Source organism: Bufo gargarizans, chromosome 4 (genome assembly GCF_014858855.1).
Source record: "Bufo gargarizans isolate SCDJY-AF-19 chromosome 4, ASM1485885v1, whole genome shotgun sequence".
NCBI lineage: Eukaryota > Metazoa > Chordata > Amphibia > Anura > Bufonidae > Bufo > Bufo gargarizans.
Window position 1 is genome coordinate 455,963,295 of NC_058083.1, and position 144,179 is coordinate 456,107,473.

The window sequence follows — 144,179 nt, forward strand, 5'->3', positions numbered from 1 at the left end:
CCAAAGATTGGTAACTCCTCCAAGTTTAAGCAGTCTTCCCCTCTCTTGGAGATTTATCCCATAGTGGCAGCGGCACAGGTCTGGGGGGGGCGGAATGGAGGAACAAAACAGTCCTATTCTTGACAGACAGCGCAGTAGTGGTTGAGATTCTAGCTAAAGGTAGATCAGCTGCATTAGAAATTATGTCCTTTGTGCGGAGGTTGGTATGGTTATCATTACAACATAAGTTTAATTTCGTGTGCTCGCATATAAGTGGTCATGAAAACACGGCACCAGATGCGTTATCCCGCTTCAACTTCCCTCTTTTTTTCCAGGTTTTCCCAGAGGCAGACTCAATGCCTTCGATTATACCACGGTACGCAGAACTAAGGATGGATTAGTGCACCATCTTGAAACAGCACGCAGGCTCAATCTTTATCAAGTAATACGCTTAGACTATACAATACGGCATGGGCTTGGTTTATGAAGTTCAATGAATGTTACCCACTGGAGGGAACTGGCCACATTTCCTATATAATTGCATTCATTGGCTTTTGCCACTCTCAGCAAAAATTAGCATATAGCACCATTAAAATATATCTGTCAGGAATCCAGCATTTTTTCTATTTACTTCGCCCTGAGGAACCGTCGCTTTTTTCAGCTTATCCTATTAAGGCAGTTCTGAAAGGTATTCAGAAGAAATCGGTTAAAAGTCATGTCACACGGCCACCTCTATCAGGTCAAACGTTCAAGTTGCTTTCCGATTCTCTGGATAAGAAACCCTTCGGGCATGGTACCAGCCTTGCCATTAAAGCAGCGTTATATGTGGGCTTTTTTGGTTTCCTTAGACCAGGGAAGTTCACGTGTGGTTCAGCTTCCTCTACCTACTTAAGGAAGAAGCATTTTAGTCAGGATAGGAATTGTTATGTCCTAACGTTATCTCACTCTAAAACTGCACAACCAGGGGAATTAATAGAGGTCAAATATTTTCCCGCAAGCAATAAATGGTGCCCTATTAGTGCTATCCATGAATGGTTAACATTCATCTCAGACAGACCAGATGATTCTGCACTATTCTTCGTAGACAGGAAACCCCTCAGCCTATCGGTATTTCTTAAATACATACGTATTCTTTTAGCCAATAGTGGGGTTAATCCAATGTCTATTACCGGTCATTCCTTTAGAATGGGCGCAGCATCCGCCGCCTCCAGTAACGGTATACCAGTTTACGTAATCAAAAAACTAGGCAGGTGTAAATCTTCATGTTATGTGCGTTACATTCCAAATATGCATAATGAGCTGTCAATGGCGTTTCAGAAACTGTTAATGTAATTATTAATAAATCTATTTGTGCATCGATAAGCTCTGGGTTCTCTTTTTGGCCCTCTTTAGGTTTCCCTTCCTACAGCAGTTATGGCACAATTCTACTGCTTGTTTATAGGTAGGTATGCATTGTCATTACGCTCTCAGATACGTCTCTGATAGCCGAACCGAGCACAAGTGAAAGGCAAATATGTTTGCCGTATTTGTGGGAGGGGAGGCTTATTACACTATATAAACCCCCCCCTCCCCCTGCCATGGGTTCTCGACGGCAAAAGCTTACCCACCCTCCCTCCCACTTTTACGGATGTTCAGTATAAGATAGGCCCTCTTTAGGTTTCTCTTCCTACAGCAGTTATGGCACAATTCTACTGCTTGTTTAGAGGTAGGTATGCATTGTCATTACGCTCTCAGATACGTCTCCGATAGCCGAACCGAGCACAAATATATTTATATATATATATATATATATATATTGACGGATACTCAGTACTACACAATAGTCAGTGGCCAGCAAGGTTATCATGCTTTGTGATATAGACGAGAATTGTCATAATTTCTATAAAGAAATCAGCCTTGAAAGTTCCCATAGCACAGAAATGATTTGGCCAGCAAGCTGAAGATCTCTTGATTTGGCCAGCAAGCTGAAGATCTCTTGTAGAACTTTGCACTTTTTTCAATTTCTTTTTATTTCTGGCATGGAAACTAGCAAACAAACTAGGAATAGCTAAAGATTCCCACAGTCGCTCTCAGCAATTACACCAGGGGATGTGCATGCATCTGTACAATTCTACATTTCCACTTCTGTTGGTGTATATGGTTATACAACATCTCACTGCACTAGATCGGGTTGAATCAGGTTTGATGGAAGGGCCTGGGCAAAAACAGATTTCTAAAATGCTCCTGTTCCAGAAACAGTGTTATAAAATGTGAGGCTAGTATTGGTATTAGAATTGATTGAAGCAACTATTGGGTTAAAGGGACACTGACAGTCCCAATAAGCATATTTAGGTATATATATGACAGTACAGGTCTTATAAAGTGTATTAAAATCATATAAGTACCCCCCCTTTTCCACCTTATAAATACAGTAAACTGAAGTTTTATAACCTGCTTGAATCGTCTTCAATCTGCCTAAGGGGCGACGTTTCATCTCCACTTGCTCCCAGCCAGCCTCGCCCCAACTGCCGTTTTGAAGCGCCGCCCAGCTCATCAATATTCACTTCGCTGGACGGCTACTACTGTCCCCGACTTCACAAGATCCGGCGAATGCCCAATACAATCCTATGGGCATCGGCCTCCATCTCATCTTCAGCGCATGCGCCCGGCACCCTCACTGGCCGGGATCACATCGTGCCTGCGTACAGTCTGCATCTTAGAGGCCGCTTCAGCCTCTGCATTATGCGCATGCGCCGGGCACTGTTCAGCGCAGCGCTTCAGAGCGGGAACAGCAGAAGCCGCCCAGCAAAGTGAATATTGATAAACTGGGCGGCGCTTAAAAACGGCAGTTGGGGCGAGGCTGCCTGGGAGCAAGTGGAGATGAAACGTCGCCCCTTGGGCAGATTGAAGACGATTCAAGCAGGTTATAAAACTTCAGTTCACTGTATTTATAAGGTGGAAAAGGGGGGATACTTAGATGATTTTAATACACTTTATAAGACCTGTACTGTCATGTATATACCTAAATATGCTTATTGGGCCTGTCAGTGTCCCTTTAAGGGAAAATTACAACAGAAGTGATTATTTACCTAAAGAGAACCTGTCACCGCTCCTGATATGACTGTTTTAGTAGCTATGTGCATTTTCAATGTAATTCCATGACAATTCTCAAGCATGTTTTCCTATGACTCTATGTTGTGCCATTCTTTTGCTATTCTCGCTTGAAGTTTATGGATAAAGGTACAGATGGGAGTTACCAGTTGAGGGTGTGTCCCTGCACAGTCTATAATAACCTATCATCTGCTGAACTGCCTTCTTGTGATTCTCCTGGTATTCTTACAGTGGCTAGTTTCTGGCCTAACCTTGTCTGGTGTTTGGGCTTATCCATCTCTCATGGTTCTGACTCTGCTTGTCCACTACCTTTTTACTATTCAAGTCATTCTTGTAGATCTGCTTCTAGCAAGCTCACACCTGCTACCTTACTCTGCAGATGTAACCTTAGCGGCCAAGTCCATCCTGCTTTGCAGCAGGCTCTGGTGAAGAACCCAGGGGTAGCAGGCTTAGCTTCCTACTAACCAGAGTTGGTAAAGGCTATGTACACCTTTGGGGCAATCTTTTTTAATTATTGCATTGTACTAGTTTTGAGCTAAAAAATCATTTTTAAATTGCTCTTTATACAAATATGAAAACCTTTTTTCTGTACAGGTCTGAGCTGCTCTAATAGAGGGATCTGACTTTTCTCTTTCGTCCGTCAGCCAGCTCATCTGACAGACTCCTTATCTCTGCTCTCTCACATTATAAACACTTATTATAACTCTGTTCTTAATTTACTGATAAGAATGTGGCTTAAATAAGTGTTTATGACTAGTGTTGAAAGAACTTGTGTTTTCAAGTTCAGCGTACAAGGTTCAGGTTTGGGTTATCTAAGAATTCCATTATGGATTCTGCTACCACAGACCATAACTTATGGTCCGTGGTAGCGGAATCCATAATGGAATTCTTGGATAACCCGAACTTTGTACGCCAAACTTGAAAACACAAATTCGCTCATCCCTATTTATGACCTCTTAGTAAATTAGAGATGAGGGTTATTAGATGACCGGCACAAAGTGAAAGTAAAAAGTATTATTCACACAGCTAGACAAACTGTTAACCCTTTGTGACAGAATGGCTCAACATGTTTAATAAAGATCAATTGAAAAAAAGATTTCTAGCCCAAAATGAATAAAATGTAATCATAAAAAAATTGCATCCAAAGATGTACATAGCCTTTAAGGAAGACTAGTTGAAGTTTGCTGGCTCTGGATGGTGGCCATAAAATTTGTTTACACTAAACCTGCTAAATCCTGTCTTCCTCTCTCTCTCTCTCTCTCTGTCTAGTTGTTTCTCTCTGCACGTCCTCCTTTCACCTTTCCTCCTCTATAGATTTCTATGGGATGATGAAGGCATACTGAACCATCATGGCTACCACAGCATCTTGCAGCGGCATGCTATTCCATCCAGTTTGCGTTTAGTTGGACCATCATTTATTTTTCAACAGGACAATGACCCCAAACACACCTCCAGGCTGTGTAAGGGCTATTTGACCATGAAGGAGAGTGATGGGGTGCTGCGCCAGATGACCTGGCCTCCACAGTCACTGGACCTGAACCCAATCAAGATGGTTTGGGGTGAGCTGGGCTGCAGAGTGAAGGCAAAAGGGCCAACAAGTGCTAAGCATCTCTGGGAACTCCTTCAAGACTGTTGGAAGACCATTTCAGGTGACTACCTCTTGAAGCTCATCAAGAGAATGCCAAGAGTGTGCAAAGCAGTAATCAAAGCAAAAGGTGGCTACTTTGAAGAACCAAGAATATGACATATTTTCAGTTGTTTCACACTTTTTTGTTATGTATATAATTCCACATGTGTTAATTCATAGTTTTGATGCCTTCAGTGTGACTCTACAATTTTCATAGTCATGAAAATAAAGAAAACTCTTTGAATGAGAAGGTGTGTCCAAACTTTTGGTCTGTACTGTACATTACAAAATTACTTATATTTTCCTGCAAAGTTGTGTAAAATGATAGTGACCAGTTAAAATATTTCACCTTAAGGACCAGACAATTTTTAGCAAATCTGACCAGTGTCACTTTAAGTGGTGATAACTTTAAAACGCTTTGACTTATCCAGGCCATTCTGAGATTTTTTTTCCGTAACATATTGTACTTCATGACACTGGTAAAATTGAGTAAAAATAATAATTTTTATTTATAAAAAAATATCAAATTTGCCAAAAATTTTGAAACATTTGCAAATTTCCAAGTTTCAATTTCTCTACTTCTATAATACATAGTAATACCTATAAAAATAGTTATTACTTTAAATTTCCCATATGTCTACTTCATGTTAGGATCATTTTGGGAATGATATTTTATTTTTGGGGGACATTACAAGGGTTAGAAACTTAGAAGTAAATCTTGAAATTTCTCAGAAATTTTCAAAAACCAACTTTTTAAGGACCAGTTCAGGTCTGAAGTCACTTTGTGAGGCTTACATAATAGAAACTACCCAAAAATGACCCCATTCTAGAAACTACACCCCTCAAGGTATTCAAAACTGATTTTACAAATGTTGTTAACCCTTTAGGTGTTCCACAAGAATTAATAGAAAATAGAGATACAATTTCAAAATGTAACTTTTTTGGCAGATTTTCCATTTTAATATTTTTTTTCCAGTTACAAAGCCAGGGTTAACAGCCAAACAAAACTCAATATTTATGGCACTGATTCTGTAGTTTACAGAAACACCCCATATGTGGTTGTAAACTGCTGTACGGGCACACGACAGGGTGCAGAAGGAAAGAAATGCCATACAGTTTTTGGAAGGCAGATTTTGCTGGACTGTTTTTTTTGACACCATGTCCCATTTGAAGCCCCCATGATGCACCCCTAGAGTAGAAACTCCATAAAAGTGACCTCATCTAAGAAACTACACCCCTCAAGGTATTTAAAACTGATTTTACAAACATTGTTCACCCTTTAGGTGTTCCACAAGAATTAATGGCAAATAGAGATACAATTTCAAAATTTTACTTTTTTGGCAGATTTTCCATTTTGATATTTTTTTTCCAGTTACAAAGCAAGGGTTAACAGCCAAACAAAACTCAATATTTATGGCCCTGATTCTGTAGTTTACAGAAACACCCCATATGTGGTCGTAAACTGCTGTACGGGCACACGGCAGGGTGCAGAAGGAAAGGAATGCTATATGGTTCTTGGAAGGCAGACTTTGCTGGACAGTTTATTTTTACACCATGTTCCATTTGAAGCCCCCCTGATGCACCCCTAGATTAGAAACTCCATAAAAGTGACCTCATCTAAGAAACTACACCCCTCAAGGTATTCAAAACAGATTTTACAAAACGTTGTTAACCCTTTAGGTGTTCCACAAGAATTAATGGAAAATAGATATGAAATTTCAGGGAAAAAAAAACTAAAAAAATCATGCTTTAGCGTCTTCATAGTCTGAGAGCCATAGTTTTTTCAGTTTTTGGGCGATTATCTTAGGTAGGGTCTCATTTTTTGTGGGATAAGATGAAGGTTTGATTTGCACTATTTTGGGGTGCATATGAATTTTTGATTGCTTGCTATTACACTTTTTGTGATGTAAGATGACAAAACATTTATTTTTTTACATCGTTTTTACTAATATTTTTTTACAGTATTCACCTGAGGGGTTAGGTCGTGTGATATTTTTATAGAGCCGGTCGATATGGAAGCAGCGATACCTAATATGTATACTTTTTTATTTATGTAAGTTTTACACAATGATTTCATTTTTGAAACAAAAAAAATCATGTTTTAGTGTCTCCATAGTCTGAGAGTCATAGGTTTTTCAGTTTTTATTCGATTATCTAGGGTAGGGCGTGATTTTTGCGGGATGAGATGACGGTTTGATTGGCACTATTTTGGGTTGCGTATGACTTTTTGATCGCTTGCTATTACACTTTTTGTGATGTAAAGTGACAAACAATGGCTTTTTTTACACCGTTTTTATTTTTATTTTTACGGTGTTCACCTGAGGGGTTAGGTCATGTGATATTTTTATAGAGACGGTCGATACAGACGCGGCGATCCCTAATATGTATACTTTTTTTAATTTACTTAAGTTTTACACAATAACAGCTTTTTTTTAAAACCAAAAAATGTGGTTTTAATCTTCTGGTTTTAATAGTCTCCATATTCTGAACCATAGTTTTTTATTTTTTTGGGCGATTGTCTTATGTAGGGGCTAATTTTTTGCGAGATGAGTTGACAGTTAGATTGGTACTATTTTGGTGGGCATACGCCTTTTTTGATCGCTTACTGTTGTACTTTTTGTGATGTAAGGTGACCAAAAATTGTTTATTTAGCACAGTTTTTATTTTTTTATTTTTTACAGTGTCTGAGGGGTTAGGTCATGTGATATGTTTATAGAGCCGGTCGATACGGATGCGGCGATATCAAATGTGTCTACTTTTTTATTTTTTTCTATTTAAAAAAAAAATATTAACTTTATTTGGGGAAAATAATGTTTTTGTTCATTTTTACTTGAAAATTTTAATTTTTGGGGGGGAAAACTTATTTTTACACTTTTTTTTACTTAATTTTTTGTCCCACTTTGGGACTTCAACTTTTGGGGGTCTAATCCCTTTTACAATGCATTCCAATACTTCTGTATTGGAATGCATTGGCTGTATGAGTAATACTGTGTGTATTTCTCATACAGCTTCCGGCCTGTGAGATCCAGGGGGCTGGATCTCACAGGCTCGTTACAGGAAGGCAGCGCCGATGCCTCAGGAAGGCATCGCGCTGCCTTCCATGCCCCATTAGGAGCCGATGGCACCGCCGCCAGCCGCCGTCGCCGCAATATTGAAAAGCAGCAAACCGCAGGTCTGAATTGACCTGCGGTTTGCGACGATCGCCGACAGGGGGGGGTCACAGAACCCCCCCACGGATTTAGCCAAGGTGCCTGCTCAACAATTTGAGCAGGCACCGGGTTCCGATCGCCGCCCACCGAGTAGCGGTGATCGGAATTACACATGACGTACTGGTACGTCATGTGTCCAGAAGAGGGTAACTTCCTTCAAACAGTCTCATTTTCTACTATAGAGATTACGATATTGTTGATAAGAGTCCCCCCCCCGTCCCCCCCCCCCAAAAAAAAAAAAGTTGCAATCTCTTGGAATCATTAGTAATTTTCTGTGATTTTTTAATGTGCAGATGAGAACAAAAATGGAAGCATCATTTCATTGTTACTAGAATTCATGGGTATCTACAGCAGTACAAGTCTTTATGACAATATTAGTACCACTAGAGATGACAAAGTTTGGGAAAATTTGCATTGCCAACATTTTAAAATGGTTGAACTTTCTGTACAAAACAAAATATTTATACAGAAGTCATATTTGTGACATAATATACTATATTACATATAGGGAGAGATTTAATAAGAAAAACTTAAATGCACATATGTGGAGAAAAGGGAACCCCAACCCCTGGCCTCTTGCTGCCACATCCTAGAGCAGAAAAAATGAAGAGGTAGCCACACCTGTGGCTATCTTCATTCATTTATTTCTCCCAAAGCCACTGCCCTGGGAAAGAGATTGGACCACCGTTCATAATATAGGGAAGTAATAATAAACAGAGATTAGCCACGTTAAGGAAAATTTAATTCACCTGCATTGCTGAATTTCACAAAGAAACTCGCTTTAAATTATTTTGACAAATTACTTTGTCTTGAAGCGCATTTCTTTGTATGTAGCTGGTGCAACGCCGCCCCCGTCACTGAACCCCTCAGATGCTGCTTTTATTGCTGATCACGGCATCTGAAATAAAAAATTAGGGCTTCCAGGGGTTAATCAGTAAAAAAAAATAAAAAAAATTACTCATCTTATTCATTTGATCATGAAGAGCCCGCCATGGTCACCTTGCTTGAAGAAACCACACAAAATATTATGCGGTGACATGATAACGTCATACATCAGCACACGTGAGATTTCAGGTGGTATCCTCAATCAAGCTGGCTGCAGCAGGCTCTTCACACGCAAATGGATGAGGTGAGTATGTATTTTTTTTTTACCCCCATTTCAGGGAAAATTGATTCTTTACCATGAAGCATGAAGAAATTGGACTTCACAACAAATCAAATTTTTCCTGAAATTCGCATGGAAGTCCACTTCAGATGCTTTGATTTGCTCAACACTAATAATATATCTCCAACAATTTTCTGAAAACCACCACAGTCTTTACATACTGTCTGTGCCATTGGATATGCATGTTTGCTTCTTCCTTCCTGAATGTTAAAACTCCATACTAGAGAAAATGGCTTCTGAAGTAGGAATGCAGGCATCATAGAGCACATCCTGGCACAGAAGAAGCTGGACCAATCATCATGTTGTCCCTCTGGCTTGACCCAATTTTCATCAAATGGACAGTAGGCCTATGAATTCAGGGCTGGCAATCCATCTTGGACATCTTGAGCTGATTGAGATACTTATAGAAGCGAAGAATATATCACTGGGTTGGTCATTTGCTGATTTAAATTTGATTTTATTTAATTTTTTTAAACATTTTTAGATATTTTATTATTTAAAAGGGTTTTCCAACTGTGTGACATAGTTAAAGAACTAAAGGACCTAGAATGCTAAATGCCCATAGTTGGTCATTTTTTGTAATTCTTATTCTTTTCTTCTATAGACAGTGAGCCTTAATCAGGTACAAGCGTCACAGTAAAAGCTTTCTTCCACCTACACAACATCTTCCACTTTTTTCATACAGAATACATGAACACATTACCATTACAAGTTGGTGACATAAGAATGACATAAAGAATAATGCAATACATTTTCCCGGTTTAGTCATTGTACTTGCAAGTAATGCCCATCCTGTCAGAAGAGATAATATGCCTTGCCTGGGCTTCTGGTTAGAATGAACTTGGTGACTGAATCACAACAGAAGAACAACACTATAGTGATGTATGTACATTTGAAAAGCACTTTAATTGGTTATCTAACTTTTTTATACTGATGATGTAATGACCGATCTTCTGGATAGGTCATCAGTATCTGATCGGTGGTGGTCTGACACCTGGGACCCGCCGATCAGTTGTTTGAGAAGGCTGCCTTCTCGCAGCTTACCTTAGTTCAGTGATGTCACGTTCATTGGTCATTTGTATTAGGTGCAGCTTAGTCCCATTCAACTAAATGGTACTGAGCCGCGATACCAAGCACAGCCACTATACAATGTACAGTGGGCTTGGTAAGCTGTGACGAGGCAACGGTGCTCACTGGAGAGCTTCAGCCTCCTGAAACAGCTGATCGGCGGGGGTCCCGAGTGTCGGACCCCCACTGATCAGGTACTGATTACCTTTTCTGAGGATAGATCATCAGTATACCAAAGTTAGAAAACCCCTTTAAGTACCTTTTCCCATTCTGTCTCTACCATGTCAGTATAGTGTTGTTCTTCTGTTGTGATTCAGTTACCAAGTGCATTCTAACCACAGGCCCAGACAAGGCATATTATCTCTTCTGACAGGATGGGCACTACTTGCAAGTGCAATGACTAAACCATGAACATGTACTGGATTATTCTTTATGACATTCTTACGTCACTAACTTGTAATGGTAATTGTTCATGTACTCTGTATGAAAAACAAACAGTGTAGGTGGAAGAAGGCTTTTACTGTGAAGCTTGTACCTGACTAATGCTCCTTGTCTATAGAGGAAACAATAGGAATTCACAAAATCAACCTACTATGGGCATTTAACCTTCTAGGTCCTTTAGTTCTTTAACTTTTACCCTTAATGACAGCTACCACACAAAAACAATTACCCAAACCAGGACCTCTCCTTCATACATTAATACAGTAGGTGCTTTGCAAGTATTAAAGCTGCAGTGCTTATGCCAGTGTTCCCAGTGTTTGAAAGAGTGCCTGCTCGGGCAACTAAAGCTGTGTCCTTCCACTGTGGTCGCCACTACAGCTACTGACTTGGTTTGGGTACCAAAAAAAGCCTGGGACCTGCCTGGACTGTGCTGAAAAATGCTATTTGTAGCATTGCAAGCCTGGTAGATGCAGGGATTTTCGGCTGCCAACATAAAATGGAGGGTGGAGCACACAACTTTCTCCACAGAAATAGAATACAATGTAACATGATTGATTCAGTTAAAAAAGTTTATAGTAATCTATAAAAGTTATATTTTATTTTACTGTTTTGGGGTATTAACCTTACAGCGATAGAGTGTATAAGAGTCTAGGTGTTATCTCCTAATCCACAACTTTCCATTTTACCCAGTGATCTGCCAGCCTCGTTGCCCCTCAGCCCTCCTGGCTGAGATCACACAGAGCCTCTGCGGGCTTTGTTTTCCAAATTCTCTCTGTCAGTCAGTCATACACAGAGGGTTGTTTTATCCCTTTGTGATTACAACAGCAGGCCTCACCTGCGATCTCCTCAACTGAAGGCAATATTTGTAGCATTGCATTGCAATTTGTAGCATTGCAAGCCTGGTAGATGCAGGGATTTTCGGCTGCCAACATAAAATGGAGGGTGGAGCACACAACTTTCTCCACAGAAATAGAATACAATGTAACATGATTGATTCAGTTAAAAAAGTTTATAGTAATCTATAAAAGTTATATTTTATTTTACTGTTTTGGGGTATTAACCTTACAGCGATAGAGTGTATAAGAGTCTAGGTGTTATCTCCTAATCCACAACTTTCCATTTTACCCAGTGATCTGCCAGCCTCGTTGCCCCTCAGCCCTCCTGGCTGAGATCACACAGAGCCTCTGCGGGCTTTGTTTTCCAAATTCTCTCTGTCAGTCAGTCATACACAGAGGGTTGTTTTATCCCTTTGTGATTACAACAGCAGGCCTCACCTGCGATCTCCTCAACTGAAGGCAATATTTGTAGCATTGCATTGCAATTTGTAGCATTGCAAGCCTGGTAGATGCAGGGATTTTCGGCTGCCAACATAAAATGGAGGGTGGAGCACACAACTTTCTCCACAGAAATAGAATACAATGTAACATGATTGATTCAGTTAAAAAAGTTTATAGTAATCTATAAAAGTTATATTTTATTTTACTGTTTTGGGGTATTAACCTTACAGCGATAGAGTGTATAAGAGTCTAGGTGTTATCTCCTAATCCACAACTTTCCATTTTACCCAGTGATCTGCCAGTGGACTGGCAGATCACTGGGTAAAATGGAAAGTTGTGGATTAGGAGATAACACCTAGACTCTTATAAAAGCTATCGCTGTAAGGTTAATACCCCAAAACAGTAAAATAAAATATAACTTTTATAGATTACTATAAACTTTTTTAACTGAATCAATCATGTTACATTGTATTCTATTTCTGTGGAGAAAGTTGTGTGCTCCACCCTCCATTTTATGTTGGCAGCCGAAAATCCCTGCATCTACCAGGCTTGCAATGCTACAAATTGCAATGCAATGCTACAAATATTGCCTTCAGTTGAGGAGATCGCAGGTGAGGCCTGCTGTTGTAATCACAAAGGGATAAAACAACCCTCTGTGTATGACTGACTGACAGAGAGAATTTGGAAAACAAAGCCCGCAGAGGCTCTGTGTGATCTCAGCCAGGAGGGCTGAGGGGCAACGAGGCTGTGTGAAAGCCTGAAGTTTGGGGGTGCCCAGCTACATCTGCAGAAAGTGGGTCGCACGGTCATAGTTGGGAGGACTTCAGGACCATAATCCCCCAAAGATACTGGTGTGGTCACAGCCAGGAGGCTGCTGGAATATGTGGCCTAAAACACGGATCGTACCCTGTGTGTGTACTGCGCTCTATAGGTGAGGTAGAGACGACCTATGTATAAGGTAGTGCCTAGATGCAGTGGCGTACATACAGGGGTCGCAGTTGCGACTGGGCCCAGCACTCCAGGGGCCCGCCCGCCTGTCGACCCCCCCTGGCGCCTGCAGTCAGTGTTCTCTTTCCTCTAACTAAGGGCTCTTTCACACCTGCGTTCTTTTCTTCCGGCACAGAGTTCCGTCGTCGGGGCTCTATGCCGGAAGAATACTGATCAGGATTATCCTAATGCATCCTGAATGGACAGTCCGTCCTTCAGGATGCATCAGGATGTCTTCAGTTCCGGAACGGAACGTTTTTTGGCCGCAGCAAATAGCGCAGCATGCTGCGCTTTTTGCTCCGGCCAAAAATCCGGAACACTTGCCGCAAGGCCGGATCCGGAATTAATGCCCATTGAAAGGCATTGATCCGGATCCGGCCTTAAGCTAAACGTCGTTTCGGCGCATTGCCGGATGCGACGTTTAGCTTTTTCTCAATGGTTACCATGGCTGCCGGGACGCTAAAGTCCTGGCAGCCATGGTAAAGTGTAGTGGGGAGCGGGGAGCAGTATACTTACCGTCCGTGCGGCTCCCGGGGCGCTCCAGAGTGACGTCAGGGCGCCCCAAGCGCATGGATCACGTGATCGCATGGCACGTCATCCATGCGCATGGGGCGCTCTGACGTCATTCTGGAGCGCCCCGGGAGCCGCACGGATGGTAAGTATGCTGCTCCCCCGCTCCCCGCTCCTACTATGGCAACCAGGACTTTAATAGCGTCCTGGGTGCCATAGTAACACTGAAAGCATTTTGAAGACGGATCCGTCTTCAAATGCTTTCAGTACACTTGCGTTTTTCCGGATCCGGCGTGTAATTCTGGCAAGTGGAGTACACGCCAGATCCGGACAACGCAAGTGTGAAAGAGGCCTAAAGGGTACTTTCACACTTGCGTTTTTCTTTTCCAGCATAGAGTTCCGTCACAGGGGCTCTATACCGGAAAAGAACTGATCAGGCATATCCCCATGCATTCTGAATGGAGAGTAATCCGTTCAGGATGCATCAGGATGTCTTCAGTTCAGTCGTTTTGACTGATCAGGCAAAAGATAAAACCGTAGCATACGGTTTTATCTCCGGCGAAAAAAACTGAACACTTGCCTGAATGCCAGATCCGGCATTTTTTCCCATAGGAATGTATTAGTGCATTCAGAATACCGGAACGCCGGATCCGTCCTTCCGGTCTGCGCATGCGCAGACTGAAAAAAAGGTGAAAAAAATAAATGCCGGATCCGTTTTGCCAGATGACACCGGAAAGATGGATCCGGCATTTCAATGCATTTTTTCGACTGATCAGGCATTTTTAAGACTGATAAGGATCCTGATCAGTCTTACTAATGCCATCAGTTGGCATACATTTTGCCTGATCCGGCAGGCAGTTGCAGCAATGGAACTGCTTGCCGGATCTCTCTGCCGCAAGTGTGAAAGTACCCTTAGCTGCGCGGGTGGGCGGCCGTGCAGCCATATCGTGCTGCTCAAGCTGCTGGCAAAATGCCAGCGCCCAGCAGTCAGTGAGTGTCAAAAACATCTCCATCATGCGCCTCCTGCCCTGTCTGCCTGCTCCTCCCACTTTATGAATAAAGCAGGCAGGCGGGCAGGAGGCGCATGACGGAGGGAGAGATTTTAAGCTCAAGCTGCCGCCGCGGCGGCGACTCTGTGAGGAGTGGGAGTGGTGAAGCGGCCGCCGCTCAGGAGACTTGTGTAGCAGCAGTTGCGGTGCAGTTGGGGCTCGTCTTCCCGGCTCGTGGACCCCCGCCCATGTGCCCGTCCCACTGCACTGACAGCCGCTCACTCCGCAGCCGCAGCCCCGTGCTCTGCATCTCAGCAGCAAAAGAAGCGCAAGGAGGAGCTGGGCCATGACCGTAGAGCAAAATATCCTGCAGCAGAACTCTAAGAAGGTAGGAGCTGCCCCCGGTGTGTGCACAGCGTCGGGCACTGCACCAGCCCCGCAGCAAGTGTCCCCGCCTCCTCCCTCCCCACTGATACATTACTAGAAGGCACTTATGGGGATATCTATGGAGGGCACTGTTGTGGGGGGGATCTGTGGAGGGCACTGTTATGGGGGGATCTGTGGAGGGCACTGTTATGGGGGGATCTGTGGAGGGCACTGTTATGGGGGAATCTCAGCTAAATTTTGATAAGTCATACAGGTATATCAAAAGTTTTGATTGGTGTATAAACGCTGAGACCCCACCAATGTCTATAATGAGGAGAGATACGTTCGCATTTAACACGCTCTCTTCTCACACAGGTGCGAGATGGACTTAATAGAAAGTCTTTAGACCTGTCTTGACTCTGTCCCCTTCAGTGAGGAGAGTGTGATATGCAAGCACTTTTCTCAATTTAGCAATTAGCAGGGGTCTCAGCACTCAGGCCCACATTAATCAAAATTTCTGATATGTCTCTATGATGTATCCAAAGTTTCCTGAAAACTCAGAGACCCTTTAAAGGTTATGTACATCGTTGGGGCAATTTTTTTATGATTGCATTGTACTCATTTTGACCTAAAAATCTTTTTATAAATTGGTCTTTATTACGAATATAAAATAATCAGCAGGCACTCACCATCTGGGTTTCATACATATAACACATTTATTATTTAGATTAAAACAGATTAAAAATGAATAAAATATTGTAGATAAAAAATGGATAACAATATAGATAACAATATATCTTATTTAACACACAGTATAAAAAGTATATATCCATATATCAGTGGACAACAAATGTTATAATAGAGTCAATTTATAAAAGATCAAATATATATTCAGGTAAAAAAAATCCTGTAAAAAAATCGGATAAAAAAAATCAGATTAGCAGAAAAGTATCCTTAGAATCTTTCGTATATAATTTTCGGATATTATACGAATGTAGTTCCGAAATTTTGCCAAGTATACTTGTCTCTTTGTTCTTATGGGTAATCCAACACAATCCAGTACTGAGTTAATTTCAGAATATTTGTATTATAATCGCCCAAATTTTCGTATATTGCCTTAATTTATACCATGAAGTAGTTGATGTTTACAATGGAACACTGAGGCTGTATAGGTCTATGGGTGATTTTGAATAAATTGCTCAATATATATAGTCACTTGTAGAATTCAATTGTGCTTGCTGTAGAGGCGTCCCTCTCACAGTTAAGCTTCTCACCCAGACCTAGAGCATGTGTGGTATATCAGTTTCAGCTGTCAGTGTCTGACATGGTATTGGACGAGAAAAGACAAGATTGTTGTGGATCTTGTATGGTCCTTACTTTTTGAAGTCTTTAATCTTTAATCCTGCAGGATAATTCGGTCTGTAGTTTGGTTCCTTTAGTCCTCCAGACGCGTTTCGAGGTGACCTCACCTCTTCCTCAGTGGCTTAAGAATGGCAGTGCCATGTCTGTCTTTATTTGACAGAATTCAAAGGGACCAGAGAGATAAAAGATCCTCTGCACAGTATCCCAGCCATTTCTTTCACTCTTTTAGTGGTAACTGGAGTTCCAGGGTCACTAATAAATGTAGAATGACCAAGTGTACAAAAAACATTATTGAAGATTTATCCAAACTGGTGCTCTACAATAAGGGAACAGTTGCTCATAGAAGTTAGAACCCAAATAGCTCTCATTTTCTGAGTCTTCTTTGAGGAGCAATATGATTTGTTTCCATGGGTAATGCCTCCACTTTTCCGTTGTACAGGTTTGAAAAACCTCCCTCCCTATAACATACAATTATATATTAAGTGATAATTCATAAATATCAAGTACAAGAAAATAAAATGTTGAAAGCTTCTGGAAAAGAGACTTACGTTTCCAGATTGAGGGGTGGTCAGTACTACAAAACACTCAGCAGCTAGCAGGGTTATCATGCTTTGTGATAAGAATTGGGCCTAATGTCTATAAACAAATCAGCCTTGGAATTTTCCATAGCACAGAAATGATTTGGCCTAAAAGCAAAAGATCTCTTGTAGCAGTTTTTTTCCATTTCTTTTGTTCTTTCTGGAATGGAAACTGGCAAGCAAACAAGGAAGCGCTAAAGATTCCCAACAGTCCGGCTCAGCGACTACACCGGGGACGTGTTTGTGGCTGCACAATTCTACATGTCCATTGCTGCTGGTGTATACGGTCACACAACATCTCACTGCACTAGATGGGGGCATAATCAATGTTGGTGGAGAGGCCCAGGCAAAAACAAATTTCTGAGGGCCCCCGCTCCAGTAACAGTGTCATATAATGTATGGCTAGTATTTGTATTAGAATTGATTGGAGCACCTAAGGAGTTAAAAGAAAATTACAACAGGAGTGATCATTTATTTCATGAAGTGCCAGATTTGTTTTGTGTAAACCGCTATTTGCCATAGATCTCATTCACATTGCCAAGGTGTGTACATGTGTAACGGTCAGCAGAGGAAGAGACCGTAGAGCAGGACTCAAGTACAGTGCAGCAGACAAGGAGGCTGAAGTAGAAACCGGCTTTATTAAAGGAGAACTCTAACTGCCGGAGAAGCAGATTTACAATATGAACAGCTTGAGAATTCACAACAAAGATAATGGAAATTTGCATAAAGAAAACAAATGAATCACAAACACAAGTACAGACAATAGCAGGCTACTCTCTTCTAGGTAGTCCTATCTGTCCCCGCTACCCGGGGTGCACCTCTACGGTGCACTAAACTAAATCCTATTCCACTATGTCCTAGCTCCGTTTAGCATCAGTGCACTCACAGTTCGGTGTCCGGCACATGCAGGCAGGTACAGTCTGGGTCCCAATCTGGTTGCTTGCTTGCTTGCTTCAGCGTGGCTCAGCTCTGGCCTCTCTTTGTAGTCTCTGTAACTCTGGTTAGAGATAATCAGCAGCTCTGGACGTGTAATCAGGCAGGGCCTGGAATTCACTCACAGTTCCTCTGGTAAGTGCCTCACACTACAGCAGTCTCTCTTCTACACCAGGAAACATCAGCTCAGTCAGAGAGCAAACACACTCCAATGTCTCAGATACTGTGTCAGCAGGCAGGGAGCAATCACTCTAATCTTCCCTGTGGATCTCCCTCTCTGGTCCTTCTTCCTGTGTACTCAGACACCTTCAGCCCAGGCTCTCTGCTCAGCCCGGGAAAAACACTTAACTCCTTGTCCTCTGGAAACAACTCCTCACACTGTCCTACTCAGCCACAGTGGCCTCTGGTGGCTGGAGGGAAACATGACAGTCTGCTATATACAGTGGCGGAAATAATTATTTGACCCCTCACTGATTTTGTAAGTTTGTCCAATGACAAAGAAATGAAAAGTCTCAGAACAGTATCATTTCAATGGTAGGTTTATTGTAACAGTGGCAGATAGCACATCAAAAGGAAAATCGAAAAAATAACTTTAAATAAAAGATAGCAACTGATTTGCATTTCATTGAGTGAAATAAGTATTTGAACCCCTACCAACCATTAAGAGTTCTGGCTCCCACAGAGTGGTTAGACACTTCTACTCAATTAGTCACCCTCATTAAGGACACCTGTCTTAACTAGTCACCTGTATAAAAGACACCTGTCCACAGAATCAATCAATCAAGCAGACTCCAAACTCTCCAACATGGGAAAGACCAAAGAGCTGTCCAAGGATGTCAGAGACAAAATTGTAGACCTGCACAAGGCTGGAATGGGCTACAAAACCATTAGCAAGAAGCTGGGAGAGAAGGTGACAACTGTTGGTGCGATTGTTCGAAAATGGAAGGAGCACAAAATGACCATCAATCGACCTCGCTCTGGGGCTCCACGCAAGATCTCACCTCGTGGGGTGTCAATGGTTCTGAGAAAGGTGAAAAAGCATCCTAGAACTACACGGGAGGAGTTAGTTAATGACCTCAAATTAGCAGGGACCACAGTCACCAAGAAAACCATTGGAAACACATTACACCGCAATGGATTAAAATCCTGCAGGGCTCGCAAGGTCCCCCTGCTCAGGAAGGCACATGTGCAGGCCCGTCTGAAGTTTGCCAATGAACACCTGAATGATTCAGAGAGTGACTGGGAGAAGGTGCTGTGGTCTGATGAGACCAAAATAGAGCTCTTTGGCATTAACTCAACTCGCTGTGTTTGGAGGAAGAAAAATGCTGCCTATGACCCCCAAAACACCGTCCCCACCGTCAAGCATGGGGGTGGAAACATTTTGCTTTGGGGGTGTTTTTCTGCTAAGGGCACAGGACAACTTATTCGCATAAACGGGAAAATGGACGGAGCCATGCATCGTGAAATCCTGAGCGACAACCTCCTTCCCTCTGCCAGGAAACTGAAAATGGGTCGTGGATGGGTGTTCCAGCACGACAATGACCCAAAACATACAGCAAAGGCAACAAAGGAGTGGCTCAAGAAGAAGCATATTAAGGTCATGGAGTGGCCTAGTCAGTCTCCGGACCTTAATCCAATCGAAAACCTATGGAGGGAGCTCAAGCTCAGAGTTGCACAGAGACAGCCTCGAAACCTTAGGGATTTAGAGATGATCTGCAAAGAGGAGTGGACCAACATTCCTCCTAAAATGTGCGCAAACTTGGTCATCAATTACAAGAAACGTTTGACCTCTGTGCTTGCAAACAAGGGTTTTTCCACCAAGTATTAAGTCTTTTTTTGTTAGAGGGTTCAAATACTTATTTCACTCAATGAAATGCAAATCAGTTGCTATCTTTTATTTAAAGTTATTTTTTCGATTTTCCTTTTGATGTGCTATCTGCCACTGTTACAATAAACCTACCATTGAAATGATACTGTTCTGAGACTTTTCATTTTTTTTGTCATTGGACAAACTTACAAAATCAGTGAGGGGTCAAATAATTATTTCCTCCACTGTATATATGTGTTGGAAATGTTGCTGGATGATCAGGGCTGCCTCTTACATGCCTCCCCACTTAAAGGTGGCCGTCCTCGGCCTTGCTATATAGTCCATAGAAATAATGGTTAATGTAACTTTTTATACAGCAGTACAACATTGTCCACAATACATACAGGTGGACCAAATGAACTCATCAGCAGCGTACCTGTTTGGTGGAACCCCTGCAGTAAGCCTACTGGATCTCCGGAGGTCCTGGCTATCTGTTACGACCTGACTCTCTCCACTAGGAACTGCCAGTCTGGATTCATCCACCACAATAGGAGGTTCGGGTGTGTCCGAGGGCCCCTCTCCATTACGGGCCGGCAATGGTTCTGTGACAGTGCCTTCATCACCTGTAACCTGGGAGGCTCCTTCAGTGTTGGGAGCAGTCCACCAGTCTTCACCATAATCTCCATCAGAGATAACAAGTTCTGAGTATGGGGCAGGAGGAGGTGTCCTCTGAACAGGTGCGGGATCTTTGGACCGGCATGGCCGTAACATATTCCTATGTAGAGTCCGTGAAGCAAATTCCTCATTCTCAACCTGCACTTCGTAGACCGGACCATTAGGGTACACTCTCTTGATCACTTTATACGGCTGTACTTCCCAACGCTCACTCAACTTGCCTCTGGGACGTTTCTCTCGTACCAGTACCCGATCCCCAGGCTGCAATGGAACCTCCTGAACTGGAGGACAGTCTGTATGAGCTCTCTCCTGTAACCGCTGACCTGCCAACCGGCGAATGGTCTGGAGACGCCGACGGTGTTCTTTCACCCATGAGGTGGTTGATCGCTCTATTAGGTCTTCTGGCTGTTCTAGGTTTAATTCCACGATCTCTCGACCAGCCCTACCGAACAGTAACATGTATGGGGTGTAACCGGTGGTGGTGTGGACACGATTATTGTAAGCCCAGACTAATTCTGGCAGGTAGTCAGGCCAGTGTGCCCTCTTGTCTTCCTCTAGTGTCCTCAGCATTTGCAGCAATGTGCGGTTAAAGCGCTCACAGGCTCCGTTTCCTTGGGGATGATAAGGAGTTGTCCTGGATTTTTCAATGCCGTACAGTCGATGTAGCTCTTCCATCACTTTTCCTTGAAAGCACGCCCCTTGATCTGAATGGATCCGCTTTGGACACCCATAGACCCGAATGAAGTCTTGACAAATGGCTCGTGCCGCGGACTCGGCCGTCTGGTCCCGAGTTGGGGTGACTACTGCAAACTTGGAGAAGTGGTCGATCATGACCAGGCAATGCTGTGGACCTCTTGACGATTGTCCCACAAGAAGATAGTCTATCATCAACACTTCCAGCGGTTCTGTGGTCTGGATGGACTGTAGGGGTGCTCTCTGTTCTGTACTCTTCGTGAGTTCACACACTCGACACTGTCGGCAAACTTCTTCAACTGTGGCCTCCAGTCGCGGACAATACACATAACGCTGCAGCCACTGGTATGTCTTGACTGGCCCGAAGTGAGCTCCAAACTCATGAGCCTCTTTGGCTATCTCCCGTGCCATTCTTCTGGGTATCACTACCTGCCACCTCGCCTCTAGGTCGGCAGGCTGTTGCCACTTGCGGAACAAAACAGCTCCATGCACTTCCAGTCTGTCCCATTGATGTAGAACGGACTTCATCTCGGCATCCAGATCAGTCCTTTCTTCTTTGTTGGGTTTCCTGCACTGGGTTACCCAGCTTTTCATTTGCTGCAGTCCAATGTCTTCATCTTGCAATCTGCCCCATTCTTCATTAGTTCTCCCCAATGCTTTGGGTAGCTTACGGGCCTCCCCACTTGTCTGGGCCGCGACTGTTGGGGGAGCGAACTTGCGGAAGTCAGGAGTTTCATCTTCTTCCTTTTGTTCATCCATATCCCCTACTGGAGTTTCAAAAGTAACCCTCGAGAGGCCATCAGCATTAGTGTTCTCTGAAGCGGAGCGGTAGCGAATTGAGAAGTCATACTTTGCGAGGCGAGCCGCCCAGCGTTGCTCCAGGGCTCCCAACTTGGCAGTACCCAGATGGGCCAGGGGATTGTTATCCGTCCGTACGAAGATCTTAGCTCCTGTCAGATATCCTGCAAATTTCTCCGTCATAGCCCACACCAGGGCAAGGAGTTCCAGCCGGAAGGAACTGTAGTTATGGGGGTTTCGCTCCGTATCTCGCAAGGATCTACTGGCATAAGCGATCACTCTCTCATGTCCATCTTGTACCTGCGACAGGACTGCCCCAAGTCCGTAGAGGCTGCCATCAGTAGCTAAGATGAATGGTTTATCAAAATCGGCATAAGCCAAGATGGGGGCCGATGTCAGGGCTTCTTTCAGGGCCTGGAAGGCCTCTTCCTGTTTCTGTCCCCAGGGAATACTTTGGCCCTTGGGTTGCCCAGCCGTTCCTCTCAACAACTCATTCAGAGGGCCCGCTATTTTTGCGTAGTCTTTGATGAACCGCCGGTAGTACCCAGTCAGTCCCAGGAAGGCCTTCAACTCACGCAGTGTTCTCGGCACTATCCATTGTCGTATTGCAGCCACTTTGTCTTGGGACGGTAGCACTCCGTCTTGGGACACCCTATGGCCCAGGTACTCGATCTCCCTCTTGAAGAGATGACACTTCTTTGGCTTTACCTTCAGGCCATGGGATCGCAGTCGCTCGAGTACCTGCCCTAGCCGATTCAAGTGTTCTTGAAAAGTAGCAGAGTATACGATGATATCGTCTAGGTATATCAGAGTGGCTTCAAAATTCAGGTCTCCCAGGCATCTCTCCATCAGCCGCTGGAAGGTTCCAGGGGCATTAGTCAGTCCGAATGGCATCCTGTTGAATTCAAATAACCCCATGGGGAGTATGAATGCTGTCTTTGCCTTGTCCTGCTCAGCCACTGGTACTTGCCAGTACCCACTTGCTAGATCCAGGGTGGAGAAGTATTTGGCTCGTCCTAGAGCCGTCAGAGACTCCTCGATGCGTGGCAGAGGATATGAGTCTCGCGCAGTGCAAGCATTCAACCGCCGGTAATCCACACAAAATCGAATAGTGCCGTCCTTCTTCTTGACAAGCACCACTGGGGCTGCCCAAGGGCTCTGGCTTCCCCGCACCACTCCGGAATCTATCATCTGTTTCAATAGCATCTTCACTTCCTGGTACAACTTGGGCGGAATCTGTCGATATCTCTCCCGAATTGGTGGAGTGTCCCCCGTCGGTATATCATGTGTCATAGCATTCGTGCAGCCAAAGTCATCGGCGTGGTGGGCAAACGCAGCCTGATTCTCCCACAGCATGGTTTCAACTGCTCGCTGTTGGTCTAAACTGAGAGCCTTAACATCTATCTCCATTTGATCCAAGATGGTTCCCCCATTCCATTCTGGGGTCGGCGCCTCTTCTGCACTGGCAGTAACTGCCAGGGTTCAACCAGCATCCCCTACCGGAGCTAGAGTCACTTCTCTCTGACTCAGGATTTCTCCCTGATGTAGGTACACACAAGCCAGTTCCACCCCTGGCGTCAAGGGAACTTCTAGATATCCCACATTCACAGCTCTTATGGGTACTCGTCCATTCTGGACCACTCCCAGTGTCCGGGCCACCAGGACGTCCTGACCCAGCTCTCCTAGGCCTGTTGGTTCAACGAACACCTCCATGCCTTCAAGATTACGGAAAGTTCCCACGGGTAACGTCAGCACGGTCTCCCGACCAGGGGGAAGGGTGAAGGTAGCCTTTCCTGGCGCTCGGATCGTTCCCACCACCTGGTGTGCTGGTACACTTTTCTGTGTTCCACAAAAACGGATTAGCCGTTGAAATGCTTTCTGGGTAGGTTTGTGCGGGGTGGCTTGTTTCCAGTAACCCGGCCCCCGTTTGGTGAACATGATCTGATCCAATTTTCGCAGGATATTCATGCCCATTATCACCGGCACATCTTCTTTGAACGTTTCGGGGACCAACAAGATACCTTTCCGCCCCACTTCCTGTCCACATAGCCGTACATTCATCCACACGACCCCTGTGACAGGAATCTGTTGTTGGTTAGCCGCTGTAACCCGGACCAGTGTCTCTCGTTCTGGCTTGGCCAGCGCTTGAAAGTAACGGTAGAAGAATGACTCGGGCATAGTTGTCACTTGAGACCCAGTATCCACTAAGCAGTCGACAGGAACACCTTCGAACTCAGCTCGTATAGTGGGGCACCCTGCGACCAGGTGTTCGGAGCTTTGCTGGGTAACTTGGCTCTCCACCTCCCCTGCAGTACGCCCCACTACTGCAGGGGTCGGTAGTTTAACGGCGGCTCTTGGCGTCCAGCTGGATTATTCCGACACTCTCTGGCGAAATGTCCTAGATCTCCACACCGCCAACACTGTGCCCCTTGACGGCCCACTTTTTGCCTGCGAGTGGGAGGTGCCCTCAGAGCTTGGCTGGATGGCCCCACTGAAGGGTAATGAGGGGCTTGATGGTATGGTAAACTAGCATAAGGGCATTCGGGTGTAGGAACCCACGGAGTCGCCTGATAGGTTTGTTGTCGGGCTGGATAGGCAGCCTCAGTAGTATGGCGCGACTCTATCCGTTTCTCCAGGTGTGTCAACTTTTCGTGCATGGCACTCAGGGAGCTCTGCAAGTCTTGTACCACTCTGACCAGGGCTTCCTCATTTCTTGTAACCCCGGGGGGTGTAACGGTCTGGGTCCGTATTACTCCAGAAGCATAGCCGTCTTCTTTGTTTCGCGTCACGGCCTCTGCCAAAATTTGTCGAAAGGTTAGGGTAGGGTCTACTCTGACTCGTTCCCGCAGAGCCTGTTTCAGGGGATTGCTGTAGAGCCCCAGAATAAATTGTTCCCGCAGTATCCGGTCTATGGGTCCCATGCCAGTAACCCCATCTGCCTCTTTTTTTTGTACCTCGGCCAACACTTCCTGTAGGGCTGTAGCGTACTGAGAGACACCTTCGTCTTCCCGTTGAATCCGGTAAAAAAACTTCGCCCGGAGGTGCCCTGCACTGGCTGTTTCCCCATATATTTCTTCCAGGAATCTCACCATCTCTTGCAATGTATTGCGCGTGGCTTCTGGTTGTAGGAGAACATTTCTTCGGGCCTCACCCTCGAGAGCGGCCAAAGCAATTTCTACTTGTAGTTCTGGGCTGACATTGTAAATCCTAACAGCACTCTGTAACCTTGTCACCCAGTCTGACAATGTCATGTTCTGGCCATCAAATTTGGGTAGCAAGTTGAACAACGTGCCAATAGGAAGGGCCCTTGCAAGGGTTCCACCATTGCCTGAGGTACTCACATTAACATCATGCACATTGCCTTCAGCCGCCTCCATCTCTGTGACTGTACCCTGCTCACAGCGCCACTTGTAACGGTCAGCAGAGGAAGAGACCGTAGAGCAGGACTCAAGTACAGTGCAGCAGACAAGGAGGCTGAAGTAGAAACCGGCTTTATTAAAGGAGAACTCTAACTGCCGGAGAAGCAGATTTACAATATGAACAGCTTGAGAATTCACAACAAAGATAATGGAAATTTGCATAAAGAAAACAAATGAATCACAAACACAAGTACAGACAATATCAGGCTACTCTCTTCTAGGTAGTCCTATCTGTCCCCGCTACCCGGGGTGCACCTCTACGGTGCACTAAACTAAATCCTATTCCACTATGTCCTAGCTCCGTTTAGCATCAGTGCACTCACAGTTCGGTGTCCGGCACATGCAGGCAGGTACAGTCTGGGTCCCAATCTGGTTGCTTGCTTCAGCGTGGCTCAGCTCTGGCCTCTCTTTGTAGTCTCTGTAACTCTGGTTAGAGATAATCAGCAGCTCTGGACGTGTAATCAGGCAGGGCCTGGAATTCACTCACAGTTCCTCTGGTAAGTGCCTCACACTACAGCAGTCTCTCTTCTACACCAGGAAACATCAGCTCAGTCAGAGAGCAAACACACTCCAATGTCTCAGATACTGTGTCAGCAGGCAGGGAGCAATCACTCTAATCTTCCCTGTGGATCTCCCTCTCTGCGTCCTTCTTCCTGTGTACTCAGACACCTTCAGCCCAGGCTCTCTGCTCAGCCCGGGAAAAACACTTAACTCCTTGTCCTCTGGAAACAACTCCTCACACTGTCCTACTCAGCCACAGTGGCCTCTGGTGGCTGGAGGGAAACATGACAGTCTGCTATATATATATGTGTTGGAAATGTTGCTGGATGATCAGGGCTGCCTCTTACACATGCATCCTGAACTTGGTCATAGGGAGTGCCTAGGACTGGAAGACCGGTGTATACTATTGCTTCCAGTATATAAATGTGAAGGAATCTGTGTATAAATATGTATAAAGTGAGGTGGACACAAAATATGAGCCTATATCAGCTAGGTGGTCATATTATGCATCTGTACAACCCACATCCTTAACCACTTTCCTCATTATCACATTCATATGTCATGAGAACAGTCCCACATTTTGACATACATGTATGTGATGGGGATCAGGTGGGGCACAGAAGCTGTGCCCATGTGATCATCCACTGGAGCACAGCTGCGACTGACCACTAGTTTTCCCTTTTTGCATAGCAATGTCACCTCCCTTCCAGCCCCAATATTGTGATTGTTAGGGATGATTCTTTTTTTTTTACAGTCAACCTGGGAAAAACAAGGGTCTCCAGAGCTGTCCAGAAAAATCTTGTCAAAGGATACACCCTATACTTCAAAAAAAAAAAAGTTTGAAGAGAGTTTTCTGAGGAATATTTTGAAAAAAAAACCGGGCAAAATCAAAATAAAAAAAAAAAAAAAAAAAAAAAAAACGGGCAAAATCAAAATTACACACCAATCCCCCACCACTGCCATTCTGCCACTGCCACTGTCCCCATCCCTCTCCACATACAATTCCCAACTCAACACAAAGGAATAGGCTTGGACTGCTCACTGACTGAGACAGGTCAACACTGGGGCACACCAGTATAGAAATAATCTTTTTCAAAATTCAATTATGAAGTACAGTATATTGAGAGACGTATTGGGACACACGTCTTAATAATTGAATTCAGGTGTCTCATTCTGCCCCATTGCCACAGGTGTATAAAAGTCACCATTTCAGATACTGCAGATTCCAAACCTCCTCTGGCATTAAATTCAGCACAAAAACTGTGCAGTGGGAGCTTAATGGCAGGGATTTCCATTACCAATCAGCTGCATGCAAGCCTTACATCACCAAACACAATGCCAAATGTTGGATGTAAACCACTGGACTCTGGAGCATTAGAAACGTGTTCTGTGGTGTGATGAATCACAGCCCTCTATCTGGTGGACGAGGGGTTGTCCTAAGACCCTTAGTCAGTGAAGGGAAATATTCATGGCTCAGCATGCCACAACATTTTAGACAATTCTATGCTTCCAACATTGTGGGAACATTTAGGGAAGGCCCTTGGGTGAACTTGACTGGCCAACACAGAGTCCTGACCTCAACCCCATTGAACACCTTGGGGATGAACTATAATGGAGATTGTGAGACAAGCTCTCCCCTTTAACATGATTGTCTGGACACACAAATGCTCTTCTGGATGGATGGGCAAAAGGTTCCACAGACACTCTCCAAAGTCTTTCCAGAAGAGTGGAAACTGTTTTTCTTGCAAAGGGATGGGGTGGGGGGCAAACCATATTAAAGGGGTTGTCTGACCTTAGAGTCAATATATTGTCTGGATCTGTGTCCCTGAACATAAAATAGCAGGGACCAGGAAGCAGCAGGGTCCTGTGTCCGCTGTGGACAATCACAGACCTCAGCGGTAACATTGGCTTGAACAGTACCTCACAGCTGTGACTGCTGAGGCCTGTGACTGGCCACAGAGGTCACAGGACCCAGACATTTTGTGGTCCCGTAGAGACCAAAGTGACTGGGAACAGAGCAGCGTCGGGACCGCAGGCAGGTGATTCTGCTTTTTTATGTACATTAAATACTGTGAGAATTATGTTGGCTGAAAAGAGGAAGCTGAATTTAACATTAGGGTATATGTACCTTGTTTCTAAACTCTATCTCCAACTTGTCCCGCAAAATAAAAGTGTCCTAAAGCTATGCACATGTAAACATAAAAAAGAGTATGGCCGATTGAATACTGGGAGGCAAAAAAAAACAAAGATCTCAGTGGTCCTTAAAGGGATTTTTCAGAATTTTGATATGGTTGACCTATTTTAAAGATAGTTCATCAAAATCAAATCGGTGGGAGTCTGACTGCCGACTCCTGCCCCTGCTCTCACCCGATCAGCTGTTTGAAGACTCCATAGCGCTGTGGCTTCTTCCTAGGCCAGTGATGTTGCTTTCGTTGATCACATGGCATAGGTGCAGCTCAGACCCACTTAAGTGAAAGGGGCTAAGCTGCAATTGCAAGCATCTCAACTATCTAATGGACAGCAAACTGCGAGGAGGTCGCAGCACTCACAGGAGTGTCACAGTCTCCTCAAACAGCTGATTAGCAGGGGTGTTAGGAGTATAACCCCCACCAATCTGATATTGATGAACTATCCTAAGGATCCAACTCCCAGGAAAAAAACATCAAAATGTTCTTGTCCATAAGGGATTAAGACCCGGATCGATGCAATACCGGGTTTTACTATTTAACGATACTAGGCAGCGCTGCTGCGCAGCCTAGTATCTGTTAGAGAACATGGCACGCTCCTCTCTCAGCGTGCAGTAGAGAAGGAGTACCCCCTCCCTCCCCACTGTGACCGTGCTGCCGCTGCTACCGGTGGGAGCTTAGTACTGAGGAAGAGAATGCGCCACCAATGAATGTAATTAACACATTAATTTAAGTGTAGGCAGCGGTATCGTATACCCGGCACCCGGCCTCCATAACAGGGCACGCGATCCTATCTCGATCCCATTGGTGGCAGCTTCCAATCAGAGCCCCAGCAGTGTAATCCTGGGGCTCTGATCGGTTACCATGGCAGCCAGGAAGCTACTGAAGCCCTGGCTGCCATGGTGATCTCCCTACTGTTGTGTGTACTATGCACAGGGCAGCAGGGAGAGTGTGAGGTCCTATTCACTCTAATAGAGCTCTTTCACGGTGAATAGGACAAGGGTTCTAGTCCCCTAAGCGTGCTAATAGTAAATAAAAAGTTTTTTAAAAAAAGGTAAAAATATTCTAAAAGTTTAAATCGCCCCCTTTCCCAATTCTACATATAAAATATATAAACAATAAAAAAATAAACATATTACATATTGCCTCACCCAAAAAAGTGCGAACTATTAAAATATTAAAAAATATCTCCTATGATGATAGGTCATCAATATTAAACGTCCAGACTACTCCTTTAAGTCCCTCCTGAGCAGCACCGCACATGAACAAGGCTGGGTGGCTCTTTAAAGGGAGTCTGTCATCACCAGTTCACTTTTTTAACCCTTCTCATAGCTCCCTAGCATGCTTACAGTTAATCAAAACGTTACCTCTGGCATCAATCCTGGACTTATAAAACCATCAAAAACGATCTTTATAATATATGCAAATGAGGGCTCGCAAGTGCCCAGGGTCGGAGTTACCCTAGTAGGTGCCCTGCTAGCTCCGCCTTTTCATTGCTTCCCCCCACCCCTCCTACCCTCCGCCCGCCCATCCTTTCCCTCTGACCGCTTATCTACCAACTTGCTATTCCGCCGAGATCCCGCGCCTGTGCACTCATTCCTTTGGCCGGCGCATGCGCACTGCGATGCCCATTCAAAACACAACAAAGGAGGCGGTCCATCGGCGCATGTGCATTAATTACTGTGATGCCGTACAAGGAATGGGCATCGCAGTACGCATACGCCGGCCAAAGCAATGAGGGCATAGGAGCGGTATCTCGGTGGAGTAACAAGTTGGTAGATAGGCGGTCAGAGGGAAAGGATGAGCGGGCGGAGGGTAGGAAGGGGCGGGGGGAAGCAATGAAAAGGCGGAGCTAGCAGGGCACCTACGAGGGTAACGCCGCCCCCGGGCACTTGCGAGCCGTCATTTGCATATGTTATAAAGATCATTTTTGATGGTTCTATAAGTCCAGGATTGATGCCAGAGGTAATGTTTTTATTAACTGTAAGCATGCTAGGGAGCTATGGGAAGGGTTAAAAAAGTGAAATGCTGATGACAGACTGCCTTTAATGATGATGTCTGCTCCAGAACCCGTACTATGAAAATATAAAAGTGTGTATCCCGTATGGTAAATGCCCTAAAGAAAAAAAGAAAAATCTAAATGTCCGATTCGCTGCTTTTTTATTGTTTAACCTCCCAAAACAATTCACTAAAAAGTGATCAAAAAGTCATATGCCCTTTGAAATATCACTTCAGAAGATGCAGATTGTCCCGCAAAAAATTAGCTCTAATAAAGCGCCGTAAACTTAACCATTCAAAAGTTATGGGGGTCAGAATATGATGATGCAAAGAATTTTTTTTTTTCCAATGTTCTTTTTTTTTTAGCATTTATACATAAGACTATACAAAGTGATATTGCCATGATCCTAATGACCCACAGAATGAAGGTAACAGTTTCCACCTAGGTAACCCAGTACAAACAAATCCCATAAATGTCGGAATTGCATTTTTTTTTTTTTCAGATTCCACATCATTTGGATTTTTTTCCAGATTCCCACTACATCATATGCACTATTAAATGATGCCAAATGACAATGCAAAAAAACAAAACAAAACACTCATATGTCTATGTGAACGTAAAAAAAAATAACAAAAAGTTACGGCAGGGAATGATAAAATGCGAATGCAAAAATGCAAAAACTGAGAATTGCCCTGCGCTGAAAGGCTTAAAAAGACTAGGGCTGGAGCTATGGAGGGCAGCACTGGTGCTGGTCCAGAAGAATTGTATAAGTAGCAGGGCATCAGATATGTCATCTATTGATCCTTCCTACCCTGATGCCTGCTGCTGTCTTCATTCACCCTGCCAGGTTCTTGGCACCAGGTTTCTGCAGGTTCATAAGAAATGAGCAGAGGCTGTGGCACAGTGAGCTGGTGATTACTGTGTGGAATCAGTGATGCATAAACGATGTCCCCGACACTTTCATGCACTGCAATCATTAACAGCACAAAAATGTCCCAAGTGGCTCCAGCCCTTCCTTCCAGGCACTTCCTTCCTTATACGCCGCTCAAGCCTATAAAGCTCGCTACAGACGTGTGTGTACCACTCGGATCTCGCAGGCTGCTGCCCCCTCTGCCAGCCTGCTACCAGCGACCTGTGCCATGCAGCTGTACCACTTTACCTGGAGGGCGCTCCTACTGGCGCAGGTGGCGCAGGTGGCGCTCCAAGAAGAACCTGTCCCGGAGTTCCTCTGCTCAGACAACAAGTGCTATTCTGTTCTCTGGGACAAGAAGCGCTTTGCTAAGTCAAGAGGAGCCTGCAATGAGAAGAAGGGGCACGGGAACCTGACGACCGTGCAGAGCTCCTGGCAGGCTGATCTCATCCATGAGCTTATGGCCCAGGTGCAGAAGAAAGACACCAGGGTGTGGATAGGGCTGGAGCTAAAAGATGGCTGCACAGACCTGCAGCTGCCCCTGAGGGGCTATACCTGGGTGACAGGTGACAGCCACACAGATTACACAAACTGGAAGGAGGAGGAGCAGAAGTGTGGTGCCCACTGCGTCACTGTGCGCAAAGATGGCACCTGGGAAGAGATTCCTTGTGACTCCAAGGCTGATGGCTACTTGTGTGAGATAAGGTATTCTTCACCCTGTCCTTCTCTTCAGTTACCGTTCTCCTACAGTGCCACTTATTACCATCTTGACCTTGGATTTGCCTCCACTGGGGGTACTCTGTTCCCACCTGGTACCATGGTAGACATCTCCACATCCCCAAACAATACCAAACTATTTTGTGAAGAGAAAGCTGATGGGACTGTGGCTTGGAGCAGTGATAGCCCAGGTGCCTGGAGCTGTGTGATATTGAAAGGGGGCTGTGAACATGAGTGTGTAGAAGAATCTGACACTGCGCAGTGCAAGTGTCCTTCAGGATCAGAGCTAAAAGATGACCACAAGAGCTGCACCAAACCTTGCGACCCCAGTCCCTGCAGCCAACAATGTGTCCTGGTTTCTGACCCACCAGGGTTCCTCTGTATGTGTTCTGAAGGCTTTACGCTAGGGGGTGATGGAAGAACCTGTGAAGATATTGATGACTGTGCTGCCAACCCCAATATCTGTGAGCACCTCTGCATTAATACAATTGGAGGCTTTGACTGCGGCTGCAAACCTGGTTTTAAGAAACAAGTATGTGATGCTCAGGATGGCTGTGCGACAGATTGTCAGGACGTCGATGAGTGCGACACTAGTATGTGTGAACATAACTGTGAGAATTTTCCAGGGGGATACAGATGTGTTTGTCGTGAAGGATTTGTCATTGATGAAAATAATAGGAACAAATGCAAACCATTCTGCAACACATCAAAGTGCCTGGCTGACTGTACAATGGGCAGATCATGCAGGTGTCCTGAAGGCTACATAGTAGAAACCGAAGATGGTGCAGATGTATGTACTGATGTGGACGAGTGTGATACATCTCCTTGTGATAGTTTATTATGTATCAATACATTTGGTTCATTCAAATGCACCTGCCCCCAGGGACATGCTATACACAATGGTGTATGTATTCGCCCGACAGAAGCACCTTTAGATGTACCTTCAGACATATCACCACCTACCAGCAGACCAGAAGATGTCTACAGTCTTCAGCCCACTATAATGTGGGGTATCTGCTCTGGAATATTATCTATGTTAATTGTCCTGCTGGTAATGTTGTGTCACAGGAGGAGAAGACACTACATATACCAGCATGATCTGGATTATAACTATAAAAACAATGACAAGAATGTAGTACTCAAGAAAATAATGATGGAACCCCAATGGCGGCTTTAGTGGTAAAAATCCAACATATATCCAAGGTATGTCCAGGACTAAACTATGCAACACAGAGTACTAAGACTGCATACAGTGTGTGACTATGACTTCACACTGGAGACACATTTATACAGTGGCCATCTTTAACTGGGAGGTGGGGGAATGTAATTGTGGTAGTAGATGTTCTATCACAAAAGTTCTATTACAGTTAAGATTTACCATAAAGAGGTTGTCTCAGTTCTGCAAGTGGCATTTATCATGTAGAGAAAGTTAATGCAAGGCACTTACTAATGTATCGAGATTGTCCATATTGTCTCCTTTTGCTGGCTTGATTCATATTCCCACCACATTGTACACTGCTCTATCAGGGGTTATGACCACCCTGCAATCCAACAGTGGTGGCCGTGATTGCTCACTATAGGAAAACGCTCCGACCTATGTGCACTTCCACGGCCACCGTTGTAACCCCTGGATACAAGCAGTGTATAATGTGATGGAAAAATGAATCCAGCCAGCAAAGGAGACAATATGGACAATCACAATACATTAGTAAGTGCCTTGTATTAACTTTCTGTACATGATAAATGCCATTTGCTGAAGTGAAACAACCCCTTTAAAGCGACCGTACGGTTCCAAAAAAGAAATCATATTAACTGGAAAATAGAACACTTACATGGTGTCCTCCTGAAAAATTTCCAGGGTCCTCTTCTGTCATCCAAGATGGCTGCGCCACTTCTTAGGCTACCTCAATCACACTCGGCATTGATAATCTGCTCTTGTATTGGTCTGCATTGCTTCCGTAAGCAGTGGTGACCAATCTAAGGGCAGCAGGAAGTGTCCTGGATTACCGAATGCACAGTTTGCGTCAGGTAGTCTGAGAAGCGGTGCCGCCATCTTGGATGGAAAATTGGAGCCCAGTAATTGGCAGATCTGCAGCTGAAAAGATGAAAAGGAGGACACTCGGTAAGTGTTTGGTTCGTTCCCCAGTTGTGAATTTTTTTTTTCTTGAACCAGTGTCATTTTAAGTGAACCTATACCATCGTACCATGGAACAGCAGTTTCCTTGATATTAGCGGTGCTGTTTTTCAGAATCACTGACAGAGCAGGTGAGGAGGTGCTTGTCTAGCGGGGCTAAAGGATTTGTACCCAAAGTGTGTTATTGTACCACTTGACGGCAGCCATTGTTAAGTGACAGCTAGATGTACGGCCATAATTTGCTATATTTTCGTAGTAACTGATGACGAGCTATTATCTTCTCAGCAAGTACTATTAATAATAAAATGGCAGCTGCTGATTGAGGTGGCCGGTCAACCAGTATGATGGGGGGGTCTGGTGGATTTTTATTTAATGACACTATGAAAAACATCTCTAGAAGACGATTTTTTCTAACGTCTGATTTACTAATTATGGACATTTTACAGTTTTGCTAGAAATGTACTAAAAATAACATTGGTTTTACACCAGAGCCCGCTGAAAGTGACCTGGGTCTCTCCGTCTGCTCTTAACCAACCACCATCAAGGGTATCTCTAGGGGTACTGGGTGCTAAGGGGTAGGGGTGAAGAGAAATTTGATCTGTGGCTCCAATTACACTAGTCATAAGACACTTGACTTCAAGGGGTTGTCTCACTTCAGCAAATTACATTTATCATGAAGACAGAGTTAATGCAAGGCACTTACTAATGTATTGTGATTGTCCATATTGCCTCCTTTGCTGGCTTGATTCATTTTTCCATCACATTATACACTGCTCGTTTCCAGGGGTTACGGCCACTGCTACAATGCAGATACAAGGTGGCCAGGATAGAAGCTGCTGCGCATGCGTCCCACAGTCCCGACCACCAGAGAGGCCGGCACTTTTTACCAAAATGTGCAGGCACGACCACCGCTGCTGGATTGCAGGGTGGTCGTAACCCCTGGATAAGAGCAGTGTATCAAGCCAGCAAAGGAGACAATCACAATACATTAGTAAGTGCCTTGTATTAACTTTCTCTACATAATAAATGCCATTTGCTGAAATGAGACGGCAAAAGTGATTGAAGGGAATCTGTTACTGAGTTTATGCTGCTCAGTCTGAGAATAGAGCAGTGACAGACGCCATGCTCTGTGTAATACTTATGGCCACACGTTCAGGTGTTTTGATGCAGTTTTTGGATACAAAACCAGGAGTGGATCCAAAAAAAGTAATATTGAAGTAATATTTTCTCTCATCCTAATTTGGCTTCACAAATGGCATAACCCCCCCCCACGTGTGGCTGTACCGTGATGCAGGACAGATACGACTTCACGTACTTTGGGTTCTTGCTTTCTCACATACAGGTGGAGCCCAGCATTGAGTCGTGGCATTTATAAGCTGAGGTTCCCACTGCTGCTTGGCAGCTTTTTCCCCCATACTGTGCTATGTTAGGCCACTTTCACATCTGCGCTTTCCTTATGGTACTGAGTTCCAACATAGGATCTCAGTAACGGAGGAAAACGTTTCAGTTCTGTCTCCATTCATTGTTAATGGGGACAGAACGGAACGGAGTGCACTAGAATGCATTCCGTTCCGTTTGGTTGTGTTCCCATGCCGGACACAAAACTGCCGCAAGCAGTGTTTTTGTGTGTGTCATGGGATACTGATCAAGACAATGTAAGTCAATGGTGCTAAATCCGTTTTTTCTTTCAGACAGGAAACAAAACGGATCCGGCGCCCATTGACTTACAATGGTTTTAGTGTCGGATCAGCTTTGGTCATTTTAGAGATAATACAACCGGATTAGTTCATGACGGATGCAACCGGTTATATTAAAATAATGGAAGCATTTTTGTTGATTCCTGCTGGATCCAACCAAACCGCAGTTGTGAAAGTAGCCTTAGGCTAGGTCTACACAACGACATTTGTTGCGCGACAAAAAGTTGCGCGACAAATAGGGCGCAACATTTGTCGCGCAACATTTTGTTGCACTAATGTCGCACGACAATTTTTATAATGGCAGTCTATGGTGTCGCACTGAAACATGCGACATGCTGCGACTGCGACGCGACAGTCGCAGAAAAATCCATCTCTAATGTTTTGGGGCACAGTTGTGATTGCTACTTTTGCGACCCCTGTAACTGTCACTCTGTTGGACGCTATTGGAAACAGATGAATTGTCCATTTGGGGCATTGCATATGTGCAGCACAATGGGCTCATCTGTCATAGCGTCAGTAGTGCAGACTGTAATGCTTGGTTACAGGCTGTTGGCAGTGGCGTAGCTAGAAATGACTGGACCCACAGCACATTTTTGAATGGGTCCCCCCTCCCCCAGTAATTTTTTTGCAACCCCTTCCTTTCAAGCCGCCCCCATTCCTGTGGCTAGTAAAGATCACCGTCTCCGACCAGGCCGGCTGCTGTTCCATCCGTTTTATACGCTGTCTATAACGTCACTGTATATAATTTCATTGTGTAATACTGTTGAGGGGGCCCTGACCAAATATTTTAGTCCTCCTCTTCCTGGACGGGCCCCTTTTGGGTCAGGGCCCCAAAGCAGCCGCTTCCCCTGCTTCCCCTATAGCTACGCCCCTGGCTTTTGGTATGAATGGGTATTTGATTTTTCTTTCCTTTTCCTCTTTTGCAACCACTAATGAGTGTCAGAGACATTATTAAATGATACTCAACTGCAAAAGAATATTCAAGTCATAATTTGCTCCATGCATGATAACCCATAGCAGCACAAAGGTGTAAGAAACACAGAAAAACACTACACATGAATATAGTCCAGCAGCGTCATAGGCACGGACATCACATGCGCTGATACTACTGATACATACATGTGAACAGGGTCAGTAAATTATTTATTAGTTGTTACTTTAGCTGTTTGTTAGTTAACGAGGATTTCTGGTTTTATATAGATGATGCTAGCTAATTAAAAAAAAAAATTCTGCACCTTTTTTAATATTCTATTCTCAATATCTCTGTTTGCTGTCAGTTTGTGGAAATGTTGATTGATTGCTTCCAGGGGCTTAAAGGGGTTATCTAGCTCCTATAATGCCCCCTAAAATTCCCAGACCCCTCATATCTGTCATACTTACCCCGCTCCCTGACATCCGCATAGCTTCTGATGCCCCCACGGCCGCCGCTGAATCTCGCAGGTGACACTAGGGAGGTTCGTTCCCGTCGCTGCCTGCTATTGGCTGCTCCCCTGTCGCCCGATGTTTTAAACCGCTCCGTGGGGAGATGCAGCGGCGGCATGTGGGCATCAGAAGCGACGCAGGTGCCGGGGAGCAGGGTAAGTATGACCAGTTTTAGGGGCCCAGGCATTTTGGGGGCATTAAGGCATTCACACGACCGTGGTTTGGTTCCACATTAGTTTTGCAGACAAGAATAGACAGTTCTATAAAAAGGCCGTCCACAAATTGCGGAAGGTCATGTGAACAAGCCCATATAGGGTTTGGATAATCCCTTTAAGTTATGTTCAGAATTCTATCAGGATTTAGGTACGGATTCTGAAACTGAGTCCTGACAGAATACGGAAATAATGCAAGAGGGTATATTATATTATTTCCAGATTCTGCCAGGAAACCATTCACATGCAGCATAAACAATCTGCAAGGAAGAATGAATGCGTTGTGGGGTATTAAAGCCTGCAGCATCCAGTATTGCCATAGATTCTGTATGGGAAAGCTGCAGATTAGTCCCATGTGGAGGTCTGCTGGCACACCCAAGGCAGAAATCTGAGTCTCAGACTTGGATTTCTGTTTTGGAACAGCTGAAAAAGACCACATTGAACTTGTCAAATCCGATACATGTGAATATAGCCTCAGACTAAGGCCCCCTGCACACGAATGTGTGCACCCCGTGGTTGTGCTGCGGCCAACAAAATGCGAGCCACAATGCACGAACACAGTTCGTGGGGTTAGCCGCAGCGGATCGAGGAACCATTCACGTTAATGGGTCCACAATCCAGCTGTTCCGCAAAAAGATAGGACATGTTCTATCTTTTTGCGGAACGGAAGTACGGGACGAAACCCAGCGGAAGCACTCCGTAGTGCTTCTGTAGGGTTCCGTTCCGTGCTTCCGTTCCGCACCATTCTGCATCTCTGGATTTGCGGACCCATTCAAGTGAATGGGTCCGCATCCGTGATGTGGAATGCCGTATTGCGGTCCGCAATACGGCAACGGGAAGCACACGTTCATGTGCAGGGGACCTTATACCAATGTGACTTCTCCTACGGCTGGGAGTTTGCTATAGTTGTATCCAGTTTAGGGGAACTCTATGTGGACCCCAGGATGATAGTTTACCTCCGCTGATACACTGTAGCAAACTGTCAGGACAAGACAGATTTGTGCTGCTGGTGCATTGTAGACATTGAATTTGAAGACTCGTTAAACCAGAAACCCTCTTAAAGCTGGATTCTCACATAGCAACTGTGGGACAACAGTGTGCCGTGCAGCATGGCAAAACCACAGTGGTTTACCATGAATTACCACTGTTTCTTATCAAGTACAGGTAAGGCTACTTTCACACTGGCGTTTTGGCTTTCCGTTTCTGAGATCCGTCATGGGCTCTCACAAGCGGTCCAAAACTGATCAGTTTTGCCCTAATGCATTCTGAATAGAAAAAAGATCCGCTCAGAATCCATCAGTTTGCCTCCGTTCAGTCACCATTCCGCTCTGAAGGCGGACGCCAAAACACTGCCTGCAGACGGATCCGTCCTGGCACACAATGTAAGTCAATGGAGACAGATCCGTTTTCTCTGACACAATAGAAAACAGATCCGCATTGACTTTCAGTGGTATTCATGACGGATTCGTCATGGCTGTAGAAGACATAATACAACCGGATCCGTTCATGACGGATGCATGCGGTCGTATTATGGTAACAGAAGCGTTTTTGCAGATCCATGACTGATCCGCAAAAAACGCTAATGTGAAAGTAGCCTAAGGCCTCATGCACGCGACCATTTTTGGGTCCTCGTCTAATCTGCGTCTTTACGTGGATCACTCACAATCGCACTCATTTCTATAGGTCTGTAATAAATGCAGACTGCACACAGATTTTTTTCCGTGTGCTGTCCGCATCCCTGTGACCATTCCGAAAATGATAGAACTATTAGGAAAATGCAGTATGCACACGACCGGTGTGCGGGTTTTGTGGATCAGCAAAATACATGCGGTCGTGTCTATGAGGCCTAAAGCTCACAGTTTTTATTTGCTTTACCTGTGTCTTCAAGTAACCATGGTTCTTCAGCTGTTTGTGAGACCCCAGCCTCATAATATTTGCTTCTGTATATTCATGTGATTTTTATTACATGTATTTTGATTTGTTTGATTGTTTCTATCACATATTGGAATCCATTTTACTGTCTTTGTGTTGATAATTATTTATTTCTAATTCTTTGTACAGCCGGGCATATTATGTGAGCAGCCGCAAAAACAATGCAGTTAATTTTTTTGTAATAAAAGTGTTCAATAAAAATAAAAAAATTCTTACTTTTGTTGTTTGAAATCTTTGGGGAATACTGACATATGTTAAAGAGACAAATAGTTAAAGGGGTTATCCAACGCTAACAAATGCCCCCCCCCCCCCCATATGCCGGGCTCTTCACACTGATTCTATTTACCCCGCTCCTGGTGTCAGGGGCAGCAGCCAATGGCAGGCGGTGACGGGTACGAGCATCCCTAGCATCGTGGTTGACACTAGGGAGGCTTGTTCCCATCACCGTTGGCCATTGGCTGCTCCGTCCAAACACCGGATGTTTTCATCCGCGCACGGGGAAAAGCAGCTGCGGCAGCGCAGGGACCAGGAGCGGCACAGGGAGCGAGGAGCCAGGTAAGTAGAATCAGTGTGAGGAGACCGGGCAAATGGGGGGCATTTGTTAGTGTGGATAACCCCTTTAACCACCTCAGCCCCCCTAGCTTAAACACCCTTAATGACAAGACCACTTTTTACAATTCTGCACTACACTACTTTCACCGTTTATTGCTCGGTCATGCAACTTACCACCCAAATGAATTTTACCTCCTTTTCTTCTCACTAATAGAGCTTTCATTTGGTGGTATTTCATTGCTGCTGACATTTTAACTTTTTTTGTTATTAATAGAAATTTAACTAAATTTTTGCAAATAAATGAAATTTTTTACTTTCAGTTGTAAAATTTTTCAAAAAAAATGACATCCATATATACATTTTTCGCTAAATTTATTGTTCTACATGTCTTTGATTAAAAAAAAATGGTTTGGGTAAAAGTTATAGCGTTTACAAACTATGGTACAAAAATGTGAATTTCTGCTTTTTGAAGCAGCTCTGACTTTCTGAGCACCTGTCATGTTTCCTGAGGTTCTACAATGCTCAGACAGTAGAAAAAACCCACAAATGACCCCATTTCGGAAAGAAGACACCCTAAGGTATTCGCTGATGGGCATAGTGAGTTAATAGAACTTTTAATTTTTTGTCACACGTTAGCGGAAAATGCTGAATTTTTTGTTTCTTTTTTTTTTTCCTTACAAAGTCTCATATTCCACAAACTTGTGACAAAAAATAAAAACTTCCATGAACTTACTATGCCAATCATGAAAAACCTTGGGGTGTCTTCTTTCCAAAATGGGGTCACTTGCGGGGTAGTTATACTGCCCTGGCATTTTAGGGGCCCAAATGCGGGCAAAGTAGTTTGAAATCAAAATCTGTAAAAAATGGCCTGTGAAATCCGAAAGGTGCTCTTTGGAATGTGGGCCCTTATGCCGACCTAGGCTGAAAAAAAGTGTCACACATGTGGTATTGCCGTACTCAGGAGAAGTTGGGGAATGTGTTTTGGGGTGTCATTTTACATATACCCATGCTGGGTGAGAGAAATATCTTGTCAAAAGACAACTTTTCCCATTTTTTTATACAAAGTTGGCATTTGACCAAGATATTTATCTCACCCAGCATGGGTATATGTAAAATGACACCCCAAAACACATTCCCCAACTTCTCCTAAGTACGGCGATACCACATGTGTGACACTTTTTTGCAGCCTAGATGCGCAAAGGTGCCCAAATTCCTTTTAGGAGGGCATTTTTAGACATTTGGATCCCAGACTTCTTCTCATGCTTTAGGGCCCCTAAAAAGCCAGGGCAGTATAAATACCCCACATGTGACCCCATTTTGGAAAGAAGACACCCCAAGGTATTTAATGAGGGGCATGGCGAGTTCATAGAATTTTTATTTTTTTGCCACAAGTTAGCGGAAATTGATTTTATTTATTTTTTTCTCACAAAGTCTCACTTTCCGCTAACTTGGGACAAAAATTTCAATCTTTCATGGACTCAATATGCCCCTCAGCGAATACCTTGGGGTGTCTTCTTTCCAAAATGGTGTCATTTGTGGGGTGTTTGTACTGCCCTGGCATTTGTGGGTCTCCGTAATCATTACATGTATGGCCAGCATTAGGAGTTTTTGCTATTCTCCTTATATTGAGCATATAGGTAATGAGATTTTTTTTTTCCGTTCAGCCTCTGGGCTGAAAGAAAAAATGAACGGCACAGATTTCTTCATTCACATCAATCAATGTGGATAAAAAAATCTCTGCCCAAAAAAAAAAAGGAGGGGAAAGGCGTCTGCCAGGACATAGGAGCTCCGCCCAACATCCATACCTACTTAGCTCGTATTCCCTGGCAAACCAGATTTCTCCATTCACATCAATCGATGTGGATGAATAAATCATTGCTGGGATTTTTTATTTATTTATTTAATTATATACAAAGTGTTTGCCAAAGCATATGAACACCGCCGCCTCCTCAGCTCATATTCTTCGGCAAACGTATCTTTTACTGCAGAGGAGAAATCTCGTCTTGCAGCACCGCATACCACGACTTTTGTGTAATCTGACAGCAGCGCAATGCTTCTGTCAGAATGCACATCAGTGTTGCAGCTAGTCGATCGGTTGGTCCACCTATGCTGGGAGTTGTAATTTTGCAACATCTGGAGGGCCATGAGTTTGACATCCATGACCTAGAAGGTAAAAATAAAATAAAGAAAAAAACCAGGCCGCAACGCAATAAATGTTATTAACTTTATAATAACATTTGAACAGAACATATAAACTTTATTTAGCTTTTTGAACTGAACGTTAACCTTTTTGCTTACTGGTGATTATTTTTTGTTTGTTTGTTTTTTTACCTTTATAGGACAAACCTCTCCTTCCCCATGGGACAATGTGCAAAGCGCAAATCGCCCAAAGATGTGGCGAAGTACATTATGCACTTTGTCCCAGGTGAAAGGAGAGGTTTGCAGCAGCTTTGTGTGAATGGGCCCTAATTAGCCCTGTGTACCTGTCCTGTGAGATGCAATCCCTATGCTAAGTGTACCTGTGTGTGGTACTTCCGGAAACACTCCCCTAAGCATAGGGCAGGGTGGTCAGGGCAGTCAGGACAGAAATAGTGGGTGTCACGCCTTATTCCACTCCTGCTACAGACACGAAAAAAATTTCGGGGTGGCGGTCGGTTTGAGGTACCAGCAACGACACTGGGGAAATGTTGCTCGTGTAGACGGCTCACTACACTGGTGAATGGGGCCACGGAACCTCCTGGATACAGGAGGTTCTCGATGATCTCTTCCTGAAATTTGAGGAAGGATCCTGTTCTCCCAGCCTTACTGTAGAGAACAAAACTATTATATGCAGCCAATTGAATTAAATATACAGACTCCTTCTTATACCAGCGTCTGGTCCTGCGGGAAAGGAGATAAGGAGCCAACATCTGGTCATTGAAGTCCACCCCTCCCATGAGCGAATTATAGTCGTGGACACAGAGGGGCTTTTCAATGACACTGGTTGCTCGTTCAATTTGGATTGTCGTGTCTGCGTGAATGGAGGAGAGCATGTAAACGTCACGCTTGTCTCTCCATTTCACCGCGAGCAGTTCTTGGTTACACAAGGCAGCCCTCTCCCCCCTTGCAAGACGGGTGGTAACGAGCCGTTGGGGGAAGCCCCGGCGACTAGGTCGCGCGGTGCCACAGCAGCCAATCTGTTCTAGGAACAAATGCCTGAAGAGGGGCATACTTGTGTAGAAATTGTCCACATAAAGATGGTACCCCTTGCCAAATAAGGGTGACACCAAGTCCCAGACTGTCTTCCCTCTGCTCCCCAGGTAGTCAGGGCAACCGACCAGCTCCAGGGTCTGATCTTTATGCAGTGTCCCAGGGGGTCAGTAGTGTATGCTGGGCTTTGTAGTGCAGATTGACTCACTAACCTGGGATCCACTGTCGTCTTCAATTTTGGTCAGATACTGGAACAGGCAGATGATGAAAAGTTCGTGACTAGGGATGAGCGAACTCGAACTGTATAGTTCGGGTTCGTACCGAATTTTGGGGTGTCCGTGACACGGACCCGAACCCGAACATTTTCGTAAAAGTCCGGGTTCGGGTTCGGTGTTCGTCGCTTTCTTGGCGCTTTTGTGACGCTTTCTTGGCGCTTTTTGAAAGGCTGCAAAGCAGCCAATCAACAAGCGTCATACTACTTGCCCCAAGAGGCCGTCACAGCCATGCCTACTATTGGCATGGCTGTGATTGGCCAGAGCACCATGTGACCCAGCCTCTATTTAAGCTGGAGTCACATAGCGCCGCCCGTCACTCTGCTCTGATTAGCGTAGGGAGAGGTTGCGGATGCGACAGTAGGGCGAGATTAGGCAGATTAACTCCTCCAAAGGACTTCACTTGATTAATCGATCGATCTGCAGCTGTGCATAATTGAGCTGCTGAAATTCAAATGCTCACTCACTGTTTTTAGGCTGCCCAGACCGTTTGTCAGTCACTTTTTTCTGGGGTGATCGGCGGCCATTTTGTGTCTTGTGCGGTGCTGCGACCAAGTGCATCCAAGCTGCGACCAAGTGCATTTAACCCTCAATGGTGTGGTTGTTTTTTGGCTAAAGCCTACATCAGGGTGAAGCTGTCACACCAAGTGCATTTAACCAGCAATAGTCTGTTCATTTTTTTGGCCATATACTAAATCAGGGGCAAGCTGCGCCTGTCACCAAGTGCATTTAACCCTCAATGGTGTGGTTGTTTTTTGGCTAAAGCCTACATCAGGGTGAAGCTGTCACACCAAGTGCATTTAACCAGCAATAGTCTGTTCATTTTTTGGCCATATACTACATCAGGGGCAAGCTGCGCCCGTCACCAAGTGCATTTAACCCTCAGTAGTGTGGTGCGTCAAGCTGTGACACCAAGTGCATTTAACCAGCAATAGTCTGTTCATTTTTTGGCCATATACTAAATCAGGGGCAAGCTGCGCCCGTCACCAAGTGCATTTAACCAGCAATAGTGTGGTTATTTTTTGGCCATATCCCAGTCTAATTCTGTCACTAAATCCATACCGGTCACCCAGCGCCTAAATACTAGGCCTCAAATTTATATCCCGCTAAATCTCTCGTTACCGCTGTCCTGTTGTGGCTGGGAAAGTTATTTAGTGTCCGTCAAAGCACATTTTTTGTTCTGGGTTGAAGTACAATTCCCAATTTAGCAATTTCATAATTTAGTGGTTCCTGCTATATCAGAGCTATTTGAAATCTATCCCTAAAAGGGTATATAATATTCAAGGTGCACATTGGGTCATTCAGAATAACTTCACACACACCCGCTACTGTGTATTTCCAAGTCTAATTCTGTCACTAAACCCATACCTGTCACCCAGCGCCTAAATACTAGGCCTCAAATTTATATCCTGCTAAATCTCTCGTTACCGCTGTCCTGTTGTGGCTGGGAAAGTTATTTAGTGTCCGTCAAAGCACATTTTTTGTTCTGGGTTGAAATACAATTCCCAATTTAGCAATTTCATAATTTAGTGGTTTCTGCTATATCAGAGCTATTTGAAATCTATCCCTAAAAGGGTATATAATATTCAAGGTGCACATTGGGTCATTCAGAATAACTTCACACACACCCGCTACTGTGTATTTCTAAGTCTAATTCTGTCACTAAACCCATACCTGTCACCCAGCGCCTAAATACTAGGCCTCAAATTTATATCCTGCTAAATCTCTCGTTAACGCTGTCCTGTTGTGGCTGGGAAAGTTATTTAGTGTCCGTCAAAGCACATTTTTTGTTCTGGGTTTAAATACAATTCCAAATTTAACAATTTCATAATTTAGTGGTTTCTGCTATATCAGAGCTATTTGAAATCTATCCCTAAAAGGGTATATAATATTCAAGGTGCACATTGGGTCATTCAGAATAACTTCACACACACCCGCTACTGTGTATTTCCAAGTCTAATTCTGTCACTAAACCCATACCTGTCACCCAGCGCCTAAATACTAGGCCTCAAATTTATATCCTGCTAAATCTCTCGTTAACGCTGTCCTGTTGTGGCTGGGAAAGTTATTTAGTGTCCGTCAAAGCACATTTTTTGTTCTGGGTTGAAATACAATTCCCAATTTAGCAATTTCATAATTTAGTGGTTTCTGCTATATCAGAGCTATTTGAAATCTATCCCTAAAAGGGTATATAATATTCAAGGTGCACATAGGGTCATTCAGAATAACTTCACACACACCCGCTACTGTGTATTTCTAAGTCTAATTCTGTCACTAAACCCATACCTGTCACCCAGCGCCTAAATACTAGGCCTCAAATTTATATCCTGCTAAATCTCTCGTTAACGCTGTCCTGTTGTGGCTGGGAAAGTTATTTAGTGTCCGTCAAAGCACATTTTTTGTTCTGGGTTTAAATACAATTCCCAATTTAACAATTTCATAATTTAGTGGTTTCTGCTATATCAGAGCTATTTGAAATCTATCCCTAAAAGGGTATATAATATTCAAGGTGCACATTGGGTCATTCAGAATAACTTCACACACACCCGCTACTGTGTATTTCCAAGTCTAATTCTGTCACTAAACCCATACCTGTCACCCAGCGCCTAAATACTAGGCCTCAAATTTATATCCTGCTAAATCTCTCGTTAACGCTGTCCTGTTGTGGCTGGGAAAGTTATTTAGTGTCCGTCAAAGCACATTTTTTGTTCTGGGTTGAAATACAATTCCCAATTTAGCAATTTCATAATTTAGTGGTTTCTGCTATATCAGAGCTATTTGAAATCTATCCCTAAAAGGGTATATAATATTCAAGGTGCACATAGGGTCATTCAGAATAACTTCACACACACCCGCTACTGTGTATTTCTAAGTCTAATTCTGTCACTAAACCCATACCTGTCACCCAGCGCCTAAATACTAGGCCTCAAATTTATATCCTGCTAAATCTCTCGTTAACGCTGTCCTGTTGTGGCTGGGAAAGTTATTTAGTGTCCGTCAAAGCACATTTTTTGTTCTGGGTTTAAATACAATTCCCAATTTAACAATTTCATAATTTAGTGGTTTCTGCTATATCAGAGCTATTTGAAATCTATCCCTAAAAGGGTATATAATATTCAAGGTGCACATTGGGTCATTCAGAATAACTTCACACACACCCGCTACTGTGTATTTCCAAGTCTAATTCTGTCACTAAACCCATACCTGTCACCCAGCGCCTAAATACTAGGCCTCAAATTTATATCCTGCTAAATCTCTCGTTACCGCTGTCCTGTTGTGGCTGGGAAAGTTATTTAGTGTCCGTCAAAGCACATTTTTTGTTCTGGGTTTAAATACAATTCCCAATTTAACAATTTCATAATTTAGTGGTTTCTGCTATATCAGAGCTATTTGAAATCTATCCCTAAAAGGGTATATAATATTCAAGGTGCACATTGGGTCATTCAGAATAACTTCACACACACCCGCTACTGTGTATTTCCAAGTCTAATTCTGTCACTAAACCCATACCTGTCACCCAGCGCCTAAATACTAGGCCTCAAATTTATATCCTGCTAAATCTCTCGTTAACGCTGTCCTGTTGTGGCTGGGAAAGTTATTTAGTGTCCGTCAAAGCACATTTTTTGTTCTGGGTTTAAATACAATTCCCAATTTAACAATTTCATAATTTAGTGGTTTCTGCTATATCAGAGCTATTTGAAATCTATCCCTAAAAGGGTATATAATATTCAAGGTGCACATTGGGTCATTCAGAATAACTTCACACACACCCGCTACTGTGTATTTCCAAGTCTAATTCTGTCACTAAACCCATACCTGTCACCCAGCGCCTAAATACTAGGCCTCAAATTTATATCCTGCTAAATCTCTCGTTAACGCTGTCCTGTTGTGGCTGGGAAAGTTATTTAGTGTCCGTCAAAGCACATTTTTTGTTCTGGGTTGAAATACAATTCCCAATTTAGCAATTTCATAATTTAGTGGTTTCTGCTATATCAGAGCTATTTGAAATCTATCCCTAAAAGGGTATATAATATTCAAGGTGCACATTGGGTCATTCAGAATAACTTCACACACACCCGCTACTGTGTATTTCTAAGTCTAATTCTGTCACTAAACCCATACCTGTCACCCAGCGCCTAAATACTAGGCCTCAAATTTATATCCTGCTAAATCTCTCGTTAACGCTGTCCTGTTGTGGCTGGGAAAGTTATTTAGTGTCCGTCAAAGCACATTTTTTGTTCTGGGTTTAAATACAATTCCCAATTTAACAATTTCATAATTTAGTGGTTTCTGCTATATCAGAGCTATTTGAAATCTATCCCTAAAAGGGTATATAATATTCAAGGTGCACATTGGGTCATTCAGAATAACTTCACACACACCCGCTACTGTGTATTTCCAAGTCTAATTCTGTCACTAAACCCATACCTGTCACCCAGCGCCTAAATACTAGGCCTCAAATTTATATCCTGCTAAATCTCTCGTTAACGCTGTCCTGTTGTGGCTGGGAAAGTTATTTAGTGTCCGTCAAAGCACATTTTTTGTTCTGGGTTTAAATACAATTCCCAATTTAACAATTTCATAATTTAGTGGTTTCTGCTATATCAGAGCTATTTGAAATCTATCCCTAAAAGGGTATATAATATTCAAGGTGCACATTGGGTCATTCAGAATAACTTCACACACACACGCTTCTGTGCATTTCCAAGTCTAATTCTGTCACTAAATCCATACCGGTCACCCAGCGCCTAAATACTAGGCCTCAAATTTATATCCCGCTGAATTTGAATACAATACATTGGGCCAAATAATATATTTGTTGTTGTGGTGAACCATAACAATGAGAAAAACATCTAGTAAGGGACGCGGACGTGGACATGGTCGTGGTGGTGTTAGTGGACCCTCTGGTGCTGGGAGAGGACGTGGCCGTTCTGCCACATCCACACGTCCTAGTGTACCAACTACCTCAGGTCCCAGTAGCCGCCAGAATTTACAGCGATATATGGTGGGGCCCAATGCCGTTCTAAGGATGGTAAGGCCTGAGCAGGTACAGGCATTAGTCAATTGGGTGGCCGACAGTGGATCCAGCACGTTCACATTATCTCCCACCCAGTCTTCTGCAGAAAGCGCACAGATGGCGCCTGAAAACCAACCCCATCAGTCTGTCACATCACCCCCATGCATACCAGGGAAACTGTCTCAGCCTCAAGTTATGCAGCAGTCTCTTATGCTGTTTGAAGACTCCGCTGGCAGGGTTTCCCAAGGGCATCCACCTAGCCCTTCCCCAGCGGTGAAAGACATAGAATGCACTGACGCACAACCACTTATGTTTCCTGATGATGAGGACATGGGAATACCACCTCAGCATGTCTCTGATGATGACGAAACACAGGTGCCAACTGCTGCGTCTTTCTGCAGTGTGCAGACTGAACAGGAGGTCAGGGATCAAGACTGGGTGGAAGACGATGCAGGGGACGATGAGGTCCTAGACCCCACATGGAATGAAGGTCGTGCCACTGACTTTCACAGTTCGGAGGAAGAGGCAGTGGTGAGACCGAGCCAACAGCGTAGCAAAAGAGGGAGCAGTGGGCAAAAGCAGAACACCCGCCGCCAAGAGACTCCGCCTGCTACTGACCGCCGCCATCTGGGACCGAGCACCCCAAAGGCAGCTTCAAGGAGTTCCCTGGCATGGCACTTCTTCAAACAATGTGCTGACGACAAGACCCGAGTGGTTTGCACGCTGTGCCATCAGAGCCTGAAGCGAGGCATTAACGTTCTGAACCTGAGCACAACCTGCATGACCAGGCACCTGCATGCAAAGCATGAACTGCAGTGGAGTAAACACCTTAAAACCAAGGAAGTCACTCAGGCTCCCCCTGCTACCTCTTCTGCTGCTGCCGCCTCGGCCTATTCTGCTGCTGCCGCCTCGGCCTCTTCCTCCGCCTCTGGAGGAACGTTGGCACCTGCCGCCCAGCAAACAGGGGATGTACCACCAACACCACCACCACCACCTCCGTCACCAAGCGTCTCAACCATGTCACACGCCAGCGTTCAGCTCTCCATCTCACAAACATTTGATAGAAAGCGTAAATTCCCACCTAGCCACCCTCGATCCCTGGCCCTGAATGCCAGCATTTCTAAACTACTGGCCTATGAAATGCTGTCATTTAGGCTGGTGGACACAGACAGCTTCAAACAGCTCATGTCGCTTGCTGTCCCACAGTATGTTGTTCCCAGCCGGCACTACTTCTCCAAGAGAGCCGTGCCTTCCCTGCACAACCAAGTATCCGATAAAATCAAGTGTGCACTGCGCAACGCCATCTGTAGCAAGGTCCACCTAACCACAGATACGTGGACCAGTAAGCACGGCCAGGGACGCTATATCTCCCTAACTGCACACTGGGTAAATGTAGTGGCAGCTGGGCCCCAGGCGGAGAGCTGTTTGGCGCACGTCCTTCCGCCGCCAAGGATCGCAGGGCAACATTCTTTGCCTCCTGTTGCCACCTCCTCCTTCTCGGCTTCCTCCTCCTCTTCTTCCACCTGCTCATCCAGTCAGCCACACACCTTCACCACCAACTTCAGCACAGCCCGGGGTAAACGTCAGCAGGCCATTCTGAAACTCATATGTTTGGGGGACAGGCCCCACACCGCACAGGAGTTGTGGCGGGGTATTGAACAACAGACCGACGAGTGGTTGCTGCCGGTGAGCCTCAAGCCCGGCCTGGTGGTGTGTGATAATGGGCGAAATCTCGTTGCAGCTCTGGGACTAGCCAATTTGACGCACATCCCTTGCTTGGCGCATGTGCTGAATTTGGTGGTGCAGAAGTTCATTCACAACTACCCCGACATGTCAGAGCTGCTGCATAAAGTGCGGGCCGTCTGTTCGCGCTTCCGGCGTTCACATCCTGCTGCTGCTCGCCTGTCTGCGCTACAGCGTAACTTCGGCCTTCCCGCTCACCGCCTCATATGCGACGTGCCCACCAGGTGGAACTCCACCTTGCACATGCTGGACAGACTGTGCGAGCAGCAGCAGGCCATAGTGGAGTTTCAGCTGCAGCACGCACGGGTCAGTCGCACTACAGAACAGCACCACTTCACCACCAATGACTGGGCCTCCATGCGAGACCTGTGTGCCCTGTTGCGCTGTTTCGAGTACTCCACCAACATGGCCAGTGGCGATGACACCGTTATCAGCGTTACAATACCACTTCTATGTCTCCTTGAGAAAACACTTAGGGCGATGATGGAAGAGGAGGTGGCCCAGGAGGAGGAGGAGGAGGAGGAGGAAGAGGGGTCATTTTTAGCACTTTCAGGCCAGTCTCTTCGAAGTGACTCAGAGGGAGGTTTTTGGCAACAGCAGAGGCCAGGTACAAATGTGGCCAGCCAGGGCCCACTACTGGAGGACGAGGAGGACGAGGATGAGGAGGAGGTGGAGGAGGATGAGGATGAAGCATGGTCACAGCGGGGTGGCACCCAACGCAGCTCGGGTCCATCACTGGTGCGTGGCTGGGGGGAAAGGCAGGACGATGACGATACGCCTCCCACAGAGGACAGCTTGTCCTTACCCCTGGGCAGCCTGGCACACATGAGCGACTACATGCTGCAGTGCCTGCGCAACGACAGCAGAGTTGCCCACATTTTAACCTGTGCGGACTACTGGGTTGCCACCCTGCTGGATCCACGCTACAAAGACAATGTGCCCACCTTACTTCCTGCACTGGAGCGTGATAGGAAGATGCGCGAGTACAAGCGCACGTTGGTAGACGCGCTACTGAGAGCATTCCCAAATGTCACAGGGGAACAAGTGGAAGCCCAAGGCCAAGGCAGAGGAGGAGCAAGAGGTCGCCAAGGCAGCTGTGTCACGGCCAGCTCCTCTGAGGGCAGGGTTAGCATGGCAGAGATGTGGAAAACTTTTGTCAACACGCCACAGCTAACTGCACCACCACCTGATACGCAACGTGTTAGCAGGAGGCAACATTTCACTAACATGGTGGAACAGTACGTGTGCACACCCCTCCACGTACTGACTGATGGTTCGGCCCCATTCAACTTCTGGGTCTCTAAATTGTCCACGTGGCCAGAGCTAGCCTTTTATGCCTTGGAGGTGCTGGCCTGCCCGGCAGCCAGCGTTTTGTCTGAACGTGTATTCAGCACGGCAGGGGGCGTCATTACAGACAAACGCAGCCGCCTGTCTACAGCCAATGTGGACAAGCTGACGTTCATAAAAATGAACCAGGCATGGATCCCACAGGACCTGTCCGTCCCTTGTCCAGATTAGACATTAACTACCTCCCCATAACCATATATTATTGGACTCCAGGGCACTTCCTCATTCAATCCTATTTTTATTTTCATTTTACCATTATATTGCGAGGCTACCCAAAGTTGAATGAACCTCTCCTCTGCCTGTGTGCTAGGCCTAAATATATGCCAATGGACTGTTGCAGTGGTGGCTGACATGAAGCCTGATTCTCTGCTATGACATGCAGACTAATTCTCTGCTGACATGAAGCCAGATTGTCTGTTACGGGACCTCTCTCCTCTGCCTGGGTGCTGGGCCTAAATTTATGACAATGGACTGTTGCAGTGGTGGCTGACGTGAAGCCTGATTCTCTGCTATGACATGCAGACTGATTCTCTGCTGACATGAAGCCAGATTGTCTGTTACGGGACCTCTCTGCTCTGCCTGTGTGCTAGGCCTAAATATATGCCAATGGACTGTTGCAGTGGTGGGTGACGTGAAGCCTCATTCTCTGCTATGACATGCAGACTGATTCTCTGCTGACATGAAGCCAGATCGTCTGTTACGGGACCTCTCTGCTCTGCCTGTGTGCTAGGCCTAAATATATGCCAATGGACTGTTGCAGTGGTGGGTGACGTGAAGCCTCATTCTCTGCTATGACATGCAGACTGATTCTCTGCTGACATGAAGCCAGATTGTCTGTTACGGGACCTCTCTGCTCTGCCTGTGTGCTAGGCCTAAATATATGCCAATGGACTGTTGCAGTGGTGGGTGACGTGAAGCCTCATTCTCTGCTATGACATGCAGACTGATTCTCTGCTGACATGAAGCCAGATTGTCTGTTATGGGACCTCTCTGCTCTGCCTGTGTGCTAGGCCTAAATATATGCCAATGGACTGTTGCAGTGGTGGGTGACGTGAAGCCTCATTCTCTGCTATGACATGCAGACTGATTCTCTGCTGTCATGAAGCCAGATTGTCTGTTACGGGACCTCTCTGCTCTGCCTGTGTGCTAGGCCTAAATATATGCCAATGGACTGTTGCAGTGGTGGGTGACGTGAAGCCTCATTCTCTGCTATGACATGCAGACTGATTCTCTGCTGACATGAAGCCAGATCGTCTGTTACGGGACCTCTCTGCTCTGCCTGTGTGCTAGGCCTAAATATATGCCAATGGACTGTTGCAGTGGTGGGTGACGTGAAGCCTCATTCTCTGCTATGACATGCAGACTGATTCTCTGCTGTCATGAAGCCAGATTGTCTGTTACGGGACCTCTCTGCTCTGCCTGTGTGCTAGGCCTAAATATATGCCAATGGACTGTTGCAGTGGTGGGTGACGTGAAGCCTCATTCTCTGCTATGACATGCAGACTGATTCTCTGCTGACATGAAGCCAGATTGTCTGTTACGGGACCTCTCTCCTCTGCCTGTGTGCTAGGCCTAAATATATGCCAATGGACTGTTGCAGTGGTGGGTGACGTGAAGCCTCATTCTCTGCTATGACATGCAGACTGATTCTCTGCTGACATGAAGCCAGATTGTCTGTTACGGGACCTCTCTCCTCTGCCTGTGTGCTAGGCCTAAATATATGACAATGGACTGTTGCAGTGGTGGCTGACGTGAAGCCTGATTCTCTGCTATGACATGCAGACTGATTCTCTGCTGACATGAAGCCAGATCCTCTGTTACGGGACCTCTCTCCTCTGCCTGGGTGCTGGGCCTAAATTTATGACAATGGACTGTTGCAGTGGTGGCTGACGTGAAGCCTGATTCTCTGCTATGACATGCAGACTGATTCTCTGCTGACATGAAGCCAGATCCTCTGTTACGGGACCTCTCTCCTCTGCCTGGGTGCTGGGCCTAAATTTATGACAATGGACTGTTGCAGTGGTGGCTGACGTGAAGCCTGATTCTCTGCTATGACATGCAGACTGATTCTCTGCTGACATGAAGCCAGATCCTCTGTTACGGGACCTCTCTCCTCTGCCTGGGTGCTGGGCCTAAATTTATGAAAATGGACTCTTACAGTGGTGGGTGACGTGAAGCCTGATTCTCTGCTATGACATGAAGACTGATTCTCTGCTGACATGAAGCCAGATTGTCTGTTACGGGACCTCTCTCCTCTGCCTGGGTGCCGGGGCCTAAATATCTGAGAATGGACTGTTCCAGTGGTGGGTGACGGGAAGCCAGATTCTCTGCTATGGAACCTCTCTCCAATTGATTTTGGTTAATTTTTATTTATTTAATTTTTATTTTAATTAATTTCCCTATCCACATTTGTTTGCAGGGGATTTACCTACATGTTGCTGCCTTTTGCAGCCCTCTAGCCCTTTCCTGGGCTGTTTTACAGCCGTTTTAGTGCCGAAAAGTTCGGGTCCCCATTCGGCCGAACATTTCCGGGATGTTCGGCCGAACTTCTCGAACCCGAACATCCAGGTGTTCACTCAACTCTATTCGTGACGCCAGTGTCAATTAAACGGTGACACGCCGTGTAGGATATTGTAGAAGAACGAAGCAAGCACAGGATAGCCAACAAAAACTGGAACTTTACTGAATATCAGTTATAATAATACATGGACGCAGTTGGAAGCGCCGTTCCATGAAAGACAGTTGGTTTTCCATAAGAATACAGGTGGTTCTTGGAATTACAGAATGGCCGGTCACAGCAATGTTTTATACAGAGTGTTGATTGCAGGAGATGCAGTACAGGCGGCTTGCACACTATTCCTGACTGGTCCTGACACATGTGACTTTCTCTCCAAGGTCTAATGCCCTTTATCTGGCGTACCCTTGAAGCTGTCCTTATCTAGTACCTCCTCTGTTATCTTGAGTACCTCTTGCTTTATCTGATCGGCCTCTGTGGTATTCTGTGTCTTGGCTGGTGACTTGCTTATGCTGCTTCAGCTAAACGGATGATGACTCAGGAGGGGAACCTTTTCCTTGGATCCGGAACCCGGTTACAGGGCCTTTACTACCCTCTCCTAGTCGGCAGGCTTCAGGCCTGCTCTACTCTCACAGGCCCATAGCCTGGCCTTCACTCAGACACAGGATCATTTCTGACCTCTGCTCCCACTGTCTGTCTCCTGCTACCACTTCCTGACTGGGCCTTATATAACCTAGGGCTCCCTAGCTCCCTCTAGTGACTCAGAGCTGGAATGACACCCTAGCCGGCCTGCACATGCACGTTTCACAGTAACAGGAAAATACATAGCAGTACATTGACAAGATATTCTATACCAACCTCCCCATAAATACAGGGGGAACGACAATACCCAAGTGACCCTTCTGTAGTGACGGGGTATTACTCTCCCGTACACTACATACCCCGCTGCTTTAAGCTGAGTACGACCTCGTACTCCATCAGGGCCCGCCCAACTGGAATCATTACCTGAAATAGAGAAAGACACATGCATGCATACATATATGTCAATTACACTCATATCAGACCCAATTGGCAAAGGTGAAGTCTGGTGACAAGGGGCGTCGTTCTCTTCTTCTCAGGATAGTGAGTGGAACGGGGGCGCTGACCTGGCACAGCGGATGTTTAAAGAACCAGGATAGTCCATGACAATAAATAAGTCCATAATAAAATTAACCTCTCAGAGGCTTGCACATAGGAAGTCCATCTCTGGGCACATATACTTGAATAAAAAAAAACGGTTATTAAATACTGTCAGCAGCACATATATAAAATGACAATACAGGACTCTGACAATACCAGGGCCATGTTATCCTGGCAAGTCCTGCTTACCCTTTAAAATAGTGCTGACATAAAAATGTCTTTTCAACCTGAAATGGGGGTGAAAAGGGAAAATTTGTGCAACAGCTTTAAAGCACAACTGGGATAATAGCAGCAAACCGGATGTCCCAAACATAACAAGGGCAGCTGGAAGCAGTGGTATACAATGGCACTATTATTTGGTTAGAATGCCACCGGCCGTGTGTAACTGGCAGCAAGCTTGACCAGCTCTGCCAACCGGAGGGACAAAACGGCCATTAGGGAGATGGACATGAGGAAAAGCGTACTCACAGGCGAGTGTCATATTCTTCCTCTGATGACGAGTCGATGTATGGAACTTGCAACAACTGCTCTGGCAAGGCCGGCCACATCTGAAAACCATCTCCCCTGACAATCTTTAGAGGGGGAGGCTTGTCCTTCATGGCCTCCATTTCGGCCTCCGTCCTAGGAAACGGGAACCACCGCACGCCTCCTGCGCACCCAAGGTCCGCCACCCAATACACCCTCTTGCGTAGGGCCTCTAGGTCAGCTTTGGTGCAGGTGGTCGGAGCTACCGGAGGTTCAGGGACAGTGGCCTCTGGGGTAACGGTGGCAGCTGCTGCTTGACGTCGGGCCTCAGCATATTCTTCTGCCCGCCGGCAGCTGTCCTGCCGCTCTCTCTCCTCCTCTCGCCTTACCGCATCCGGAGGGGGATATCGTTCCTCCAGCCCCTGCAGCACGATGGGCTCCCAGAAGACATTGGGACTTAGGTAAGACTGGCTATGCAGGTGGGTGGTTCGGGCCGATTCCACTTTCACTCCCTCTGTCTCACTCGGATCTGTCCCCTCTTTCTCAGGGTCCCAGGTCTCAGCCGGCGCCTTCGGGCGAGTGACTGCGGTAGCGTAGGGGCCCCTTAGACTTTCGGCGGGGGTATACTCTACGATCTCTCCCATAGTCAAATTATGGAGATGCTCCGGGAGGTAGTGCCGCTTCACCGATCGCCGGTTCACATAGAAGTCCCGGCCAGTTCCCAACTCCTGGATAAACCCGTAGCCTTTTTCTTTGTCAAAGGACACCACGATCCCGCGGCGCCTTTCTAGCTGGGGCTTACCCGGAAAGGAGTCTCCTTGGATGGACTTGGCCATTTCTTCAAACCGCTTTTTCCGGCTGGTGTTCCTTTTAGCCACCGCGGCTCTCAATTCGTCCATGATAGCCGGCCATTCTGCGTGCCGGCGACGGATCGGTGGGGACTCAGGACGGGTGATGCTCAAGTCCATGGTCTGGGCCCAGGGGGTGGCCGTCCAGGCTAGAGGGTCCCATGGCCCCAACTCGGGAAAGTCCGGTGGAGTGGCGCCCCACTCGCACGTGGTCTCGACTTCCAGCTCCGGCTCTTCCGCGTACGCCATCTCTTCACTCACTGGGTGCAGAGTCGACACTGACTCCTCCCACACACTGGGCCGGTCTACCTCCATCTGAGGCCCGCCTCCCAGGCGTAACTCTTCAAAGTAGTCAGCCGCATCGTCACTCCTCAAGGTGGGTGGCGCTCCAGGGCAATCTCCTCCTCCTTCTTCTTGGAAGGTTTTGGCGCCAAATATTCGCGCCTCTGCACATCCTGATGGCGCAGTAAAAAGCCTCATGGCGTCGGCGGCCATTTTAGATGTCCTGATGCTGCAATTCACTGACAGCAAGCAGGATGATGAAAAGTCCAATAAAACACAGTCCACAAATGCGATTTTCTCTCTGGGGGTAGCGCAACACAGTACAGCGTCTCTGATTCCTCCCAGGCACAATTGTAATCCACAGGTTTAGAAATAAAGGCTACAGTCTTTGTAAAACGGTGGTGGAATAGTTAAAGCACACAGTTCACACTTCTCTGCACTTCAGAAGTATGCGAATCCTGTTCGTGACGCCAAAAAGAGCGATGCAGTGTCCCAGGGGGTCAGTAGTGTATGCTGGGCTTTGTAGTGCAGATTGACTCACTAACCTGGGATCCACTGTCGTCTTCAATTTTGGTCAGATACTGGAACAGGCAGATGATGAAAAGTTCGTGACGCCAGTGTCAATTAAACGGTGACACGCCGTGTAGGATATTGTAGAAGAACGAAGCAAGCACAGGATAGCCAACAAAAACTGGAACTTTACTGAATATCAGTTATAATAATACATGGACGCAGTTGGAAGCGCCGTTCCATGAAAGACAGTTGGTTTTCCATAAGAATACAGGTGGTTCTTGGAATTACAGAATGGCCGGTCACAGCAATGTTTTATACAGAGTGTTGATTGCAGGAGATGCAGTACAGGCGGCTTGCACACTATTCCTGACTGGTCCTGACACATGTGACTTTCTCTCCAAGGTCTAATGCCCTTTATCTGGCGTACCCTTGAAGCTGTCCTTATCTAGTACCTCCTCTGTTATCTTGAGTACCTCTTGCTTTATCTGATCGGCCTCTGTGGTATTCTGTGTCTTGGCTGGTGACTTGCTTATGCTGCTTCAGCTAAACGGATGATGACTCAGGAGGGGAACCTTTTCCTTGGATCCGGAACCCGGTTACAGGGCCTTTACTACCCTCTCCTAGTCGGCAGGCTTCAGGCCTGCTCTACTCTCACAGGCCCATAGCCTGGCCTTCACTCAGACACAGGATCATTTCTGACCTCTGCTCCCACTGTCTGTCTCCTGCTACCACTTCCTGACTGGGCCTTATATAACCTAGGGCTCCCTAGCTCCCTCTAGTGACTCAGAGCTGGAATGACACCCTAGTCGGCCTGCACATGCACGTTTCACAGTAACAGGAAAATACATAGCAGTACATTGACAAGATATTCTATACCAACCTCCCCATAAATACAGGGGGAACGACAATACCCAAGTGACCCTTCTGTAGTGACGGGGTATTACTCTCCCGTACACTACATTTACCCTCATAGATCCGAAATTTGTGGGTATAGCCTGTGGCCCTTTCACAGAGCTTATACAATTTGACCCCATACCGGTCGCGCTTGCTGGGGATGTATTGTTTGAAGCCAAGGTGCCCGGTAAAATGTATAAGGGACTCGTCTATGCAGATGTTTTGCTCAGGGGTATACAAATCTGCAAATTTCTGGTTGAAGTGGTCTATGAGGGGCTGAATTTTGTGGAGCCGGTCAAAAGCTAAATCACTAAAGTGCAGGAAACGCAGGATGGTCTCAAATCGTGTCCTGGACATGGCAGCAGAGAACATGGGCATGTGATGAATTGGGTTTGTGGACCAATATGACCGTAATTCATGCTTTTTAGTTAGACCCATGTTGAGTAGAAGGCCCAGAAAATTAAATTCGGAAACTTGGACGGGTTTCCACCGGAAAGACTGGGCATAATAGCTTCCCGGGTTGGCGGATATAAATTGAGTGGCATACCGATTTGTTTCAGCCACAACTAAGTCCAAGAGCTCCGCAGTCAAGAACAGCTAAAAAATCCCAGGGCCGAACCGATCTGAGCTGTCTCAACCCAAACTCCAGACTGGGCGGTGAAAGGGGGAACTAATGGTGAAGTTTGGGACTGCCAATCAGGGTTTGCCAGCACCTCAGGAACTCTAGGGGGTCTATGGGCCTGTCTGTGCGGTGGCTGCGACGGGGTAACTATTGCACGTGCCACCACACCAGCTTCAACTGCCCTTCTGGTGCTCGCTACTTCACCATGTTGTACGGCAGTGCTGGTACTAGGTCCAGGATGGGCTGCGCGGCTGGTGTATGCCTCACCACGTAATCCGACAGCGCCAGCCCCACTCTGCTGCCCTTGAAGCGGATCCTGCGCAGCCTGTGGTCTAGCAACACGGGGCCGGGTATGCCTGGTGCTATCAGGGACCTCAACCTCCTCATCCGACTGGGTCAGAAGCCTGTAGGCCTCTTCAGAAGAATACCCCTTGTTTGCCATTTGGACTACTAAATTTAGGGGGTATTCCCTGAGACTACCCAAGAAAAAAAGCAAGCCTGTCTTACAAATGGGAGGTTAGCGAAGTACCGGAGGCCGCTGCGATTGATAAAAAATATCAAAACTGATATTTTTGATCGCCGCAGCGCTTGTAAAGTGATTGTGCAGTGATCAAAAAAATATATTTTTTTTGTCACTGCGGCGGGACGGGCGTGGGTGAACGCACGTAGGGCGACCGATCAGGCCTGATCGGGCAAACACTGTGTTTTTGGTGGAGGGTGAGCTAAGGTGACACTAATACTATTATAGATCTGACTGTGATCAGTTCTGATCACTTACAGATACTATAAAAGTACAAATGCTGAATAGCGATACGCTAATCAGCGAATCAGTGACTGCGGTGCGGTGGGCTGGGCGCTAAACGATCGCTAAACTACCTAATCAAGGGGCCTAAACTATCCTAAAACTATCAGTCAATACCAGTGGAAAAAAAAGTGACAGTTTACACTGATCACTTTTTTCCTTTTCACTAGGTGATTGACAGGGGCGATCAAGGGGTTAATTGGGGGTGCTGGGGGGTGATCTGGGGCTAAGTGTAGTGTTTCGTGGCTACTCACTGTGATGCCTGCTCCTCTGCTGAGACCAACCGACCAAAAGGACCAGCAGAGGAGCAGAGAAGCAGAGGAGCTATTTACAAATATAAAGTGTTAACTGGCTTCTGATTTGATTGTAAAAAAATTGCCAGCCTGCCAGCCACGATCATTGGCTGGCAGGCTGGTGACGAAATTCAACTCTAACTTTTGCCGGCCCGCGATGCGAATGCGCGGGCCGGCTTTAATCGCGAGAGGACGCGCCGGCGCATCTAGGAGGAATTACAGGGCCGCCGCCAGGACGCGATCCTGCGTCCGGCGGTCCTGTAGCGGTTAAGAAAAATTATGCAAGAATAGAATTTATCTTTTGTTTAGTTTCAAAAAGCATTTATTTGGATTTTTGCATATTAAAAAGAAAGGCAATTACATGAGAAATTCATGTAACAGGTGACATAACACAAATATGTCTCTTGGGTTTACACATGGAACATAGCACAATAAGCAATGCATGTTATGGCAGAATAAATAAAAATATATAAGATATAGACATACATAAGATCAGAGGGAAATACTATATCTAATGTCCGGAGAGTGAGGAGAAGCCAGCCAGGGTTCCCAAACCTTCTCAAAGGCAACATATGTATCAGTGCGAATAGCCGACAGCTTTTCAAATATTAATATTTTATTGACCCTGTCCATAACAGCTTGGAAGGATAATGAGTCTGAGCGCCATTTAAAGGCAATGTGAATCCTCGCTGCCAGAAGGATGAATTGGGCAAGTTTGAATTTAGCGTAAGGAAGTTTGTGAGGTTTGTCACCTAATAGACAGAAGGGCACTGTCTTGGGACAGCTACAGTCTAAGATTGAGGAAATCAAATGAGTCACCCTATCCCAGAATCTTTTCACTAGATGGCATGACCACCACGTATGAATCATAGAACCCACCTCGCCACAGCCTCTAAAACATAATGGGGAGACTTCTGGGTATATACCGTGTAGGCGTGCAGGAACCATGTAAGTCCTATGAAGCACTTTTATGGAGGTCTCGGCTAATGTGGCTTGCCATGAACCCTTCGTAAGAGTTATGGAACAATCTGACCATTTGGAAGGTGTAAGTTCCCGACTCATATCTGCCTCCCAAGCTCTCATATAAGGCATTTTGTGATCTGGAGGAACTGAGTTGAGTGCCCCATACATTCTGGATAGTAACCCTTGTCCATACAGCGAGAAGTTAATTGTACGTTCAAACGGCGTAAGCTCTACAGGTCGATCAGATGGAAGAATCGCTCTAAAAAAGGAAAAAAATCTGATTCATGGTGAGGTATTCTCTAATGGGAGGAGAGAATCTCTCTTTAAAATCCGTAATGGAAATCTGTTTGCCTTTAGACAGGAACTTAAGCAATGAACACAAATTATTGCTCGCCCACCAATCCAGATTGTGAGGTTGAGTACCCGGTAGGAAAGCTGGGTTTCCCAATAGGTATTCTAGTGGCGAGGGCTTGTTCTGCAATGCGAACTTAAATCTGACCGACCTCCACAGCAGTATTGAGTAATATGACAATATGGAGGTGGTGCGTAAAGCCCGAGGGACGGGAGAGGTTGACTATATCAGTGCCTTCCATGTGAAGGGTTTAAAATTGTTAAGTTCCAGCCCAATCCAAAGAGGATGCACGCGTGGATCAAGAAGTGTCAAAAACATCTGGGCCAGTCTCGCTGCTCTATAATATTTTACAAAATCAGGTACAGATAAGCCCCCTTGGGATCTGTGTCGACATATCGTTACTCTAGATATGCGGTGACGCTTGTTTGCCCAAATAAACCTCAGCACATCTCTCTGCAAGGCTCTCAGATCCCCTATAGGGACTGGTATTGGTAGGGTCCTAAATAGATATAGGAGCCTAGGGAGAACCACCATTTTAATAATGTTTATTCTGCCTATCCAAGATGTCTGTAAAGTCTGCCATGACGTCAAATCCTGACGGATCTTGCGGTAAATAGGTAGGTAATTTAACTTGTAAACTGAGTCTAGGCTGTTCGGCATCTGGACCCCTAGATAAGAGATGTGCTGAGGTCTGTGCTGGAAGGGAAAACTATTCAGCAGTGCTGATTTAGTGGAGGTAGGTGTGTTGCAGAAAAGTAGTTCAGATTTGGCATGGTTAATTGCTAGGCCCGAGGCTTTAGTGAAAATGTCTAGTAGCTTTAGAAGGGAGGGAAAATAAACAATGGGGTTAGTGATAGTTAATAGCAGATTGTCTGCAAACAGGCTCAACTTGCATTCTGATCCCCCAATTGCGTATCCCGTTATATCAGGGTGGGCTCTAATATGAGTAGCCAGGGACTCCATGGCTAAGGCAAATAAAGCTGGGGAAAGGGGGCAGCCTTGCCTAGTACCTCTTTCAATGGGTATAGGGAAGGGTTTCGTGGTGGGGAGTTTAAGGAAGGCCTCTGGATTAGAATAGAGGGTTTGGATAGCTGCTAGGAAAGGGCCATTCATACCCATCTTTGAGAGTACCTTATAGAGATAGGTCCAGGTGACAGTATCAAAGGCCTTTTCAACGTCAAGGGCTAGGAGTGCTAGCGGGGTTTTCAATTTGTTAGAGGAATGTATGATATTTAAAATCTTTCTAATATTATCAGGGGCTTCCCTATTCGGTATAACCCCGACTTGATCTTTGTGGACAATTGATGGGAGAAAGTTTTTAAGCCTATTTGCTAATATAGAGGTGAAAATTTTGTTGTCGAGGTTTAGAAGAGAGATTGGCCGGTAATTGGATGGGAGTAACGAGTCTCTATTGGGTTTAGGAATAACCGTGATGGACGCTTTTAGGAACTCCTCTGGAGGAGTAGCCCCCTGCATCAGTTGGTTACAGTAATTTGTTATATGAGGTATAATGTTATGGCTAAACTTTTTGTAGTATAATGCAGAGTACCCGTCTGGACCTGGGGCTTTGCCTAATTTCAGGGAGTTAATGGCAAATGTCACTTCCTCAGTGGTAATAGGAGTACTAAGCTCCAATTGAGCCTCAGAGGTCAATGAGGGAAGTCGTATAGAGGCTAGGAAACTATCAATCTGAGTGCTGGAATCACCTACAGGAGCAGAATAAAGGGATCTATAGAATCTTTGGAAGGTTGCATAGATGGTGTCCGGATTAGAGGTATTATGGCCTGTCCTGGTACGTATTTGAAATACATGATTGGACCATTGTTTAGCCTTAAGTTGGTTGGCAAGCAACTTGTCTGGTTTGTTCGCATACTTCCACCGAAGCGCTTTTTCTGTATTATTCGAGATAATTATATTCAGTTGTTGCTTAACTTCTTTTATTGCTCTGAGTAGGTATAAAGAAGGGGTTCTTTGGTGTGCCCAGACTAGCCTGTTCATTTTGGCCTCTAACCCTATCTGAGCTTGTGTCCTATCCTTCTTCCTCCTGGAGGCAACTCTTATCAACCTACCCCTCATAAAGGCTTTGTGGGTCATCCAAAGCATCATAGGGTTAACATCAGGTGTATTGTTTTCAGTGAAGAAGTTTGAAAGGTCTTCCTGCAATTGGGAAAATATGGCCAGGTTAGTCAGGAGAGATTCATTTAATCTCCAGTAATAAGGTGTAGCAATTTGATGGGGTGTCATAAATTCTGCAATTACTAAATCATGGTCTGACCATGACGACACAACATGCCTGGAATAGGACATGTATAGTAGAAGAGAGGTGGAAGCCAGAATCATGTCAATACGTGTATAGGTCTGGTGAGCTGGTGAGAAATACGTATACCCCCTTTGCGGGCCATTGTGTTCCCTCCACGTGTCAGCTATAGCCAATGATTGCATAACCTGAGTGATCAGTTTCGCCTGAGTTGCCGGGCATGGCGTTGTAGGGGGAACAGAACGATCTAAAACTGGATGGACTGTAAAATTAAAGTCCCCGCACCATAATAATTTCTGAAACGTGAGTTTCTCAATTACTTTACTGACAGATTCAAAAAATTTGATGGGGTTATCCGTGGGCGCATATGAGTTGACAATGCAGAGAGCTTCCTCTTGGTGGGTCCCAACCAAAATCAAATACCTCCCGTTAGGGTAAATACATGTCTGAGTTATAGTATAAGAGAAGGAGTTTCTTAACAACGTTACAACCCCTCTACACTTAGATGCAAAAGTGGAGGAATGGAAGCTAGAGTATTGTAGGTGGAAGTACCTCGGGTGCGACGACGGTGTGAAATGCGTCTCCTGGAGACAGATGACGTCAGGTGTGTGTTTGAGATAGATTGCGAAGGCGGTTTTTCTTTTCCTAGGGGAATTGAAACCCCTTACATTATGAGTTAGTAGCTTATACACATCTTAGCAATATGATGACAGTCTCTCTATGGTAATGCCGCCATCTGTCGTCTGCACCCCAAAGCACCCCCACCCTGGCCCTCCCCCTCACCTCCAGACATACATTGACCATCGTAGTAGTATTCCCCAAGAGCACAACATCAATACAATGGAACATTATAACAGCCTGAATGAACAGGCAACAGAAAGCCCCAACCTTTGAAAAAAAAATGGCGGGAAATAGGAAAGAGGATACAGCCTAGTAATGGCTAGCAACCCTCTCTCACAACATCCCATATCAGGGACAACATGAAAGTCCGCAAGATCGAGGCCCTAGAATAATAAAACTGGCCCGATGCATAGGTTACGGGGATGAAACCAGAGGCCCCCAAGTAGACCTGTGCAGACAAACATTACTGTTACCGCTCTCTAGTCGAGGATAAGTGGAAAGTCTCAGTGTTTCTCAGCCTGGTCGGGCCACCAGAGGCTGATGGAACGGTTGTCCAGACCCTTGCCGGCCTCTGTGGCTTCGGCGACGCTGACGGTAAGTCCTGATGGTCGTACTGGATCCCAGCCCGCTTCAGTGCTTCCAGGCCCTCTGCCACAGAACGGATAGTGTGAGGGCGCGAGTTCAGCTGAAAAAGATAAGTTGAAGGGAAATCCCCACCGGTATCTGATGTTAGCCTTTTGCAAGGCCTGCGTGACCGGCCTCATTTCTCTGCGCCTACGGAGTGTGGAAGGCGCTAAGTCAGCGTAGAGGTGGACTGACTGCGGGAGTCCAGGTAGGTCCGGGTTGTCCCTTGCTGCAGCAAGGACCTTGTCCCTTGTGTTAGGATGTTGGAACTTCAGAATTACATCTCTGGGGAGATCTGGAGTCCAAAGCTTCCCCAAAGACCTATGGACACGATCCATTTTCAGGAAATGTGGTTCCGATTGATGGAGCAGGGTAGTGAATAAAGCAGACAGAGTGGATTGTAGATCGGTAAACGATTCTGGTAGACCTCTAACTCTTAGGTTACCCCTCCGGGACCTGTTTTTGAGATCTTCAATTTTAAGTTCCAACTCTGCTAGTTGATTGTCATGGGAGTCAATGTCCTCCCAGTCGCGTCAGCCAAATCGTCTGTTCTCGTCTCCAAGTCTGAGACTCTGTTACCGAGGTTTTGTATCTGGCGTGTAAAGTCCGAGACAGCTTGGGACAACTCGGTTTTAAATAGTGCCACAATGTTCTTGTACAAGTCGTCCGGGCCTACCCAACTATCTGTTGTTTCTTGGGGCGGATCACCGCCATCCGACGAAGCCGGGCTGGCGGGAGTCGCTGGCGCGTCCGCCATGACAGTCTGCCTGGTCTGTCGGAAGATCTCCGGCAAGGTCTGCGACGGGACTGGGGTGCCCGGAATTCTAGCTTTCCCCTTAGTGCGGGTCATCTTCGGGGACCCCTGCATCAAATTTCAGGCGTGATGGAGCCCAGTAATAGGCGCTAAAGGTAGGGTAATCTCAATGTGCGGAGCGGAGCTCACTGAAGCATGACTTATACCTACTCAAGCCATAGTGACAAGCTGCTTTTCCACTAGGGGGAGCTCACTGTATATAGTTCTATACAACTCCCATTCATGTCTACTACTTATGTAGCTTAGGCAGGGTGTTGAATCTACTTAAAGACCAGTCCTGTATGGAGACCTATTGGTAATGGTCTACGGGAATAAAATATGCAGAGAGATATCTCCCAAGGAAAAGAACCATCTCACTAGCACCACCTCTTGGAAGTGGCTCCCTATGAATCAAAATCCAACTTTCCAACAAGCCCTGGGATTTGACAAGGGCATATAGTGAAGTCAGATATCCATCTGCTTAACAGCTATATTAGGGTTTTTGCTCCTCGTTAGTACAGTGAAGGACTCTGGCTGGCTGGATGCCATGCCTTGAATGCAGCCAAATCTTCTTAAAGAGACCAGTCCTGTATAAAGACTCACTAGAAGTACTCTATGGTATGGAGACTTATTGGCAATGTCCCATGGGAAATAAATATGGAAAGAGGTATCTCCCAAGAAAGAGAACTATCTAAAAAAAAACTCAGAAAAACATATATAGATATAAAATATATATAGAACTATTAATATCCATAAGAACAGAATGGTAAACAGTAAAATAGAATCCTGGACATTAAAAGGACTTTTTTAATACAAAGCTAAGAATTCTTGAAAAAAAAGGATCCCGACTGGTCTTAACTTTCTGCTCCCCCCTCACCATGTATATATGACCGCTGCAGCCAATCTTTAGCAATACGAAATGTGAGCATCAAAGGGAAAACAGAAAGTAGAGCAGGCACCCTCAAACTGCGGCCCTCCAGCTGTTGTAAAACTACAACTCCCACAATGCCCTGCTGTAGGCTGATACCTGTGGGCTGTTCGGGCATGCTGGGAGTTGTCGTTTTGCAACAGCTGGAGGGCCGCAGTTTGAGGATGCCTGAAGTAGAGACTGGTAGGGGACCCGGGCAACATCAGAACAGGAGCAGGGGGGAGGGAAGAGGTGAGTATTTTGGGGCACAGTTATTAAGACATTTTAGACGCTGGTCTTAATAAAGCCATGCACCGGCGGTGGATCCTGCGTAGTTATGTAGAGGTGCCGGCCTCTACATTACTTCCGCGGATCCACCGCCGCTGTCTTAGGCCTCTAGCACATGACCGTATGGCTTTTTCAGTATTTTGCGGTCCGCAAAAAACTGATCCGCAAAAATATGGATGACGTTCGTGTGCATTCCGTTTTGGGCGGAACGGAACAGCTGGCGCCTGATAGAACAGTACTATCCTTGTCCGTTATGCAGACAATAATAGGACATGTTCTATCTTTGAACGGAACGGAAAAACTGAAATACGGAAACGGAAGGCATACGGAGTACCTTCCTTTTTTTGCGGATCCATTGAAATCAATGGTTCCGTCTATGGTCCGTATACGGAACGCAAAAAAAAGAGGCCTCACATTTAGACCTTTACCTATGCCAACTCTTCCCCGCCCACACCACGCCCACTTTTGGAGCTGGCGTGAGCGGGTAAAAAAGTCACAGATTGCAGCACAAAGGATCTTTGTCTTTTATGTTTTTTTTTGTTTGTTTTTTAAAGCATTCCCAGCTGGACAACATCTTTAAGACAGGTGTAAGATATTTGGCAGAGTTCTGAGGGGTATGGGGCCCTTTCTGAGTTTAGTGGCCAGTGGCTATCTTTAATAAAGGCAGACCACACAACTGCTACAGGGCCCAGGGAGAGGGGACCTGCCGTAGGGGGAGCTCAGTGCAAAGACATTATTACAGCTTCCATTGCACTGTATAAACTCCTATGCACTGAGCGCCCCCTAGTGGTAGCTGCAGGCAGGCAACTTTGTAATACATGAAGTGAAGCTACAGAATTCATGTGGTGTTAACTATATTCAGAAATTTGCTGTTCAAAATTTGCGCCATATTTTTTACGCCTCTTTTCCACTTTTTTAGACGCAAAAGTCTAATAAAATAGGTGAGGCTGAAAGCAACTTTTTTTTATTGAAATTTCTGTGGCCTAACAAAAAGAATCGTAAATTTGTCAGAAATCTGGGGAACTGTGCTTTGCATTCCCCATTGCCTAAGAGTGATTGATGTAACGTACTGGAATATTGGTGACGCAAGGGTGTGGCCATACTTAGTTTTGCTATGGGGCCCCTTAAGATCTATGTACTCCCCGATAGGGGCCTATAATTTCTGTATACACCGCTGTTGAATTGAAATGCAAAAATAGATCTATGGGCCACACAGTGAGTACAGATAATCAAAAGGGGGTCCCACCCTCAACCATACTGCAGTCCGGGGAGTAGTACCTACCCTTACCTCTGTCATGGTTTGGGAATGCAGCCTGGGATCCGTAGCGCAGATTACAGCTGCTCAGTGCCCCTCATATACCTTCCCCCCTCGTATAGGCTGTTTATTGAGGAGACTATTACTGTACACAAGAGACATAGACATGCTGTACAACTGCAGGACAATTAGCCTCTGGAGGACTCGCTGTCCAATCAGATTTCTGCTTTCATTTTGTAAACTGCAGTAGTGAAATGACATCTGTAATGTGATTGGTTGCTACTGGCAACAGCCCCCCATTTTGTCTGCATTGCACTGTATTTCACATTCTTGCAGTATTTTCTCACTCTCCTGTCATCTCTTCTGAAGTATCTGTAATATAACCACATATGTAACTGCATGATTGAGTTGACCATATGTCTTCATGCTTTTCTGCTGACAGTGAAATTCTTTATTGCTCCTGTGTGCACACCACTCCTCAGCCGCACAGCCTGGATTTTAGCATTCCTCCTCACCAGGAATGTTTCCTGTGTCTTTTTCATATTTAAAGGGCAATTACGCCCCTAAGGCAAGCCATATTTCTGTCCAGCTGCCGTCCAGGTGTAGAACAGACAGTAACCGGACTGAACATTAACCAGCTAAATTCAATAGGTCTATTCATATGAGCGATCTTCCACACAGACCATTGTTCCATGCAGAGAAAACTACAATGGGGGAGATTTATCAAAACTGGTGCAAAGGCAAACTGCCTTAGTTGACCATAGCAACCAATCAAATTTCACCTTCAATTTTCCAAAGGAGCTCTGATAAATGAAAGGTGGACTCTGATTGGTTGCTATGGGCAACTAAGTCAGTTTTCCATTACACCAGTTTTGATAAATCTACCCCATTGTGTTACATTGTGGTCCAATTTTTCCACAAAACTCATTCATGTGAGTTGGCCTGCAGGACTCAGACCACATAGGGATGTTACCCATGTACAGTCAATTTAAAAACTTGTCCGCCTTCACCATCCAGAACACAAGAGTGGAGTCACACAGAGTTTTTAGGAAAAATTATACACTTTGAAGTGTTTTCCTGCTCTACAATACATTAGGTGATTGTTTGAATGGCTATTCCCCAATAAAATTTAATTCTTATTAGAAAAATGAGGGGTCCGAAAGTCTGCAACCTGATGATCCCTGTCCCTTTAACCCCTTCTACCTCCAGAAAATTTCTGTTTTTGCATTTTCGCTTTTTACTCCCTGCCTTCCCATAGCCATAACTTTTAAATTTTTCCTTTCAGATAGAAAATTGGGGGGGGGGGCTTGTTTTTTGCGGGACAAGTTTTAAAATTTCCGCCACAGTTTTATGGGTTTTGTTTCTACACGGTTCCCTATGAGGTAAAACTGACCTGTGAACTTCATTCTCCAGGTCAGTACAATTACGGTGATACCACATTTATATTGTTTTTCTTAAAAAAATTCTAGCTTTGGAATTTTTTTTTTCTCTTTTCATCACCATATATTTAACCCCATAACTTTTTTTATAGCTATGTCTACGGAGCTGTGTGAGGGCCTATTTTTTGCAGGCCGATCTGTCATTTTATTTATATCATTTGGAAGGGGGGGGGTGATTTTTAGATCACAATTTCTTAATTTTTTTGGGGGAGGTGAAGTAACGAAAAAATGGCATTTTGATTTGTTTTTTCCGTTATTCTTTTTGCCATATGGGATAAATATTTTTATATTTTAATAGTACAGGCATTTTCACATGTGGTAATACTTATGACATCATCATGCAGTCGTTAGACTGCCACTTTTATACTGTATATCCACTAAGAAATAGAAGAGGGAGTTATTCTGATTGCCTGACTGGAGTCGGGAAGTCATTTTTTGAAATTTGGAAAATTGGCTTCTACCTCACAGTTTTTTTTTTTGCTTTCCTCTGGATCAACTTGCAGGATAACAGGCTGGACTGGATAGACAGATGTCTTCTGCATTATTCTCACATAAAGGAACCCAGGTATGCCTCTATCTAGTGCCCAAGCCCACCTTCATGCAGAACTCAAGCCTGTCTCCTCTCCTCTCTGCTCCGCTCTGACATGACACCCCGTGCTGCAATGTGTCCACTTACCTCCCTCCTACATCACATTCAAGTCATAACCCCGTCCCCCATTTTCCCTGCTTGCGCATGGCAGTGCCAAACACTGTCTGCGCCTGCATACTTTGCATCCCGAGCCCAGTGATGTAAGTGACACGCTTCTTCTCCTCCTTTTCCAGCACAGGCTGAACACGTCACTGGGCTCGGGGCATGCCCAGTCAGTTGCCAAGTTGAGGCTGATGACCTCAGTGGGGCACATAGTGACTAGTGAGCAGGCACAGGCAGTGTTCGGCATTGCCATGCCCATGACTTAGAGGCGATGCAGCAGGGAAAGGGGGGGTTATGACTTGAATGTGACATAGGAGGGAGGTGAGTGGTAGACTGATGTTTGGATATGCTTCACTCTAAATAGCCGACATAATTCTATGGTCACCCTGGACATAAATGGGGTGCCCTGATCCGTTAAGATCTTTTTAGGTATCCTAACCCTACTAAATACCTGGACCAGCTCTTTGGCTATAGTCTTTGCAGCCATATTTATAAATGGAATAGCTTCTGGTGGCGTAGTCTAGGATCACCAGTATGCAGTGGCGTCTCTAGCTTTCAAATTTTGGGGGGGCACACTGGGGGCCAGGACAAAAGTAGGGGAGGCAGCTATAACAATGATACATTTACACAAGTACACTTAGAAATGCTGCGATACTTTACCCAATACCAAAAAGCACAACAGGGAAGAAAAGTCCTGCTGTCTGTGGCTTAAAAAATAAAAATAAAATAATCCCTCAGATTTCAACATGTCCTAGCTGCCTGTGGATGACACTTTTATAGGGAGGGGGATCTGGATGACACTGCTATGGGGGGGATCTGTGGATGACACATACCGTATATAGAATCTTATGCTATATGTGTCATCCACAGATACACCCCATGACAGTGTCATCCCCATTTCCCCCTCCATAACAGTGTCATCCACAGATCTCCCTCCCCGCCTCTCACAGGAGTGTACATTTGACATTTCTAAACTGTAATCCATATCCTGCAGTAACTTTAATTTTAAATCAGGATTAAGAGGCCGCTCATCTCTACTAGTACCTTAACCTTACACCACTCGGCTAGCTTCGGTAACAGGGCCAGGCTACAGCCTACAGGCACTGCCTGTTAGTTGTTATCGAGCAAGCGCTGATTTCTACAGGTCAGAGGATACGGATTACAGTTTAGAAGAAGTGTACACTCCTGTGAGCGGTCCAGACCAGTGGCGGATCCAGAGCCTGGTCTCGGGAGGGGCACTTCCAGATTATTTTCTGTCTGCCGCCACAGAACAAGGGTGCTTATATAACAGACTACACAGTCTAGAGGTATACTGTATATTGTGTGGCACAGTGTAGAGGTATACTGTATATTGTGTGGCACAGTGTAGAGGTATACTATACATTGTGTGGCACAGTGTAGAGGTATACTGTATATTGTGTGGCACAGTGTAGAGGTATACTGTGGGGCACAGTGTAGAGGTATACTGTACATTGTGTGGCACAGTGTAGAGGTATACTGTACATTGTGTGGCACAGTGTAGAGGTATACTGTAAATTGTGTGGCACAGTGTAGCGGTATACTGTATATTGTGTGGCACAGTGTATGCTATATGTGTATACCATAAACATATTTCACATGAAAACTTACAATTATTTGGCTTGGCCCTTGGGGATCTCGGACGCCACTTCAACACTTTGGCCGGGGGCTCGGTGGAGCTGATGATGTGTTTTATCCTAATGAGAAAGATTTCATAATAAGGATTTGGACAAGGGGCAGAGGGATAGCAGAGCAGGGAGAGGCCGGTGCTGCTATTAGGGGGGTCATACCATGGGGGAGTAATAAAGCCCACCATAATGCCCCCCCAGTAGAAATAATTCTCCTTATAATGTGACAATGCAAAAAATACCCCCTTGTAATGCCCCCAGTTGAGCTAATGTCCTCCATGATGTGCCAGTATAAAATACCCCTATATAGTGCACCCAGTAAATGCCCCCATAGTGCTCCTCTCCCCCCTACCTCCTAGTGCCCCCCATAATGTACCAGTATAAAATGCCCCATATATAGTGCCCCAGTAGATGCCCTCAGTGTCCCCCATAATTTGCAAGTATAAAATACCCCTTCTTAGTGCTGCCCGTAGATGACTCCATAGTACTCCGCTCCCCCCTTCCCCATAGTACCCACCGTGTGTCCCAGTATAAAATGCTACTGTACAGAGTCCCCCATATAAAATAGCCCTTCTTTGTGGCCTCAGTAGATACCCCTATAGTGCCCACCAATAACGTGCCAGTAATAAGTGCCCCCAATAAAGTGCCAGTAATAAGTGCCCCCAATAACGTGCCAGTAATAAGTGCCCCCATCACGAGCCAATAACTAGAGCCCCCATCACGAGCCAGTAACAAGAGCCCCCATCACATGCCAGTAACAAGCCCCCCATCATGTTCCAGTAATAAGCCCCCCATCATGTGCCAGTAATAAGCCCCCCCATCATGTGCCAGTAATAAGCCCCCCCATCATGTGCCAGTAATAAGCCCCCCATCATGTGCCAGTATTGTAATAAGCCCCCGATATGTGCCAGTATTGTAATAAGCCCCCCATATGTGCCAGTAATAAACCCCCCCATATGTGCCAGTAATAAGCTCCCCATGTGCCAGTAATAAGCCCCCCCATGGAAGCGCTCATCTCCCTGTGCCCGACTGCGGCGGCTCACTTGGGGGACATTATAGTTAGGGGGGCACATGGGGGGGCACAGCATGATGTAGGGGGGGCCGTGGCCCCCTCTGCCCCCCCCCCCCCCCCCCCGGCGACGCCACTGCCAGTATGTACTGATTTCCCCGAGCTAATTTCATAATAGGTACTACCAGATCCATAGCTATTTGTTCAAATGGCACTTCCATAATGGGTAAGGGCGCCAGTGGGCTTCATAATTTAGGGGAAGGGGCTGTATACTGGCACTCGGGACAGGACGCACAGTAATCCCGAACATCTGCTACGAGCCCAGGCCAAAATAAACACATTAAAATACGTTCTTTTGTCTTTTCCATCCCAAGATGTCCCCCTAACAAATGACCATGTGCTATATCCAAGACAATCCGCCTAAATGGCTTGGCAACTATCAGCTGTTCTACAATGTCTTCACCTTGTTTGTCAGCAAGCTATTTTGCATAGCTATATGGGGATAAGCAAGTGTGACACCTGGGTAAACCAGTACTCCATTTATTATCTTTACATTTTCTCAAGCTGCGCTGTGGCAAAATTGTCACGTGAAACCTTTATATCTGATAAGACATTTTCACTCCTCTCCTAAGGCTCTTCACTTATGTACATTGGTGGCTTCAGTGTCACCTGACATTACATCAAAAGGGAAAGTGACACTACTTGGAGATGACAGAACATCATTAAGAGGCTCAGGTTCTTTTACTCCGGTTTCCCTTTCTCCAGAAACCGTAACCACTGGTGGCTCTTTAAACCTTTTCTCCCACAATTCCCCCAAAAACGGAAAGTCCCTCCCCAGTATTCCATCATACATGAGAGTAGGTATCATCGCTACCTGACAGGTTACCCGCTTGAGCATAGTTCTTATGGCAACCAGTGCAGTATTATACTCGCGAGTTTCACCATGAATACAGGTGACCCCTACCGTCTGGGACTGTAAGCTATTGGATTTGACCAAACTGCCGTTAACTAAGGTGATCATACTGCCAGTATCAAGGAGAGCCTGCACCTCTCTCCCGTCTATGGACACAGGACACAGATGTTTATCAACATTTTCAGGTGCCCCAGCAGAGCAAACCACTTTGGCAAACATATACTTCATATTTGGAATAGTACTCATATTACACTGCCTGGGTTCAGAGTTTAAAGGACAGTTAGCAGCAATATGTCATATTTGCAGCTGTAGACGCTGGTTATCAAATTGCCCGCATCCTCCACCAATTATGACAATGCGTCTTGCAAGCTCACCTTTACAGGGGTGAAAGGTAGGGGAATAGTCAGTCTATTACACACAAGGAGGACTCAGGAGACAGAAGTGCATTTAAACTGATGTCCTGCCAGTTTTATTTCCACAGGTTGCATAAAACAAAATCATAAACACAACACCTAGCCTTGTCCAGGCTCTACCTAAACATTTAGTCCCTCTCTTGGACGTGGCTGAGCTAACCTCAGTCCAATCAAATAAACACACAGTTTGAACAGAAACCTGTGATACTTGCGGTTTCCTTGCTCAGGACCTTCAGTGTCTCTCAGAGAGATGTGGCTTCATTACTGGCACATGATGGGGGGCTTATTACTGGCAGATGATGGGGGGCTTATTACTGGAACATGATGGGGGGCTTGTTACTGGCACGTGATGGGGGCTCTTGTTACTGGCTCGTGATGGGGGCTCTTGTTACTGGCTTGTGATGGGGGCACTTATTACTGGCACGTTATTGGGGGAACTTATTACTGGCACATTATTGGTGGGCACTATAGGGGCATCTACTGAGGCCACAAAGAAGGGGTATTTTATATGGGGGCTCTGGCCAGGTGCACTTCAGCTTCTGTGCCATTGGATGAGTGCACGCATCTATTGTCTTTTTGCCATCGCCCCAGTGATCGATTGCTCATGAAGCACTTCTAGGAGTAGTAGGAAGAGGAGCATCTGGAGCAATAAAAGGGAAGAAATGACAGACTCCTTTTACTGGGTTTGAGGAGCCATGACTGCTGTAGAAGGCGTGTGGGCCACTGGGAGATGGAGCAGTTGCTGCATCAACTACTGGATGACAGTGGCAGCTCTGGCCTGTTGCTCTGGCTGTTGCTACCACCACCCCTTCATCTGCTGGCTACTTGTGCCAGCTACAGCAACATTTTGCTACTGCCTGTTCATTTTGAGGGCCCAGGCAAGTTTCTGTTGGCCATAGTATGCAGTAACTTAATCAGTAATGTAACAGATTAAGTATGAATGGTGAAGCAGGTGAACTAGATAAATGTGCCTATATATTAAACCGCCTCTATGCACAGTAAGTCTACACTGTGTACAACAGAACAGATTAAGTATTAATTGTGCATTAAATGTACTTTTAGGATAGCACCTTGCAGTTGATGGAGATTTGAGGGATGCACATCCAGGGCACGAAGCTCCCGTTCCACCACATCCCAAAGATGCTCTATTGGGTTGAGATCTGGTGACTGAGGGAGCAATTTTAGTACAGTGAACTCATTGTCATGTTCAAGAAACCAATTTGAAATGATTCGAGCTTTGTGACATGGTGCATTATCTTGCTGGAAGTAGCCATCAGAGGATGGGTACATGGTGGTCATGAAGGGATGGACATGGTCAGAAGCAATGCTCAGGTAGCCTGTGGCATTTAAACGATGGCCAATTAGCACTAAGGGGCCTAAAGTGTGCCCAGAAAACATCCCCCACACCATTACACCACCACCACCAGCCTGCACAGTGGTAACAAGGCATGATGGATACATGTTCTCATTCTGTTTACGCCAAATTCAGACTCTACCATTTGAATGTCTCAAAAAAAATCGAGACTCATCAGACCAGGCAACATTTTTCCAGTCTTCAACAGTCCAATTTTGGTGAGCTCTTGCAAACTGTAGCCTCTTTTTCCTATTTGTAGTGGAGATGAGTGGTACCCGGTGGGGTCTTCTGCTGTTGTAGCCCACCTTTCTTTGCCATTCTGACATTCAGTTTGGAGTTCAGGAGATTGTCTTGACCAGGACCACAACCCTGCATGCATTGAAGCAACTGCCATGTGATTGGTTGACTAGATAATCACATTAATGAGAAACAGAACAGGTGTTCCTAATAAATCTTTAGGTGAGTGTATATATATTAGACCACCTGTTGACAATGAGTGTGATGCATAGTACGTCTATTTATAACAGACCAGATTAAGTATTAATGGCTCAGCAAGTGTTATAGATAAACACACCTACATATTAGACCGCCTGTTGACAATAAGTCTGATGCATAGTACATCTATGTACAGATGTAGCAGGGGTAACACACACACTCTTAACTCAAGTTTCTTAACTCATTGTGTTATCTTGAAACAAAAGCCATTAAAAAGCCGCATTTAGTTGCATTTAGTTTAGATAACATGTCTCATAAAGCATGCGTGTTAACCTTGCTACATCCGTATAACTAACTATTAATTGGCACAGAAGATAAATTAGGTACACACGCCTATATATTAGACCAGCTGTTGACAATGGATCTGATGCACAGTAAGTCTATGTATAACAAAACAGATTAAAGCTACTTTCACACTAGCGTTTTGGCTTTCCGTTTCTAAGATTCGTCATGTGCTCTCACAAGCGGTCCAAAATGGATCAGTTTTGCCCTAATGCATTCTGAATGGAAAAGGATCCGCTCAGAATGCATTAGTTTGCCTCCGTTCAGTCATCATTCCGCTCTGGAGGCTGCCTGCAGCATTTTGCTGTCCGCCTGACAAAGCAGATCCAAACTGATCCGTCCTGACACACAATGTAAGTCAAAGGGGACGTCTCAGTTTTCTCTGACACAATAGAAAACGGATCTGTCCCCCATTGAATTTAAATGGTGTTCATGACGGATCTGTCATGGCTGTAGAATACATAATACAACTGGATCCATTCATGACGGATGCATGGCGTTGTATTATTGTAACTGAAGCATTTTTGCAGATCCATGACTGATCCGCAAAAAACGCTAATGTCAAAGTAGCCTTAGTATTAATGGTGCAGATAAAGTACTAGATAAACGCACCTATACATTAAATCGCCTGTTGACAATGAGTCTGACGCGCAATAAGTTTATGTACGGATGTAGCAGGGTTAACACACATGCTATCTAAACTAAATGCAACTAAATGCGTTTAGCAATTGCTTTTCAATGGCTTTTATTTCAAGATAACGCGATGAGTTAGGAAATTTGAGTTAAGAGTGTGTTTGTTACCCCTGCTACATCTGTATAACAAAGCATTAATTGGCTGAGCAAGTGTAATAGATAAACACACCTACATATTAGACTGCCTGTTGACAATGAGTCTGATGCATAGTATGTCTATGTATAACTGAACAGATTAATTCATTGGCACAGCAGATGAATTAGGTACACACGCCTATATATTAGACCAGCTGTTGACAATGGATCTGATACACAGTAAGACTATGCATAACAAAACAGATTAAGTATTAATGGTGCAGTAAGTGTACTAGATCAGTGGTCGGCAAAGTGCGGCTCGCGAGCCACAAGCAGCTCTTTAGAACCTTCACTGCGGCTTTTTGGTGCGGGCTGGCGGGTGGGCGGTCGCGCAGCCATATCGCGGCGCTCAAGCTGCTTGCAAAATGTCCATCTTGCGCCTCCTCCCCCGTCTGTCTGCTCCTTCCACTTTATGAATGAAGCAGGCAGGCGGGGCAGGAGGCGCATGACGGAGGGAGAGATGTCACGCTGCGCACAGCAGCAGAAGGGCGGGCAGCGGCGCTCTAGTTCGGCTGCCCACTGCCAGCCATGTGAGGAGTGGTGAAGAGGCCGCCGCTCAGGAGGAGCGAAATGCAGCAGAAAGGTAGAAGCTGACCCCACCAAGTGTCCCTGCCTTCTCCCTTCACCCCACTAATACATTACTTTACTTACTAGAAGGCACTTATGTGGGATATCTGTGGAGGGCACTTATGGGGATATCTGTGGAGGGAACTTATGGGGGATATCTGTGGAGGGCACTTATGGGGGATATCTGTGGAGGGCACTTATGGGGGATATCTGTGAAGGTCACTTATGGGGGATATCTGTGGAGGGCACATATATAGCATCTTATGCTATATATGTGTCATCCACAGATATCCCCCATAAGTGCCCTCCACAGATATCCCCCATAAGTGCGTCATCCACAGATATCCCCCATAAGTGCGTCATCCACAGATATCCCCCATAAGTATATGTCATCCACAGATATCCCCCATAAGTGCGTCATCTACAGATATCCCCCATAAGTGCGTCATCCACAGATACCCCCCATAAGTGCCCTCCACAGATAAGCCCCATAAGTGCGTCATCCACAGATATCCCCCATAAGTGCGTCATCCACAGATATCCCCCATAAGTATATGTCATCCACAGATATCCCCCATAAGTGTGTCATCCACAGATATCCCCCATAAGTGCGTCATCCACAGATACCCCCCATAAGTGCGTCATCCACAGATATCCCCCATAAGTGCCCTCCACAGATAAGCCCCATAAGTGCGTCATCCACAGATATCCCTTATAAATGCGTCATCCACATTACATCCACATCTGCAGACAAGTTTAATAAAAGTAAAAAATGATAAAGATAAAATGAAATAATAATCAAGATCCAAATAAAAGAAAGGACATATAAAAGTATGTAAAAACACACTCTGGGCTCATGCCCACGAATGTAAGGGCGCCGTGCCTGTGCTGCGGACCGCAAATAGCGATCCGCAATGCACGGACACAGACCATGGGGCAGCTGCATGAGGATCGCGGACCCATTCACTTGAATGGGGTTCGTGATCCGCATCCGACTGCCCGCACCGCAAAAAGTAGCGCATGCTGAAGTGAATGGGTCCATGATGCGGGCTGCACACAAAAAAGTAGTGCATGCGCTACTTTTTTGCGGTGCGGAGGCACTCTGTAGCACTCATATGCCGGATCCTGGACCCATTGAAGTGAATGGGTCCTTGATGCGGGCTGCACGCGGCCAGTGCCCGTGTATTGCGGACCCGCCGTATGCGGCCTGCAATATGGCAACGGCGGGAACACGGTCGTGTGCATGAGCCCTAATAGTCCTCACTGGTACTGTTGACGCAATATTTTAGGTTTTAAAAATGTGGCTCTCGAAAAAAAATTCAATCGTGGTTTTGGCAATATTTGGCTCAGTTGACAAAAAAGTTTGCCCACCACTGTACTAGATAAACACACCTATGCATTAAATTGCCTGTTGACAATGAGTCTGAAGCACAGTAAGTCTATGCAAAACAGAACTAAGTATGAATGGTGCAGCACATGAACTAAAATGTGCCTATATATTAGACCGCCTATTGACAATGTGTTTGATGCACAGTAAGTCTATGTATAACAGAACACATTAAATATAAATGGTGCAGCAGATGAACTAGAAAAATGCTCCTATATATTAGACCGCCTGTTGACAATGAGTGTGATGCACAGTAAGTCTATGTATAATAGAACATATTAGGTATGAATGGCGCAGCAGTTGAACAAGATGCACAGGGCTATTACACTGAGCCTGCACTGTCCCTGTAGTCTCCCTATAGTGTAAAAATTCTCCCTACAATCTTCCTACACTGTCCATATCCAATATTCTACAATTAAAAGCTTTATTAACAACTGTTTCTAGCACTTAGCAAGCCTGCCCCTATGCTTAGTCACAGTAAAATAGCAGAGATAGGGCGGGATGAGGCTTTCATAGGGCTGTGACATCACAAGGGATGGCTATTTGCTGATTGGCTGGCTGCACAGCATTATGGGTTATATCACGTTCCTGGGTTTCTCTTTGTAACAAATGTAGCTGCCATTTTAAGAATAAAACAATTCTTTACCATAAAGCGTAAGGAAATTCAGATTCGTAGGGAATCAAATTTTTTCTGAAATTCAGATTGAAGTCAGTTTGTTTCACTTCGATTCACTCAACACTAATCTTAAAGGGAACCTGTTACCGGGATTTTGTGTATAGAGCTGAGGACATGGGTTGCTAGATGGCCGCTAGCACATCCGCAATATCCAGTCCCCATAGCTCTGTGTGCTTTCATTGTGTAAAAAAAACGATTTGATACATATGCAAATTAACCTGAGATGTGTCCTGTACGTGAGATGAGTCATGGACAGGACTCATCTCAGGTTAATTTGCATATGTATCAAATCTGGGTTTCTTACACAATAAAAGCACACAGAGTTATGGGGACTGGATATTGCGGATGTGCTAGCGGCCATCTAGCCACCCATGTCCTCAGCTCTATACACTAAATCCCAGTGACAGGTTCCCTTTAAGCAATGAATTTAGATGTCTCATTCACTCTCATTGACACATGTTTATACAGGTCCTTCTCAAAAAATTAGCATATTGTGATAAAGTTCATTATTTTCTGTAATGTACTGATAAACATTAGACTTTCATATATTTTAGATTCATTACACACCAACTGAAGTAGTTCAAGCCTTTTATTGTTTTAATATTGATGATTTTGGCATACAGCTCATGAAAACCCAAAATTCCTATCTCAAAAAATTAGCATATCATGAAAAGGTTCTCTAAACGAGCTATTAACCTAATCATCTGAATCAACTAATTAACTCTAAACACCTGCAAAAGATTCCTGAGGCTTTTAAAAACTCCCAGCCTGGTTCATTACTCAAAACCGCAATCATGGGTAAGACTGCCGACCTGACTGCTGTCCAGAAGGCTATCATTGACACCCTCAAGCAAGAGGGTAAGACACAGAAAGAAATTTCTGAACGAATAGGCTGTTCCCAGAGTGCTGTATCAAGGCACCTCAGTGGGAAGTCTGTGGGAAGGAAAAAGTGTGGCAGAAAACGCTGCACAACGAGAAGAGGTGAATGGACCCTGAGGAAGATTGTGGAGAAGGACCGATTCCAGACCTTGGGGGACCTGCGGAAGCAGTGGACTGAGTCTGGAGTAGAAACATCCACAGGCGTGTGCAGGAAATGGGCTACAGGTGCCGCATACCCCAGGTCAAGCCACTTTTGAACCAGAAACAGCGGCAGAAGCGCCTGACCTGGGCTACAGAGAAGCAGCACTGGACTGTTGCTCAGTGGTCCAAAGTACTTTTTTCGGATGAAAGCAAATTTTGCATGTCATTCGGAAATCAAGGTGCCAGAGTCTGGAGGAAGACTGGGGAGAGGGAAATGCCAAAATGCCTGAAGTCCAGTGTCAAGTACCCACAGACGATGGTCTGGGGTGCCATGTCAGCTGCTGGTGTTGGTCCACTGTGTTTTATCAAGGGCAGGGTCAATGCAGCTAGCTATCAGGAGATTTTGGAGCACTTCATGCTTCCATCTGCTGAAAAGCTTTATGGAGATGAAGATTTCATTTTTCAGCACAACCTGGCACCTGCTCACAGTGCCAAAACCACTGGTAAATGGTTTACTGACCATGGTATCACTGTGCTCTATTGGCCTGCCAACTCTCCTGACCTGAACCCCATAGAGAATCTGTGGGATATTGGGAAGAGAAAGTTGAGAGACGCAAGACCCAACACTCTGGATGAGCTTAAGGCCGCTATCGAAGCATCCTGGGCCTCCATAACACCTCAGCAGTGCCACAGGCTGATTACCTCCATGCCACGCGGCATTGAAGCAGTCATTTCTGCAAAAGGATTCCCGACCAAGTATTGAGTGCATAACTGAACATAATTATTTGAAGGTTGACTTTTTTTGTATTAAAAACACTTTTCTTTTATTGGTCAGATGAAATATGCTAATTTTTTGAGATAGGAAATTTGGGATTTCATGAGCTGTATGCCAAAATCATCAATATTAAAACAATAAAAGGCTTGAACTACTTCAGTTGGTGTGTAATGAATCTAAAATATATGAAAGTCTAATGTTTATCAGTACATTACAGAAAATAATGAACTTTATCACAATATGCTAATTATTTGAGAAGGACCTGTATATAGAATCGAGTACCAGCCATACAGCCTGCCTTTACAAACCTTTACAGCAAAAAAAACAGGAAAAGATGATAATGTCTGTAAAGCTGTAAGGAATATGTCATATAAGTGAGTAAAATAAACGTGAATAGAGATTGCGAGCCAGGCTCTCTCCTCCAACATCAGTGTCTGAGCTCACAAGTGATCTTCTGCATGATTGGCAAAAATTCCTGCAGACACACTCCAAATCCTTGTAGAAAGCCTTCCCAGAAGAGTAGAAGCTGTTTTATCTGCAAAGGGGCGCAATGGATTTAGAATGTGATATCATAAAAGCTCCTACCCATGTGTACGTGTCCCAATACATTTGTGTATATTAGTAAATCTTCAGTTTCCTTTCACATAGTATATTATAAACCTGTCTGCTTGCAGCCACCACTAGGGGGAGCTTAATGCATGGGAATGTATTTAGTTACCATTGGTAGCAATCAAAACTGTAAATAAAATGTTTGCACTGAGCTCCCCCTAATGGTGACTGTCAGAAAATGCAGTGAATATACAGTACAGACCAAACGTTTGAACACACCTTCTCATTCAAAGAGTTTTCTTTATTTTCATGACTATGAAAATTGTAGATTCACACTGAAGGCATCAAAACTATGAATTAACACATGTGGAATTATATACATAACAAAAAAGTGTGAAACAACTGAAAATATGTCATATTCTAGGTTCTTCAAAGTAGCCACCTTTTGCTTTGATTACTGATTTGCACGCTCTTGGCATTCTCTTGATGAGCTTCAAGAGGTAGTCACCTGAAATGGTTTTCACTTCACAGGTGTGCCCTGTCAGGTTTAATAAGTGGGATTTCTTGCCTTATAAATGGGGTTGGGACCATCAGTTGCGTTGTGGAGAAGTCAGGTGGATACACAGCTGATAGTCCTACTGAATAGACTGTTAGAATTTGTATTATGGCAAGAAAAAAGAAAAAAGAAAAATTGGGAAAACTTTGAAAGTGTCCCCAAGTGCAGTCACAAAAACCATCAAGCGCTACAAAGAAACTGGCTCACATGCGGACCACCCCAGGAAAAGGAAGACCAAGAGTCACCTCTGCTGCGGAGGATAAGTTCATCCGAGTCACCAGCCTCAGAAATCGCAGGTTAACAGCAGCTCAGATTAGAGACCAGGTCAATGCCACACAGAGTACTAGCAGCAGACACATCTCTAGAACAACTGTTAAGAGGAGACTGTGTGAATGAGGCCTTCATGGTAGAATATCTGCTAGGAAACCACTGCTAAGGACAGGCAACAAGCAGAAGAGACTTGTTTGGGCTAAAGAACACAAGGAATGGACATTAGACCAGTGGAAATCTGTGCTTTGGTCTGATGAGTCCAAATTTGAGATCTTTGCTTCCAACCACCATGTCTTTGTGCAACGCAGAAAAGGTGAACGGATGGACTCTACATGCCTGGTTCCCACCGTGAAGCATGGAGGAGGAGGTGTGATGGTGTGGGGGTGCTTTGCTGGTGACACTGTTGGGGATTTTTTCAAAATTGAAGGCATACTGAACCAGCATGGCTACCACAGCATCTTGCAGCGGCATGCTATTCCATCCGGTTTGCGTTTAGTTGGACCATCATTTATTTTTTAACTTAACAGGACAATGACCCCAAACACACCTCCAGGCTGTGTAAGAGCTATTTGACCATGAAGGAGAGTGATGGGGTGCTGCGCCAGATGACCTGGCCTCCACAGTCACCGGACCTGAACCCAATCGAGATGGTTTGGGGTGAGCTGGACAGCAGGGTGAAGGCAAAAGGGCCAACAAGTGCTAAGCATCTCTGGGAACACCTTCAAGACTGTTGGAAGACCATTTCAGGTGACTACCTCTTGAAGCTCATCAAGAGAATGCCAAGAGTGCGCAAAGCAGTAATCAAAGCAAAAGGTGGCTACTTTGAAGAACCTAAAATATGACATATTTTCAGTTGTTTCACACTTTTTTGTTATGTATATAATTCCACATGTGTTAATTCATAGTTTTGATGCCTTCAGTGTGAATCTACAATTTTCATAGTCATGAAAATAAAGAAACTCTTTGAATGAGAAGGTGTGTCCAAACTTTTGGTCTGTACTGTATGTCAGGAGCAAGAGAAGCAGTTCAATGCAGAGCAACCACTACCTCTAGGCCCAATAGCAGTCAGTACTTACCTGGAAGTAAGGAGCTCCTTCTGTGTGTAGATATACTCATAAGCGCTTCCTACTTTTCTCTTGCTATATATATATGCTGTGAACTGTGCTTAGTAATGCAATGTTGTTGTTTTTTCTAGTGTAATGCTTTAGTTTAAATGTCAGTTCTTATTCCTCTGTCCATGGCATCTAGGATTGCTCCAAACAACATTTCATTGTATTGTACATTGTATTACATTGTATTGTACAGTGACAATAAAGGCATCTTATCTTATCTTATCTCCTTCTAGTTGCAGCTGCGGGTAAAAAGAATTTGATAACTCTGGGACCCCATAAAAACTGTTATGGCTGTTGTTATGCCCATGCTTCAATGTGATTTATCATCTTCTACACCAGATAACTGATCTTGTATTAATAAAAAGGAGCATAGCCTATAATGTCATAGTCAGGGCCGCAGTCAGTAAGCCAAACTTTTTACTGCATCTCCAACTCTATTTTTAAGCATTCCAGATCCAGATTCCTGACTCCAACATAAATGGCTCATGTAAAATAATAATTAGTAATAACAAATTTACTGTAGCAAAATGGATGAACATAAATAATAAATAATCAAGTTGCTTAGGTAGAACATAAAATATAGCTTTTGAAGTTGTAAATATGCACTATGCATTTAATACATTTAAAAAAAGGACCATCACTACTGAGCATGTGCAGAGACATTTAAGGGCCTTGGAGCAACAACAGGAAGATACTTAATCTAAAGGGCCAGCTATTAAAGTGCATTTACATGCGCCGATTGAGTAGGCAATTATCTGGAAGGGGCAGCTACTTCCCGATAATTGCCTTCTTGTCAGTGGAGTAAAGAGCCGCATAAACAGGCAGCAATCAGCTTCACTGTATGGGGATGAGAGATGTCTACCGCTATCACTTATCCTTATACAGATTCAGTGTTTCGGGGCAGCAGATCACTTTTTACACAGCACAATCTGCTGCCCAGAAATGATGATATAAGTGTCCACACCAAATGATCATTTCATCCAATGAACCAGTATTTGGCTTGTTCATTGGGTGATCTTAGACACCTACGAGTGCCGACTATCAGGAATGAGTATTCGTACTAACAAATGCCCTGTGTAAACCTGCCATCATGAGGGCTGCCATCTTGACTCACAAGTCCGGCGATGCACAGGAAAGCCCTTACCTGTGCCTGTGTAGGGAGCCAGTCTGAAACAAATGCGGTCACCAGGCGCAGGCAGTTCCAAGAACAGCCCGATGAAGGCCCCCGGCGGCTGTTCTTGGAACTGCCTGCTTCCGGTGACCGCATTTGTTTCAGACCGGCTCGCGACGCAGGCAGCAGTAAGGGCTTACCTGTGCATCGCTGGACTTAAGAGTTAAGATGGCAGCCCGCATGTGTTTGCGGGCGAACGCGGTGAACTGGCCATCATTGCCTGCCATTACACACGGAACATTTTCGCAGGAACACTTGTTCCTGATAACTGGCTTATGTAATTGTACTGCAAATCACTCAGCAAATGAGTTAATTCCTTTTTTTTCTCTGATTGCATCTTTCTGTAGCATAAAAGGTGCTCAATTATTGGCAGCACCTTGCCCTCTGTATTCAGGGATCTGCTGCCTATAATCAACACAAATGAAAGGGGTAGGAACAATTATGGTCAGAGGACAAGGCAGCGGTGATAACTGATTTTTATCCTGGTTATCACAGTTTTTTGAAACATTAGGGACCCTAGCTTGGTAGAACATAACATATATTTATATGATAAAAATGTCTAATCTTTCCTAAATTCCTTTGAAAATAAATACAAAACTTTTACATTAAATAAATCAATTATACAATTACTTTGAAGTCAGAGTTGGCTCATTTCTACTGACCCTGCCTACTCATTGATCTGTAAAGATGTCCTTGAAGGATCCGTGTTTGGTCATTGTGTGTCCATTTTTTGCTGTCCGTGTGTCATCCAGACTTAAAGGGAACCTGTCACCAGGATTTTGTGTATAGAGCTGAGGACATGGGTTGCTAGATCGCCACTAGCACATCCGCAATACCCAGTCCCCATAGCTCTGTGTGCTTTTATTGTGTAAAAAATAAAAGATTTGATACATATGCAAATTAACCTGAGATGTGTCCTGTCCCTGACTCATCTCACATACAGGACTCATCTTGGGTTAATTTACATATATATAAAATAGTTTTTTTTACACAATAAAAGCACACAGAGCTATGGGGACTGGATATTGCGGATATGCTAGCAGCCATCTAGCAACCCATGTCCTCAGCTCTATACACAAAATCCAGGTGACAGGTTCCCTTTAACAGCCACAAAAACTAATTTTCATAGCATGTCCTCCTAATGGTCCTTAAAACATGAATAAAATACGGATGCCATCCGTGTTGTATCCGTGTTTTTCACGAACCCATAGATCAGTGATGGCGAGCCTGTTAGAGACCGGGTGCCCAAACTGCAGCCCAAAACCCACTTATTTATTGCAAAGTGCCAACAAAGCAATTTATCCTGAATACTACAGTCCAGTATAGTATATTTTCCATGTATCATTTAAGTATAATGACCTGCCTACATTCAATGTGCTGTCCGTGCTGTTCATAGTGCGCCCAGCGCTGATGAATGGCTGGTAAAGTCCAGAGTATATTGGTACACCATAGACTTTTTCCAGGGTGCGGGTGCCCACTGAGAGTGCTCTGAGTGCCGCCTCTGGCACCCATGCCATAGGTTTGCCATCACTGCCATAGATTATAATGGGCATACTGGATCTGTGAACACAGACAAAATAGAGTATGCTTCCGTGCTAAAACCATGGACCCACGGACCGTGCTAAAATACTGATGTGTGAATACACACATTAAAATGAATGGGCACATGTGCTGTCCATGGAGAACATGGACAGCACAAGTCCCTAAATCGCTGGCATGTGAATGAGGCTTTAGTGATAGCAGTGCAATGCCAGTTGTAGTACCATGTACCAGCTAAAGACTGATTTGAGCTGGTTATGTAGAGTAAGTGCAGGGTAGAACCACTTCCACTTTATTAGACCCGGCGTAATCATGTGTCTTGTATAAAGGGGAAGTCTCCACAATGCTGAAGCAAATGGGAGACTTTCTGACTGTCATCCAGTCCCTCTGCTGTGAGAAGCCAGAACTTCACATGATAATGACTTCCAGGTTGAACACTGTGGGAAGTCAGCACTGCAGCTGGGACTCAGAGTATACTTCTGGCATCCCTGTAGGAGCAGCTAATTAATGAGATGATTCTTCAGGTCACATGTTATTGTGCAGAGAGTTTTCTGCCTTTGTTCCCTCCCCCCCCCCCCCTCTTTTTTTTGCTAAAACTAGAAAACAAAATTTTACGTCCTCCTCCCTGTTTTACTTGGTCTTAGCTTTGACAAAAAAAATGTAACAGAAAGCAGATGTGCCACACTGTGGTTAGCCTTCATTTCTACTAATCCCGCTCATCAGTTTTTATAATGGTGCCTTCACATGGCAGATTTTGTTCCAGAAAATTTTCTACGATTGAAAATCTGTTTCATTGACCTGAATGAGACACATCACCTCTGAAGCCAGTCATTGGCTGCAGCAGAGCATGTGCCATGCTCATGCTGCACCGGATGTAAACACTCTGTTGACCGGAACATGGACACTCGGGAGCCTGCATGGAGGACTGGAGCAGCAGGGAGCAGGAAAGTACTTCTGGTCAGAGAGGCAGGCTGCTTGAAATTTCAAAAATTACATTATTCCAGAAGAACCCCCTTAGGGACTAATGCACCTGATGGGACTGTGTACATGTTGTCTGTATGACATCACATAGGGTATGACCACATGGCACGGTTATGATCTGGTCGGGTTGCGGCACTGCTGTGGTCATCATGGTCTTCATTGTTAATGGCAACCCGACCGTGTGGTTGTACCCATTGCGAAAACTTTTTCAACTGGTTTTGAACACATCTCTTTTTATAACCCTTGAGAAACGTGGGTAAGGTTTGTAGCAGGGAATATGGTCTTCTATAGCTGACATATTTCCATAAATTACACCAGAAATTGGCATGAATCAGTGGTATTCCTTAAATGGAGGCAGACCACATGACTCCTACAGGGCCAGGGGTGAGGAGGGGCCCCACGCTGAACTTCTGTTCCTAATGTGAAAACACTACATTTTCATGAAGCCACCACTTGGGGGGAGCTCAGTGCAAAGAAATGATTACAGCTTCCATTGCAGACAATGGTAACTGTAAAACCCCTAGGCACAGAGTCCTCCCTAGTGGTATCTGCAGGCAGACATCTTTGTAACGTGCAGGAGATTCTGTGTGTTTATGCCAGTTGATACAGTTGCAGTTAATACATTGAGAAATAGGGTGTTCGGAATGAGTGCCATATTTATGAAGCATGTGTTAAACTTTTTCTGACGTAAAAGGCAGATAATGTGGGTGAGACCGAGGGCAACTTCTTATTTTAATTTAAAGGGAACCTGTCAACTTTATTCTGACCTCACTTAAGGTGATTTCAGCGGTGTGTCACTCATGAGCTAAAAGTGAGTGGTTGCTGAGAACCAGCATCATAATCATTGCAGCCCAGGCTTTGAAAAGAGTCAAATCTACCTGAGAAGAGTCCTGGTTATACATAATCTCCTGCTCTCTCACCCATCTGCTGATGATTGGCAGCCATTGGCTCACCTAGAGAGAAAGGGAGAAAACTAGGTAGAAGACTGTCAGCCATCAGCAGGTGGGCAGGAGAGCAAGAAGTCATGAGTGACCAGGACTCTTCTCAGGTGACCGGGACTCTTCTCCAGGCCCAGTCTGAAATGATTGTGATGTTGGTTCTTGACTACCACTTACTTGCAATTTATAAATGACAGATTGCTGAAATCAACTCACCTGTCTGTATTTTATTCTGCCTTTAGTATGGACAGCATAAAGGCGATGACAGGTTCCCTTTAAATGTATTCTGCTACTTAAAGGGTTTCTGCCATCAGAAATTACGTTATGTAGCTGACTGACATTAGCGATGGGCTAATGTCAGCAGTACATAACAGTGGGCTTTATATATGCCCAAATATAAAGTATTTATCTAAAGTGGTGAACAGCGTATCAGAAAAAAAAAAATGGACGAACCAACATTTTTTGGTCATTTCACCTAAAAAAAAAAAAAAACAAGTAACCACGAAGTAGTGCATAAAGTACTCCAAAATGGTATTAACACAAACTATTGCCCAACAAAAAATGAGCCATTACATATCTCAGTACAAATATAACAAAGTTATGGGAGGAGGAATATGGTGATGCAAATATGTAGTTTTCAAAGTACTTGATTTTTATAAATGTATTAAAACATAAGCAAAACTATATACAAAAATCTTGGACATGCCCCCTAGTGATGATGACCGTGAGCACGCCATCACTGCATCAAGCAGATATGTGCTGAAGCCAGGCACTGTACACCCAGCTACACTGCGCAGGCGCTGGAGGAGACAGAGGGCACATGCGCAAGATGTGGAGGAGCTAGGAGATAACATTGCCATTGCTCAATAAAGAGGCAGTAGGCAGATAGATGGCATGGCGTACTTGACTTGATGCAAGAGCCAGCCTCCTGATTTTCCAAATGCTCATTAGCACACTGTGGGGCGTGGAATAAAGTTGATTTAGCAACATCAGGGACAACATACTTCAAATAATAAATGTTGAATATTTCGATGTTAGGTTTAGAGATGAGCAAAGTATTCCAAAATTTGATTCGGCTGCTTTGCAGAATTTTACAAAAAAAAATTTGCTTTGTGGCTAATTGCTTTGTTACAAAGTGCATTTCTTTGTAAGGAGTGGGTGTAATGACGGAGAGCAGCCATAGCGCTGCCCCCATCATTGTAACCCATACATGATCGCGGGATCTGATAGCAATAATCGGGTGTAAAAAGAAATAAAAAAATTAAATTATACTTACCTCATCCATTTGCTCGAGGGCCGCCATCTTCTTGAAGATTACATGGGCTGTGATGACATCATCACACCAGCTGGCGTGGTGACGTCATAGGTCAGCACGCATGGAATTTTATGTGAGATCTTCAAGCAAGAGGACGGTATGTTTTTTGGGGGGTTTTTTTGGACACCATTTCAGGGGAAATTGGTTCGTTACCACGAAGCACAAGGAAATTCAGTTTTGCGGCAAATCAAATTTTCCCTGAAATTCGGATCGGACTTTGATTCGCACAACACTAGTCAGGTTCCCTTTAAGGATGCCTTCACACACCGCATATTTTTCTTTTCAAAATTTCTGCTGCTGAAAATCAGTTCCATTCTTCTGAATGGGGTTGTTTTGGTGACAAACATACAGCTTTTTGCCATCTCCATTCAGGTGAATGGAACTGATCTTCAGTCTGTAGAAATATTCTGCATAGAAATCTGCCTGGCTGCCTAAAGTCATCGACTAAAGTTTGAACCTAGAGCATCTGTACAATCCAGAAAAATGCAAGACTTAAAGGGAACCTGTTACTGGGATTTTGTGTATAGAGCTGAGGACATGGGTTGCTAGATGGCCGCTAGCACATCCGCAATACCCAGACCCCATAGCTCTGTGTGCTTTTATTGTGTAAAAAAAAAAAAAAAAACAATTTGATACATATGCAAATTAACTTGAGATGAGTCCTGTCCCTGAGATGAGTCAGGGACAGGACTCATCTCAGGTTAATTTGCATATGCTCAAATTGCCTTTATTGTGTAAAAAAAAAACGCACAGAGCTATGTGGACTGAGTATTGCGGATGTGCTGGCGGCCATCTAGCAACCCATGTCCTCAGCTCTATACATAAAATCCCAGTGTCAGGTTCCCTTTAACAGTTTTGCTACGATTCCCTTCCATCCAGATACTGTAGCTCGTTAGTGCAGTCACCACTTCCAGCACCACCAGTGAGAGGGCTGAGATTCAGGGCACTCAGCTTTTCACAGGCACAGTAATTTGCATGATAATTCGGATCACTCCCTCCTGCTTCCTATTTACACCTCAGCAGGAAAGTTCTGCACAGCTTCTTTGCTGAACTGAAATTGCAAGAAAAAAAAATGCAAAGTTCTGGAAAGGTTGCTGAACTTCTCCAAAGTTCTTTGGGTTCTCAGATACGAGCTAGTGGATGTTTCAACACAACTCCTCCCAGATGATGAGTAGCAAGTGACTCTCCTCGTTTCCCACCCCTTCCCCCTCCACCTCTATCCTATTATACACTTTCACTGATCATGATTTACAAGCAGCTCCCTGTAATGTAAATGAACCGTGTCCAGGTCATTGCCTACAAGTTGTGCAGCAATCACTAAGCGCTACAAGCAGCAGATCATCATCATCATCATCCCAGGCGGCTCCAGCCCTTCCTTCCAGGCACTTCCTTCCTTCCTCTCTTCTGGAGGGCTGGGAGAATATAAACTTGGGTACAAACTTAGAGACATGACACAGAGCTCGGAGAGTTGTGGACCTTTTAGGACTTCCGAGCTGGGGAACTTGCACTTTTACAGCTGCCATTCAAAGCTCTGCTCTTCTGCCAAGACCACGCTTTGCTCTTGGCTGAACATCCAGGAACATGATGCTGCTGTTCCACATTATCTGGAGTGCTCTTGTCTCCACGCAGCTAGTGCAACTGGCTTTACTGGATGAAGTCACCTCAGAGTTTGTCTGCTTAGATCAGGCTTGTTATTCTGTATCCTGGGATAGTCAACGGTACTCCAAGGCGAAGAAGTCGTGCAAAGTGAAAAAGGGACAGCTATTAACTGTGAAGAACACAGTGCAGGCTGATGCCATCGCTATGTTTATGGCCAAGGCTCACCAAGAAGATGCCAAGGTCTGGATAGGGCTGGAGCAACCATTTAGCAACCGATGCACAGACCTGCAGCTGCCCCTGAGGGGCTATACCTGGGTGACAGGTGACAGCCACACAGATTACACAAACTGGAAGAAGGAGGAGCAGAAGTGTGGGGCCCACTGCGTCACTGTGCGCAAAGATGGCACCTGGGAAGAGGATCCTTGTGACTCCAAGCCTGATGGCTACTTGTGTGAGATAAGTTATTCTTCAACCTGTTTTTCTCTTGAGTTACCTTTCTCTTACAATGCCACTTATTATCATGTTGCCCTTGGATTGGCCTCCACTGGGGGTACTGTGTTCCCACCTGGTACCATTGTAGACATCTCCACATCTCCAAACAATACCAAACTATTTTGTGAAGAGAAAGCTGATGGGACTGTGGCTTGGAGCAGTGATAGCCCAGGTGCCTGGAGCTGTCTGATATTGAATGGGGGCTGTGAACATGAGTGTGTAGAAGAATCTGACACTGCACAGTGCAAGTGTCCTTCAGGATCAGAGCTAAAAGCTGACCACAGGGGCTGCACCAAACCTTGCGACCCCAGTCCTTGCAGCCAACTCTGTGTCCCAGTTTCTGACCCACCAGGGTTCCTCTGTATGTGTTCTGAAGGCTTTACGCTAGGGGGTGATGGAAGAACCTGTGAAGATATTGATGACTGTGCTGCCAACCCCAATATATGTGAGGACCTCTGCACTAATACAATTGGAGGCTTTATCTGCGGCTGCAAACCTGGTTTTGAGATGGTTGAGACTTGTGAGCCTGGAGAAAGCTGTGGGTCACTTTGTCTGGACATTGATGAGTGTGGCATCCCAACAACTCTCTGTGAGCACGGATGTGAGAACTTCGATGGAGGCTACAGATGCTATTGTGATGATGGGTATGTCACTGATGAGAAAAAACCCTATAAATGCAAACGGTTCTGCAACACGTCTTTCTGTGAGGCTGACTGTGACATAAATAATAATGATAGCTGCCAATGCCCAGAAGGATACATAGTGGATCAACTTGAGGATGGAGTCTATATCTGCGCTGATGTGGACGAGTGTGATGCCTCTCCTTGTGACTGGCCAAACTCATGTATTAATACTTTTGGGTCCTTCCTATGTACCTGCCCTGATGGCTACACTGTCCATAATGAAGCATGTATACCACCTGAGGAGGGATCAGGTGGAGCAGAACTTACCCCAGTGCCACCTTCCCAAACCTCACCACCCACCACCAGACCTCCAGATATCCACAGTCTACAGCCAGCTATGTTACTGGGAATATGCATAGGAATAATATCAATGTTAACTGTCTTGTTAGCCATCCTCTGTCATATGCTGAGGAAGCATTACATAGAGGAGCATGCCCTGGACTATAAGTGTAAGAACGCTGAGAAGGATATGGTACTCCAACAAGTCATGACAGAGCCCCAGCACAAACTATAGTGAGCACTATGATGTACTGTAGACAATATGCAAAAAATAACTTCAAGTGACTAGTTTGGGGCTTGGACTTGTAGTCACATTGGAGTCACAGGCTACAAATTGGACCAGGACAGATAGCTGTCTGAGCCTCTTAAAGCAGTGTACACCAGAGAGTAGTGAACTACCAATGTGTAAGACATGTAGTAGTGTAAATACATAAAGTGAATGCAGATGAAGTATATGGTACACAGGAGGGAATATCTACTGCAGTCATTCTTTGTCCCCTTTTAGAACCCCCTCTACATTGTTTCCTATTTTCACATGTTGTGTTACATATATATACAAATTCCTCTTAATCTTGTTCTCTCTCTCTCTCTCTCTCTCTCTCTCTCTCTCTCTCTCTCTCTCTCTCTCTGTAATTCTACTTTTTGTCTCCCTTTTTTATTCTCTCACCTTTCTTTCTTTCTTTCTTTCTTTCTTTCTTTCTTTCTCTTTTATTGCCTCCCTTTCTCTTTACATACTTTTTCCTCACGGTCTATTTTTACCACCAATGTTTCCCTCTTTTATACTCCATCTCATTTATTCTTTCTGGGAAACTCCGATTTTCAAATCCCAGCAGCTGGTTTGTTTTCTTACAGTACCTTAGGGGTGATACCAATTGCTCAGCCTATCCCCGGTATCTGTAATAACTGAAACCATATTTGAGTTAACCCAGCAGTTTAGTAATATTGCATAAACCTGATACCTATAGAAAGCTTCAGCATCAGGAAACAACCCTCATGTGACATTGGCTTGCCTGGTGCAAGACACACAATGTCACTGCTTTACTTATTATTTAAAGGGGTTCTCTGATTTTATAAATAATATATATATATAAAACTTAACAGTGTAAGGCAATGTTCTGTGGTTTGCTTAAAAGACTTTTCCACTTATTCTGGCTTACAAAAGCTGATGTCCAATCAACCATATGATGAGTCTCCAAGAGCAGATATAGGCACCATGGTAGCTGGAAAACTGCTGGCACAGTGAGTTATGTGTACATATGCGGAGATTTAATAAAACTGGTGTAAAGGAAAATTGGCTTAGTTGGTTACCCATAGCAACCAAACCTTACATTACATTCCGCTTTACCATTTTTCAGAAGTCCTTAGGAAATGAGAAGTTGAATTGAATTGATTGCAACGAACAAAGCCAGTTTTCCCTGACACCAGTTTTGATAAATCTCCCCCATAGTGTTTTATGTAGTCACCTGTCCAGGGTGGGATGTAAGGAGATCTGCTCCTGGGGAGCAAATGCTGAATTACATGTTACAAAGTGAGCTTATGTAAAAAAAAAACTCCTTTCTGTTAAATCTAAACCCCTGTTGAAAGAACCCCCATAGGCTGCATGCGCACGATCGTACGTGTTTTGCGGTCCGCCCAAAAAAAAGTATGCCATCCGTTTTTTGGGAGGATCCATTGTAACAATGCCTAAAATGGACAAGAATAGGACATGTTAAAAAAATTTTTGGAGGGGGGGGGCTTCAGAACGGACATACTGATGTGGACTGCATTTTTTTTGTGAACCCATTGAAATAAATGGGTCCGCATCCTATCCGCAAAAAAATTGGAACGAATACGGAAACAACAACGTTCGTGTTCATGTAGCCTTAAGCAAAGATTTGCACCCTGAAGCTCATTAGTTTCATTTCATCATCCACTGGTAATAATAATAGCCAATATTTTTTAGATGTCCAGCCACTAAGAGCTGGAGAGGTGACAACTGAGGATAGTGATAAAAGCATTTCAATGAATTATTTGAGTATGCGTCCCCTTTACAAATCACACACTAATATACGTAAATTAGCAAGCGAGCGGTGTGTGATCAGTCACTGAATACTGTCAGATGGATGCAGAAATATGACCGTTTCTGTGAATCCTTCCTAGGAGGCTATCTGCTACAAACCAGAGTGATGGACTGCTATGTTATCCTTCACGATCATGTGAATAATTATTTATTATAAAGACTTTGTACAGCTATGTACAGTATGTGTGGGTGTGTAGAGTTATTTGTGGATTGAAAAATTGTGATTTTTTTTTTTAACCTCAATAAATAATAGTTTGTGAACTGAATGTTACCTTTGTTACGGTGGTATGTACTCTGTGTATGAAATATTGATAAAATATACATTACTGTACTATACACAAAATGCATTTTACATATGAGCTCAATATGTAGTATTCAAGTATACTGGGAACCCCAGTAATTTGTGCTCTGGTTATTATGCTGATCATTTCTACAAGGATGTCTGCACTTAGATTACTATGCAGGGAATACATTGTTATTATTCCTATTGTTAGGTTTGCAGTATAATAACATACTGTCTGGAAAACGTGACAAACCTATCCACGTAGATACATTTATTAGTGCCTTAATCAGAGTGCATGTTACATGGTCTAAGATGTTTGCTGCACAATTTAGCATTTCTATTTTACATTTCTATCTCTGGTGCTACTGGATCGTAGATATAATGATATGTTTTTTTTTTTTTTTTTAACTTCCTCATCCTTTGAAATCTCTTCTTGCTGTCAGTGAATGGAATTTTTTTTGTTTACTACCAGAAACTGAAAATGGTCACAGACTATACACTTCTAAGGGTACTTTCACATTAGCGTTTTTCTTTTCCGGCATAGAGTTCCGTCACAGGGGCTCTATACCGGAAAATAACTGATCAGTTTTATCCCTATGCATTATGAATGGAGAGTAATCCGTTCAGGATGCATCAGGATGTCTTCAGTTCAGTCGTTTTGAGTTGACTGATCAGGCAAAAGATAAAACCGCAGCATGCTACGGTGTTATCTCCGGCCAAAAAAACGGAAGACTTGCCTGAATGTCAGATTCGGCATTTTTCCCCATAGGAATGTATTTAGTGCCGGATCCGATGCGCAGACTGGTAAAAATTTGAAAAAAGATACAAGACGGATTTGTCTGTCCGCATGACAAGTGTAGAGAGACAGATTCGTTCTTGCAATGCATTTGTGAGACGCATCCGGATCCGTCTCACAAATGCTTTCAGTCACATCCAGTACACCTTATTTGCCATTCTGCAGTGCAGTTACATTGTACTACAGCCTTTTTTGGGGTGTATAAGTGTAAAAATAAAGTATGTCTTATTTGCTGTTCTGCGGGGCAGCAACATTGTACTACAGCCTGACAAATGCTGACCGAGTGAAGGCGGATGCTCAACAGACAGGATCCGTTTTTTGGGGGGTTATTGCTCTGACGGATCAGGGGAAGGGCAAAATAATCAGTGACGTCAACACAAACTTACTGCTGACACCCTCTCCACTCTGTCGGGGGGCTCTACTTGTATAAGCGTTTAATACAACAGGTTCTGTAGACATCTATGTGGAATCAGCTGACGACGGTGTAAAAGAAGTGCACTCTTTTACGCTACAGTAGGATCTTGGGCCTCTGCTTGGTTCTTTATTCCTGGAGCTAACATTGACCTGTAAGGCTGAGTTCACACATGAGTTATTTGGTCAGTTTTGGCCCCATAACTGCCCTAATAAGTGGAGTGTGCAGTGATTCTAAGAGTGACGCCTGTCATCTGCATGTCATACTGACTCACAGTATTGTTTCACTACCACAGCACACTCCCTATGCGTGTTTCTGCAAGGCACACACAGCAGAGAATGTGTCAAATGTATTAAGAGGTGTGCATCTGTTAATAAATTGGTTAGGTCATCCTCTAGTGGGGTTTTAACTAAGGCTATTTTCATACCTCCGGTGGGAAACTCTGGCATGGCCGTGCCGGCAGACAAACAGAGGATCGGCCCGACACAAACCACAGCATGCAGCCATTTGTGTCCGGGCTGATTCTCCGCTTGTATGCTGGAATGTGTACAGATCTCCGCTGGATCCCATTATACTTAATGGGGCTGGAGGACATTCCATCTGCATCCGGCAGTGCCGGATCTGGAGAATTCTGTCAGGCCACATCCGGACAGAATTCAAACCGGAGGCGTGAAAGTAGCTTTAGAATGGCGTGCGAAACTATGGCGTTAAGTAAATATCGCTCAATGATTTTATAAGGTTATAAACAAGGTTTAAGTATGAAAATAGAGGCAGGAATAGATTCAAAGGGATAAGAAATGTAAAGGAAGGACTTATACTCCTCTTTTCTAGTGGATCCACTTCCTGTAGCTTCACTTTAAGTCCTCATGCACACAACCGCATTTTGTTTCCGTGTCCGAACCGTTTTTTTTTGCGGATAGGATGCGGACCCATTAATTTCAATGGGTCCGGAAAAATGCGGACAGCACACCGTCTGCTGTCCGCATCAGTATGTCCGTTCCGTTGCTCCGCAAAAAAAATAGTGCATGTCCAATTTTTTCCTAGTTATTACAATAGATCCGCAAAAAAAACTGATACCATACGGAACGTCATCTGCTTTTTTTGCAGATCCGCAATTTACGGACTGCAAAACACATACGGTTGTGTGCATGTAGCCTAAACTGCATCAAAACCGGTGCACCGTGCCAGACGAGCAATTTTGCCTGTTTTGTTGGTGGAGACATTGTGACAAATTTATGATGTACGAGTGCCATTTTAGGGTGGCTTGCACCATGCCAGAATGGTAGTGCATTTTGGCACAAAATGTCATGCCTTAGGCCCTGCCCCTCTCTGCTAACCACTGAGGGGCTCAGATTTCCAAATCTGCAGCATGCAGCAATTATGTTTGCAGTTTTAGCTGAGGATTTCACACTTTTCCAATGAAGGGTGAGATCTGCGGCAAAACCGCGGCAAATCTGCACCAAAATTTTGGTGTGAATATGGTGCAGAAATGCACATAAATCCAAATGGAAATTTTTGCGAATCTCATGTGCCTTAAGGAATTGTCTTACAATGACAACCTCTGTTTACTGGCCTATTTGGGCTTATGGAAGTAAAAGAAAGGGAGTCTCCTGCTAAGGACCCCCTACTATGAGCTAGAACGGAATTCTATCCCTGTGGCAATATGTTTCCTAGGAGACTATAGCAAATTATCACGATCTACAGTATTTACAACATTTTGGTTTGGGGCATTTTTATGATTTTTTTTTCTTCAAAAAGCAGCATGCTTAAAGTTTTCTGTTTTTACACCACATTTCTCCATTGATGTCAGTAGGCTGTTCAATAAACCCAACTAAACACATTACAGAAGAAAAAAATAAAAATGACAACGTTTTCAAATATGAAAAAGAAACCCTGTGTGGGTTTTCCAGGACTAGAGTATAGATGTCCTATCATCAGGATAAGTAATCAATATCTGATTGTTGGGGGTCTGACTCCCAGCAAGGAGAGCTGTGGCATCTTCATTGGCCAGATGACCTAGACGCAGGTGAATGGGCCTGCTGTGGCAATACCATCCACGGCTGCTATACAATGTACGGCGCTGTACTTGGTAAGCTGTACGGAGACTGCAGCGTTCACCATGGCCTCCTCAAACGGGTGCCGGAAGTCGGATGCCCACTGATCTCATACCGATGACCTATCCTATGGATAGGCCATTGATATCAAAATGATGAACAACCCCTATAAATCCCTTCAATACAGCACCATATAAACAGGTATGCATGAATCCTGACCCCATATATTTCAGTTCAGCATTACCAAATTATATGGAATAGCTCTATATTGCCACCTAGTGGACAGAAAGATACTTTCAAGCCCCATTATTACCAGTGACAAATGGAGATTTATTTTTATTTATTTTATGCAATTATATAGCGCTACTATATTCCGCAGCACTTTACAGACATTAGTATCCAACTGTCCCCAATGGGGCTCACAATCTAAGGTCCTTACCAGTATGTCTTTGGAGTGTGGGAGGAAACCGAAGAACCCGGAGGAAACCCACGCAAACATGAGGAGAACATACAAACTCCATACAAATGAATTATTTACATGAAATTCTCACTTAATATGTGTTTAACTGGGTCCTAGCTACTGTTCTTAGTAAGTGTCTCAGGTATACAATAAATCTGTTGTTTTTTTTATACCAATTCTATCTAACCTTTCTTTTCAGGTGGTTATATCCCAGGCCGTCAGCTATATTGATGAATTTCTTACAACCATATAGGATGAGAAACTTCATCCACCCTGACACATGTAACCAGCATTCCCTCCCGAAAAACAAAACCTTGTAACCTTGTGAATTAGGATAATGACTTGTACGACACATCCCTGGTGGACAAATAAACATTTGGATCCTGTTTCACGCTCTACGAGATTCATCCATCAGCACTGTGACTGACAGTAAGGTCTGAGAGAAGGAGGAGAATGATCCCCTGTGGATTGGCTGAGGGAGAAATTAGCCCCATTACGGCTAACAGGGCTGACAGTGGTAGCTAGGCAGTTACTTCCTATCCCAGAAGGCTGGCGTTACAATAAACCAAGACAGAAAGTGCACATGTAAAGGAGAAAAAAATGGCGCACTCCAAGATTACACCGTTAAATCACACGATTTTATTCATATCCAAAAAACATGATCAAAGCCCCAAAAACAATAAAATACAACAATTCATAAGGAGTGTGTTCAGATATGGACACACCTCTCTCCTTCCACAGCATGCATCCCTGCTATGGTCCAATCCATATGTGAGACTAAGCGCAGCCCCAAAAAGAATACTAAAGTGCCAAAATATTTGTCAGTTGAATCAACTCTAAGGCCTCTTTCACACGGGCGTCACGTTTTGGCTCCGGATGCGTCCTGGGTGCAATGTGGCAAACCCGCGCAAGTAGGTACGCAATTGCAGTCAGTTTTGACTGCGATTGCATTCCGTTGTTCAGTTTTTATCGCGCGGGTGCAATGTGTTTTGCACGTGCGTGATAAAAAACTGAATGTGGTAACCAGACTCGAACTTCTTCACAGAAGTTCAGGTTTGGGTTCAAGGTTGTGTAGATTGTATTATTTTCCCTTATAACATGGTAATACAGAATGCATAGTACAATAGGGCTGGAGGGGTTAAAAAAATAAATAAAATAATAGCTCACCTTAATCCACTTGTTTGCGCAGCCCGGCTTCTCTTCTGTCTTCTGCTTTGAGGAATAGGACCTTTGATGACGTCACTGCGTTCATCACATGGTCAATCACATGATCTTTTACCATGGTGATGGATCATGTGACGGACCATGTGATGAGCGCAGTGACGTCACTACAGGTCCTTTTCCTGTGCACAGCAAAGATGAAGACAGAAGAGAAGCCGGGCTGCACCAACAAGTGGATTAAGGTGAGTTAAATTATTATAAATTTTTTTTTAACCCCTCCAGCTCTATTGTACTATGTATTCTGTATTAAGAATGCTATTGTTTTCCCTTATAACCATGTTAAAAAATAGGGCATGTCCCTATTATTGTCCGCATAGCGGACAAAAATAGTACTGTTCTATTAGGGGCCAGCTGTTCCGCTCTGCAAAATACAGAATGTACACGGACGTCATCCATATTTTTTGTGGTCGTGTGCATCAGCCCTTACGTGACATATATACATATATATATATATATATAATGTAAAATATCTGAATAAAAAGAATACCAGCAAAATAGTAAGCAAAAATCAGGCACAAAATGAAGACCTTGACACCAAAATAACAGTAATATAAATAGTTTCACATTTTCAAATGTGGTTGAGGGACTCAAAGTTCCACGTGTATCGCCGCTCTTGCAGCTTCCTCAGGGGTCACTGGATGTTACAGTCAATGACACCCGACAACAAATATGTTTTCCTAATGTAAGTAAACGGAATACACATATTGTGGTGAAAAAGCGAATTCCACAAAATATTGTTGTCATAGTGATGTACTGAAGATGAGCTAAAATTTATTGTTGCTCATGTGTATTTGCATTTACATAGGGATGTGCTATCAAGGCACAGCGTAATTCTTGTAATTGTGTATGGATTATTAGCAATCTCAGGGGGACTGTTTAAAGGAGTTTTCCTGGTCTATCCTGAGGATAAGTAATCAATATTAGATTGTAAGGGTCCAGTCAGCTGTTTCTGGCAGCTGCCTGCACTGGAAACTATAAAGTAGATGAAAGGCTCCATCCACTAGGTCAGGGATACTCAACCTGCGACCCTCCAGCTGTTGTAAAATGACAACTCCCACCATGCCCTGTTGTAGGCTGATAGCTGTAGGCTGCCTGGGCATGCTGGGAGTTGTCGTTCTGCAACAGCTGGAGGCCGCAGGTTGGGCATCCCTGCACTAGGTAGTTTCTGACAGTGGCATACTGCAGCTGAGCTTCCACTTGAATGGGGGCTGAGCTGCAGGACCATGGCAAGGCCAATACACAATGGACAGAATCTTGTTGTTCTGGCTCCGTCCACTGTATAGTTTACAACTCTGGTGGCTGCCCAGAACAGTTGATCGGTGGGGGTGCTGAGTGTCGATCTAGCTCACTCACCTATTTTCGGAAGTGCCCATAACAATGAATGGAGAGGACACTGCTCATGCGGAGTGGGACTCTGTTCTTGAAATAGAGGTGGATCCCAGAGGTGAAACAAGGGGCGCACCTCCAATGAGGCAAGGGGAGGCGATTGCTTCAGACAGCAGCATAACCTGGAGACAAGTGGGGATGGCATCAGGGTCGTGGGAAAAAAGTGCTTTCATTTTCGAAGCACTCATCTCTCTATATTCAACTATTCAACTGTATCGCTGTCCTAGTGCCTAGTAATGTAATCATCATCGCTCTGCCTGATCTGGGGAGCACAAAGAAGGAGGCATTTTTTGCACTGGCACACATTATAAGGGGCATTATAAGGCAAGGGTAATGTGCCTCATCCTGATCGCAGCATGTATGTCAGAGCTATCTTAGATAGAATGGAACCTTTTTTTCATTCTATTTTACCCCTTCTAGTGAGGAGTTTAGCTAGTTAGAAGTCAGAATACAGTAGCCCCTGGTAGGGGAAGGAAACAGGAGCCTGTCCCTGCTGCACAAGCCTTGCCTAGACCAGCTAGAGCACCTTTAGCACAGCAGAGCCAGAGAGCAACACATAAGGGGGCATATTTTTGCACTTGCACACATTATAAGGGGCATTTTTTACACACACACATTATAAGGGGAGATTTTCTGTCCTGGAAGACATTATGAGGGGAGATTTTTTGCACTGGCAATCATTGTGAGGAAGTATTTTTTGTACTGGCACACCTTAAATGGTTGCTAGTAAACAAAGTAAAGAGAGAGTCGGGTGTGTAGGATTGGGGTATCTGGAGGGTAACAGGGTAAAAGAATTCCTCTCACCTGGCGGCACTGTACTAGCTGCACAACAACCACGATCGCTCGTATGTTGTCAAACACTTGCTGCTGTGTTCCCTCCAGTCGGCACTAAGGTTCCGGTAATCACACAGGGATATAGGAGTAAAAAAGGAGTTGTCGGTGGAGCTGCAAAAAGGAGTATTTAAGATCCCTTCTTTGAAGAAAAACTTGGCTTTATTGATGAGAAACACAATGCCTTTCAGGGTTGTACCGACCCCTTCCTCGGGTATGTACATCAACCATGGTACACGTTATAAGGAGGTATTTTTTTATACTAGCACACATTATAAGGGGAATTATTACTACTGGGGAATTATGGTGGGCTTTATTACTACTAGGGGACTATGGGGAACATGATTACTAGTATGAGCACTATGGGGACATTATTACTTCTGGAGCACAATGGGGGCATTATTACTATTGGGAGCACTGTTAAAGGGCATCTGTCAGCAGATCTGTACCTATGACACCGGCTGACCTGTTACATGTGCGCTTGGCAGCTGAAGGCATCTGTGTTGGTCCCATGTTCATATGTGCCCGCATTGCTGAGAAAAATTGTTTTAATAAGGGTTGAACGAATTAAGCTTTGGATCGTAGATCCAAAATTGATTAGTTAAAAAACTTAGTTTGTAATGCTGTTTCTGTGTACAGCATTAAAATGTATGTGTTCCGTGTAGGAAAACTTTGTCTCAGCCAAAGTTGCGAGAGACTTCGGTAAATGACTTCGGTATTCCTATCTGCGTATTTAAAAAACGTTTTAAAATAGGAATCCAAAGTCAGCTTTGGTACTGAGGTACCAGCCAGTACCAAAGCTGACTTTGTATTCCTATTTGAAAATGTTTCCAAATATGCAGATAGGAATACCGAAGTCATTTACCAAAGTCTCTCGCAACTTCGGCTAAGACGAAATTTTCCTACACGGAACACTTACATTTTAATGCTGTATACAGAAACAGCATTACAAACTAAGTTTTTTAACGAATTGACCTCAGATCTATGATAAGAAGTTAGATTCGCTCAACCCTAATTTTATGTTATATGTGCAAATGAAAATCTAGGAGCAACGGAGATGTTGCCATTATTCCTAGAGGCGCAGCTCTCTCTGTAACTGCCTCACCTTCAGCTGCCAAGCACATGCAACATGTCAGCCAGTTTCATAGGTACAAATCTGCTGACAGATGCCCTTTAACACTAAATGCACCCTGGCAGAGAGTTATTACTATTGAAAGGACTTTGAGGAGCTCTATTGCTGTGGGGGGAACCCTGGCACCAGGGGCGTTGCTCGGTAAAAACATTCAGGGCCTGCGCCCCTGATGTTTTGTCCCAGGCCCAAAATGTCCTGCCTGCCTGATAGATATAACTGAATTGCCATCCACAGGACGGTGTTCTATAAAATTTCCCTACCCATAAAATTTCCCTACCCTCGTCACTTCCGGCCGCACCGGACATGACATTCCAAGCTTTGGAAGGAGGTGTGCTGCGCTGCGCAGGCACACAACGATGGGGTAGGGACATTTCACAGCAGAGTTGGTTAGAAGCAATGCGCTTGCGCCATACTTCTCAGCAGGAAACTGTCCGACAGCAGCGTTACAGGGTAGGGAAAAATTATGGGCCAGTGAGCATGCGTGGCGGACAGGGAGATCTCTCATTCCGATGTTCGGTATGAGAGATCTCCATGTCCGCCGTGTGTGCGCACTGGCCCGCCCAAGGCTTCTCAATGTGACTGCACCGCACGCACAAATACTTTTTTTTCTGTACGAATTTCAACATCACGACAATACGGATTATTCATGAGAGCGCATCTGTGGTCAGATTCATGGCTCAAGCTTTTCTTTGTGAATGTGCCTATATGGCGGCATTATGCACTGCCAGGTTGTGCCGTGCAGCCACTTATCCTGTGATGCAGTTTTTACAGTTGAACACGTACAAATGATTTTCTGCGCGGCCCAATGCTGCAATCTCCCTGTTTTCTGCGGTGCATGCGCAGTGTAGGCCGGTGTCCTGCTGAGAAGTATGGTGCAAGTGCATTGCTTCTCACAAACTCTGCTGTGAAATTTCCCTACCCCGTCGTTGTGCGCCTGCGCGGCTCGGCACACCACCGGCACACCTCCCTCTAAAGCTGGGAACATCACGTCTGATGCGGCCGGAAGTGATGAGGGTAGGGAAATTTTATAGAACAACGGAAATTCAATTTAATCTAATGTGGTGGAGGAGCTGAAGGACCTGTGGTGACATCACAGGTCATGTGACCAGTAAAACAGTCAGTGGTTGAGAAGGACCTGTGATGATCATGTGACCAGTGCAGGAGAGGGCGGCAGTGAAGAGGGGAAGAAGCTGAGGTGATGTCTGCTACATCAGGAGAGGTAAGTGAAGGGAGAGGCAGAGCAATGCTGGGAGTTATGGTTATTTAACTGGGACTGTTAGGGCTGAAGGGAGGGATGTTATTTACATAGGACTGTGTGTTGAAGAGGGCTGGGGCAGGGTGATGTTATTTACATGGAACTGTATGTTTAAGGCGGCTGTGGTAGGGGATTATGTTATTTACATGAGACTGTATGTTGGAGGGGCAGGGGGATGTTATCTACATGGGACAGTATGTTGGAGATGGCTGAGGGAGGGAGTGATGTTATTTACATGGGACTGTATGTCGGAGGGGGCTGGGGTAGGCAGCGATGTTATTTACCTGGAACTGTATGTTGATTGCGGCTGTGGGAGGGAGTGATGTTATTTACATGGGACTAAATGTTACAGGGGTCTGACGGAGGGAGTGATGTTATTTACATGGGACTGTATGTCGGAGGGGGCTGGGGTAGGCAGCGATGTTATTTACGTGGAACTGTATGTTGAAGGTGGCTGGTGGGGGAATGATGTTATTTACATGGGACTGATTGTTGAGTGGGTGATGTTTACATGGGACTGCATGTTGGAGGCATCTGGGGAGGAGATGATATTTACTTGGGACTGTATGTTGAAGGCGGCTGGGGAGGAGGTGATGTTATTTACATGGGACTGTATTTTGGGGGGGCTGTAGATAGAGAGATGTTATTTACATGGGACTGTATATTGGAGGGGGCTGGAGAGATGGTGTGATGCTATTTGCATGGGACTGTATGGCGGAGGGAGGGAAATAGTGTTATTTACATGGGACTGTATATTGGAGTGGGTGAAGGAGTGGGAGTGATGTTATTTACATAGGACTGTATTTTGGAGGGGGCAGGAGAGATGGTGTGATGTTATTTACATGGGACTGTATGGTGGAGGCGAGAATATAACAACAAGGGACACTGCAAATCCAGGGGACATTATAGGTGGTCTTATTACTACTGAGGGCTCTATAGGAGGGACTTATAGATCCGCCTTATTTCTACTAAGAGTACTATGGGGGGCCTTATTACTACTGAGGGGTCTGTAGAGAGCTTTATTACCACTGGGGGAACAATAGGGTGCCTTAGTTCTACTGGGGAGCATTATCACGGTTGGGAGCACTGTAACATAGTAACATAGTACATAAGGCCGAAAAAAGACATTTGTCCATCCAGTTCGCCCTGTTATCCTGCAAGTTGATCCAGAGGAAGGCAAAAAAAACTCTGTGAGGTAGAAGCCAATTTTCCCCACTTAAGGGGGAAAAAATTCCTTCCCGACTCCAATCAAACAATCAGAATAACTCCCTGGATCAACGACCCCTCTCTAGTAGCTATAGCCTGTAATATAATTACGCTCCAGAAATACATCCAGGCCCCTCTTGAATTCCTTTATTGTACTCACCATCAGAAATACAACACCATAGAAGCTCTAGACGTGTATAGGCTTAAACAGCACTTCAGTATCAATCAGCAAATAAGCCCCCTAGAGGGGGAGGAGTATCATTAACTAAAATGTAACTTTTAATTCAGTATGCTAAAACACACCACAATGATGCGATATCTTAAAAACATATGGGGTCCAAGCCTGGTACCCCAGTTCTGGTAGAGAAGTTATAAACCTGCTCCACCTGAGGAAAGGTGCGAGCATTCTTACCAGACCAATGGAAATACTGGGATCAGCGAGGGTGTCCAGGTAGATCTGTCCAAGGACATCAGATATAAGCCGGATACCAGGTCACACTGTGGGGTGGCGTCTGTGAAGTCGATGCAGAACTTTGCCCTAAACCTTAGATTTAGGGATCAGGCCCGAAGTAGGGACAGGTATCCTGATGAGGTCGCCCCTATCGGGACGGGTGCTCGCTGATCCCAGTATTTCCATTGGTCTGGTAAGACTTCTCGCACCTTTGCTCAGGTGGAGCAGGTTTATAATTTCTCCACCAGAACTGGGGTACCAGGCTTGAACCCCATATGTTTTTAAGATATTGCATCATTGTGGTGTGTTTTAGTTGCATATTGAATTAAAAGTTACATTTTAGTTGAAGATACTCCTCCCCCTCTAGGGAGCTTATTTGCTGTACTTACCATCACCACCTACTCAGGCAGAGTTCCATAGTCTCACTGCTCTTACCGTAAAGAATCCTCTTCTATGTTTGTGTACAATCCTTCTTTCCTGCAGACGCAGAGGATGTCCCCTCGTCACAGTCACAGTCCTGGGGATAAATAGATGATGGGAGAGATCTCTGTACTGCCCCCTGATATATTTATACATAGTAATTAGATCTCCCCTCAGTCATCTTTTTCTGAAGTGAATAACCCTAATGTTGATAATCTTTCATGGTACTGTAGTTGCCCCATTCCAGTTATTACTTTAGTTGCCCTCCTCTGGACCTTCTCCAGCTCTGCTATGTCTGCCTTGATCACAGGAGCCCAGAACTGTACACAGTACTCCATGTGTGTCTGACTAGTGATTTGTAAAGTGGTAAAACTATGTTCTCAGTCATCACGGGCATCTATGCCCCTTTTGATGCAACCCATTATCTTATTGGCCTTGGCAGCAGCTGCCTGACACTGGTTTCTACAGCTTAGTTTTCTGTTTATAAAAATACATAGGTCAGTGTTACCGAGTGTTTTACCATTTAGTATGTACGGGTGATTTGCATTATTCCTTCCCATGAGCATAACCTTACATTTGCTACTTCTCTGCCCAAGCCTCCAATCTATCCAGATCCCTCTGTAGCTGTATACTGTCCTCTTCAGTGTTAATTACTTTACACAGTTTAATGTCATCTGCGAAAATTGATATTTTACTGTGCAAGCCTTCTACAAGATCATTAATAAATATTTTGAAGAGAATAGGACCCAATACTGACCCCTGAGGTGCTCCACTAGTGACAGTGACCCAATCTGAGTGTATATCATTAATAACCACCCTCTTTTTTATATCATTGAGCCAGTTACTTACCCACAGAACTTACCTCCTCATAGAAACTGATTAAATTAGTTTGACATGACCGATCCCTCATGAAGCCATGCTGATATTATGTTATTTGCTTATTTTCATTGAGATCCTCCAAGAAAGCATCTCTAAGAAAACCTTCAAACAGTTTATCCACGACAGATGTTAAACTTACTGGCCTATAGTTTCCGGGCTCTGTTTTTGCACCCTTTTTGAATATTGGCACCACATTTGCTATGCGCCAATCCTGTGGAACACTCCCTGTCAGTATAGAGTCTGTAAATTTCAGAAATAAGGGTCTGGCTATGACATTACTTAATTCTCTTAGGATACGGGGGTGTATGCCATCTGGCGATTTGTCTATTTTAATCTTTTTAAGTCGCTGTTATATGTCTCCCTGGGTCAGATAGAGCACTTTTAATAGGGAATTTACTTTTACATTCTGCATTTCAACTGACAGTTTATTTTCCTCAGTGAATACAGTGGAGAAAAAAATATTTAATAGCTTTGCTTTATCCTTGTCGTTCTCTGCAACTCCCCCCTCATTGCTCTGTAGAGGGCCGACACCTTCAGATTTATTCCTTTTACCATTTATATAATTGAAGAACATTTTAGGGTTAGTTTTGCTCTCTTTGGCAATTAATCTCTTGGTCTCTAGTTTGGCTGTTTTTATTTGTTTTTTACATATTCTATTTTTTTCACTGTTTCCTGGTATCCCTCCTGTTTTAGTGATTTAAATGCTTTCTTTTTGTCATTTATTGCTTTCTTTACAGTTCTATTTATCCACATTGTTTTCTTCTTGTTCCTTAAACCTTTTTTCCTTTTATGTATGTACCTCTCACAATTAGATTATAGGATGCTTTTAAAAATATCCCATTTTGTGGCGGTATTTTTATTTTTAAGGACTTTGTCTCAGTTAGTTACGCCTATGGCCTCTCTAAGTTGGTTAAAGTTTCTTTGAAGTTTGGCATTTTTGTTCCTCCCTGTAGAAATGCTCGTTTGAAGGATAATTGGAAGGTTGTTACTTTATGGTCCCTATTTTTCAGTTCTCCCCCAACCTGCACATCTGTTGTTCTGTCAGGTCAATTGGTTAATACTAAGTCCAGTATGGCCGTCCCTCTAGTCGGGTCCTGAACCACTTGGAAAAGGTAATTGTCTTTGGTTATTGCCAAGAACCTGTTTCCTTTATGAGATGTACAGGTTTCAGTTTCCCAGTCTATATCTGGGTAGTTGAGGTCCCCCATAATAACCACCTCATTATGATTTGCCTCATATATCTCGTTTAGTACTAGATTTTCTGTGGACTCTGGTATATTAGGTGATTTATAATAAACTCCTTGACCCCGGTCTCTATCTGCACTATCTTCCCATCTTATAATGTAATTGCCCTTCCCCCAGTCTTTAGTTTAAACACTCCTCCAACCTTCTAAACCATCTTTCCCCCAAACACAGCTGCCCCCTCCCCATTGAGGTGCATCCCATCCCTACGATAGAGCCTGTAGCCGACAGAGAAGTCGGCCCTGTTCTCCAGGAACCCAAACCCCTCCTTCCTACACCAGTTCTTGAGCCACTTGTTAACATCCCTAATCTCCCGCTGCCTTTCTTCTGTGGCTCGTGGTACCGGCAGTATTTTAGCAAACACTACCTTTGACGTCCTTGCCCTAAGCTTTTGACCTAAATCCCTAAAATCATTTTTAAGGACTCTACTCCTTCCTCTAACTTTGTCATTGGTTCCGATATGGACTATGACCGCTGGATCTTCTCCAGGCCCTCCCAGTAATCTGTCAACCCGATCCGCCATGTGCCGAACTCTAGCGCCAGGAAGACAACACACTGTTCGGCGATCACGGTCTTTGTGACAGATTACCTTTTCTGTACCCCTAATAATTGAGTCTCCTACTACCAGCACCTGTCTGGCCTGCCCTGCTCTCCTGGTCCCCTGCTTACTGGAGCTGACATTCCCCTGACTGGCAGAGGAAGTGTCCGGTTGCAGCAGTGCTGTCCCTGAACCAACATCCCCTCATCTGCCAACCGTGCAAACTTGTTGGGGTGTGACAGATCAGCGCTAGCCTCCCTGGCACTCTTCCCTCTACCCCGCTTTCTAACTGTTACCCAGCTAGCTACCTCACTTTCCTCAGCCTCCTTGCTATTACCCTCCCCCTCATCTACCCCATAGAGTGCTTGCTCAGGGAGCAGCAAACTCTTTTCCAAATTGTTAGCGCCTCTCAGTGTTGAAATTCGCCCGTTTAGATACTTAATTTCCGATTCCAAATGGGTAATTTGCTCACATTTTGAACAATGATATACACCCTCGAACGGCTGTTCCAAGGCTGCATACATCAGACAAGATGTGCACTGGACTGCACTGTCAATAATGGAACAGTATTACTATGGGGGCACAAATTTTTCTTCAGGATAGTATCTGGGGGTATTGGGGAGCACAACGAGCACAAGGATAACACTGTAGGGACTCCAGGTTGGGAGATGATGATAGAAATGTGAGGAAGCTAAGATGTCTGTGTGTCACAGACGTGGCGGCTGAGAGAAGTGTCCGGACCGAATGGAGAAGATGATGACAGAGAAGATCTACATCCGAGGAGACGTCACCTGGGAGGCACTGGATGTGAGAGGTATGTGCTGCTGTATAGCAAGTACAGCAAAATGTGGTGTGTGTGGGGAGGGCAACTTTTAGAACTGGGCCATATTCAATGGGGCTTGGGCCCTGGATATTCTGAGACCTTAGCAACAGCCCTGCCTGGCACGGATTTTTGTAGGACACTATGTTTACTGCACTATTAGTTACAGGGACACAATTTGCTGGGTACAGTTATTTTTTAGGACACTGTGTGCCAATAATTATTAAAGGGGGCTGTATGTATGTGGTACTAGTATTGTCAAAAGTATTATCTGTTTCTGCAGTATAGTATTGGGGAGTATAGTAGGCACAGTGATGCGGTGATCAGAAGGTGGGAGAATTGTGGAAAAGTAGGAAACTAAGATGTCCGTTTGTTATACTCTGCAGAGACAAGAGATGGCTGAAAAAAATCATCATGGTGGTCTGGTCTGAATAGAGAAGATGAGGAAAGAGAACATTGACATCAGAGGAGACGACACTGGATATAAGAGGTATATGGTATTGTATTACCCGGCATGTTTTGTAGCTCTTTATGTATGTTTTTAACAGTAGGGCTGGAGGGAACGGGTTAAGTTGATAATTTTGCATGGGGAGGGGGTGTATTTCAATTTTCGCCTCAGGCAGCTGAAAGGCTTGGTGCACCTATGGGTGAGACCTGCACCTATGGGACATTTAAGTTATATCAATATGCCATAAATGTCACATGTGGGACAACTCCTTTAATTTTAGCATTCAGTTGAAATTGAGTTCAGTAATAGTGTATTTAGTGGAATAAGATACCAGAATTGTACTGTTTAAAAATTGGAGTGTCTGTCATAGGTCAATATCTATGTTTTTTTCATTCTAATCTCATTTATTATAGAGGTTTCTGATAAATCTAGCTAAAAATGATGCCCCGACCACAAAACATCAATCAGAGTATGCTATTTTCCAGGCATTGCATACAAAATGGCATAAATGCATCATAAACTTGTGGCAAATGTCTACTATGATGTAGCACACTTGATACACTACACTGTCTGTGGTAGAAGACGAGGGCCAAAAATAAAATTTAAAGGGGTATTACCAACTGAAATACTGCATTTATGGCATATTGAACATACAGTATATACCATTAATGTCTAGTTACAGTTCCAGGACTCCCATCTAATGGGAGAATACATGAAAAATACATGTGAGTAGCACAAGACATAGGCATACATGTCTGCTGCCAGATGGTTGGGGGCCGCACTAAATGGTATCAAAGGGCCACATGTGGCCCCCGGGCCGCAGGTTGTGCACCCCTGGTCTAAAGTCTAGTCATGTTACAAATGTTCTGTCGGTTTGTACTCCACTAAAAGCCTGGAGTAACGTTCGATTTTTTTGTGTGACTTTATTATAAAAGGTTGCAATATTTGCCCTGCTAAATATTAATAGTGAATATCGACACTTTGAGAATTCATGAATATTTAGAATATAGTGATATGTATTTGTATTTTCGAATATTCTAAAAAAAAATTTTATCTGTACCCATGATCACTCTTTGCTTCTTGCTTGTGGCCCAATGAGAAGACTGTAATGTCTTTGTCTGTGCTTAGCAACATCCCGAACAACCAATAGGAAAGTTGCCTACCCCTTACTATATAGGAACCTCCCCAGCAGCCATTTTCTACAGTTTTATGGAGTTCTGAGAGTGAGAGACAGCAGTGTCATTGCTGTTCTCTGTGCTTTCCACACTACATTAGATAGATAGTTAGATAGCTTATAAACAGGGTGGCCCATTTATATGGATACACCTTAATAAAATGGGAATGGTTGGTGATATTACCTTCCTGTTTGTGGCACATTAGTATATGTGAGGGGGGAAACTTTTCAAGATGGGTGGTGACCATGGCGGCCATTTTGAAGTCGGACATTTTGAATCCAACTTTTGTCTTTTCAATAGGAAGAGGGTCATGTGACACATCAAACTTATAAAATGTGTTCAATGTGCTGCCCATTGTGTTGGATTGTCAATGCAACCCTCTTCTCCCACTCTTCACACACTGATAGCAACACCGCAGGAGGAATGCTAGCACAGGCTTCCAGTATCTGTAGTTTCAGCATATGCTGTGAAGATACGAGATGTGCAGCATCTGAAACTACTTTCCTATTGAAAAAACTAAAGTTGGATTCAAGATGGCCGACTTCAAAATGGCCACCATGGTCACCACCCATCTTGAAAAGTTTCCCACCTCACATATACTAATGTGCTACAAACAGGAAGTTAATATCACCAACCATTCCCATTTTATTAAGGTGTATCCATATAAATGGCCCACCCTGTATAATACAGATAGTTAGTGGGAGATAGTCAGTGTAGGTTAGATCGTGATATAGTGTAGTTCTGCTGTCCATACATACATGCTACAGACACAGTGCTATGATGTCACAACAATACTTAGTGCACCAATCAGTAATATCTACTCAGACCTGATAAAATGTGAAGTTTCACGTATTGCGCCAAAATATTTGCATCATTAGTGCCGATTAGCGCAATCGCGAATATATTGGAGCACTCTATCTGCATATAAAGCCATTTTTTATGTTCTGCCGTGCCAACCATTTTCTCCAGTCTCAGGAAACTTCTAGCAGCTTGGAAAAGTTAGCAAAAGTGACCCACGTCTGTATTGCTCGCGCATTACACGAATATTACATTGAAAATAATTGCAAATTCTTGAATTCTCGAATATATGATGAATATTCTACAAAATATTTGCAAAATATCGTGAATTCGAATATTGCCCCTGCCACTTATCATTATCTCTCCACTTTTCGGACACACTGCATTTAATGAATCACTGGAGAAGACGTGGAGGCATGCATCTCAGTAGAAAGATCAGCTGTGTGTATTTGGTGTCATACTACAGTTCGCCTTTGGGTGGGAAGGATGCACAGTGTGTTCACCTCAGGAAATGACCCCTCCTAAATGCAAGGCACTGGGTTAGAACGTTTGTGAAGATATTTTTTTTACATTTAGGTGGGGTCATTGTTTGACGCCTGAGCTACACTTTGACTTTTTGTAGCTTTACTGATTGAATTTTAACTATCGAGTGACAGCTCCAGTCCGTACAGCCTAATGTATTCCTTTAGACTGCAGCTGTCACTCAATAATTAAAATCAATCAGTAGGGCTACAAAAAGTCAGTGTAGCCCAGGCTTAAAGGGGTGTTCCGGTAGGTACAAGTTATACCCTATCCACAAGATAACTATCAGATCGGTGGTGGATCTCCTAAAATGACCCTAGCAGCTGGTCAAACATGTATGCGGCTGCTCCATTCATTTCTATGGGAGTTCCGAAAATAGCTGAGTACAGTGCTTGGCTATCTCCGGAACTCCCATAGAAATGAATGGACGCGCATGTGCGAAAGGCTGGTTATTTTCAGGGAGCAGCAAGGGGCCTGCAGGAGGTATGGGCACCCGTTCTCATGATCGGTGGGGGACCCAGCGTTAGGACCCCCACCAATCTGATAGTTACCCCCTATCCTGTGGATGGGGGATAACTTGCACCTTTCCAGAATACCCCTTTAAAACAATGACCCTCAGTCTCTGTGTAGTTCTAGCCTAAAGAACAATTTTACGAAGTGTGATTATTTAAAAAAACTGAAATTATTGTATAAATTTTGCACAAACGATGTTATTATTATTTTAAATGCTTTGTCCAATTAGTGTTTTACGTGCTTGTGTTGCAGGCTGTGAGATCCATTGAGTTTTGCAGACATTAAAGCAACGTTCCGATTGAAGAAAAAAAAATACTAACTGGAGAAGGACCAGAACGTTTATCTGGTGCCTTCATTTTTTATCTTTTTAGATGCACAGCCATCAATTCTATGCTTATAAGCTGACACATATTACTGGTGTCTTTATAATCATATATTGTTCTTGTGAATAAATTAGTAGTATGTATATTAGCTTTCTGAGCATATTTCAGTGTGGTGAAGCTATACTACATAGTTTATACGATATGTAGATGCTAGGACATAGATAGCTCTGCCCTCTGCGTGCTGACGTCCAGCCCTGTCAATCAAGGGGAAGGGGGATTGTGCAGAGCACAGGGGGTGTTACAAATCAGTGCTCAAAGGATTCATCTCTGGCCCCTGGTCCTCAAACTTGATGATTTGCATATTAATAAAACACAGATAACTCTGCAGCTGTTTATTATACGGAAAAAAAAATATAGTTTTAATCAGCATGATGAGCCCTATCAGGCAGTATGCCTAGTTTAATAGGGTTAATCCTGGTGACAGAGGTGCTTTAACCTGCTCAGGAAAGTCTGTCTTTAGTTCTTTCTTCATGGACAACTGCAAAGTGCTGCCAAAAGCAGCTAAACTGATATCCTGTAGTCAGTGAAGTGTCTCCTTTCTCCTTGCCTCTCCATCCTTAGCTGGGTCTGACTCTGTGCATTAGCATGAGCTCACAGTCAAACAGGAAGTTCGGGAAAGGACTTAAAGGGGTTATCCAAGACAAAAAAATGTCCTCCATATGGCCATGGCCCCCCCACACAGAATATACTTACCTGGCTACCCATTCCCCGCGCCGCTCCTGGTCTCCTCACCACCGCTGCTGCATATGCCCATGCGCAGATGAAAACATCTGGTGTCCAGAGGCGTGGTTTGCTAGCCAATGGCAGGCAGTGACGGGGACAAGCCTTCCTTACATCGCGGGTGACACTAGGAAGGTTCCCGTCACCGCCTGCCATTGGCTGCTTTCCCCCGAAACTGTCTGTTTTCATCCGCGCATGGGGAGAAGCAGCAGCGGGGACCAGGAGCGGCACGGGGCGCCAGGTAAGTATAGGATAACCCCTTTAACAGAGCAATCTAATAAATACTTTCTAAAAGAGCTCAAAGCTATAAAACTTCAACAGCATCCTACAAAACCTCCTCTGTATGTGTAAAGGGATATTAGATAGTACCAGGCTACTAACACTACAGAAAGTGCTACCCAGCTGTCCCAGGTGCTTGAATGTCATGGTTGTCTAAATTGCCAGAAGGGATTTCTCACTGTCTAGCCAGGCAAATTTGACATTCATCCGTGTTTGAAAGCAGGATTACAAGGAGCTGTACACATTGATCATATAATTTTAGCTTCATATTGTGCAAGGACCCTGAAAGGTATATCTGCCTAGCTATGGCACTGTTTAGGAGTGAGAAAGAAGGTTTATCTTGGTTGATTTAGTATTCTGTAGACTATTACAGCTCCAATTGGTGTAATCTAGCTTTCCAAAGACCATAAAAGGCACATCTGCCTAGTTGTGGCACTATTTAGGAGTGAAGAGTGGGATTTGTCTTGGTAGATTTAGTATTATAGAGTCTATTACAGCTTCACATGGTTGTAACCCAACTTTCCCAAGACCCTTAAAGTCAAATCTGCCTAGCTATGGCACTATTTAAGAGTGAAAATAATGATTTATTTAGGTAGACTTACTATTTAGCAGTCCCTACTACAGGTCCATATAATTTATTTTACTTATTTATATAGTACCAACATATTCCACAGTGCTTTACAGGCAGTATCATCATTAATTTGTTAACCAGCTTTCTCTGGACCCTGAATTACAAATAAATCTAGCTATGCTACAGTATACAGTTTGTCGCAGGGATTCTTACTCAGCATTTCCAGGCTCCCTGCTAGAAAATACAGCAAGGCATTACAACACTGGGGATTTACTAATTCATTAGCAGACTAATCTGGCATTTTGCAGTCTGGGAAAGTTGAGTAACATCCCATTATGGAAACTTTTTTTTGAAAATTCAGGCATGCTTTAACTCAATCCCTTTATGTGGCCAGGAAATAGACCTGGGTCCACTCACTCGTTAGTCAGTCAGTGGAGAGCCTGTGCTTAGCTGAGGAAGAGAGAGGACCTCGATTGTATGAACTTCTCAGATCTAGGCCAGAGTTTCAGAGAACCATAATCTCTGAGACTATAGCTGCCCAAGCAAGCTACTGTACTACAGAAGTGCTCCAGAGAGAAGTAAAGTGGAAGGTCCGGAAACTACAAGGCCATGCTTTGGAGTCAGTGAGCGAGGTACTATGCTTGTTTATGGCAGACCTTGCTCCTGTGAGAGGGAATATTGCTAATGCATCATTCCACACTTTGAAACAGTTTGGCCAGCTGTATATTAATTCTGTACCTCTCAGCTCGAGAATTACAGAACATATACCAAGAATCTCAATTGCATGCCTAGGATTCTGCAGAGAGACTTTAGACAGACGGAGAGGAGTACCATTGTGGCTATTATCCATACATTGCTAATGGGGAGGAATTGCACTGGGATTTTCTTAGAACTTTGTGTTCATACTGATGGATGTGCTATTACTCCTATTCTGCACTATTGTAAAGAGAGACTTACGGTATTTATTTGTCCCAACTAACCTGATCAATAACTCCATCATCATTTGAGGGCCACTGCATCTACTTCCACACTCCTGCCTTGCACCCTGCCAAAAACACTGAACACCAAGAGCATCAAGAACACCCTACTACCACCAGGCAGAAGCCCCAACAATAGGGTGTTCCCTGAGGGAAGAAAGGGCGCACCCTCCTGTCACTGCAAGGCCCTACAGGGTATTGGTGTGAGGATTACCACTCTGATCTGTTTGTTCATTTATTAATGTCAGAGCTACTACCACTCCTATCCTCCAGTCGCTCCTCCTTATGCCGATGCAAATAGTCACACTCACTATTTAGACAAGAGTTATTCGGGTTTAAACCCAGCTCCTTCCTCCTAAACTTCCTGGCTCATGTGCACTAGTATCAGAGGGGGAGGGGGAGAAGACATGGCTGCAGCCTGGGAGAACTATAAACTCTAGTTTATTTTTCATGGTCTGACGAAACAAGAGCAGATAACAAAAACACATAAGAAGATTATGTTATGTTTTTAGTTGTTCCCATTTCTTTTGTTTGGATTCTGGGTTCAGGGGCCCTTTAATAAATGTCTAGGAACAGTCCTGACACAGTTTTTTTCCTCGATGAGATAAACATGGAACCAGAAATCCTTGATGCAAGGTAAATTACATAATGGGCTCTGTTTACATGTCACATGTCCTTCTGTTTTGTTATTCTTAGCTTTTTAGTCCCAAAATGCCAACCACAGATGCCCCCATACAGTGTCTCAGCTTCAACTTTCCTCTTACAGCAAGCCCTCTGTGACTGCTACAGATTCCCTAAAGTGCCTGCAACAGAATGAAAACAGTTGGAGAAGTTACTAATCTCTGTGCCCAGAACTGGAAATCCTCCTCCTCTACAGGATACCATAAGGCTGCTGTCCTATGAATAAAGCGCTCCTGCCTTAGGTGGTGGAAGGAGTGTAACAAAGCAAGACTACTCATACTTACTGACAGGGACATGTTGGGTGAGGACGGGATGGGTGAGAGTCTAGGGAACCTGCTTATGTAATACCTCACTTGTAGTGTGAGTAAGGAGACCATGTGTGAGATTGTGTGAGAAAGTTTGACATATGCCTTTTGATGCCTCTTGGTGTTATATAACCGGAGAGTGGCACATGTGAAGGAAAACCTGCTGTAAACCTCATGAAAAAAAGTCACACTTACTGAACATGTAGATTCTCAACAAAGGCACAATGTTAATATTTGACTGGATGTATGCATTAAAGAAGTTGTCCCACAGGATAGGGGATTAATGAGGTATTCTTATCTTAGACAATGGGGGCATATGGCTAGGACAGTGATGGCGAACCTATGGCACGGGTGCCAGAGGCGGCACTCAGAGCCCTCTCTGTGGGCACACACGAAATAGTCTATGGTGTACCAGTATGCCTTAGACTTTTCCTGCCATTCACCAGCGCAGGGCGCACTATGAACAGCACAGAGAGTGCATTGAATGTAGGCGGGCTATTATAGCTAAATGATAAAGTACATGGAAGATATACTATACTGGACTGTAGTATTCAGGTTAAATTGCTGTGTTGGCACTTTGCAATAAATATGTGGGTTTTGGGTTACAGTTTGGACACTCAGTCTGTAAAAGGTTCGCCATCACTGGGCTAGGATATGCCCCCATTGTCTGATAGGTGCGGGTCCCAGCTATATCGAGAACGGAGCAGGGATCGCTGTGGCTGGAGGACCCCAGATTTCTCGTGGTCCGTCCACCACCAAGTGCTAATCCCCGCCTCTCCCATAGAAGTGAATGGGAGCATGCTGCGCATGCGCGGCCCATGCTCCCATTCATTTCTATGGGGCAGACGGCAATAGCCGAGCCAGCGCTCAGCTATTTTCGTCGGCCCCATAGAAATGAATAGAGGGCGGCTGCGCATGCGCAGTGCGTTCTCCTTCACTTTCGGAGCTCCGTTCTCGATATAGGTGAGGGTCCCAGCGGTGGGAACCGCACCTATAAGACAATAGGGGCATATCCTAGCGATATACCCCCATTGTCTGAGATGAGAAAACCCCTTTAAGTGTCTGGTCAACTGCTGGGGACATGTGTGTCTTCCACTCCATTCAACTCTATGGGGCTGCTGAAGATAGTCAAGGTCTTGTACTTGCTACCTGAGGCAGTCCCACAAAGTTGAATGGAGTGGCGGATACGCATGCATGGGCCCCTGTTCTCATGACAGACCCTTTAATTCATGTTATTATTTGCTTATCCAATTAGTCCCATTCCCCCACACCTTGCTATCCACATATATCTAGTTTGCCCCTGTACTAAGCCTACTTCTGTGTGAATGAGAAGAATAAATGTATTAGGTTGTCTAGGCAATATTGTGACTGTTCTAGAGAGCTGGAAATCACTGCATTGGTCTCTGCGTTCTGTCTCATTAGATGCAGAGTGAAAAATGTGTCCCATGTGCTGAATATTATATATTGGATAATTCCCTGCCTAGATTTCCCTAATGATCACATTACGTCGCCTTCTATCACTGTCAGTAGCATCGATGTTTGTCTCCTATTTAGTAGTACAGATGTATCAGGCTGCAAAGTATGATTTTTCAAAGACAGGCAGGTAATATTTTCAGACTCCCTTCTTTTTAATAAGTACTGGACTAAAATTAAGGGTCTCAATTAAACATTCACAATTATCCATTCTCACTCAAATTCATGAATGAAATGTAAATATATGGAACAAAATATGATGGGATGAATTGATCAAGTGCCAAGTACCAGTTGTGTGACTTCAAAATGCACGAATTTTTGGTGCAAGTCCTATTTGCACAGAATTTTTTTATTGCATCTCTCAGCACCTTTTGAGAAAGAGGCAGGGCTTAGCCAAAGCCGAAGTGACCACTACAGCCTGAATGATTTATCATAATTTACAGCCGAAAACTCATAGCTGGTGCAGATTTCGTTTTTTTTGTGCACAAAGATGAGCCACATTTATTAAAAGACCCGCACCTCTTAATAAATTTACATAATCTTCCTCCAGCCCACTTCTAAATTCGGAAGGAATTGATCATGACTTGCACTCCAAAATTCTGACTTTAAAAAGTCACAAAATAAGGCTTTTGTAACTTTTTTTTGTTTGTTATTTGCACAACTATTTACAACTTTTTTTGCTTTTTTTTTATATTATTCACTCTACTTCTGAAAAGAATGGGAAAGTGGAAGTGGTTATCTATGTTATTTAGTTTCACTCCAGATTTATCACTGCAACTTGAAAAATTCACAGAAAATGTTGCAAACTCACTCCAGTGGGAAAGGGCCTTACTAAACAAAACTGATAGATGTGATAGATATGAAATATGCACTAAACGTAGCAAACAAAGGACGCCAACACAGACTCAAACAAAACTAACTTCAGATATTACCCTCATAATAAATCCCCCCCCCCCCCCCCCCCCCCGGATAGTATACAAAATGCCAGTCTTAACAAATTCAATGAAGATGAAGTACAGCACCATCCTCAGAGGCCAGGAAGTTACAGGGCAGGGCAGTAGCATGCAGAGCTATATCTGTGCACAAACTTTGCAATACTACCTTATCTAGGCATCTAGCATTGCAATAAAGCTCTCATCTGTCAATGACAATACTCTGGTGACTGTGTCCTAGTCTACACAGCAAAACTGAAGATTAAGCTGAATACACTCTCAGTCTAGTTTGTTTGCTAGTGTGAAAACTGGAATAGTTCAGAATTGTTTATAAGGATAATCACCTAAAAAGATTTTTAAAAGGCTGCAAAAACTAAATGACACATTTCTTTTAAAGGCACTAAGCCCAGGTATAAAAAGCTGTGGCTTGTTGCAATATAGGATTTGTAGACACTATTATAAGGCCTCATGCACAAGGCCAAATTATGGCTCCATTATATATCGAATTCTGAATGTCTTTAATTTCATACGGTTGTGTGCAAATTTTTTTTTTCCCTGTGCGTGTGAACTCAGAAAATTGTGGTATGCACCATTGCATGGTGTATTGCCACACTCAAATAAGTATATTACTGTGGAGTACAAAATCCTTGTGGCTATAGAGCACTACAGAGCAGAATGGTCCTTGTGTGCTGCAAATAATGGGAACAGTGTATGCTTTATCATATGCACAGCACCCAAATAAGCATAGTACATGTGCATGAGACCTTAAAGGGGTTTTCTGGGAGCAGAATATTGATGACCTATCCTCCAACTCCCAGTATTCCACTGGCAGCCTGTGCCTGCCACTGACTCATTCCTATGTGTGGGCACAGGCACCATGTCACTAACCTGGCTTCTTGCTTTCCTCTTCCGCCAGTCCAGATCCGCTTGCCCTCTTCTGGACCCAACCAGTGTCCTCTGTGCTTCCCCTAGGTCTATTTCAAGGGCGCGCACTGCTCTTCAGCTCTTAAAGGAGCAAACGTGCACTGCACCTTTCCCTAGGGAAGGGTGCCTGAGCCTTAGGTTGTCTAACTTGCGAGTCCTAATGAAGGTGTGCTGTTCTGTTTGTCTGACCCTTCGCTGTCTGACCTTAGTATGTTTACCGTATTGACCCTTTGCTGCCTGCCCTGACCTCAGACTAGTTTCATGAATTCACACAAACTCTGCCTGCCCTGACCTCTGCTTGTCTCCTAACTATGAGTATTGTCTGACCCCTTGGTGCTTCGCACCGGTATTTCTAAACCCCTCAGATCAGCAACCGACCACACTGAGACTATTGCAAGAGGTAACAGCCTAGTAGCACCCCTACAGAAAAGTCCAGATCCCCATATAGGGGATCCTTTGCTTCCCAAGTCACTATGTGGGGCTCAGGCTAGCCCTGCTTCTATTTTGCTCATGTGCAGCTCTCCCACTTAGGGTACTTTCACACTAGTGGCAAGGAACTCTGGCAAGCTGTTCTGGCGGGTAAACAGCCTGTCGGATCCATGCTGCTGCTAGTGCACGCGTGCCCCCGGACTATCGCTTCAGCCCCATTGACTATAATAGGGACGGGCCAGAGTTCTGGCGGCAGCACGGCAAATATGCCGAGAGGCGGCTGGAATAAAACTATGACATGTAGGGGGAAAAATGCCTCTGCTTATGGGCCGAATACTAATGAACGCTTCCATTATGGAAGCGCTAATTAGTACCAGAGGACCGGGAAGCGGTGAAGGCTCTGTACTCACCGCTTCCTGGTCCTCGGCAGTCGGCTGCGAGGGCGTGCTGTGACCTCACGCCTTGTGCGCCAGTTCACAGCACAGCAGACTGAGAAGGAAGACCAAGCGCGGGCGGTGAGGAGCGGCGGCGTCCAGGAGCAGGAGAGGTAAGTGAGTTTTTTATTTTAAGTTTTCTGGGGCATGGGAAATGCTAACAGGCAATGGGGGCACATGTTGGGCCTGATGACGGCACATATGGGGGCTGATGACAGGCACATATGGGGGCTGATGACAGGCACATAAGGGGGCTGATGACAGGCACATATGGTGGCTGATGACAGGCACATATGGGGGCTGATGACAGGCACATATGGGGGCTGATGACAGGCACATATGGGGGCTGATGACAGGCACATACGGTGGCTGATGACAGGCACATATGGGGGCTGATGACAGGCACATACAGTGGCTGATGACAGGCACCTATGGGGGCTGATGACAGGCACATATGGGGGCTGATGACAGGCACATATGGGGGCTGATGACAAGCAATAGGGTCTGATATGAGGCATATGGGGGCTGATAAGAGGCATATGGGGTCTGATATGAGGCAATGGGGGCTGATGAGAGGCATGGGGCTCTTATCTGAGGTCTTCTCTAAAACCTAGGTGCGTCTTATGGGTCGAAAAATATGTATTTTAAAATAAAAAGTATTTAGTTCTTTATTTGGCATTAATAGCAGGAAGCTCATTCCAGAGGGGGTCCAGAGAGGGGTTCACCCAGCTTTCACTCTCCCTGCCACTGTCCCTGCCTCTTTCTTCGCAACTGTCCCTGCCTTTGTCACTTTCTCAGCCTCAGATCTGCCCCCCATCTCTATCAGCCTCCTATCAGACCCCCGCAGCCTATATCAGCCTCAGATCAGACTCCCATCAGACCTCCCAGCCTCAGATTAGACCCCAATCAGACAATCCCTAGCTTCAGATCAGATTCCCATCAGACCCTCATCAGACCCTCTGCAGCCTTAGATCACATCCCCATCAGACCTCCCAGCCTCAGATCATACCCCCATCAGACCCTCCAGCCTCAGCTCAGCCCCCATCAGACCCTCCCCAGCATCAGAACAGACCCCCAGCATACGCTGCCCACCCTCCATTAGCTTCAGATCAGCATTTTCACAATATGTTCTGGCAGGGGGCTGGGGGGCCACAGGCCGGAGGTTCCCCACCCCTGCTCTACATAATAAGCATCCTCTTCCTAGGCCAATGACGTCATGGTCATTGGTCATATGGTCTATGTGCAGCTTAGTCCTGTTCAAGTGAATGGACCTGGGCTGCACTAAAAAAGCAATGCACGGCGCTGTGCTTGGTATGCTGTGAGGAGGCCGTTGCACTCATCCAATCGCTGCAACCTTTTCACACAGCTGATCGTTGGAGGTGATGGGAGTTGGCACCCACCAATCTGATATTGATGAGCTATCCTGAGGATAGGCCATCAAGCCCGAACTCCAGGAAAACTCCTTTAATAAAATATGTGTGGTTAGGTTTTACAATAACTAAAGCATAGAAGGCGAGGATGAGAATAGGAATACATGTGTCTCCACCCAAACCGCTTTGCATTCTATTTGTAAAGCAATATAAATAGGGAAACTTATACACCTTTCCTCATCCATTGTTTTGCTGCACTTGGAGACCTCACACCAGAGGGTGGTTCTGCAGCTCGCTCATAGCAATGACAGGGAATGTTCACTTGCTGGCTGATAATTGCTTCCAGTAACTCCCGGTGAGAAAGAATGCAAGGAAATCAATGGTGTGGTTGTGCTGGCTGAAGAAAAAGACTCCTAGGTGATGTCATGGTATTTTCAGATGTAACTGGGAGGGAGACATGGAGAGCAGGGGACTGTCATGCTGTGATACTTCTAGGAAATGACCTTCTTTTATGGCACGTGTTCTCACTTATACCCCCATGCGGCTTGTGCTGACCTGTACTGACAGGAGGGGAAATACCAGCTAGGAGAATATATACTGTGAAAGGTTAAAGTAATAATCTAGCATATGGGGAATGATAAATTGAAGCAATGTGGGATATATATGTGAAATCATGATTCTGTTAAATGAAAACATATGGCAGCTATGATCCAGGGATGCAAGTAGCAGAGCAAGTTTCTGATGTATGTGTCGGCATAGATTGTCTCTACCATAGATACTACAGCCTGGATGTGATTTATTTCTTATTTACTCTATAGAATACATTCTGTTCACAAGTAATATGGCTGCGGCAACCAATCACTACCACCCCATGGCCTAATTTCAATGGAGGCAGACCACACAGCTGCTATGGAACCCAAGAAAAGGGGGCCCAGCGCTGAACTCCTTTTCCCAACTAGGAAAAACAGCATTTCCATGCAGCCACCACTAGGGGGAGTTCAATAGAATGAGATTATTTCAGCTTCCATTCCAGTAAATGTACAAATTCCTATGCACTGACTCCCCCTAGTGGTGGCTGCAGGCAGCCAGCTTTGTAATAGAAGGGAATCAGATTTATCATTGCATTTTTGCTAGTTGTCCACATGGTACTCAGAATGAGTTTCATATTTATGAAGCACATATTCAATTTTTTTACAAAACAGGAGTCAGATAAAGTGGGTGAGGCGGAATGAGTAATAAAAATTACAGGGAATGTCACTGTGGTATTTTGGATAAGGAAACTTTATACAGGAGAGGCCCTCCTGCTGCTTTGTTGACTCTATATAACTTCTGCCTGATCGCACGTACCCGTGACGTCCACGATCAACTTGGATATCTTCCCTATCAACTTTCGATGTTCTTTTATGCGCTTACCATGGTGATCACGGGTAACATGGGAATCAGGGTTCCATGCTGGAGAGGGAGCCTGAGAAAGGGATATCACATCCTAGTGAGGTCAATGGCTGAAATCTGATCGGGTGGAAATGTGGGACAAGTTATTAAATTAAATTCAGCACATGCGCCAGGCAAGGGATATGCGTCAAACCGGCTAGGCCCAGAGATGCTACAAGATTTTGCCCATTATCGCACACCACCAGGCCGGGCTTGAGGCTCGCTGGCACCAACCACTCATCGGTCTGTTGTTCCATGCCCATCCACAGCTCCTGTGCAGTGTGGGGTTTGTCCCCCAATCAGATAAGTTTCAAAACTGGCTGATGTCGTTTACCCCTGGCTGTGCAGAAGTTGGTGGTGAAGGTGTTACGCAGACCGGATGAGGAGGCTGTAGAGGATGAGGAAGCGGCCTGCAATCCTTGGTGGTGGAAGGACATGCGCCAAACTGCTATCCGCATCAGGCCCAGCCATCACTGCATTTACCCAGTGTGCTGTAAGGGAGATATAACGTCCCTGACAGTGCTTACTGGTCCACGTATCCATAGTTAGGTGGACCTTGCCACAGATGGATTTGCGCACTGCACACCTGATTTTGTCCCCCACTTGGTTGTGCAGGGAAGGGATGGCTCGCCTGGAAAAGTAGTGGCGGCTGGGCAGAACATACTGTGGGACAGCTACCGTCATCAGATTCTTAAAACTGTCCGTGTCCACCAGACGGAATGACAGCATTTCAAAGGCCAGGAATTTGGAAATGCTAGCATTCAGGGCCAGGGATCACGGGTGGGTAGGGGGGTACTTCCTCTTTCGCTCCAGTGTTTAGGAGATAGATAGCTGAACGCTTCCATGGGACATTGTGGAGATGCTTGGTGACCGAGGTGGTGGCGTTGCTGCCACATTCTCTGTTTGCGGGGTGGCCGGTGCCACTGTCACTCCAGAGGTGGATTAAGAGGCTGATTTAGTTCCATGTCAGCAATGCAGAGCAGGGTTTTTTCAACAGCAAAAATGGGTTAATGTCACCCACCAATGGAACAAACTATTTTTAGAAATTTCGGTCCCTGTCACCTATGCAGAGCAGGGTTTTTCAACTGCAAAAATGGGTTAATGTCTCCCACCATTGGAACAGAGACGATTTTTAGAAATTTCGGTCCCTGTCACCTTTGCAGAGCAGGGGTTTTTCAATGGCAAAAATGGGTTAATGTCACCCACCAATGGAACAGACGAATTTTGGAAATTTCAGGTGCCTGTCACCTATGCAGAGCAGGGGGTTTTAAACGGCAAAAATGGGTTAATGACACCCAACAATGTAATAGACAATTTTTTTAAAATTATTTCCCTGTCTGCTATGTAGAGCAGGGGTATAAAACAGCCAACAATGCAAATATGTCAACCCCTGAACTCACAGATGGATTAACTATATTATTGTCCCTGGCACATATGCAGGTAGAGGTGTACTTCACACAAAAATTGGTTTGTCGCCCACCTAACAGACGGATTAAGTATTAAATTCTTAATATTTATTTTAGATGTTGCATTGCGCCCACCAAAAAATTGTTGTAGGAAGGTCAGCCACAGAATGAACAGACAGATAAATTATCTTTCTGTGTCCGGGGTGTAAAAATGGTGTATTGCACATGTGCCCTGGCTGTACAGTTGTGTACCTGGCCTATGTTGATGCAGAAACCCACCCTCCGAGTCACTTGTGAATGACTGGCCTGATAACCGTGGAAATATCACCCCACAATCCTACAGATGGATTTACTATATTTATTTGCCTGGCTGTCAGATATGCAGCGCAGGCCCGCAAAGGTACTTTATGGCCAAAAGAAAAGTGTTATTTTCACCCACAATGTCCAAGTTGTATTTACTGATTATATTTCCCTATCAGATTTGCAGCACAGGCCGCAAAGCTAATTTATGGAAAGAAAATATATGATTTTTTCACCCACAGTGAAACAGATGGATTTAACTGACTTTCTTTCACTATCACAAATGCAGTGCAGGCCGAAAAGTTACTTTATGGCCCAAAAAATTAGTTTTTTTTCACCCACAATGTCCCAGTTGTCTTTACTGATTATATTTCACTATCAGATTTGCAGCACAGGCCGCAAAGGTACTTTATGGAGGAGAAAAAAACAGATTTTTTCACCCACAGTTCGGGTTCGCTCAACCCTATTCACAACTACATCCGGACACTGGCAAAAAACTTGATCTTGCCTTCAATAAATGGTCTAATAATAAGGCACAGTGGACCTGTTAAAAAGGACCTGTCACTTGTTAAAAAAGCACTTGGGGTTGTGTACCTTTTGGGGACATTTCCAGTGAACCTCCACCAATGTTGCTGGATGTCAATGGGTTAGGTGACACATGGGGAAGAAGTCACGACTGCAGCCACTTTAGCTGCAGTGACACATGTAAACCCGGATGTTGACAAGAGGGATCACAGCATGGCAGACGAAGCAGGGGACTGAAGGAGCCAGAATCCTGTGGCATGGAGCAGGTAAATATGCTTCACTACACAGGACCGAACATGCAGAGGTCTAACTGAAAGACCCCCAAAGGTGGATACCCCTGGTTTATTGAATGCTCTGCTGTTATTTTTTTCCCGAGACAGGGCTGCTATTTTTTTTGCCATGTTATGTATAAATAGCGCTGTGGGTATACAAGAGGGCGTTTACAGGGACTTCTGTCCTCAAGCGGAGCAGTTCATCACCCCAATGCTGTCAATAAATAGGGATAGTGTCAGAGCGGCATCTTTCTGGCAAATGTACGGTATATATGCTCATCACTAACGGGATTCAGAAAACTTACCTGGCAGCATAGCTGGTCCTTATCCTCAGGTACATCTCTCAAGACCACGCTCTTCTGGATTTACTGTCTTACAGAGCAGTGGTTCACAGCATCGTGGAGGGAAAGCAAGCAGAAGAGGGTCCAGCATGGACAGCAACAGAGGCTGAGGATCTGCTATGCTGTCAGATAAGTGTTCCAAATCCACATACTGATGAACATACTTATTTTTTGGGAAGATGTCGCTCTGACGTCGACTCTGCCTATTGGACAGCATTAGAGCAAGCAAGTAGACTATGCCTGAGGAGAAAAATCACTGTAAAGCCCACCTTGGACAACCACATCCGTATTTATATATGTGGGGAAACAAAAAAGCAGGGGCCTGTGTATCTGGACGGCGGCAAAAAATACAGCAATTTTGACATTGTTTTTTTTTTTTTTTATGCTTTCAACTGGGCTATGTTACATGGTGACTTAATTCTGCAAGCCAGTGCAATGACACCTGGCAGTTTAACCCCTCAGATGCCATGGTCAGTAGCAGCTGCAGCATCTGAGGTGTTAGACAGAAGGAAGGAGCTTCCTTTGTCCTCTAACTGGCAACTTGCGAATGCAATAGTGGGACGCTGAGTAATTGTCACTGCAGGCGAGGGTCTTCTTTTTTTTTCCATTAAACCATTCGCCACAATGAGATAAATATTTTTATATTTTAAGAGTTAGGGTGAGTTCACATCACCAAAATGGATTCCTTTATTGTTTTCCGTTATAATGGTTATAACGAAAAATAACGAAATCCATAATTCAGAAGTCAGCACTGAAGCCTTTAAGAGGCATTCCGTTTTGATCTGTCACAATAGAAGTCTATGGGCAATCACAACGTATCCATCTGGTTTCCGTTATGCAACCCAGAAAACAAAGTCCCGTCAACAGGACTTTTTTTCCATTCTGCATAACGGAAAACAGACGGATCAGTTATGCTTGCCCATAGACTTCTATTGTGACAGAAAGCAAAACTGAATGCCTTTTAAAGGCTACCGTTTTTAATTCCGTCATAATACAAGTCTATGGGTAGCATAACGGATCTGTCGTGGTTTCCGTTATGCAGGACTGGACTCCGGCAAAATGAAAAACAGGACGGATCAAAATGGAATACCTCTTATCGGCTTCTGTTTTGACTTCCGTCTTATGGATTCTGTTATTTTCCGTTATAACCATGTTATAACGGAAAACAATAACGGAATCCATAACGGTGATGTAACTCACTCTAAGGGGGAAGGGGGGAGGGGGGGTTTGCACGTGACGATGCACATGATGTTTTTTTCTTTGATTATTTATTTATTTCAATTTTGGGGAAAGGGGGGATTTGATTTTTATATATTTTTTATTCTTACATTCTTTTTTTTTCCTCTCTTTTACACTTTTTAATAGTTCCCCATGGGAACTTGAACAAGCAATCATTAGGTTGCTTATTTCATAGACTCCAATGCATTAGCAATGGAGTCTATGAGCATTTCGCCATGTTTCTATGGAGCCCTGCTACAGGTAGAGTCTCCATACAAACCTATCTGCGGCAGTCTCGGATCATTCAGGAAGACTGAGGCTGCCGCATACAATTTCCATCTCCCCTGATCCCCACAAGATGCATGGGTTTTTGAGCTCCCAGATGCCTTGGTCACATTTAGCCATGCCATCTGAGAGGGTGTCTACTGTTTAAAACAACAGGAACCCGGCGGCTACAGCGCTCACTGTGCTCGAGCACCATAGACCCTAGTGGCAATTTATTGTCTCCAAAGGCAGTTACAAATGTTTTTTTTTTTTCCTCTGGACCTTTGGCTCTCACTATGGTATCAAAGCCTGGACCCATCAGAGGATCCATTGGTATTCTGGTGGGCCAGTCTGATGCTGTACACTGCAGGTGAACTTTTATATCCACACAATATGTCATATAGTGGCACTTGAAAGTTTGTGAACCCTTTAAAATGATAAATGATGAAGATAACAAAATCAAACAAATTAGTCATTATGAGTAATTACTGAGGAAAATATCACAAGTCCTGACCTTTAGGATTAGCAGTTAATTTGAAGGTGAAATTAGAGTCAAGTGTTTTCAGTCAATGGGATGGCAATCAGGTCTAATGTTCACAACACATTTGTTGAAATGTATCAACACACGAAGAAGGGATGATTTCTGAAAACCTCAGAAGAAGAGTTGTCGATGTTCATCAGGCTGGAAAAGGTTCCCAACCCTTTTTATAAAGAGTTTGGACTCCACCAATTCACAGTAAGACAGATTGTGTACAAATGAAGGAAATTCAAAACTGTTATTGCCCTCCGCAAGATCAAGCGTGTATGGCTACAACTACATGGTACTTAAAGACCAGCGCAGTACATGTACAGCTGGCTAATCGGGCGGGTGCAGGAGCTGCGCCCGCTTGATCAGCAGCACAGACCCGGCAGTTGGTGAAAAGACTGATGCCGGGGTATTAACCCCTTGTATGTCGCGGTCAAACCATGGCATGCAGAGGGTTTGCAGAGTGTACAGGTGGCCTCTGCATCTTCATCAGGTCCCAACACTGCAGTTGCGGCAGCCCGATGCCTTCCATAGGCATCAGGGCTTGCTTTCTACAGAAGCCGTGAGATCCAGTCCTTAGGCTGGGTCTCACAGGCAGGATGTCAGCATACAAGCTGACATGCAATGTACAGTATTACAATACAGTATGTATTGTAATACATTGCAGAGGGGATCATACCCCAGAAGTCGAAGTCCCATAGTGGGACAAGTTTCAAGTTAAAAAAATATTACATTTCCCAAAATAAAACACATAAAATTGTAAAAAAGAAATAGAAAAAAAAAGAAAGCCAGACATATTGGGTATTGCCGCGTCCCTAATGACCGGCTCTATAAAAATATCACATGATCCACCCCCTGACCTGAACTCCATAGAAAAAATAAAATAAAAACTGTGCTAAAACAATCACCTTACATCACAAAAAGTGTAATAGCAAGCAATCAAAAAGATGTATGCCCCCAAAATAGTACCAATCAAACCGTCATCTCATCTCACAAAAACTGAGACCCTACCTGAAACAATTGCCCCCCCCCCAAAAAAAACTATGAATCTCAGAATATGGAGATACTAAAACATGATTTTAATTCAAAAATGCATTTATTGTGTAAAACTTAAATCGATTTAAAAAAGTATACATATTAGGTATCGCCGCGTCCGTAACAACCTGCTGTAAAAAAATATCACATGATCTAACCCCTTAGGTAAACACCATAAAAAAAAACTGTCAAAAAAACTTACATCACAAAAAGAGTAATACCAAGCGATCAAAAAGTCATATGCACCCTAAAATAGTACTAATCAAACCGTCATCTCATACCGAAAAGAATTAGCCCCTACCTAAGACAGTAGCCCAAAAAATATAAAATAAACTATGGCTTTCAGAATATGGAGACACTAAAAAAAAATAATTTTTTCAAAAATGCTTTATTATGTAAAATATTTGGTATTGTCGCTTTGCGTAACAACCTGCTCTATAAAAATAGCACATGATCTAGCCTGTCAGATGAACACTGTAAAAAACAAAAAATGCCAAAACAGCTATTTTTTGTTACCTTACCTCACAAAAAGTCTAATATAGAGCAACCAAAAATGATATGTGCCCTAAAATAGCACCAACAAAACTGTCCCTTTATCCCATAGTTTCCAAAATGGGGTAACTTTTTAGTAGTTTCTACTCTAGGGGTGCATCAGAGGTTCTTCAAATGTGACATGGCAACTTAAAATTATCCCAGTGAAATCTGCCCTCCAAAAACCACATGTTCTCCTTTCCTTCTGCGCCCTGCCGTGTGCCTGTACAGCAGTTTATGATCACAGATGGAGTGTTTCTGTAAACTACAGAATCAGAGTAATGAATATTGAGTTTTGTTTGACTGTTAACCCTTGCATTGTTAGCGGAAAAATTTGATTAAAATGGAAAATCTGCCCAAAAAGTGAAATTCTAAAATTTCATCTACATTTTCCTTTAATTCTTATGTAACACCTAAAGGGTTAACAAAGTTTGTAAAATCAGTTTTAAATACCTTGAGGGGAGTCGTTTCTAAAATGAGGCCATTTATGGGTGGTTTCTATTATGTAAGCCTCACAAAGTGATTTCAGACCTGAACTGGTCCTTAAAAATTGGGTTTTGGAAATTTTCTTAAAAATTTTAAGATTTGCTTCTAAACTTCTAAGCCTTCTGAAGTCCCCAAAAAAGAAAATGTAATTTAAAAAATGATCCAAACATCAAGTAGACATATGGGAAATGTAAAGTAACAACTATTTTAGGAGGTATCACTATCTGTTTTAAAAGCAGAGAAATAGAAATTTTGAAAATTAAGAATTTTTCAAAATTGTTGGAAAATTTGGTATTTTATTTATAAATATTTTGACTCAAATTTACCACTGTCATGAAGTACAATATGTGACGAGAAAATAATCTCAGAATGGCCTGGATAAGTAAAAGCGTTTTGAAGTTATCACCACATAAAGTGACACGTCAGATTTGAAAAAAATGGCCGGGTCCTTAAAGAGTTTCTGTCACCAGAAATAACCCTATTAAACTAGCTGACATTAGAGATGTGCTAATGTCAGCTGAACCTAACTAGTCTATTCCTACTTTTATTTATACGCCCGTTACTCCAGAAATATAACTTTTATAATATGCTAATTAGCTTCTAGGTGCGGGGGGGGGGGGGGGGGGCGCTCCTAGATGCTCCGCTCTTCCACCTCTGGCCACGCCCTGCTACACTAGATTGACAGAGTCAGGCAGAATTGGTCTACTACTGCTGGTCCTGTCTGGCGTGTAAATCTCCTGCCTGCGCCGTCCTGTTCAGTATTCGTCGCAGGCGCAGTGAGTGAAGGGTGCTCGCCGGCTGCCGGCTTCCTCACTGCACCGAATACTGAACGGCGTAAGATTTCCCCAACGCACAGGGCCGGCCGTTGGAGGGGAAGGCTGCTTGGCGCTGTCAATCTAGTGTAGCAGGGCGTGGCCAGAGCTGGGAGAACGGAGCATCTAGGAGCAGGGGTCCCCAACAGGTTAAAAGGGGTATTTTTATCTTAGACATTTGATAGATGTGGATTTCTAATCACACTGAGATAATAAAAATAACTTTTCTTTATTTCTGCATAAAGTGGCCTAAACAACTCCTAAAACCACATCAGATTTCCTCACAACTCCTAAAAGTACATAAAGATAACCAAATGAAGCAAATGAGTGAACGATATTAGGGTTTGTTATTTACTATATTTATTGAGGACAATGATCCAATATCACGTTGCTATGAGTTGCAAAACTCAGCTTACTCCTCCATATAAAAGGGTATAAAGGGGTTCTCTCACTTCAGTAAGTGGCATTTATCATGTAGCGAAAGTTAATACAAGGCACTTACTAATGTATTGTTATTATCCATGTTGCTTCCTTTGCTGGCTGGATTTTTCTATTACATTTTACACTGCTCATTTCGATGGTTACAGACCACCCTACAATCCATCAGTGGTGGTCGTGCTTGCACAACATAGGAAAATGCACTGGCCTATGTGCACTCCCACGGTCCCAGCAACCAGAGAGGCTGACGCTTTTTCCAATAGTGTGCAAGCATGACCACCACTGATGGATTGCAGCGTGGTCTGTAACCATGGAAACGTGCAGTGTATTATGTGATGGAAAAATAAATCCAGCCAGCAAAGGAAGCAATATGGACAATCACAATACATTAGTAAGTGCCTTGTATTAACTTTCTCTACTTGATAAATGCCACTTGCTGAAGTGAGAATTAAGCTTGGTTATGTTGGTGGAATTCGTCCCATTAAGGCATCTTGCACACTGCCGTTGTGTGCCCGTGGCCGTACTGCCGGTCCGCAATCACGGAGATGCGTAATAGAAGCACAGATCGGAACCCCACAGAAGCACTACGGAGTGCTTCCATGGTGTTTCTGTCCGTGCCTCCGCACCGCAAAAAAAATAAAACTTGTTCTATTTCTTTGCGGTGCAGACGGATCACAGACCCATTCAAATTGAATGGGTCTCGATCCGTCCCGGCCGCCGCATGGACGTTGCCCGTGCATTGGGGACTGCAAATTGCGGTCCCCAATGCACGGAACGGACCCACAACGGCCACGTGCAAGAGGCCTGTTTGTTTCAGGTCCTTTAACAACATTTATTTTGGATTAAGGTCAGGACTTTGACTTGACAATTCCAAAACTTTAACTGACATTTTCCTTTAGGATTTGCTGGTATAATTTAGAATTTGTTGTTCCATCAGTGATGACAAGCTGTCCTGGTCCAGAAGCATCAGAACTACTACCACTTTTTTTCACAGATGGGATGAGGTTTTTTTTTATGTATGAATTCCATGTTTTGCTTTCTCCAAACATAAAACTCTTTATTTAACCCCTTCAGGACCCTGCCATTTATCACCTTAAAGAAGGTCCACTGTGTGAGCACCACATCTTTAGCAAGAAGACAGACAGTGGTTAATTAAAACATCAACCCTTGCTCCAGAGGACCCAGCACATCTGTGCATGTACATTGTCAGCAATATTATTTCAATGGGCACTGTGCAACTAATCTTTCATGGGGTGGCACTGGTGGAGGAATAAACAGTGCTCTTACTGCCCTATAGCAAGCGTCTGCCTCCTTACACTAAACTCTGGAAAAACACAATTCTAAAATTGCACAGAAATCTTGGTGTTTTTAATGCAATTTTTAGCCAAAGCCAAGAGCTAAAGTAAAAGGAATGACAATAAAAGGTAGGATTTGTCTTACATCACATTTGCTTTGTGTCCACTCCTGACATTGGCTAAAAAAGCATCAGAACTTCCACAAGTACAGTACATGGAAAACTACATGAGTTAGCCAGTTATAGGCTAGATTCATTCATAGCATTTAGGTGCATTTAAAAAAAATATATATTTTTGGGCAGTATTTGCAAATTTGTATACTTTTTGGGGGGTTTTGTCAGTTTTCTTTCAAGATGCAGCAAGCTCTGGGTATGGAGTTTCTGTGGTGTTTTTCTCCATAGGATGCAATCGGTTTTGAAATATGCCTTAAAAATCATCAATGCATGTAAAGAAAAGACATTATTTAAAATGTCTATTAAAATCTCATAGAAGTTTGGAAACCCACTGGTTGGTGACATCTGGACAGAATAAGAACCAAGTGGAAAAAAGCCAGAAAAAAAATTATGATCATATTTTTTTTTAGCTAACAGACAGGAATGAAAAAAAAAAAAAAAAAAATACTTCACATTAATGCCTACAATTTCCTAAATAAATAATAAATACATGAAAAGGCAAAAAATACTGCACTAACCTGGCCAATGTGTATACTCTTTAACTGTCCATTATATGTGACTTCTCCACAAATACCACAATCGGTATTAAACATATAATAAGGACAATATTTGATCCTGAAATAACTAAACTATCAGGTCATCCTGAAACTTGCAGTTCTACAGCAAATGAAGCACATTAGTTTAGCCCTTAATCTATGAGAAAGGCTTGAGATAGCTAGAGAGATCTCCTAAGAGTCCTCCTCAGATGAATCCTACAGTCACTGTCCTGAGGTTTAGGAGGGGGTTTAGTGGAGGCAGTTTACCTGCAGCAGTACTAAGATATACTATATAGGGTGTCTTCAGAGGTGCCAAATTTTGATGCATGGTTTTATGTTACAGAAAATCAGCTCCATTGTTTGGAATGGGGTTGTTTTGGTGCTCATGGTCAGTTGCAGAAATCTATGCATGGACAAAGTAATGTTTCACTGGACAGCCTACATCTACACAGCATCCCTGTCATATGATCCTAAAGTAATATCTATTTTCAGCTGTTCCCATGAAAAAAATAAAAAATAAATGTATATACATGATTCATTCATCCTTGTGAACCTGCTTCTTAGTTAAGTCAAGGTAGGTACCTGTATTTACAGAACTAACATAGTGAGGAGAGCCGTTGTATTATTAACCTAGCAAGTTGCAAGAAAACTTTTGTATAAAATGTAGCAATTGTTGCCTTTCTATAGAATCTATCAGTTCAGGATAGGTATTAGGAGATACATGGCTACAGGTGGCCACCTCCTGCTCTGAAAAACTGAGATTTAGAAGGGAGATGATGGAGGTGATAGTAATAAGGGATGCAGGGGAAGAAACATCTGCTTCAGACCACACTGATCATTTATTAAGCTCACTCCATTCCATCATAAATACAAAGTGGACACAAACAACGACTGAAAACACAGGTAAACCTCAGGTAGAACAGTAGTAGCAAGTGCGGCTAGCAGCAGTACAAAGGCATCTTCTGGGTCTTCTGCTATAGGGTGGTGGTCCTAGTGATTGTTCCATGTTTGTAACAAGGGTCGGACTGGAGGGGCTCTTGTTGGAAGTCCAATGGGTGATTATTACACACTTTACTCTTCAGGGCTGTGGCATAATAATCCACGGGCTCGTCTGTGCCATTCTCAAGCCAACGGAAACAAACGATCCTCTGAAAAGACCTCTTAAAGTTATCTGAGAAGAAGCCATAGAGGATGGGGTTGGCACAACTGTTGGCATAACTTAATATAATGGAGACGTGGTTGATGGTGGCGTCCATGTGGGGTAAGAACAGGTTCAGAAGCTGGACAATGTAGAAGGGCATCCAACAAATAACAAAGACTGTGACCACCATGAGGACCATTCGGGTTATCTTCTTCTCTGACTTCTTCCTCTGCTGCCATCCTGCCTTTAAAGCCACCGCTCTCATTTTGACAATGATGAGGATGTAACATAAGCAGATGGCCACCACAGGTAAAAAAAATCCCAGCAGGAAGGTGTAGATGACAAACATAGTGGACCATGTGGGCTGGGGCCACATGAGATTGCAGGCCACTACCCCGTTATGAGAGGACTCTGTGTCTGCAAAGATCAGAATGGGGGAAATGACCAACAGGGACACAATCCAAACACAGATATTGATCATCTTGGCCACAGTGGGTCTTCTGTACCTTGCAGCCCTCAGAGGGTGGACCACAGCCACGTACCTGTCCACACTGAGCACAGTCAAGCAGAAGACGCTGGTGAACATGTTAATCCCATCCACACTGAGGACAGTGCGGCACATTCCTGAGCCAAAGGGCCAGTGCTGCAGGGCTGCAGAGGCTGCCAAGAAGGGCACACTCAACATGAACAACTCATCAGCTATAGCCAAGTTCAAGATGTAGATGTTGGTCGCTGTTTTCATTTTGGCATATCTCAAGATGACAAAAATGACCATGGAGTTTCCAATCAGCCCAATGAGGCACACGATGGCATAGATGAACTGGATCACTATCATGCTCACATCCCTCTCACTCTCCATGGGGGCATTGGTGCTGCTGCTAGTATTTTTGCTGCTGATGCTGACCACATTGAAAGGGGGCAAAATCTCTGTCATGTCCCTGGACTGGTTCCATGTGTTCAACAGGATCTTGGCTCCCACAGGCACCAGGAGATCGGGGGATGTAGTCATTGTAAGTGTCCCATAGGAATGCAGAGGAGAAGCAGCTACAGCGGAGATCCTCTGCTTTAAAATGGATTTCAGAGCCTCAGTGTAGAAGAGAAGAAGAGGAGGGAGGGAGAGTGATGTGTGATGGATGATGCAGTCTATAGCTCCTTGCAGTCTGTGTGTCTGCTCTCTCTGGCTGAGCTCCTTCTGGAGAAAGTGATCAGCAGCTACATGCAGAAGCTATAGCCAAGCATCACCCCCTTCTTCACTTCATTAGATGCTTGGGTTCATGCTATTACTGGAAACAGCTCATCTGACTATGGTGAGTTCATTGGATGCAGTCACCTCCCAGTAAGATGCCTGATGGCTCCTCCTGGGATAAGTACCCTGTCAGATATTCATGGACCAACATATCACATCTTAGCAACTAGAACTGGGAACATGTGGCTCTTAGGTTAGGGAAGAACTACAAATATCAGCAGACTGTGCTAGTGTACAACGGTACATATAGTTCTTCAAAATTATGCAAAGCTGTACCTCTACTGAGCCTTATAGCCTCGTTCTAATGCACAGGATACATTATGGATGGAGTGGAATTAACTCTTTGATTTTGCAATGTGACACTTCTTTCAAGGTTTTCTGCAGTCCAATGTAAAAGCACTGAATTTGCAATGCTATTAAGGGCTCATGCACACGACCGGATGTATTTTGCGGAAAAAATACAGATGATGTCCCTGTGTATTCCGTATTTTGCGGAACGGAACAGCTGGCTCCTATTAAAACAGTACTGTCCTTGTCCGTAATGCGGACAATAATAGGACATGTTCTATTTTTTTGCGGAATGGGACATACGGAAATGGAATGCACACAGAGTAATTTCTTTTTTTTTGGGCGGACCCATTGAAATGAATGGTTCCACATACGGTCCGCAAAAAAACCGAAACGGACACAAAAACAAAATATGTTTGTGTGCATGAGCCCTAAGGCTAGGGCTACATGACGACATGTGTTGCTTGAGTTCTTGTCGGTGAAAAGTTGCGCAATATTTTTTGTATTGATTTTCAATGGTCTTGCAAAAGGGCATGCAGCGACTGACGTGACAGTCGCAAAAAATTCATCCAAGTCGGATTTTTATTTTGCTACTGTCTTGTCACAGTTGCAGCATGTCGCTTTGCGACACCATTGACTATCATTACAAAAAATCTTGAACAACTTTTCATTGAAAAGATATCAAGCAACATATTTTTTTTCTAGCGAGAATTGCTGTCATGCGACAGGTCGCTGTGTAGCCATAGCCTAAGGGCTCATACACATGACCATGTGCCAGCCGGGCCCGTGCTTGGACCTCAAATTGCGGTCTGCAATGCACGGGCAACGGCGGTCCGCACCGCAAAAAAGTAGTGCATTTAATCCACACCGACCTTCCGGATTGAGGACCCATCCAAGTGAATAGGTCCGCATCCGTGATGAGGTTCCAGAACGGCCAGGGCCCTTATTTTGCGGACCCGCTGTCTGCGGGCCGCGATACGGGCCCGGCTAGGACACGGTTGTGTGCATGAGCCCTAAGGCTGGGGTGACATGTGACTGAATAGCTGCGGATTGTTGTGCGCCAATGTGATTTGAAGTCCACAGCATGTCAATTTATACAGTCATCCTGCAGATTTCATCCTTTGCAATGAAGAGGGGGAACTCCTATGGCTTTTCTGCATTAAAAAATAAACACATGTGATACATGGTGCAGAAATGCAGTAAAAATGGCAGCAGATATTTCCGCTGGACTTTCAGTCACTTGAGTTATAAGTTATGCTGTATGCACGTGACAAACTCAGCACATGCTACATGTTTAAAACAATCACATTGCAGAGTCTGGCTGATGAGGAGCGGCACATGCTTGTCATTTGCTAATTAGGTTTCTGAAAGAACTGGTTATGTAAAGTGAATTTTATTTCCTGTCCAAATGGGATGTTATGTCGTGTTAATAATAAACAGCCCCCATTTAATCCAATCTCTATCACCATGGCAAATGATACTTCTACCATGCTGCCTTATCTCCTAAGGCTGGTGTCACACGGGCGTTGCGGGAAAATGTGTGGGTGCGTTGCGGGAACACGCGCGATTTTTCAGCGCGAGTGCAAAACATTGTAATGCGTTTTGCACTCGCTTGAGATAAATCGCGCATGTTTGGTACCCAAACCCGAACTTCTTCACAGAAGTTCGGGCTTGGGATCTGTGTTCTGTAGATTGCATTATTTTCCCTTATAACATGGTTATAAGGGAAAATAATAGCATTCTTAATACAGAATGCATAGTAAAATAGAGCTGGAGGGGTTAAAAAAATAAAAATACTATTTAACTCACCTTAATCCACTTGATCGCGCAGCCGGCATCTCCTTCTGTCTTCATCTTAGCTGTGTGGAGGAACAGGACCTGTGGTGACGTCACTCCGGTCATCACATGATCCATCACATGATCTTTTACCATGGTGATGGATCATGTGATTTACCATGTGATACCCGGAGTGACGCGATCAAGTGGATTAAGGTGAGTTAAATTGTATTTTTATTTTTTTAACCCCTCCAGCGCTGGTTTACTATGCATTCTGTATTCAGAATGCTATTATTTTCCCTTATAACCATGTTATAAGGGAAAATAATAATGATCGGGTCTCCATCCCGATCGTCTTCTAGCAACCGTGTGTGAAAATCGCACCGCATCCGCACTTGCTTGCGGATGCTTGCGATTTTCATGCAACCTCATTAATTTCTATGGGGCCTGCGTTACGTGCAAAACGCAGAATATGGAGCATGCTGCGATTTTCACGAAACGCACAAGTGATGCGTGAAAATCACCGCTCATGTGCACAGCCCCATAGAAATGAATGGGTCGGGATTCAGTGCGGGTGCAATGTGTTCAACTCACGCATCGCATCCGCGTGGAATACTTGCCCGTGTGAAAGGGGCCTAAGGAAGGAATCTACACATGTGTGTCTAAGGGCTCATGCACACGACCGTGTTTTCTCCGCATCCGACCTGCAATGTTGCCTGTTGGATGCGGAGCCATTCACTTCAATGGGGCCACAAAAGATGTGCTGTCCCCATCCATATGTCCGTTCCGCGGCACCTGCAAAAAATAAATGAATGAATAGAACATGTCCTATACTTGTCCATTTTACAGACAATGATAGAACTGCTCTGTTATGGCCAGGATGTTCCGTTCTGCAAAATGCAGAATGCACGCAACCGTTATCCGTGTTTTGCAGATCTGCAATTTGCAGAGTACAAAAAAGGCTATGGCCGTGTGCACGAGCCCTAACCATGGAGAGAAAATGTGTGTTGTCTCTGCTCATATACTTTACTTTTGATATATGTGATTGTTTTTATTCTCTATGCTCCTGTCATGTCGTTTTCCTCATTGGTTTCTTCTTTCTGCGGATGTTAAAAATTGGGCAGTTTTAGCAGAAAGAGAATAGTTAATGAATTGATTTGTCCACATTATGTCTTATTCACGTCAGTGTTTTGGTCAGTGATTTCCATCAGTGATTGTGAGCCAAAATCAGGACTGGAGGCTACACAGAGATAAGGTATAAAGGGCACATGAACATGCACACGTATGGCTGTGGTGCCCGTATTGCGGACTGCAAACAGAGGGTCCTCAATTTATGGCACCGGCTGTGTGCACTCTGTATCACGGATGCAGACCCATTGACTTGAATCTGCAAGATACGGATTGGTGCAGAGCGGAGGCACCGGATTGGAAGCCCAGGGAAGCAATACATTCAATATTTTTTTTGCAGTGCTGAATGTATTGTGCGGAACACGGACCCATGCATTCGGCTCATGTGCATGACCCCTAATAGAAAGATTTGTTCCTGTTCTATGTTTTTCACCCGCACCTGGTATTAGCTCAAAATCATGAATGGAAATCACTGATCAAACACTAAGGCCTCATTCACATTTCTATGTCAAGTCTGTGAAAAGAAGAGTACGTGTTTCATCCGTCAAGATGTCCGTGAAGGATCCGTGGTTGGTCCGTGTGTCCGTTTTTACCATCCGTGTGTCATCCGTAATTTACGGAAGTTGCTCAGCTAAAAATTAATTTCTAAAGAATCTCCTATTAGTCTTTAGTGAAAAACATATGCAACACAGACACAACACGGATGCCATCTGTGTTATGTCAGTGATTGTCATGGACCCAAAGACTTCAATGGGAGAGCTTGGTCCGCATCACGGATCAAAGTAGTGCATGTCCCTGCAATTTTTTACTGACCAATGATCAGTAAAAAAATACTGAAATGTGAACAGACACATCTAAATCAATGGGTACTTGTGCTGTGCGAAGAAATTGTGGACAGCAGACATGAGTGAAAAACATAAATGTGAACAAGGCCTGACTGTGTTAAAGTGGCCTTGGGATATGTTCACATCTGCGTTCAACAGGCTGTTTAACAGGAACCCGCTGGGTACGGTACTCAACAGCCTTGTACACGCAGCACAACCACGACACAACCGCGCTATTTTGTCATATTGTGACGCTAGGTTCCGATCTTTGTACAGAAATCCAGCAGGCTGTTCTGGCAGAAATACTTTCAGCTGGACAAAAATGTTGTGCGTGCAAAACTCTTTCTTTGACCAGAAGTCAGCATTGATGCTGGGAACCGGCTGGATCCCCATTGGATCCAGTGCTGGAACAGCCTGCCGGATTTCTGAGCACAGATGTGAAAGTAGATTAAGGCCCCTTTCACACGGGCGAGTTTTCCGAGGGGGTGCAATGCGTGAAGCTCTATTTTGTGCGTTTTTCATGCAACGCAGGCCCCATAGAAGTGAATGGGGCTGCGTGAAAATAGCAAGCATCCGCAATCAAGTGCGGATGCGGTCCAATTTTCACACACGGTTGCTAGGAGATGATCGGGATTGAGACCCGATCATTATTATTTTCCCTTTTAACATGGTTATAAGGGAAAATAATAGCATTCCTAATACAGGATGCATAGTACAATAGAGCTGGAGGGGTTAAAAAAAATAAAAAATAATTTAACTCCCCTTAATCCACTTGATCGCGCAGCCCGGCTGCTCTTCTGTCTTCTTCTTTGCTGTGCACAGGAAAAGGACCTGTGATGATGTCACTGCGCTCATCACATGGTCCATCACATGATCTTTTTTACCATGGTGATGGATCATGTGATGGGCCATGTGATGAGCGCAGTGACATCATCACAGGTCCTTTTCCTGTGCACAGCAAAGATGAAGACAGAAGAGAAGCCGGGCTGCGCGAGCAAGTGGATTAAGGTGAGTTAAAATTTTTTTTATTTTTTTTAACCCCTCCAGCCCTGTTGTACTATGCATTCTGTATTAAGAATGCTATTATTTTCATTTATAACCATGTAATAATACAATCTACCAAACATGCCGATTTTTCTCACGTGCGTCCAAAACGCATTACAACATTTTGCACTCGCGTGGAAAAATCGCGCATTTTCCCGCAAAGCACCCGCATCTTATCCGGGCTAAAAACATGACGCCCGTGTGAAAGAGGCCTAAACAGTGCAGACGCAGACCTAATAAGTTTAATTAATGGCAGCTGCACTTTGTAGCCACGACACGACAGCGCCATGTGGTCGCACTCCACACGAGCGATATGGAATATGTCAGAATCTGTTCAGCGAAAAATTTCTGATTTTGCATGCAGGTTGAATTGGTTTTGGCCTCTTCAATATGGAACTCGCCCAATTTCTGTCTGTGAAATGTTGCTGTTTTCCTCTGTTTTGCTTCAGTTTGCTTCAGCGTTTTCTGCAAATCTGCCCATTAAAAACTCAGATAGCTCCTTTAAATACCCTAAAATAACAAAAAAAGTAATTAGCTGTACTAATTTATTTCCTCCCCTGCGCTCCAGTCCTCCCTGCTGATGACACCATCTTCCTGGCCACAGTAGTGATGTTCCATGCGAACAGGTCACCCTCCAACCAATCAGTAACCAAAGTAGTAAATAGAAGGCCATTGACTGGATACAGTAGGGACCTGTGTGTAATCATCCCTTTTAGAGTTGAGCGAACACCTGGATGTTCGGGTTCGAGAAGTTCGGCCGAACATCCCGGAAATGTTCGGGTTCGGGATCCGAACCCGATCCGAACTTCGTCCCGAACCCGAACCCCATTGAAGTCAATGGGGACCCGAACTTTTCGGCACTAAAACGGCTGTAAAACAGCCCAGGAAAGGGCTAGAGGGCTGCAAAAGGCAGCAACATGTAGGTAAATCCCCTGCAAACAAATGTGGATAGGGAAATTAATTAAAATAAAAATTAAATAAATAAAAATTAACCAAAATCAATTGGAGAGAGGTTCCATAGCAGAGAATCTGGCTTCCCGTCACCCACCACTGGAACAGTCCATTCTCAGATATTTAGGCCCCGGCACCCAGGCAGAGGAGAGAGGTCCCGTAACAGACAATCTGGCTTCATGTCAGCAGAGAATCAGTCTTCATGTCATAGCAGAGAATCAGGCTTCACGTCACCCACCACTGTAAGAGTCCATTTTCATAAATTTAGGCCCAGCACCCAGGCAGAGGAGAGAGGTCCCGTAACAGACAATCTGGCTTCATGTCAGCAGAGAATCAGTCTTCATATCATAGCAGAGAATCTGGCTTCCCGTTACCCACCACTGGAACAGTCCATTCTCAGATATTTAGGCCCCGGCACCCAGGCAGAGGAGAGAGGTCCCGTAACAGACAATCTGGCTTCATGTCAGCAGAGAATCAGTCTTCATATCATAGCAGAGAATCAGGCTTCACGTCAGCCACCACTGCAACAGTCCATTGTCATAAATTCAGGCCCAGCACCCAGGCAGAGGAGAGAGGTCCCGTAACAGACAATCTGGCTTCATGTCAGCAGAGAATCAGTCTGCATGTCATAGCAGAGAATGAGGCTTCACGTCACCCACCACTGCAACAGTCCATTTTCATAAATTTAGGCCCAGCACCCAGGCAGAGGAGAGAGGTCCCGTAACAGAGGATCTGGCTTCATGTCAGCAGAGAATTAGTCTGCATGTCATAGCAGAGAATCAGGCTTCACGTCAGCCACCACTGCAACAGTCCATTGTCATAAATTCAGGCCCAGCACCCAGGCAGAGGAGAGAGGTCCCGTAACAGACAATCTGGCTTCATGTCACCAGAGAATCAGTCTGCATGTCATAGCAGAGAATGAGGCTTCACGTCAGCCACCACTGCAACAATCCATTGGCATATATTTAGGCCTAGCACACAGGCAGAGGAGAGGTTCATTCAACTTTGGGTAGCCTTGCAATATAATGGTAAAATGAAAATAAAAATAGGATTGAATGAGGAAGTGCCCTGGAGTCCAATAATATATGGTTATGGGGAGGTAGTTAATGTCTAATCTGGACAAGGGACGGACAGGTCCTGTGGGATCCATGCCTGGTTCATTTTTATGAACGTCAGCTTGTCCACATTGGCTGTAGACAGGCGGCTGCGTTTGTCTGTAATGACGCCCCCTGCCGTGCTGAATACACGTTCAGACAAAACGCTGGCTGCCGGGCAGGCCAGCACCTCCAAGGCATAAAAGGCTAGCTCTGGCCACGTGGACAATTTAGAGACCCAGAAGTTGAATGGGGCCGAACCATCAGTCAGTACGTGGAGGGGTGTGCACACGTACTGTTCCACCATGTTAGTGAAATGTTGCCTCCTGCTAACACGTTGCGTATCAGGTGGTGGTGCAGTTAGCTGTGGCGTGTTGACAAAAGTTTTCCACATCTCTGCCATGCTAACCCTGCCCTCAGAGGAGCTGGCCGTGACACAGCTGCCTTGTCGACCTCTTGCTCCT

General features: G+C 44.5%; 2 protein-coding genes across 2 annotated transcripts; one reads left to right on the top strand and one right to left on the bottom strand.

The window, feature by feature from the left end:
* The first annotated feature begins 30,729 nt into the window (after positions 1-30,729).
* On the top strand, positions 30,730-98,706 carry THBD (thrombomodulin). The gene is made up of 2 exons (XM_044292556.1): positions 30,730-32,489; positions 98,519-98,706. The coding sequence occupies exon 1, from the start codon at positions 30,799-30,801 to the stop codon at positions 32,461-32,463; it is 1,665 nt and encodes a 554-aa protein (XP_044148491.1). The 5' UTR covers positions 30,730-30,798; the 3' UTR covers positions 32,464-32,489; positions 98,519-98,706.
* Positions 98,707-135,077: 36,371 nt separating this feature from the next.
* Positions 135,078-136,504, bottom strand: SSTR4 (somatostatin receptor 4). The gene has a single exon (XM_044291614.1). It carries the CDS (start codon positions 136,371-136,373, stop codon positions 135,198-135,200), a length of 1,176 nt encoding a protein of 391 aa, XP_044147549.1. The 5' UTR covers positions 136,374-136,504; the 3' UTR covers positions 135,078-135,197.
* Between the last annotated feature and the right edge of the window lie 7,675 nt (positions 136,505-144,179).

What these genes read in the sequence shown, in the direction of transcription:
- THBD (XM_044292556.1), top strand. Translation starts at nt 30,799, where the DNA reads ATGCAGCTGTACCACTTTACCTGGAGGGCGCTCCTACTGGCGCAGGTG.
- SSTR4 (XM_044291614.1), bottom strand. Translation starts at nt 136,373, where the DNA reads ATGACTACATCCCCCGATCTCCTGGTGCCTGTGGGAGCCAAGATCCTG.